The 132,736-nt window shown below is 47.3% G+C and overlaps 5 protein-coding genes across 5 annotated transcripts; 3 read left to right on the top strand and 2 right to left on the bottom strand.

The window, feature by feature from the left end:
• The first annotated feature begins 4,105 nt into the window (after positions 1–4,105).
• ARHGAP25 (Rho GTPase activating protein 25) lies at positions 4,106–12,878 on the top strand. Its single transcript, XM_088537860.1, has 10 exons — positions 4,106–4,294; positions 4,966–5,053; positions 5,415–5,534; positions 6,205–6,412; positions 7,821–7,953; positions 8,882–8,955; positions 9,322–9,443; positions 10,285–10,490; positions 10,956–11,503; positions 12,257–12,878. Exons 1-10 carry the CDS (start codon positions 4,121–4,123, stop codon positions 12,465–12,467), a joined length of 1,884 nt encoding a protein of 627 aa, XP_088393986.1. The 5' UTR covers positions 4,106–4,120; the 3' UTR covers positions 12,468–12,878.
• Positions 12,879–23,262: 10,384 nt separating this feature from the next.
• BMP10 (bone morphogenetic protein 10) lies at positions 23,263–27,797 on the bottom strand. The gene is made up of 2 exons (XM_010225348.2): positions 27,464–27,797; positions 23,263–24,206 (listed from the first exon to the last, which is right to left on the bottom strand). Exons 1-2 carry the CDS (start codon positions 27,795–27,797, stop codon positions 23,263–23,265), a joined length of 1,278 nt encoding a protein of 425 aa, XP_010223650.2.
• A 12,040-nt stretch (positions 27,798–39,837) lies between these two features.
• GKN2 (gastrokine 2) lies at positions 39,838–42,982 on the bottom strand. The gene is made up of 6 exons (XM_088537796.1): positions 42,935–42,982; positions 42,662–42,712; positions 42,055–42,183; positions 41,520–41,630; positions 40,503–40,656; positions 39,838–39,946 (listed from the first exon to the last, which is right to left on the bottom strand). The coding sequence occupies exons 1-6, from the start codon at positions 42,944–42,946 to the stop codon at positions 39,867–39,869; spliced, it is 537 nt and encodes a 178-aa protein (XP_088393922.1). The 5' UTR covers positions 42,947–42,982; the 3' UTR covers positions 39,838–39,866.
• Positions 42,983–49,065: 6,083 nt separating this feature from the next.
• GKN1 (gastrokine 1) lies at positions 49,066–57,637 on the top strand. Its single transcript, XM_088537819.1, has 6 exons — positions 49,066–49,200; positions 53,913–53,963; positions 55,055–55,192; positions 55,409–55,517; positions 56,741–56,884; positions 57,543–57,637. The coding sequence occupies exons 1-6, from the start codon at positions 49,066–49,068 to the stop codon at positions 57,635–57,637; spliced, it is 672 nt and encodes a 223-aa protein (XP_088393945.1).
• Positions 57,638–63,500: 5,863 nt separating this feature from the next.
• Positions 63,501–131,455, top strand: ANTXR1 (ANTXR cell adhesion molecule 1). The gene is made up of 20 exons (XM_088537817.1): positions 63,501–63,909; positions 68,673–68,744; positions 69,440–69,511; positions 72,893–72,974; positions 74,259–74,292; positions 76,310–76,389; positions 77,533–77,601; positions 78,832–78,912; positions 82,597–82,657; positions 84,067–84,165; positions 89,420–89,489; positions 89,942–90,020; positions 98,986–99,081; positions 104,916–104,957; positions 105,997–106,033; positions 116,677–116,792; positions 117,449–117,616; positions 120,188–120,268; positions 131,064–131,221; positions 131,401–131,455. Exons 1-20 carry the CDS (start codon positions 63,758–63,760, stop codon positions 131,453–131,455), a joined length of 1,704 nt encoding a protein of 567 aa, XP_088393943.1. The 5' UTR covers positions 63,501–63,757.
• The last annotated feature ends 1,281 nt before the right edge of the window (positions 131,456–132,736 follow it).

Below are 132,736 nucleotides of genomic sequence, written 5' to 3'. Positions count from 1 at the left end.
CACTTCAGCCTGGCAGGCTGCTGCCCTGCTTTGCTTCCCAAATCTCGTCCTAACTAGGTTGCACTCAATAGCTGGAAGGTTTATCTGCGTACTTCCCTTTATTTTGTCATACTTTCTTTTTTATTTTTTAAAAATGAGCGCCCTAAAGATTGTAAATGTTTTTTTTGGTGATCAGGTAGTGAAAACATCCCCGGTTTATACTAGCCATATTCAAGGTGACTGATTTTACTCCTTTCCGTAGCTTGTGCACGAGAGAGAGAAACTTTTCCTTATTTTAACTGGCGAGTGAGTGGCAGGCAGAGGTGATACCGCCCAAATACACTGGTGTTTTCAAGTAGTTGCTACCATAAACCTTTCACCCGTGCAGACAGCGACACGTGCACCCCCTGAGCTAGCTCAGCATTGATGCAAAATAAAATGCCTAAAAATATTTCATCTTTTACGCTCCATATTCCGACTCTGCCGTTGCTTTCGTTCCCCTGGAGCGAGTGTGAGCGGTGCAAGTGTTGGAAACAGATGCCATCTGTCTCTCTCATGTTTCTGTGTGACCCTTCGTGTGTTGCAAGTGCTGCTTCGGCTTTGGGGTCTGCTCAAACTTAGGTTTTTGGTTGTGATTTGCTGGGCAAAGCGAGGCCTGGGGATGCAGGCGAGGACTCCCAGGATGGGGAGCGCACATGGAAATGGCAGGATTTTTGGTAGGACGTGGAAAGTAAAGCTGCGGTGTCGGCAAATACGAAAAAATGATAGATAATAGAGCATTTTCCCTGTGGCTCTCTAGTGTCCTGCTGTTGTTGTTTTGCATTTTCTGCATTTCTTATCAGTTGTGGCTAACGAGGCACCAAGCACTGGTGCTTTTGCTCTGCGGTGCAGCGGGGCCTCCTTGCAGTGCTGGCTGCGGACGCTGGAGGGCAAAGCAGCCGCGTGCGGAGCCGCAGGAGCAGGAGGAGGCCGGGATTTTCGCCAGGAACCTGCGGCTTTTTCCTCTTCTTTCCGCTTTTCTTCCTAGCAGCGCAGAGCAAAGCTGCGTGCGAGGGGTTGCGCATCCCGGCACGACGGCGCCGCGGTTCTTTGCGTTGTATTGAGCCTTGCAGGCGCTCGGCCGGGCCGTCGTGCCGGGACGGTGGGTTTGGAGCGAGATCCTCCTGCCTGGGAGGCAAAACGAAGCGTTGCAAGAGGGAAATCAAGTGTTGGGAAGGACGGAGAGGGACCACGTGCTGGGAAGCTGCTTCCGTAGGGCTGGCTGGCCCGGTGAAACGGCACTGGATGGGGGTGGTAGATGAAGGGTGTTGAGGGACACGGTCTGGGCTCTGCTCTCGTATTGCCAGACGTGTCTAGACAAATTCCCGGCATGCCGGGATGGGAATTGGCTTCCCTGGCTCTGTTTGTGGCCCAAATGAGCACGCGGAAAGTGAGTAGAACATTAAAACCCCAAGGAGGAGACCAAGCCGTGCTGGGAATTGCCACCGTCTCCATACATCCACGTCGGGCTCCTTTCTTACCCCCCGAAGTATCCCGTGGGATCGGCTGTGCTTCCCGCCCGCTCCGGCAGCCCCGAGCCGCCTCCGCTGCCGAACGCTCCGTGTGCTCCCTGCTCCGGGCGGCCGCGCTGACACCATCGGCTTCTCTCTCTGTGCATCGTTCTTCTGATTCACGTTTTAGCTACACATGTAGAGTTGCCTTTCTTTGACCGAATGTCCGAATGTGATATATTGTATATTTTAAAAGTATTTACCCTATTTATATACTATATGTTACTGTTAAATAAATATAAGTTCCATTATCCGTAGGGGAGTTTTATTTGTCGCTGCGTGCCAATGGGGCAGAGCTGCCCAAGCTGGTTGGAGTGGCTTGGGTAAAACTGCTTTCTGTTGTCTATGGGATGGATGGGGAGACTCCAAGAACCCTTTTTCCAAGCTTTTTGAAGGCGATTGCTCAAGGAGGGATCCTGGTGGCTGTGGGGAGCAGTAAGGACCAACCTGCTGCGGTTTTGGCTGCTCCAGGTCCTGCCCCGTGCAGCACGTCGGGGTTAGGTGTGAAGTGGAGGATTCATCTCTGTTAAACCTCTTCCCTCCTCCCCAGGTTGGTTTGACCCAGCCTTCAGTTTCGCTTCATCCTCGGCCGTTCTCCGGGTTTTCTCCTCGCCGTCGGCCCCAGCTCCTGGGCCGCATCCTGGCCCTGCAGCATTCCCTGCCCATCCCAGGCCGCTGTTGGAGCCGGGAGCCGCCTTGGGCCTTGGAGCCCCCTTTTCCAGGGCTTTCTGCAAAGATGGTCCCAGGTCGGAGCCCGCGGAGCTGCAGATGTTCCCGAGTCACCACTGCCAGCACCAGTCCTGCCAGGGCCCTTAGGGCGCTCAGCTTCCCAAGGGCTTTTCCAGGCACTTTCCATGGTCCTTCGGGCAGTTGCTCACACGAGGCAGGGGTTCTTTGCCCCGGCGGGTGTCATGAAGAAACTCAGGTGGAAAAAACCCATCAAATTGCATGAAACGCAAGAGCCGAAATGTGGAAAAATGCTGCTAAATTCCAGCGCCCTTTGCTAGGAGGAAAACGGGGGTGGCCCGTGCAAACCCCCCGGCCGGGTTGGGAGCCCGGGGCGGTGTCACCAGGGCGTCCCCGCGTGCAGCGCCCGGAGCAGTTCCCCAAACGCGGGGGCCGCGGGGCCACTTCCCCAAACACGGGAGCCGGAACGCGCCCGGGCGCCGCCGCGGAGGCCCCCCGAGGAGTTTGGGAAAGCGGGGCGGAAAATCGCGCCCGGGGCCAGCGCCGCGGGGAGCCCAAGGGCAGGAAGGGACTTTTATGGGGTTGGCGGCGGCCGCGCGCGCGGGACGCGGGAGGAAGTGCACGGGGAGCCCCGTCGCGCCGGCGCTCGCCGAGGGCGCCGCGTTCCCACGGGAGCCGCCTTCGCCGCGGCCCGTCTCCGCGTGGATCCCTCGGGAGGACGGCGAGGGAAAAGGACGACCGAGACAGGCCCCGCCGGCGGCCCGACATGTCGCTCAAGCTGCCCCGGAACTGGGATTTCAACCTGAAAATGGATGCGGCGAAAATAGGTACTGGCAGCGCTGCTGGGGGCTGGGGACGCTGCTCCGGGGGTGCTGGCACCGAGGGGACCCCACATCTGCTTTCCAACCGCAGGGAGATTTGCAAATCGTTGCCATTTCTGCTTTGCGAAAAGGCCCCTTGCAAAGATTTGGTGACAGACGGGGGCCGGGCGCCGGGGTGACGCCCCGGAACGGGGCCGCTGGCCGTCCCCGCGCGGTCACTCGCGTCGCCGCTCGGGGCCTGGCCCTGGGACGCGGGGACCCTGCGCTCCGGCCCGGGGACCAGGACGTTTTCCGGAGGCCGCGGGTGCCTCCGGCATGAGGAAGGAGCCCCCAACCCGCCCCTTCCTTGTGCATGGGGTGAAGCGCAGTAAAGGCCGCAAGGAGGGTTCCCATTCCCACATCCATTCCCACTCCCATTCCCGTTTCCTGGCTCATTCAGGCTGAGGGTCCCAGCAGTGGGAGCATTTCCCATTCCGTGGCCAGGCCTTGCTCACCAGCACCATCCGGAAAACCCATCCGGGGGGAATTTCTAAAGGGGAAGCAGGATGGTGCCGCTGAGCTCCGAAAGCTTCGGCCTGAGTGCGATGCCGACACGAACGGTCCAAGCGATGCCAACCGGGAGCAGCATCTTCCCGCTCGATGAACCCGTGTCCGTGCTTTGCTTCCCATTGGATCACCTTCCTACAGGAACATCCCTTTGGAAAGGGCAGGCAAGGAGCGACCTGGCCCCTCGGGATGTTTTCAAGGCTGGCTGGGGTTGTTGGGCTACCGCTGCTGCCCATGGTTTGGGGAAGGGAGGGCCTGAAAAAAAAGCGCAAAAAAAAAAAAGTGCAAAAAAAAGTGCAAAAAAAGTGCAAAAAAAAGTGCAAAAAAAGTGCAAAAAACCCCACAGAAAACCACACTACCCTTAAAAAAATCAGCCAAAATAGCTAATGATTTTCTTCTCACTTGCAAGACAATTGCTCCCACGCAGGAAAAAGGAAGCGCGCCCGGCCAGCAGCCGCTGCAGCCGCTTCCGCGCGGGCCCTTCCTGCCGCCCGCGCTCCCTCTCTCCCTCCGCTTCCAGCCCGCTCCAAGAGCGTGATGCCGGGCGAGGCGGCGCGGCCGGCGTCCCCCCGCGCGCCGGAGCGGCCGCTCCGGACGGGCTGGCTCCGCAAGCAGCAGCGCTCCATCGTCCGCAGCTGGCAGCAGCGCTTCTTCGTGCTCAAGGGCCAGCAGCTCCTCTACTACAAGGACGAGGACGAGGCCAAGCCGCAGGTAGCTCCCGGGGGGCTCGCGGAGGCTTTTCCCGCTTTTCCGGGCGCTTTTACGGCGATGCTCCCAAGGGGAAAGCCTTGGGATTCGGTCGGTTCGAGCGGAGAGGTGGGTGCTGGTGCTGATGGTGGGAGCGTTTTCCAGCTGGAAAAAGGGATGTGGAAACGGAAAGGGAAATCCCACGGCCCCGGCATCTCTCACTGGGGGGTTCGGAGCTGCTCCCATCCCGCTGGCCGGCCCTGCGCTCCCCTTCCCCTTGGGATTTGGTTCAAGGGACTCCATGTAAAAGGACCGGGTTTCTTTCCTCCCGTGTTTGGCTGTGCCCATCTCCTCCAGCCTCTTCCATTCCCAAGAGGAGAATTCCCAAGAGAAGAGCAGATAAAAGGAAGAAGAATAAAACATAATAGACTAATATATAAAGTATACTATACTAATATATAAAGTATACTATAATGCACTAGTATGTAATAACCAGCTTTCTCAGCTTGAGAAGCAGCTCATCAGAAAAAGAAATGGTGCTTAAGAATTGTCCCTTATTGCTTGAAAAGTCACTTTTTTACAAGATTTTTTTTTGCAATGGGAAAAACAAACAGCAGCTCCAGGAGGTTGTTTAGAGGGGGGATTTGGGCAGCTGGAAAAGGAGCCTTTGCAAGCCCTGCTCTGCTTGGCCCTAGGGCTGCGTGTCCCTGCAGGGAAGCACCGTCAGGGAGGTGGCCGGTGGCACGGAGGAAGGAGGCCGGTTCATCTTCGAGATCATCCCAGGTGAGAACGGGGATTCCGGAGCTCCGGAGCGCCGCGAGGCCGGAGCCGTCGGCCGGGGAGGCTCCCAGGGCCGGGTCTTGCTGCAGACCTGGTAGAGCAGGTTCCAAAAACTAGTCGGAAAGGGCGTTTTCGTGGTTTGGTTTCATTTCCTTTCGATAACGGAAAGCTTGCTGATCGCCTTATCGTTTTGCTGCAGTTTTTGTTCTCGAGCTGAGCAGCCTCAGCACAAACGAGACGCCCAAGTGCTGTTTCCTCCTGCAGGGAAAATAGGGATTAACGGAGCGTTTGAGACTCCAAAAATGCACAGCAGAGGCCGCGATGCCTCCTGTGGTTCCCTTTACAAATGATGATTTTTTTGCAGGGGCCTCCGGAGAGCAGAACCGGGCCGGGCAGGACTCCTGCGTGCTCATGGCCAGCTCCCAGGCGGAGATGGAGGAGTGGGTGAAATCCATCCGCAGGGTGCTCGGCTCGGCCTCCGGAGGTAAACGCTCCCGTTTCCCGTCGCAATAATCACACTGCAATCTGCAATGTTACGTGCAGTAATTGCCTTTGAAACCACCCCATAGACCGGCCCTGTTGGGTCTGGTATAAACGTGGGCAGAGTGAAGGGCAGCTGAGCACCAAGGAGCATCTTTGGGCTCAGCTGGAGCCCCTTGGGGCACTTCATGTCCCCTTGGTAAGTGCCAATCTCGAGGACGGCTTCGATTCAACAGGTCAGTGATGGCGTGAGGAATAAGGCACGGAAAAAAATCCCTGCCTTCCACCTTCTCCTGTCCTCGTCCTGCTTTTCGGAGCGCCCAGCCCTTGTTTCTGCTGCGCTCACCCAGCGGGCAGTTTTTTAGGCCCTTGCAAGCCATGTGCAGGGAAATGCAAAGCTTCAGCTGCTTAGCAGGGAGCAAACCACTTTGGGGGGTGACAGGGAGAAGGCAGGAGCCCCAAACCTCTGCAGGGCTTTTGCAGCTCGTTTTTACGAGCTGGTTTTACTGACCTTTCACTGAAGAACGGCAAGGGCGGGAAGCAGGGGAGCCCCCAAACACTAATCCCAGCAACTCGGAGCTGCTGTTGAAGTGTAGAAGCCAAAACCAGGGTTTAGACAGCGTCATCCTCGGCGTTCCCACCGCCAAGCTCCGCAGCGCCGTGTCCTTCCGCAGCCGTGTTCGGCCAGCGCCTGGCGGACACCGTGGCCTACGAGCAGAAGTTCGGGCAGCAGCAGGTGCCCATCGTGGTGCAGAAGTGCGCCGAGTTCATCCGCGAGCACGGCGCGAGCGAGGAGGGCATCTTCCGCCTGCCCGGCCAGGACAACCTGGTGAAGCGGCTCCGCGACGCCTTCGACGCCGGGGAGAGGCCCTCGTTTGACCGGTAATGCTGGACGCCCCCTTTTTGCACCCCGAATCCAGGGAAAAGCAGCTCATTAAACCCCATCGAGAGGGGGGATTCAGCAGAAACCCAAAGCACGGTGAGGTTGGAGCGGGGGGAGCCCTGCTGCAGATATTCAGTTTAGGGGTGTCCCTCACCTTCCCTCTCCAGGGCCCACATTTGAGACACGTCCCTGCTGAGATTCCAGACAGGGATAACACTTCTCCCTGCTTTCCTGCCCTAAGCAGCTGACATTTGGATAAGAAGCAGGTTTAAAGAAAGGGGAGACTAGTGTTTTTTTTTCTTTTTTGTATATTATATATATTTTAAAACACTCAACAAATCCTAAAAATAAATGACCTGGCGGATTTTCGCTAGGAGTTTACAAGAGTTTAGCGACTTCAAGGTGGGTCAAGCGCGAGGCTGACAGTCTTGACAGTGTCCTCTTGACATAATGTAAACTGCGTGGTATGCAAAGCTGCAAACATCTGTCCTCGCAGGACGTCGCCAGTAATTGCTGCTAATCTTAAAAGCCCGGGCGAGCTCCGCGAGCCAACGGGGCGGATGCTGGGCGCTGTTTGCATGGAAACACTCGGGAAGTGTTTCCACTACTCAGCCCTGGTGAGGCCGCATCTGGAGTATTGTGTCCAGTTCTGGAGTATTGTGTCCAGTTCTGGAGTATTGTGTCCAGTTCTGGGCTCCACAGGACAAGAGGGATGTGGAGCTGCTGGAGAGAGGCCAGCGCAGGGCTACGAGGATGATCAGGGGCCTGGAACATCTGCCCTGTGAGGAGAGGCTGAGGGAGCTGGACCTGTTCAGCCTGGAGAAGAGAAGGCTGAGAGGGACCTGAGCAGTGTCTAGAGGTACCTCAAGGGAGGCAGTGAGGAGGATGGGGCGGCCTCTTCTCACTGGTGGCCACCGACAGAACTAGAGGAAATGGCCACAAACTGAAGCACCAAAAGTTCCACAGGAACTTAAGGAAAAATTCCTTCCCAGTGAGGGTGCCAGAGCCCTGGAACAGGCTGCCCAGAGAGGTTGTGGAGTCTCCTTCTCTGGAGATCTTCAAACTCGCTTGGACGCAGCCCTGTGCCACGTGCTCTAGGTGACCCTGCGTGTGCAGGGGTTGGACTAGATGATCCCTAGAGGTCCCTTCCAACCTTAAGGATTCTGTGATTCTATGAAGGGCTGGGGACACTCAGCCTGCGTGTGGATGCCCCACGGTGCAGCAAGCCCCCAGCTACCAATTTGCCCCACCAGTCTGTCCCCCGTGTTGTCCCTCCATGAGTTTCCCCCCAGGTTGGCCCGGCCGCTCCGTGGGGATCCCTCCGGCTCCGCCTGGGGCGCCGGGACGGGTCCGCGGGGGCCGTGTGCCGGGTTCAAGCCCCGTTGAGCGGCCCCGCGTGCCTTGCAGCGACACGGACGTGCACACGGTGGCTTCGCTGCTCAAGCTCTACCTGCGGGAGCTGCCCGAGCCCGTCGTGCCCTGGGCGCAGTACGAGGATTTCCTGCTCTGCGGCCAAGCGCTGGACGCCCACGAGGGCCAGGTACGACAGGGAGCTCATGGGTCCCCTCCTGGGTGGAAAAGCGACCTCGGTTAAACATGGGGACGGGGAGCTGCACACGCGGCCGCTTTGGTGCGTCTCAAAGGCCCTTCTTGGAGTTTCGCTTCTTCAAACGAGTCCCGTTAGCCGGGCCGTGAGGGCTGATGCGCAGTCACGAGGCTTGAAACAGCACGAAAATAGAAAAGAGAGAAAAATCTCCCAAAGGCAGCGGGGTTTCCCAGCCTGACAACACGGCTCCATCTGCTTCGGCAGGTCTCAGGGCCAGAGAGGGGCCTCGTGCAGCTGAGCCCTTGCAGCAAACGTGACGAGCAGGGGAGGAAGGAAGTGCAACCCGGCACGGCGGCGCTCGCGCCGGAGCCAGGAAGGAAGCGGGGATCTGGGAGAGGGGCAGGGAAGGGAGGTTTTACCCAGAAAACGCTCCTGGATGTGGTCTGTGTGCACAGAAACACGAGCACGCTGCAAAGAACAAGCAGGGGTTTTCCTTGGCAGCGTTTGTGCTGCGAACCCCCACGCTGAGCCCTACAAGCGCCGGTGCTTCGAGGGAAGGGGTTTGCTCGCCGCTGGTTTTGCTTCAGGATGCTTTGCGTTAGAAAGGCCATAAACATTTGTATGCAAGAAACGTATGCAAATACATCTGCGTGTACAGATGCAACTGCAGACACAAATATGTTTGTTACAAACACGTTACCTCTGGGACTATCGGCTCTTTTGCAAGGGCTGAGCCCGTGCTGTGCTGGATCAAAGCGTGGAAAACCTCATCCAGGTCCATGCTGGCTCTCCCAGAGAAATCTGGATTTCACCTCCAAGGCGAGGAGAGACCATATTGAGATGGACTGCAACGGACAGGAGACAGTTTGCAGTTTGTATTGTGAATTCTTATTCCCAGAGCTATTTCTTAACTTGCATTTAGGGTCATCAAGAACTGCTGAAGCAGCTGTCCCTCCTTCCCCGAGACAACTACAACCTCCTCAGCTACATCTGCAGGTCAGTCCTTAGTGCATGGTGTAAATACCTCCTGTTTCCTGCTTGGAATAAAACTATCACCCCAAAGGCTGAGGTTGACTCTGGAGAGGGCTCTTGCAAGCTCCTGTTTGGGAGCTGTTATAAAGGGAGAGCCTCACCCCATGGGAGAGACACATTAAGGAGGTCTGAGCATAAAGGTCTGCTCCAAAGTCCCCAAACTCACTTGCAGGGCCGTGAGAACTAACACAAAATACAGAATTTTAAATTTAAGTCTTTTACAATGAAGCTCTTACAATGAAACCCCGCTTGGCCCTGGTTGACGTGAGATTTTTTTCCACTCTTTTTTTTCTTCTCCGACTTGGAATTTCTGCCCTTGGCTTCCTGCAGGTTTCTCCACGAAATCCAGCTGAACTCCAGCATCAACAAGATGAGCGTGGACAACCTGGCGACGGTGATCGGCGTGAATCTCATCAGGCCAAAGATAGGGGACCCTGCCGTTATCATGAGAGGTAACAGGAATGATTAGTGTAGGAGCACACGATGCGCTGCAACACTCAGCTGCATCCACAGTCTCAAAATGCAAAATTGTCTGGGACAGACCCACGGGCACTGATATAGGAAGGAAGGTCAAGCCACAGGTAGCCAGCTGGGCTATAAATGGGTCTATGGTAAAAATGCACTCGGAGCTGAGCTGTGGATTCCCTCCGTTGGTCACTGCAAAATATTCAGGAAAATATGGAGAGTTTTCTTTCACCCAAAGCAGGGAGATGTGAAATTCTTCTTGAAGAAACAAGAGAGAAATAACTGCTTTAATGAGCCAAACAGCGTAATCCCTTGGGCAGGGAACAGATGTATCAGAACTAAGGGAAGAAACATTGTAAGGGCAAAGATTTCCCTTTTTGTGGGGTTAAGGCGTGATGATCCTGGCTGCTGAAGGTCACTCCCGTACCAATGGTCCTGCGTGGGTTACATCCACGTTCTCCCCAGAGCGGGGTTTTCACACAACCACTGAGCTCTGCTCTGTTTTTAATGAAACATCTCCCGCATTTTTGGAAGGAAAAGGCCTGCGGCCAGGTGCCTGGTTTAGAGGGATGACATAAATTCCTCCCCAGCTCTTTTGCTGATGATATTCATGGGATAACAGATACTCACAGCTTGCCTGTGGAGCCAAGGGAGCACATCTGTCCAGCTGTGCAGAGTCACAACTTGGTTGTTCTGGCGTGATACAGAAATCTCCCCCTTGGTTTAGTTCTGTGGTTGTGCTCCTGCCTTCCCCTGCGTTTCTGTCTGCTTCTGCCGCCCAGACACCAGAAAGACCGAGCAGAAAATGTCAAATCCTGCGTGTTCCAGGTACCCCTCAGATCCAGAAAGTGGTGACCGTGATGATAAGTGACCACGCGGAGCTCTTCCCCGCATCCAAAGATGGGTCGCTCTCCTCAGATGCAGAAAAACCCAACGAGTTCAAGAAAGCCCCTGTCCCGCGCAGCTCCGTGGGCTGGGACGCTGCCGAGGACCCGGCGGGGGCCAGGACGGACAGCTTGATCCTAAGGGAAACGGTAAGACCAGATCCTTGGAGAAACGGCCGCAGCAGAAAAATAACTGTAATAAATGGCTATTTATTATGGGAAGTAACAGCTCAGCAAGCCACTTAGAGCACTTGCTGTTAATAGGCTAAAGATCCGTAACTGCCACCCCTGGAATATCGATGGCAGGAAAATGAGTTCTTTCCTGTGGAAAATTTGCTCTTCTGGGAAAAAAAATTGAAGATCCTAAAGCTTTTTTAGCTGAGAGGCAGAATGGATGAAACCTTTTCAGTTCATGCTGGTGAAGTGGAAATGCTGAGGGCTTTTCTCAGAAGGAGCCTCTACAAAAAGCTCGTTTTAATAAGAAATACACTTCAAATTAAAGTCATTCTTATGAAAAACCCTTGGCTATGGAAGGTAGCATGTCCAAATGTGACCTGTGTAAATGGGCTGTTTCTGTAGTTGCAGCCAGCCTAAAGTCATGGATCTGTTTTCCAGAGGGACGACCCGAATGCCAGCAGTGCTGCTGGGCCAGCTGCGGACTCAAGCGTGCCCGGAGAAGATAATGATGTGAAACCATCCAAAGACACCCTGGGAATGTGGAAAATGCAGTCTAGGAAAAGAACTCAGACCTTACCTAACAGGAAATCCTTCCTGACAGCCGCTTCTCAGGGGGAGAAAGGCAGGAATGACAAAAGCGACATATTTGCCAAGGACTTTTGGAAATCCTCCCCGGGAAGCAGCGTGCCCCCTGGGCTCCCCGATGGCCATAGGAGAACGTTGTCCCATGATCTGTTCAAGCTGCTGGACCTTCACCGGGCTACGGCTTCGGATAACGCGGCCGGCGGCGGCTCCGATGCCGCGAGCGGCGCCTCCGAGCAGCGATTCCTCCCCGGCCCCACGCAGCATCCCAAGGAAACGGGCGGCAGCTCGGATGAGCCTCGGGATTCCGGCCAGGAGAGCGAGGAGCTCCTGCACAGCACGATCCTGAGGCTGGAGAGAGAAATGGAGACGCAGAAAAATAAATACGAGGAGGAAATCGAAAGGTAACGGGCTGCTGAATGCTGCCTTCCGCAGGGCGTGAGGTCTGCAGCCCATATTATCACAACACTAGCACTTCCCACAATTATTTACCAGTAATGATATATAAGGGCCATAGTATGGTTATATATAATGGTTATAGTGATGGCTAAGGTGCCATATATAATGGTTATAGTAATGGCTAAGGTTCCATTATAGTATTCCAGTGTACTGTCTAGAATTCAATGCTCACGTCCTATAGACTAATGGTGTCATTGCTGATATTGTTACATTATAGCATTTTAATTCTGCAATATAGCATAATAATTCTGCAATATATGGTCATAGTTATTGCTATTAATTATATGGTCATAATTATTGTAGTTACTACAATATTATATCATTATACTAACCAGGGTTCAGTGGTACCTTTATTCCAGCATCGGATGGTTGTAGCTGTTGGTGTCACTCTAGTTTCAGGTGTTGTTAAGGTGTTGTTATTCACTGCACAGACTGAGCTTGGTGCATTAGGTGACGTGGTCACTGAGGGTCAGGGGACAGAGATGTGGGTTCAGGCACTGCCACTCTTCTGCAGCAGACACCTCTGTGCTGCTGGGCATCTCCCAGGGTGGAGGAGATTATATTTATTTATAATTAATAATTTATTTATAATTATTTAGCTGCTTCCTGACAGGGAGGACTGACCTCCATCCAAGCGATGCCTTCCCAGCGCTCTTCCAGTTCCATCTTTTCACGCTCCTTTTTGTTTCTCTTTGCAGCCTTGAGAAGGAAAACTATGAAGTTTGGGCCAAAGTGGTGAGGCTGAACCAGGAGGTTGAGAGGGAGAAGAAGAAATCAGAGGAACTGGAACAAAAGCTGAGGGACATGGAGCTCCTGCGGGAAGACATGGAGAGGAAAAACAAAATGCTGGAGGAGGAGATAAAGAATTTAAGCCAATCCAGGAGCAAAACTGATGCCAAAAACAACTAGGAGGAAACACCTGGATGAGTGCAGGCATTAAACGGAGCTGCATGGTTTAGTATCCGAGGGAATTGCGCAGCGGGATCAGAGCCAGGGACTTGTGCAGGCCACTGCCCTGTTACAGCCAGCGGGCTGGTTCGGAGGAAGGAGCCCAGAAGTTAGAGGTTGGTTTACACTCTGAAACAGGAAATTTCAAAACTGTTGTTTAGCTTTATTTCACTTTTTAAATCCTCCTCTGGCTGCTGAAGTTACCTGTCGAACAGGCCAACACTTCTTGCTGCTCAACCAGAATGTCTTGCAGTAGGAGTTTACGTTAAATATATATCATACTTAACAGAAATAGAGGAGCAAGTGGCCTTCCTGTTGAAGGCCACTCCTTGCTGAAGACATCCTAGTGCTCTGACCCTAAATCCTGCAGCTGGGGAGTCAGAAAATCACTGGGCCTGGGTGACGCTGCAAGACACGCTCTGCAATGAGCTCCAGGTGTTTGCATCAACGCCCTGCAATGAGCTCCAGGTGTTGGCATTAACACCCTGCAACGAGCTCCAGGTGTTGGCATTAACACCCAGGCTTCCTTAAGGCTCTGATGGAGCAAGGAGGACCCAACAGGCTTCCTGATCCACCAGCAGAGACCCAACGCGACGGTGCTCACTGGGATGTGCTGGACCCACCGATACGACGGCTCTAGGTACTGATGGTTTGAGCAGACCCATAAACCAGGAGAACCCATTCAAATGAGTTACTGCTCAGTCACTTTTGATCCCTGTTTCCTATAGCCCTGCGTTACGTACGTCCAGCCCAGCTGCTGCTGGAGCCTTGGAGCGCCGCTTCCAAGCATTTATACACGAGCTGCTCATCCAAAGCTAGTCCTTTAGGAGCTTTACAGAAAATGGGCTTTCTACAGAAAATGTAGAGCTTTCTACAGAAAATGGGCTTTTCCCACCTTCCCTGGGAGATGGTTTTCGCTGACCTTTTTTACAATCCTCCTTTTGTTTTTCACCGTTTTGTCCACGAAGGTCAGGATTCCCTTGCTCAGTTCCGAGGATACCTGGGATTTGCACCCTGGGATTTGCATTTGTGATGCTGGGGCTCTGTCCATGAGGCCTAAGGACAAACCGGACTCAACGGCCTCGTGTTACCACTTTGGTGTTCGGAAACGCGTCGCTCCGGCTGTTGTTCTCCTGTCAGTGGGCTGGTGGCATTAACGCAGTGACACCAGATTGCTGTGACTGAGGATGCAGCTTTGGCAACGCGCGGGGGGGAAAAGGGCATGAGAAGAAAAACGACACGAAGGAAAATATATGAAAACGGGGAGATTGAACTGGGAAAATGTGAATATGGAATAAAAGTCGGTATCATCACGATAGCACCTGCTGGGCACTAGGATAGCTCTAAAATGGAGCCAGGACCCCTCAGTGCCGGCCTCCTTGGTCTCAAAGTCACGCTCATTTTGGCACCTTGAATCCATTTTGCTCAGTACAGGCAAAGGACAGGGCTGTCAAGGTTGAGGCACGTTTCAGAATCCCATAAATTGCTCATCCCACCTATAAGCTCTGGTTGCAGATCACTTCCCTGAGACCCCGGGGACCGAGCAGCTCCCCTGCGAGCAGCCGGGTCTTTAGACCCTGCAATGTGTAACCTTGAGAGAAGCATCAGTGTTTTGTTTTATTTAAAGTTTCACCCTTTCAAAGAGCCTGTTAGGAAGCTTCCCATCCTTCCCAGCACACACACAGGCCTGTGAGGATGTCCGGGAGACCCTGCGAAGCTCAGGAGCCGCCGGGACGGGGACAAGCGCACGTTGCTCGAGGATAAACTGCACGTTCCCCCTTTGCAGATCGGCTGCAGGAGCCTCTCTCAAGCCACGGCTGCTTCGCAGTGGCAGAGAAGCTGCTTTGAAGATATTCCGCCCATTAAAATGGGAAGTGTTTACAGTGCTCCTATTTACAAGATAGGCTTTCCGAGGGGGTCAGGTGGTCTGGAAATTCCTGCATCTAAACTATGCATAATGCAGTGAAAAGAGGAGTTTTCTAGGCTATAATTCCTGCTCTTACTATTCAGCAAGCTTTGCACCAGAACTCATTTGTCACTCTCAGATATTCGCTTTGCTGTATCCAGGTTTTGGTAGGTGTGAGAGGCAAGAAAACAAAATTATCCTTCCCACGTTATTCTCGTTGGATCCCGAGCCAGTCACACTTGCACTGACTTTTCCCCTCATATTTTATCAAAGCTGCATTTTTGGCATGGGAGTGACTTTCTTTTTTTAGCTTGGCTATTGCATAAAATAGCAAGTTGTTGTGGGAGGCGAGGTGGACGTGCGGGAAAAGCGGCCAGCCGCTACTTAGGATAATTCATGCAAATGAGAGAAAACCAGCAAGAACACGTTGTTCTTCCCCAGAATGACTGAACACACAGTTCCTCCTTCCCTTACCCAGGAGCTGAAAGTTTACCCCCAAAACAGGCTGTCTTTGGTGAGGAAAGACTGCCGATTTTGGGTTACTTGTACAAATAACCATTTGCCAGCAGGCTTGGCAATAGGTTATGCTTTTCTTAAATTAAGGTATCAGCTTGGCACCTGTTTTTGAGGACAGGGAAGGCTCCTTTTTCCTTTCCCCATCATTTTCCCATTTCCCTTCTCACTTTGCCAACAAGTGGCCGGGGGGTGCTCAGGTTTCCATCCCTTTGGTGACCCCTCTCCCTGCACGTCCCTTCCCGGAGCCATGGGATGCATTTCCACGTCTACCCTTCTCTTTCCATGCGGGTGCGTTCCTGATGCCTCCCATAACCCTGTCCATGCTCTGAAATGCGGGATTCTTGGGAATACGGAGCACCTCATCACGATCTCCTTGGCCTCGCTGTCCCCATTGAGTGACTCTGTGCGTGCCCCCCATCCATGGGACTTGGTGGCCTTGGATCTGCTCCTGACTCCTGTTGGTGCAGGAAAGCCCGGGGGCCGCAGGGTGTTTATTTGCGTTGTTCCCTACAGTCGCTCGGGGCTGTTATCACTGAGGTCAGCAACACCCTCACAGGCACTTGGGACCCAGCGGGACTGGATCATTCCCGTCCTGGGCAATCGGGAGACTCCGCAGGGTCAGCGATGGCACCAGAAGTTACGGAAAAGCGCTCGGAGATTAAATTGCTGTCATCCGCCCCGAACCGTTGCTGCTCGCTCAAACACGAGGCCTCCCAGCTTCGTATCTCGCATCCTGGCAGCAGGATGCTTTTAAAAATAAACCCCTCGTGGGGCCATTCCTGCGTTTTTTTGAGGTGGCCGCGGGCAATGCGGCCATCCCACCCAACCCGAATGGATCAGGAGTTCTGCCCCAAAGGACATCAAACCACAAGGCCACGGATTTCACCTCCAAAACTCACTAGGAAGCTAATGAGGCCTTTTGGAAGCACTTGCAGAACACGTATAAAACTGACCCAGAAAGGGACGGAGGAGACCTGAGCACCAACCTGGGAATATCTGGGCTAACGCCTAGGTAGCCAGGCTAGCCAGATGACCCTTTCTTTGATGCTAGACCGCTGTTTTTTCAGTCTAGAAGTGTTGATAACAGAGGTGTCAATGGGGAAGAGGTTGGTCTTCCCCCGAATGCTCTTGCATTTGCTCTTGTAAAGACCTAAATGCTGCAGAATGGGTTGGCCAAGAGAAGCCAAGGGCAGGTAGAGAGGTGGCTCCGTTGCCCGCTGCCGTTTGGGACCTCCTAAACGATCCTGCCCGGCCTCCAGCCTTGGTTCCGGAGGGGCAGACACCGCTGGGCTCATCCAGTGCCCAGGGAACCTCGGTTCTGCTCCGGGTTTTGCTGCGGTGACGCCTTCGGAAGGGCCGGAGGGAAAAGCCCGCTCTGGAAGCATGAGACACGCAGGCGATATTCCGGCCCTGAACTTGCGGCTGGCATGAGGCATCGATCTGCAAAGGATGAGGAAGGACGAGGAAGGGAGGAAGGGCGAGTTCAGCAAGGAGAACAGAAGTCTCCCAAGTGCCTGAAATGTAGGGATCTCCCCCAGGGATGATAGAGAAAGGTGTAAAGTAATCGAGGAAGAGCGTCTTGGAGATGCTCATGCCTGAAAAGGCCCGTGGATGATCCCGCCGCGCACCAGAACGGCCACTGTGTTATTATAGCTGAGATTCCCAGGCGAGGATCTGTTGGATCCCACTATCATTTGATCGGGTTTGGGAATCTCCGTGTGGATTTGCTGCAGGGCCCAGCACCGTCTGCTCGCTGATAAAAGCCAGCAGAGCAAACCTGCTGCTGCAGGGGCTTCTGCATGTCCGCTGCTGCAAGGGCTGCTGCACGTCCATTACTGCAGGGGCTGCTGCACATCTGCTGCTGCAGGAGCTGCTGCATGTCTGCTGCTGCAGGGACTGCTGCACATCTGCTGCTGCAGGGGCGGCTGCATGTCCATTACTGCAGGGACTGCTGTACACCCACTGCTGCAGGGGCTGCAGTGCATCCGTTGCTGCAGGGGCTGCAGCGCATCTACTGCTGCAGGGGCTGCTGTATGTCCACTGCTGCTACAGGGGCTGCTGCGCATCCGCTGCTGCAGGGGCTGCTGCACATCTGCTGCTGCAGGGGCTGCTGCACACTGGCTGCTGCAGGGGCTGCTGCACATCCACTGCTACAAGGACTGCTGCATGTCTGCTGCTGCAGGGGCTGCTGCACATCCATTAATGCAGGGGCTCCTGCACACCCACTCCTGCAGGGGCTGCAGCGCATCCATTGCTGCAGGGACTGCCGCACACCCGCTGCTGCAGGGGCTGCTGCACATCTGCTGCTGCAGGGGCGGCTGCATGTCCACTGCTGCAGGGGCTGCTTTCGCTTTCCCACTGCCGACGCTTCCTATTTTGACCGCCCCATTAGCCGGCGGTGACAGCTCCGGAAGCGGATTCCTCCCCATCTCCCGAGGAGCCGTCCCGCACGCCCTAATCTCCGCAGAGATAGGGAGTTGCCACAGCAAAGCCAACACACACCCGCGCGCCGCGGAAGCCGCGGCTGTTGTTTAGCGGCTGTTGCTAGCGAGCTGCTGTGCCGGGCTGCAGAGACCACCCCGCGTTTAAACCCTCGCACTTAACTCGACACGTCGCTTGTCAACGCGGCCTGGACAGGCTCAGCCGCACGGGGCCGCTGGGCAGGGTTGGGGATGCTCATCCCACTCATCCCGCGGGAGCCGGCTCATCCGAGCGCTCCGACGCGCCCTGGAATCGCGGCCATGCTCATTTAAACCGCGTTGTGCTGCCGTCCTTGGCCGTGCGTTGGGCCGCTGCAGAAAACATCATCCTTGGGGAAAGAAAAAGGAAAGCGTCTCCTCCCAAAACATTGCTCTGTGTCACGGAAATCCATTCCTCTCGTACCATTTCCTTTATTGCAGCCGTGCTGATGGCTTTTATCCTCTGCATTTCCTCTGTTTACTTAAAAAAAATGCAATCAGCGGGAGGCTGATCGATTTGCGTTCCGAACGGAATCGCTTTGGGCATCTCTCCAGCAGCTTAAAGCCAGCAAACGAAGGTCGCCTTTCCAACGGGAGCCCATTTGGCCCGAGCTGGATGGGATTTATGACCCGCGGGATACCTTGGAGCACAAGCATTAGCAGAACTGCTCTCTATTTTTTGGCGCTGGCCGCTCGATAAAGCAATTCCCGGTGTTGCTCCAGCGCTATCCTGCTGCCTTTGCCGTGCGCCGACGTGGCCTTGGATGCAGCCGCTTCCGCAGCTAATCGTGATATTAAATCCCGCTTTCCCCGGCATGCAAAGTGACTCCTGGAAAGGCATTTTTGCAAACGTGAAGGGGTTTTGGCCTGGCTTTTAGGTGCCTAATGCTAGAAAGGGCCGCGTCTGTGTGCGCTCCCTGGGCTTGAACGTACGGGAAGGGCCCTGATGGGATGCACCCCAGAGTGCTGCGGGAGCTGGCAGATGCCATAGCTAAGCCGCTCTCCATCATCTTTGAAAGATCCTGGAGAACGGGGGAGGTGCCGGAAGACTGGAAGAAGGCCAATGTCACGCCAGTCTTCAAAAAAGGCAAGAAGGAGGACCCAGGCAACTACAGGCCAGTCAGCCTCACCTCCGTCCCCGGAAAAGTGATGGAACGGCTCATACTGGCTGTTGTCTCCAGGCACATGGAGGACAAGAAGGTGCTCAAGAGTAGTCAGCATGGATTCACCAAGGGAAAATCTTGCCTGACTAACCTGATAGCCTTCTATGATGAAATGACTGGCTGGATAGACGAGGGGAGAGCGGTGGATGTCGTCTATCTCGACTTCACCAAGGCTTTTGACACCGTCCCTCACAACATCCTCCTGGGCAAGCTCCGGAAGTGTGGGATAGATGAGTGGACAGTGAGGTGGATTAGGAACTGGCTGGATGGCAGAGCTCAGAGGGTGGTGATCAGCGGTGCAGAGTCTAGTTGGAGGCCTGTGGCTAGTGGGGTCCCCCAGGGGTCAGTCCTTGGTCCAGTCCTGTTCAATTTATTCATCAATGACCTGGATGAAGGCACAGATGCTCCCTCAGCAAGTTTGCTGATGATACCAAACTGGGAGGAGTAGCCGATACCCCAGAGGGCTGTGCTGCCATCCAGAGGGACCTGGACAGACTGGACAACTGGGCGGTGAAAAACCTCATGCAATTCAACAAGGCCAAGTGCAAGGTCCTGCACCTGGGGAGGAATAACCCCAGACACCAGGACAGGCTGGGGACCGAGCTTGTGGAGAGCAGCTCTGCGGAGAAAGACCTGGGTGTCATGGTGGACGACAAGGTGACCATGAGGCAGCAGTGTGCCCTCGTGGCCAAAAAGGCCAATGGGATCCTGGGCTGCATTAAGAAGAGCATCTCTAGCAGGTCGAGGGAGGTGATCCTGCCCCTCTACTCAGCCCTGGTGAGGCCGCATCTGGAGTATTGTGTCCAGTTCTGGGCTCCACAGTACAAGAGGGATGTGGAACTGCTGGAGAGAGTCCAGCGCAGGGCTACGAGGATGATCAGGGGCCTGGAACATCTGCCCTATGAGGAGAGGCTGAGGGAGCTGGGCCTGTTCAGCCTGGAGAAGAGAAGGCTGAGAGGGGATCTAATCAGTGTATATAAATACCTCAAGGGAGGGAGTGCAGAGGACGGGGATGGTCTCTTTTCAGTGGTGGCCACTGATAGGACTAGAGGAAATGGCCGGAAACTGAAACATCAAAAATTCCATAGGAACTTAAGGAAAAATTTCTTAACAGTGAGGGTGACAGAGCACTGGAACAGGCTGCCCAGAGAGGTTGTGGAGTCTCCTTCTCTGGAGATCTTCAAAACCCGCTTGGATGCAGTCCTGTGCCACGTGCTTTAGGTGTCCCTGCGTATGCAGGGGGGTTGGACTAGATGATCTCTAGAGGTCCCTTCCAACCCTAAGCATTCTATGATTCTATGATTCTATGATTCTATGATTGCCCCGCGCCAGCTCTCACTCAACCTCAGATGTGTCCCCTCGTTGCTTAAAAGTAAAGAAAAACCCCCTCAAACACTATTTTTCCCCCCTAAACATAGAGGCAGGACGCCTGGGCCCAGCGCTCCTGCTCCACGGCAATATCCTTCACAGAATAAACCTCTTCTTGCAGGGATTTTTGATAAGACTTTCCATTTTTAGTAGAGGGCAAACGGACCACCGCGCCGCTCTTTGTTGCTGGTGCAATTGAAGAAGGAGCAGAAGCTAATTTTTTAGCTTTTCCTGTAAATAGTGCATTAATGAAGACAGATGGGGCGGCAATGTAAACAAAAGCTCTATCTCAAGCCAGTTTTGCTCTGGCTTCGCTTCCCAATATAGCAAGCAAAGCCCCAGCCCCGCGGTTCCCATCCTATTAGCAGCGTTCCCTCGCCAAATGTTGAGCTGGGTTATAAGGAAGTTTAAATTAACACTGCGCTGTAGTTCTTCAAATGCTGGAAGCAGCTGTTCAAATGCCAGGAAATCTCTTTTTTTCTTCTTTTTTTTTTTCCATAAGGGAGGGATTCAGCTCGGGTTTGGCCCCGGGTTTTGCACGGGAGATGCTCCGCGGAGCCGCCGCGGGGTGAGCCGGGCGCTGCCGGAGCTTTGCGGGATTCCTGGCGGGAAGGAGGCGGCTCTGCCGGCTCCTCCGGGCTCCGCAGGCTGCTGGGATCTCCGGGGAGAAATCTGCTCCTCCGGCAAGTTTCCATCCCCACGTTGGGTCCTGAGACATGGGTTGTCGGGCGCTGTGTCCCTGCCCAGGACACAGAGCGGCCAGGGACGAGCCCGACGTCTTGGACTTGCACTGTTTTGGGGCCATAAGAGCAAAACTCCATCCCCAGCCCCCTCGCTGATGTGTTATCCACACTCTTCCTCTCCTTCCTTCGTTCTTTTGGCTCCCACCCTTTGCCTGTTGCGGCTATTTGGGCTGCAAGAACTTCCTGGCGCTTTTCGGCGCATCCAGCCCCAAAGGAGCTTCCACCTGCTTATGGTGGCTCATCCGTATTAAATGATGAGCAGAGGAAAGCCAAGTTCCAACCATGCTGATATTGGATATCTGCGTTCAGGAACTTCGGGAAACCTGGCTGGGAGAAACCTTCCCAAACCAGATTTTTGCTATTGAAACTCAAGGCAAGAAGCTGCCAGCACGTTGACGTAAAGTCGATGAGAAACGAAAGGAAAATCAATGCACACTAGTCTTTAATGAGAAAAATAAACTCTTTAAGAAACAGAAGAAGCCCAAGTTTTAATATAGACGCGTGGATGGGTGAGCGGGTAGATGGAAGGTGGGAGGAAAGCAAGAAAGAAGTAAAAACACTTCATGCCGGGATGGTTTTTTGGGGACCTTGCTGCTGACATTGGTGACGCTGTTGGCTTTGTGGCACTGGCTCCTGTCACCCACTCACCACAGGATTTGTGAGCGCCACATCCACATGGACAGGATTACCCACGTGTTTAAAACAGCGTGCTGCTGAGTTGGCCAAAACAGCCTTCATTTGCTATTTAATACTCTTCTGATCCCTGACTGTGAACAGTTGCGGTTGTGGGAGTCATAAAACGCCCAAGTTTCTCCCAAAACAGCACACTCGGATCTTGTTTTATGGCTTTCCTCACTAATTCTGCCTGAGATTCTGTGCAGTCACAGCACAGTCCGTGTCTCATCAGCAGACAAGTCACTAATACCCAAAGACCGTCTTGCTCCGAGTTCTAACTTGCTTTGACAGGAATTTTTACCGATCCTGTACAAATTCACACGTGTGGCTTTACCCACTGCCCAAGTTGCATCGCGGCGCCCGTTTGCAGCGTTTCTGATAAAGGAGAGCGGCGCCCGAAGCGCGACGGGAACGGGCGCGCGGAAGCGTCGCTGAAAACACCCGGGGGATCATCCGCCCGGCGCGGGATTATCGCTCCGGACAAGGGGAACGGCTTGTCTTGGCAAACGGCTCCGTGGGATGAGTGGGTGGTTGGAGAGGCTCTACGTGGCGACACGGCAGCTCGTGTCAGCAGGGCAGAACCTCACACCTCGGATGAATTCTTTCGACTTACCATTAATCACAGCCTAAGATTGCAGCGTAGCTACAATAAACTACACAACTGGCCACTTAATGCAGCGATAGCCCTGCAGGAGTGGGTAAATATTGGACAAGACCATGTGTGTTCCCGTTGGAATTACTGCAAGGAACAGGTTGCAAGCAAAAGAAGAGAACTGTGGTATAGGGTATTTACAAACATCTCACAGGGAAAGCAAAAATCACCAACGCAATCTCTGTGCAGCACAAAACAGAGCGATTCTGTGTGAAATAGGATGGGTGCAAGGTTTTATCCGAGTGGGATTACATACAAGCACAAAAATAAAACATTCTGTATTCTACATTATATTACAAAGGCAGGCAGTCAATAAATAGGTCAATAAATTATGGGAAGCACAGAAGAATGTGTGTGAAAAAAAACAGGTGAAATTGGTTTTAGTTAGTGCTTGATCAAGTCTTTTGTGTTCACTCCCATGAAGTGCCGGGGGATTCCTCCAAAGACCCTCAAGCACTTCCAGTGAAGATAACTTGCCCTTAAAAGTGTAGAACAGATGCAGGGACAGCACAGCGGGCTCTGCTACAGGCTAAAAGAGTCAATGTCACTTACACTTCCCCAAGAATCTGACAAATTTGCAGCTTAGTATAAATAAAGTGACGGGTCTATTGTTTCTCAGCTCCGACACCTCCTTATCGCCACCATTTGTTGCAGAAGAGTGGTGGAAACATGGCATGTGATTCCATGGAGCGGGGCAATACCTTTAAGAACGGACTCCGTGAGCGATCCGTAAGGGAAGGATCCCCTCCGGCACGAAGCACGTTCCGCTTCTGCCCAGCTCTCCGTGCAATCCCGCTCTGCCGGTTACATGGATGTATCGGATGTAACTCAGCGGAGCGGCCGGGGGAACAAGTTTCTGAACAAGCTCCTGGCAGAGCTTCAAGGATTAGGGAGTTAATGCACTGGTTTAGGCCTCCTAAAGCTCTGGGTTTCAAGGCTGGGAAAGATTAAAGGAAGGGGAATGTTTTTAGGACCTTGAATCTGCCCCTTTTGGGCAGGAAGAGCCCCCCTAAACAACCCAGTGATCTGGTCTGTGCCCTGGTACAAAGAGAGACTCAGTCTTAATTTGGACAGGAAAAGAGAGCAAGCAGCAAGCAATGGAACAAAATATACATTCCCTACAGTCGTATGTCTTGCCCATTCCCCGTGACAGGAAACATACAATTATCTGTACATGCCTCATTAAATAACCTCATTAAATAGCAAAATGTACAAATTTACAGACTGAATCATTAAATACTTCCCCCGTGCTCTCCCCCGTGCGCGTGCTCCTACTATCTGCAGCCGCACTCCGATACCACCATGCCCTCGTATTTGAACTTGTAGGTGACAACCCCCGCGTCTAGGTAGAGGATGGAGATGGGGTCGAGCTTGGTGGGCACGCAGCAGGCCTTGGAGGCTTTCTGGGGGTTCTTCAGGTGAACCAAGGTCTGCACGATGGCGTGTTTCGTCGGCGTGACGTGCTCCGTTAAGGGGTAGGCGCACACGCCGTGGCACTCGTAGGCTTCGTATCCCGCGGGGGCGATGATCCAGGAATCCCAGCCAATCTCCTTGAAGTCTATGTAGAGCGGAGTCTTTTTGCAGTAGTTGCCCTTGGCGTTCCTCCGGATGCGGGCGGTGGAGTCGTAGATGATGTTGGAGCGCATCTGGAGCAGCGCCTCCTCGCCGGGCCGGTCGTGGAAGTTGCCGACCTCCAGGTTCTCCAAGTCCAGGAGCTGCTCGTGGTCTATCATCTCGTTCAGCTCCTGCTTCTCCTCCTTCTTGTCGTTGCTTTGGTCATCGGAGAACACGATGAGCAGGGGCACGTGCTTGGCCTCCGAGTTGATGTCGATATCGAGCTTCCCCTCTCCGTTCTGCTCCTCCCCTTCCCTGCTCTCGATATGAACTTCCAGCCGGTGCGTGGTCAGGCCTGCCCTTCGCCAGCGCCTGATGGCCTCGGTCACCTCGAAGGTCTCCCACTCGCTGTTCTTGCCATAGATCTGCCTCGACGCCAGCGCCACCATCTTCCGCTCTTCTCCTACCCCCACGTGGTCGCTTCCCAGCACCTCAAAAATGGTGACTTTCCGGTCGAGTCCATCGTAGAGCATTCGGTCCCGCTCCACCAGGGTGTAGAGCCTCAGCTCCGCCATGGTGATTTCTTCATGGTGAGGGATGGATACGTTGAAGAGAAGGGGGTATTTCCGCGTTCCTACAACACCAATGGGGTGGGAAGCCAAGTCTGGAAATGACAAAGATCAATTATTTTAGGAGGTCAGGATATCCAGCACACCGGACCTGTTTTACAATCCTTTGGTTTTGGCGGGACAATCCAGGAAAACGGTTTTGCACTGGTTCCCAAAACAATACGTGGATGAGCAATAAAAACCCTGTTTTATTCTACATGTCTAAGGACGGTGAACTCCCAGCCCTGACAAAATCAGCAAATTTGGGTTTATAGTTTCTATCACGATGGCTTTCTGGGCCTTCCTTGACACCTGGTAGTGTTGCATGTTAAAAACACCTTGCCAAATACTGCAGTGGAATCAGTTCTAGATTACTGCATGGCAACTGTTTAATAAAGAGGAGAAAATGTTAGTGCAGGCGAGGGCAAGAAGAGCAGCGTGTCACTGGAGTGGGCATGGGAGAAGGGAGATGACACGAGATCTGTGCGCGCAGAAGCTGCAGGCAGCATCTGGGTTATCATTTCTGGGCTAGCAAGCGCTTCCTTCCGCTCAAACGCTATCAGCAACTGCAAGGCCAGATTCTGAGGGGGGAAAATGTGCTTGCAAACACGAAAAGGCTCCTTGTTAGGAGGAGCAGGCAGCGATCCCCCAGTCTGAAAGCTGCCAGTCAACAAATCCTGCCACGGACCCGCCGGGTTTGTGAACTGAGCCAATCAGCTGCGTTCAGCAGGCACTTTTGGCAACTTTAGTTAATAAAACATATAAGAAACCCCTAATATCTGCTCGTTGGTCAGTCTGTCCATCGCATCTGTGTTGTTTGTTTATACACGGGCATGTCTTAATGCAGCACAGGCATCGTAGCACTAGTGACCGTGTCTCTGCGGCTGGATTCGCGCTGCCACGCGCGGCTCTGAGGACAGAGCAGGACACACAGACCCCAGGTGATGTCCCTGCAAGGGACGAGCGGCTCGGGATCTGCTGCTGTTTTCGTCGCTGACTCCTCCAATTTGGGGATGTTCGTAGCAAAATGGCACTGATAAAGCTGCAAGTGTTGGCCATACTCCACCAGCGCACTGAGGCAAGCGCAGGAGCTGTTCTGGTGACACGAAGAAGACTTGGAGGCACCGTTTTCCTGTTCCCATTTGCACCCCTGTTTATTCCTAATAAAAAATCCAAACAGCAGCTTTGATGCCTCTCCCTTCCCATGAGCTGATGAAGGTGGGAACTGGCCGTGCTCCAGAGTGGGGAGGCTCAAAGGCTGCTCAAGATGAGGGAAGCTTCAGCCAAAACCTCTCAAATAGAAGAAACTTTCACAAATTCCTAACCTGCAGCTTGCTAGAGCAAGGCTGTGTTCACCACCGACGATGACAAGGTGGAAAACTGCCACCAAAGCATCTAGAAGATGAGTAATAATAATAATAATAATGCACTAGAAGCTGGCTACTCTCAGCTGGGCAGCACAATATATTTCTATAATCTCATTACAGTAATAACAAAGCTAATAAGGGATTTAATGAAGGATAACGAAAGAGCAGTCACTGCCAATTTTCAAGAAGCAGCTGAAAAAGTCTTCATCATATGATCTGTTCCTAGCGTCCTGAAATTGAGAGTAATTCACTTTCTCTATAAAATAACCCCTCCTTGTGCATGAAATGAATGGTTCTTCCCTTCATGGGCTTTCAAGACAGGTAGAAACCATTAAGTGCAGCAGTCCCTGTAACTATCTGGGTGTGTGGAGCGGGTGCATTAGCAAGAAGTCTCACCCTGCAGCTGCTGTGTTGGATTAGAAGTGGGAAACACACAGAAACAGCAGGAAGTTGCACCAAGTTTACTTGACCCAGTGCAGATCTGCTGCAGCCATGAAAAAAAATATGGAATATCTCCCTCGTGCTTAGGGAAAGGCAAGGGATGGTGAATTGTGGCACGCGGCACTGCACCGTTTTCAATGCCGTAAACCTGGAAGCATTTCGGTCTTGCTAGTGAAATGGCTTCAGCTTCACCCCAGTAAATCCCACTGCGTTTTCTTCCCTAGCATCGTGCACTAGCCAAACTTGATCTGATTCTTTCTCCTGATGAGTGGAAACAGGAGCAAAGAGCAGCGCTTGTTTCTGCATATTTCTTCATTTACAGCCATGATTAGCAAGGCTGTTCAGATGAGGAACAGTTCACCAGCAGGTGTAACTGGATTGCTACAATAAATTCAGTGTCATATTACCACAATGCGGAAAAAGAATATGGAAAGAAGATTTAAACTGCAAAGCAGTCCTCAAGTCAGAAATGTATTGAGGGTAGAGAGTGCCCAGGCCTGGCAGAACAGCAGAGACCAGCACTGCTGTCCCATCAAACTGAACCAACCTGCACACAGGGAGAGTTCCCTGAGAGTTTGTCACCTTGAACTTGGGAATCTCAGCAAAAAGTAGTAATTAGTGTTACACGCCATTAATTAGACTGATAAGGGATAGGAGAAGATCCAGATTTGAACAATTCCACGTATCTCTGAGTAGCTAGAAAGAATCAAAGTACTTGTATTGGCAAAGTAGAGTATTTGGAGGTTGGAAATGATTACCTGAAAAACATTTTTAACATATAGCTTGTATTGGTGCAAATAAGTTCTGACACAAAAACATTTGAATGTCAGCACTAAAATTTCATCTTTTCCTTGTTAAACTGAGGGAAAACATTAAAGCAGAACCAGAGAGAGAACCACCTAACCTCAAAATTGGGCTTTTCCCTCAATTTTTTCATTTTTTTCATAGGAAGTATTATACTCCTCTGAAGCAAAACCAGAAGTTCATCCAAATTCAGCTTCATGTGTTTCTGTATATTTTCTGGGCTATGCTCTGACATCAAAGGAATGAGACTTTACGATTCCCACGGGGATCAACAGTGGAAGGATATTAACAGAAAACCATATATTGCACCTTTAAAAGGCACGTGAAAACATTAATGCCCTTAATTTCAAATTTAAAGCCATCTGAAAATCGAACAGCTAATTGCCAAAGATATGTGTGATTACGGGGATAACAAAAACACACCCAAATTGTACTTGGTGCTGCGCAGCACAGACGTAAAAGAAGCATCTTCCCCCCAAACCTGACAGTCTCAAAAGTGGTGAAAAAAGGGTCTGAAAGGATCTAGGTCACAAAAAGTGGGATCTGCATAAAGTTGGTGCAGTGTTAGCTGCCTGTTCCCAGTGGCCTCTTCACTGAAAGGCCCTTTTCCCCTCTCCATTCCTGGTAGATATTAATGGCTAATTAATGACTACAATGACGCCCTTTTTGATTTGCTTCTCCTAGGGGAACGCACTTCTTACCTTCATTTTTGAAGCTCCTGATGATATTTGCCGATGGCATCGATGTCCTATCGGTGGCGAACTTGTTGTACAGCTCGAGCATGTACTCTGGGGGGTCCACCTTGGCCGCCTCGTGCAGGGGGATGTTGGAGAGGTTCAACGTCTTCAGGAACTCGTTCTTCATGTTCTGAAGCAGCGTGTTGAAATCAACCCCATCCTGCTCGGAGAGGACCTCGTCAAAAAGGGGCACGTCTTCCTCCAAGGAAGAGTGCTCCAAGCTCAGGATGGGACTGCAGGAGGCGAGGTGGACCAGGAGAGCGAGGCCGGCGCACAGCTGGAGGCCTCCAGAACCCATCCCTTCCCCTCCGCTCCGAGCGCGCTCAACAAGCTCTACCCTCGTGTGGGCTAAGCGGCCGTTTTATCCCCTGCTCGTGTCACACCGAGATGACAAGTTTGGAAGCTCTTGTCTTGCGACTTGTGATCCGGCCCGTCTCGCTCTCCCCCTGCCCTCCCCTTTTCTTCCCCCTTCCCCCTCCCCAAAAGCAGGTCTCGGTAATTGGATATGGGTCCCTCTCTCCTATGGTCGCCTCGCCTCCCTTATCTCGTGCCGCGTAAGCTGTTCACCAGATTCGTTGCTATCTCACAATCCCCTTTCCCTTAATGAGCATTTTGTAAACATTCTGCGCTAGGACACGAGGAGATAGGACAAGTTTCTCCTCAAGAGGAATTGCCCTTCCTTTCTGCCTCCTGGTAGCTGCCTTGCTTGGTGTATGACCAACTCGTTGCAGATTTCAAGCTCGCGTGTCAATGCCTCTACCCAAACCTATGAATTCTGCACCAAGGACTATGAAGAGCCCCTTTAAGACCACACAACTGTCCGTTGTAAAAATGTTGTAGAGATAAATGCTTATTTTACTTACAAAGAAACCTCGTTGGCATAAAGTCCATTCTTCTGTGCTTGTAGTGCAAGAGCTCCAGCTCTTTCGGGGCCACGAGGTGCTGAACGCGGACGAGCGGGTGAACCCAAGGTATTTGGATGAGGAGGGTCTCCCATGTCGCAGCTCTGAGGTGCCACTTTGCCAGAGCTTCACTGGAAAAAGAAACGAAAAGACATGCTAAAAACACACAGCAATTTTCTGTTAGGATGTGCAAATTTCATCAAAATGCTCATGCAAAAAAAGAAGACAAAATTATTCTGTATGCAGTTCTTATGTAACTTCTTATGTGCCTTCTCACAACCACCTTGGTGTTCAGACTTTTCAGATTGCCCTGGTTTTGACAGCAGCTCCTTGGCCCCTGTGGTCCAGCACTCAAGATAAAGCCCAATCTCCTTTCATGAGCACCACTGAGTTTCTCTCTGAGCTTAATCTGAAGAGGAAACCTCCCCATCCTTTCCATATATTTGATTGTTTTTTAGAAATATCAATACATCTCTGTGGAAAAAAAAGTGCAGTATTAATGCCACGGAGCCAGGCATCAGCATGGCCTTCTTATCTATCTTATCCGACTCTTCTTCTAAATATGGGAACTTGACAATAAAGGCCAAACTCGTTATCAAGGTCTCTGCTATTGCTAAGCTACACTGGAAGTAGATATTTGAGCGTAGAAATATTAATTTAGATCTCAGTGTGGATTTCACAGTTATCTGTGCAAGCTTATCTATAAATCCTCTGCAGCCTTATCAAAGACTCATCCCGTGACGACTGCGGCTCTCCGGAAAAACTTGGGGAAATTCTGGAGCTGAATCCAGGTCACTTGTGTTCATTGCATTAAAAGGAAAAGCAGCGTCTTCTTTTTCCCCGTGATTCATCACCTTAGTTTGCTGAACTAAGGACCTGGTAGGGAAATGAGATTAATCTGGAGAATAGCTGGAATGCACAGGCAGCAGCATGTAGATATTCCTTGTAAATGCTGGGATACAGAGTACTTCATGCCTTGCTGCTGAGGATGTGGGGCTTCCCACAGGATTTAGGTAGGGTTTTGATTTTATAAAGAGGTTTTAGAGTGTTTACACTGAGATTTTTAGTTGAATTCCTCCTCTCAGCACGAGCGTGCTGGCTATTTTGAGGACAGCATCTGGCCCTTAATCACACATTGAGTCAAATTCTCCTCTTTGTTACTCCACTGTTAATCACATAAGTGTTTCTAGAGCCGGAGGAGTTTTTCCAGGTTCACTCCTCTTTAGCAAAGATGAAAACGTAACCTGCTGCACAACTTCAATTTGCTGGGTGACAAAACGGAGCAGAATTACTGTACTCCGGCAGGGACATAAACAGAGGCTGGAATAGCGAGCGACCTCTCTAAACTCTGCTAAATCCAGACATATTTTCTATGATTCCATAATTTCACATCCTGCAGACATAAACACGCAAGTAAAAACCGCACGCAGGGATCTGACAGAAATTTCCTAACCCACAAATAAGTCATCTTGCTTCGGAGGCTCATTAGGAACTCAATTACTGCTCAGATATTCCAGCTCTCCCTGCGTTTCCGCTCTTGTTTTGATAACTCCATGAACAATAGCACACGAAAGGGCAACGCAGTTATACACAAACCAGCTCCCGCTGCCTTCGTAGCTTATTCAATTTAGACCCTGCTGGAGATCTGCCAGACGAGCAGCACCCATAGAGCATATCTGATATAAAGGCAGCTTCCTGTTTCCTTAGGTTTTAAGCTGATGAGTTTAGTGGATTTTTTGCCGAATTGAAATGTTTAACAGAAATTTCATGTCACTAAAATGAAGAGGTTTGGCCTTTCCCTGGAAATGAAACTGCCCTCAAGAAAACTACGCTGAACAGATTAACCAAGCGAGCTGGAGAAGAAACATTAATAATCATTACTGTTTAATTGTTATCAAATTTATACCATAGATGATGAGAGCATTTCATTAGGAATAAATTACGTATCAGGCAGCAGAGCTGTAGAAAGGCTCTTGTCATCGTTCCTAGGAAGTTTGTGTTTATTTCTTGGGTAAATTTGCAAGGGAAAACGTGGCTGAGGAGAACCCAAGCTTCTGCACTGTCCTGCGACATCCAGCACCTGCAAAAAAGTTGTTTAATTCGTGTTTTGCCCTTTCTTCTGAGGTTCAGGATGACGGGGGTGGCACTGCAGGCTGGACACGCTGCGTTTACGTGTCCTGGTGGGAAGGGGACGAGTGAAAGCTGCTTGGGGAGCAAAAGGAGGGTGTTGGGGAGCAAAAGGAAGGTGTTGGGGAGCAAAAGGAGGGTGTTGGGGAGCAAAAGGAGGGTGTTTCTCCGCGCAGCACCGAGCGGATCAGGGATGAGCGCGGTTGGTGCCAGCGACTGCAGGGAGCAGCTCAGCTGCTGCGAAGGCTCCAAAATAGCCTCTAATCTGAGGCACCCCAGAGCCTCCCTTGCGCCGCTGCCTCTGCGGCTTCTTCCGTCCGGGAGCGCGCGGGTTGGAGCAGGAATGTGTGAAGGGAGGCCGGTGCTGAAAGGGCAGCGGGGGAAACGGGGCTCCTGAGGTGTCAGGGTCGCCCACCGCAAGGTGCGACGCTCCTCGGGGGAAGGAATGCGCTGGATCTCGGAGCATCCGCATCCCGCGGCGCTCCCAGCCGCACGCGGAGCAGCGCGGCCGGCCTTTCCCGGGAACATGGACTCCCGTTTCCTTGTTCCTTTGGATACAAGCAGCTCCTTGGGGAACACAAAGCTCCCTGGCTGCTCATCAGAATTCCACACGTTGTTTCTCCACGTGTAAATCCAGCCAGGTGGATTTTGCCTCAGTACTCCACAACCTAAGAAATTACAATAATGTTTTCCAATTAGATTGGTATTATATATTAGGCTTTTTAATGTTCCTTTTTCTAGAATGTTTCTTTTTAATGTTTCTTCTTTTTTAATGGTTTTTATTGAAAGAGTGTCTCAGAAAATCCCACCAAGCGACCCCAAAGCAATTAAGGTTTCAGTGGAGAAAAAATAGCAGTGTTCTTGGTTAAAGTACAGAGGCTGAAAACAAAATATTCCTCAGAGATTGGTTTTCAAGGGAAATTATTTGGAGATATTTCATAGAAATTTATCCAAATAAATATTTGCAGAAGAGAGGAATAAAAAAATGTTGCCTTTTCTGCTTAAACACGGATAGAAATATCTCTTCCAATTAAAGCTGTGGCTGGGATGTGGAGGCAAGAGCATTTCATGTCAAATGGGAAAGATCTGCATCCAGCATGGGCTTTTTGAGACTTTTGGTACAGATCTCCAAACTGCAGCTCCAATTCCCTTATTTAGTGCAGAAGAAATAGGAAATCAAAGCAAGTCCTGGACCTTTGCAGTTTGCCATCATTGCCGAGATCCCTTCGGCTCTCATTTACACTCTGTGGCTATTTGTCAGCTCTGCTCGAGGGGTGTTTGTGCCATATGTGAAAAACAAAACCTGTCCCCTAAGAACTTACACTATACCAAGGAGGAAGACACAGGATAGCAAGGGAAAATTCCCCTTTCACGGAACATGGACACTTAGCAAACGACTTGTCCAAGGTCACACAGGATATCGATTGTGTTTAGATTTTTGGAATCCAAAATCAAACGTCCCATTTTCATCACAAGAAAATAACCCCTTCTATCCGGATTCTGCAAGCGGTTTTCCTTATAGCACAAGTGACCTTTTGTTTCTATGTTAAAATGTTTGAGAAAAAAACTGGTGTCAAAGTTGAGTGTCTTCAACAGGACGCAGAGAGCTGTCACTCTCAGCCACTGAACTGCTTTTACCCATAATTAAGAGGATTAATCAAGGAGAAAAGTGTGTCTTTTCATGGGAAAATAGGAATGTGCCATGCTTCCCGAATCGGGATGTGTGTTACAGCAAGGGGGAAGGGGCATTGCTGATGTTAGTCAGCTCCTAAAAACTCCAAGATAAATCTAAATTAACCCACATTTTTTTAGACAGGAGTATTAACAGGTATTACCATAAGATGTGTCTCTACCTCAGCACCCAGACTGAACTAACAGGAAGGCATCTTGTCCAGACACTTTTTCAATTCAGATTTGGCATTTTTAAAATCTTTTCCAAAACTTCAGGCTACGTAAACACAGAGATTGTGGATCACGGCTGCTCTCTCATGAGGATGACACAGATGCCATTTCAGAGGAGAGCGATGCAAACTAATGCATTTCCAGAGCCCACCGCAGCACCCGATCTGAAGTTTTCCAAAATACAGGCATGAAATTCCAACAAAAATGCCCCACAATGGTCTCTGTCAGAAGATGGCTGTGGCATGAGGTAACTGTTGGATGTGATATGGGAGATAAAGAAGAGTGTGACACTGACAGTGTGATGAGCTTGCAATGGAATAACTAAAATTAGTCTCCATTCCTGCATCTCCCTAAGTCCTTGCTGTTGTATGCCTTGGATCGTGGGTGCTCTGGATTTCCTTTCCATAAATGGGCCGTTCCCAGCAGCTCCCTGTTCTGATTTTGGAGGTCACTGGGAATTGAAAAGACGTATTTAAGGAAAGAGCGGGGAGGGAGAAGGGCAGGAATCCATTGAGACTAACCTGATGGTTGAGAAAGAGCCAAGCAGGGAGGAGACCAAAGTCGCTTTGCAGCCACGTGGGCAGGAAACTGCCGGTGCCTCTTCGTGTGCCTTGGGAGTCAACACCGGAATGTGCATCCATGGCTTTATATGAGAAGCCAGTGGCAACATCTTATCCAGCAGCTGCTTCCAGGCAAGTGGGAAAGCAAGAGGGAAGCACCAGAGCAGAGAAATTACCTATGTTATTAGTGGAAATTCCCGTTTTTCCACACGCTTTTTGCCCTGAAATGTGGCAAAGTCCCTAGGAAGGAAGCCCATCCCCGTGCCGGTGTGACCGCGGGCTGAGCTGCTCCTGCTGCCGTGCGGATAAGCAGCTCTCCAAGCGCTCCCAAAGCCGGAATAACTGGAACAGAAAGTGCAGGGCCACGTGCAGCAAATTCCCTGCACACTTGTGTCCCCTGCGCCGGTGTTCAGAGGAGCTGCCGTTCCCCTTTCCCTTATATTTGTCGGGAAATTTGCGCTATTGCTGCTCAGGGACGTGGATCAGCCTGAGCGCCACGCAGACACATTCTTTGGTGTGAAAACACAGAGCAGGCTCTTGCTATTGCTGCTGTTTCTGTAAATTTTAGCATTCACTCTTTCCTTTTTTTCCTGCTAATCCTCAAAACACAGTAGCTGTAAAGGTTACAAAATTCACTAATTCGGTCTAACGTGGTGGGACACATTATAAAATAAATCAATTAATATTTGAGAACTTCACACAGAAAGTGGTTGTACTGTAGAGCTAATTAACAGCAGTTGAATAATACCAGGAGTTTTAACGCTGCCAGCTTTTTATCATGCTTGCTTCACAGCACAGTTTAATAGAAAAAGGTCAAGAGAAAGTTTTAATTCTACATTTTTGAAATTCCGTCCCTTGTCATCTAGTTATTTTATGTAGCTTTGGTATTCATTTGGGTGTTAGACCTCGGGCAAGTCACTGAACAGCTTCAGTGACGCTGACAAGAGCAAGATTCCTGCACCAAACTTGACGGAAATCTCCCAAATTGTCCCCCATCCATGTCAGCTGTGTCCGAGTGGGCTGCTTGAGGAATCCCATTCTCTTCCTTAATGAGAATTCCAGTTAAATACTCCCCAAACCCTAAAAGGACAAAGTTCTTGGGAATGAATATTAAACGTATCCTGGCCTTGGTTTTTAAAACTATGGATTTTTAATCATAAACAATCAGTTGGAAGAAAAATGGTTCTGTTTATCACATTTTTTGGCAACTTTGGTTAATAACATGAATTTAGTGCTTAATCAGAGCTAGAATACCTCAAAAATAATCAATGTCTTGATGTGAGGCAGTAATTATAAATCCAAGGGCTAATAATCCTCTCAACAGAAGAAAAATTAGGCAAGCCTAAACTACTGTCTAATAGATTTATTCTAGTTAGTTAATGTTAGGCTTGGGATCATATGAGGAAAATAAATTGTGGGTAGCAGTAGGAGAGAGTGAGTCAGTAAAAAGTCCCGTTTAAATAAAACTTCAAAAACCAAAAATTTAAAGGGTATTACACCTGAATTTCTGTAACCTGATGATTGTAATTATATTGCATAAGTGAGGACTGTCAGTAGCTGCTCTTAGTTAGGTTTATCACACAAGTTAACCCCAGATTTTGTCTTTTCTATCCTTTGCGAGGAAATTGCACAGGAGTTTAGATTAATTCTGGATTAGATCACAGACGCAGACTGGCTCTGTGGACTGCTCTTTGTGTGCCCTTTTCATCAACAAATGAATGAAGAAATTCACTTTTGTGTGCTTTTTTTTTGCAGTGCAGAAGAAATAGTTCAGTGATTACATTCCAAACAGGGGAAAAAAAGAGCAATATTTTACTTGCTTTATAAAATTACATTAGGAATTGCTGAAAAAATTGCAACAACTCTTCTCCCTCTTTTTTTTTTAAAAAGCCTCTAGACTCTTTAAACTGATGGTTTTGCATTGCCAAAACCATCAGAGACAGAGGAGAACTATTTTAGATGTTCGTTTTTTTGGTGAAAGTTCAAAAAATTCAGAGAAAAATATTAATAAAAAATATTTTTTGCCTTGTGGCTTATTTTTCTAAAGAGAAAAAATAATGCCCAGTTCAGTTTTATTTGCATGAGATTTACTTGTCTGCTTCTGATTTTAATGTCTGGCTTTGGCAGCTTTATTTGTTAGGATGCTCAGAATATGTAAGTATTAGCATTAGTAGAGGAATTTGTCCAAGTGCTTTTAATACCTCCGTTCATGAGACAACGGCTGAATTCTCCTCACCTGAATTCATGGATAACCTCACAGATACCCAGGAACAATATCAGGCTAAGGTTAATTGGTCTCCAAATCAGAATAACACATCAAAAATGTGACTTTACCTTAAGAGCTTTTTAAAACCACGATGTGCATGGAAAAAAAGAGAGACCCTAGTTAATAACTCTAGGTAAAATATCTTTACAGCCAGGAAATTTCCCTCTTGATACTCTGATTAGCCCTGGCATCAGTTTGAGAGGATTTTTGTGAATGTGTATGCAAAGGCCTCTCTTCTTCTCAGGTGCATTTGTAGCTGTATACACTTGTGAAGTTCAAAAGTTTGAAAATATGATTATTTTGCTCTAATTTGAGAATTTGTAATGACTGTTCCGATTTTTAGGCTTTGGAACTGCGATTTCTCCCATTTCTTGGGTTGTGGTTATCGACTGAACATCTGTTGAGCACCCAGGAGCTCCGTGCGAGCCGTCCTGTTCCTGAAGGATCCCGCAGGCCATGGGGGCTCCTCTCTTTGAATCCCGACCACCCCGTTCCAGAGCGTAGCCCGGGCTGTAACGTGCTTTAAATCACGCCTCACATCTCCCGGTTTTCCTCGGAGGCCTTGGCAGGCCGGAGTGTCCGGTGAAGCGCGGATGGCAGCTTATCTCATGGAGAGCCTGGAACAAGGCCCTCGCAGGCCCTGGTGTTAAAGAGCTCGACTTATCTGGGACGGGTGGCAGGTGCCCGGGCTCCATTGCCCCGTGCGGCACCCGGGGACGTGGCTCCATGTGTCGCTGTCAAACACCTCCCTGCAGGTCCGGGGCCCATTCCTGAATCCGGAGCTTTGGGCAAAAAGGGCCCCCGTCGCCTGTAACAGCACATGGAAAAGTTACTGGCAACCACTACGGGCTCAAGCCTTAGTGTCCTTTAGTCCCAAGTTTTGTGTGTTTTTAAATGTCTATAAGTTAATGTCTATAAGTTCAGTGTCTGTAAGTACCTCAAGGGAGGCAGTGAGGAGGATGGTGCTGGTCTCTTTTCACTGGTGGCCACCAACAAAACTAGAGGAAATGGCCACAAACTGAAACACCAAAAGTTCCACAGGAACTTAAGGAAAAAAATTTTAACAGTGAGGGTGCCAGAGCCCTGGAACAGGCTGCCCAGAGAGGTTGTGGAGTCTCCTTCTCTGGAGATCTTCAAACCCGCTTGGACGCAGCCCTGTGCCACGTGCTCTAGGTGACCCTGCGTGTGCAGGGGTTGGACTGGATGATCCCTAGAGGTCCCTTCCAACCTTAAGCATTCTATTCTATGAAATGGCTAATTATGGTACCTCGGGGTACCCTTGTACCTGTACTGGGTACCTGTAACCATCTTTATAATCCAGGCTGTCCTAGAAGCCGCCTAAATTACAAGAACATCCTTAAAGTAACTCCCTGTACTGCTTCTCCCCTTTACATCCTCATAGCAGCTCTCATCCTAGCACCAGGGATTCAAAAATGGTTTTTAAAAGAAAGAATTCAAGAAAGATTTTTGTTTTGCAATCTGAGCACAGCCACAGTAGGCTCTACCTTATACTACATCTGCTTTTCCATCTGTCAAGCAATGGCTGGAGCAACTTGAAGCCTCAACTCTTTGGCTCTGAATGACCTTCCTTGGTGTATAAACTCCCTCAGATAAAAAAGAATAAGTGAAATGAGACTTCCTTGGGTATTCCCTTCTCACCTGTGCTCCTGATCGGTGGCTCCTGCCTCTCAGATTTAGCTTTCTTCTCTTGCTGCATCTCTTTTCTGAAACAGAAATGATTTCACTCATTTATATTAGGTCTCATGAGTCTTCACTATGTATCTTTCTAGAATATTCTTTTGTCTTTGATTAATACACACTATGTGAATGTACTACTTTATTACATAAAGCAAGAAAATAAATACACATATTACAGTGAAGAAATGGGAACTATTAGGGGATTGAGAGAGCTTCAGTTAGGGAAAACATCTTATCTCAGAGGTGTGGAAATCTGAAAGAAAGAATTTGAATCCTCTGCATCTCGACCCAGCTTTTACTCCCTGAGTAACAGATCTCAGGCTCACAGGAATCCATTTCATTTTATTTTTGAGTTACTTTTTGCACCTACTCAGTGTTTTTACTAGTCCAGTGACAGCAAGATCTCATGCCTTAAAAATAACCTTGGGCTCGGAATTGCAAATAAAAAGCAATTTTGGAGATTACTGTAGTGATTTGCCATCTAGTGGTCAACTGAAACTACACTGAGTTCTTAATTCAAGTAAAAAGTAAATACATATTTCAGGGTCAAATTCTTAGTAAATCTGGTGTGCTTTCCAAGCAGGATGGTCTCCTTTTTAACCAAGTCACTTCGTAAACCCAACTCATTCCCTTTGAGGACCAATAGTTTCAAAACTGAATATCTAAAATTAGGCACCCTGATTCAAACCAAGCGCTTGCTTTCCCTTCCCTGAGATGTTGCCTCTCTCCTTCCTGCATGTGGCTGTTGTTCTGTGTTTGACTGCAGCAATTGGTCCCAGGGTGGCTTTAGACACGTGCAAGAGGCAAGGGATGTTTTTTCTAGCTACCATCCACTGTAAGTAAAAAAAGGGTGGGAAGACCTATCAAATGAGGGCCTTCAGATAGGTATTTAATGGCAATGAAATGAAAATAAGCTTCCATTGTTATGGGGAAAAAGTGTCAGGGCTAATCTCCGATTTTAAAACCATCCCAATGGGCATCAGGGGGTTTGCGGGTGCCTTGTACGCTGGGAAGCAGTAGGTAGCGGACGGTGCTCAGAGCAATGAGTTCAATGGTAAAAAGATCTCGGATGAAAGGGCAGCACAGGCGACTCGATAAACTGGTGTCCTTGGCAGTGAGGGAGCCCAGCTCCTTCCTGCCCGCTGATACAGGGATCAGGAAAGGTTAATTGCAGCAGAGGTGGAGATGCGACCGGAATGTGCACTAATTCTGCCCCGCACAAATGCCTGACATACTTCAGCTGCTTGTCAGTGCGCATCCAACGATACCATTGCTGGGATGCCTTTAATCACCTCTTTTTTCCCCCCCGTTCTTTTTTTTTTAAAGCTGGAAGCACACTAACAGCATGATTCTGCTGTCTTGGTAAAGGATAAATACTATTTAACTTAAAAAAGCTGATCATAAAGCATTCTTGATGCACAAAGGCACATGCATGCCCAGATACTCAGGCATTTCCAGACATGCTCCCTCCCTTTATATAAAATATATTCCCTGCTTTTTATAGAGCAAGACTAGCTGAGAAGCAAGCTACATTTTAAACATATTACTTTGAAAGAAGCTCTTAGGAAGATCAGGTAACCTTGAAGGTCGTAAGTCACATCTTGATGCTCTTTTCCTTTCTAGACACCTTTTTAAGATCTAACCCGTGCACTCTGGAGCACCAAAATCCTGCAGACTGTTGTGAATAGGATTAATCTAAAAGAGCATTTTCACAATAGAATGCTCTTCTAATAAGTGACAGATGGTTTGATCAAGAGCCTGTTTTGAAAATAACAAATGGGGAACCCAGGGCCAGTTTTCTGGACCCCAAAGGACTGCCTTGCTCTCTGGCAGCCCAAATAAACTGCAAACATTCAGTGTGCAGCCCAAAAACGTACACTTCTTCCAAGCACTAATGGGAAAGGACACATAAGTATTTAACCATTCACTGGTATCTACTAGGGGATCATGCAGGCAGCATCAGCACTGCCTCCTCTTGCCTCTCTATCAGTTCCTGAGCTATAAAATATGCTACAATATATGCAGTGTGCTTAGCATGGCTCTTTCCACACTGGCGCAGCATCAAAAAGCAATATTCAAGGTTACAAAATTTTGGACAGGGACCATCTTCCTAAATTTGTTCAGTGTTCAAAAGAAAGGGTTTTTTGACCCTAAAATCACCCCAAATTTTCACTGGCTTTGCAGAAGTTAAGCTTCACTGCAAACACCAGGGTAAATTTGTAAAGAATCTGACAGGGATTGTAAAAGACTCGCTTGCTAACCAGAACTTTTGCACCTTGGCAACATGCTGTACAGGTCCTGAGGTTGGCCAACAGCAGGGACAAATCAGGGGTTGAACACAAAATCCCTGAACTTTCTCAAAGCAGGGCTTTGGTTCAGACACGCCTCTAAAAACAACATTTAAACCAAATCTGCTAAAGGATATTATGAAGTGTTATGGTGATAGATGGCAATATATTTCCACTCCTCCCTCTACCCTTTCATGGGTTTGATCCCTCCCATATCCTCTCGAGTGATCAGATGAGGTGAGTCAGTGCCTGAGGATGCTCAGTGCTGATTCCAAGGGGGAACTTTTCACTAGAAAACATTCCTCTCCCATTTCTTCGTTGACACAAAGCATATGTTACAGCCTGCATGTATTAATGTGCCAAAAGAATGTTTATTTTGGTTTAGATGAAAGCTTATAGCAAGGCCTGGCTTAGTCTTGTTATGTTTTCAGATGAAGAAAAGAAAAAGAAAGCTCTTAAATGCATTATCTTTATTTGCACATAGGAGTTGTGTTGTGTTCAAAGATTAGGATAGGCCAATTGAGTCTATGAGAAGACCCGAACCAATTTAAGAACATGGTTGCAGATGGGGAAGCACACGGGAAAACTAACCATTTCCAAGCAGTGGAATTGTCAGGACCGGCTTTAGTTGACGCTTGGACAGATTCTAATGCCCAAAATGCTTGGGATTCCTGCATTGGCGCAATTCCGAGTATTCAGTGGTCCTAAAACAGAAACAAGAAAATGAAGATATTTTCAGTGACAAGTTCCCAGCACCCAGTAGCAAAAGGGCTGTTAATTACACAAAGAAACGTTTCCATCCCCAATTATGGTCCCATTGATCTGAATGGGCAACACGTAAAACTTTTCTGGTATAACACAGAGCAAAGAAATATCTGGGAGGCTTCAACCCACTTTTGTATTCCGGCTTTACTATAGCCAGAGGACCTGAGGGAGCATCCTGGCATATCCTGGATGTATTTTGGGACCCCTATATCCTCAGGGCACAGGTCGGGTACAGCTGTATCCCATGGGTGCCTTTTGCCACCTGGGCAAACTACTTATGGAGAGCTGTTCCATAAAGATGCCTAAGGTGAGAAAGGGAATTTTTTCAAAGCATCAAAGGGCCTTATACTTTTAATTCTATTAGGCAATTTTCTCCTCTAAAATGGGGCAATATGTTGCTAATTCACAAAGAAAACACATGGATTGAGCTATAAGGGTTTGAAAGGTGCTTGGATGCTGCCTGTAATGGAAGGTTTATGTTCTTATTGCTCTTACTCTCGGTCTTCAGAAGCCTGTAGACAGGCAGATCCCTGCAGAGATGCTCAATGGCGCTGCCATACACAAACCATTCCTTGATGTTGGCGAGCCCCGAATTGCCAGGTGTGTACTCCACCCACACATCATTTGGGGAGAAGATCTTCTTCAAAGTCTAAGCAGAAAGCATTAAACGTCATCAGCAAGGTAGCTCTGGCTTTGGTCTACTAACACATGCTGTGAGAAAAGCTCCTAAACTAAAATTCTTTGCCTTTGGTCTCACATGGAGCATTAGCTGAGAAAGCTACAAGTTAAGTAAAATACATTTGTATTTTGTAAACAAAGTTCATTAGATCATAATTCTATCAACACAGCAGAATTGAACTGTTTTAGTGTAATAATAAATTATGTTAATTAACTATGATACATTTAAGCAACTGATACCTATGTTAATCTGCTCAGTCTACACATGCATTTTAAAGGGGTCATTAGTACATTTTGCTGTAGAAGTGCCACTTTTATGCTGTCATAAAATGGGCCACAGCTGACACTCATCTCCAGGCAATATTCCCAGTGAATCTCTGGGAAAGTTTTGCCTGCGTAGGAAAGTCACAGTCTACTCAAAGTAAACTGATTTCCAAATTCTGTTCTGAAAACAAAATAACTTCCAATACTTCTTCCTCAAAACATTAGCATGACAACGAAAAAAGGAAAAAAGCTTGTGTGAATTCCTATTAGAGCCATCCAAAATATTCAATCACACTGTTTCCATAGAGATGGGATCTTATGGTTCTGCTATAGCTACCACCCACTATAACAATGCAGAGTGGGCCATGATTGTTCATTTTTCTTAAAATGATTTTGTATTTGATACTCATTTGAAGTTTTATCTTGCCATTTTGTTTCATCATTACAAATCCAGTAACATAATTTCCTAAAAACAAGAGCTGTTCTTAATGCTAGAACAGAGGGCTTCTGTCAAACCACCCACCCATGCAACTTTATTAATATACAGTACAAGAATCTCCATAAAACTACCTCTTTCTCATAAGCTCTGCGCCCAATTTCCCGTAGCTCTGGGAAGGTATTTTTGCCCATTTTCAGGATAAAGCAGGCATTCCGTGAAAACACCCTTGCTGCAATATATCCCTGTGACAAGAAATTACAGTTAGTTCGTTAAAAACAGCTACCATTCCCACTTGGAAGTTGCCCCTATTCTTTAGGGTGAACAAATAACAAAGTTGCTACACAGCCCATCATGACTTTGCACTTGGACCGTTACCTTTGGAGAACTGAAGCAGCCTCCTTATATTAATATCCATCTATAACAGTGAAATTTTCTTCTTCCCTGGACTTGTGCTCCCCTTCATGAATATCCACCATGTGTTTCATTACAAACCTAATCTAAACAACTGCATCATCACATGTGTTAGATAGAGATGGGAAAAGGGGAGGAGAAGCGATGGAAAAGGAAGTTTCAAGACAACTCACAATGAAAATACACCCCTATATTTTTTCCGTGTTTAAAAAATCCTCACGGAGATTGTTTGAGCAGATTCTTGGGTTTACTTACATGCTGGTAGTCAAAAATGGTATCAGAGGAGTACAACCCAGAGCGGATATGGACATCAGCCAAGTTTTTCTTATTGTCAATAGTCATAGTTGCCGTGACCAAACCATTTTCAGGTGACAAGTCGTAGGTCTTTGGAACAAAACACAAAACAGTCGTTCATCGTTATCCTATGAATTAAAGCGCTTCCTTTCAAATAATCAAATGCAATTGCTTCCCATAAATCCCAAGTCTCTTTACAACTCTCTAGCAATGTCAGGAGGCCTTTGGGATGGAAGTTAATTGCCAAGAGCTCAATTCAGGCAGGGAAAGGAGAGGATGGAGCCACATTGTAGGAAAAGGTGAAGCACCCGGGGCAGCCTGTCCCTGTGTGGAGCAGCCTGCAACAGGCTCCAAAACTTAGCCTGAGCTACAGGCGACCAACCTGGGATTGCCTGTTGCTATACAGCTGCACAGAACCCCCTCTTTGCCTGTACAGTTGTCTCCTTTGGCAAAGGGTATTTTCCTAACCCTCAGCAATTAGCACTGTGCTTTTCCTCCCATTATATTCCCATGCATGTAATGCATTTTAAAGCAGTGCACACAGCACAAGGCTTCGCCGTCCACCTACCTGCGATGAAGTCGGGGTCAAGAAGACCCCCAGCAAAGCGAGAATTGCAGCCTGTAAAAGGAACAAACATTTACACTCAACAGAAACACAGGGCAGTGGCACAGCAGCTTAAATAAAATACAATAGATCACACTTCTGAACTGGAAATTCATTAAAAAATAATACAAGCATAAAAGAAATGTAATTTTTGAAGTGAACAGCAGAAAATGTCCATATGTATCATTAGAAAGGAACTTTCTAAAATATAAATTCAATAAAAAGGTGTATACTCACAAATTTGATCATTTTCCTTTCAGAGAGTAGCAAGAGGCTGCAGAAAACGAAAATGAGAGAGCCGCAGAAACATTCAACTTTTATATCTTACCGTAGGTGTGGAAGACACTTGACAAATGTTCTTCATGACTCGAGCAGTTCTCTATCTACATGCCACACCACGGTAAGCTGCTTTATCTGAATTTTGAGCTTCCATAGATATCCTGATCCTGATATGGCAAAAACAATCAGTAAGTCAGCTTTTGTAAACTTAATCACTCTACAAATGGCTATTATTTGCTGACTTTAACTCTGGAGGTGTTTCAGCTCTTGCAGGTTCAAGCTGTTAAGATTTAACACGATGCTTATCCAGTATTAAATGCTATCAGGAAAAGGTGCTGCTCATTTATTCAAGGGCACTTTGTAGACACTCTGCAGACAAACTGGAAAGAAAAACCTGTGTCCCAGGAGCCTGAGTGCCAGCTAATGAACAGAGCAGCTTTGCATCCATCTCCTCCAACTAGTGCATGCGTGGCCTTTTCTCCCAAAAAACGTTGCTCATTCTTGTTTAGTTGCCACGGTGCATATCACATGTATTTGTATTATTGATATAGCCAAGGATAATGATTGTGCTTCAAAGAGACAAGCTGAATAACGACCAGCTTCTCCGGGACAAAAAGCAAAACTTGGTGGTTTCCCAAGGACACAAGTCAAAAGGAGCCTGATGGGGATTCCTGCTTTAAGGAGTATTCTGGTCTCTGTAGCGTATTAAAACCACACTGAGTGCATGATACTGTGGTAGGAAATGTTCTTCTATGAATATGACCTTGTCTGAACTCCTATTTTCACCTCCTTGTGACTCCCACATCAGCCAGTGCAGGTACTTGGAGCAATCACAATTGAGGCCTGTTGTGAAAAATCAGTGTAAAGTAACAGGCGACAAGTTTCTGTAACGTTAGTCACCAGAAAAGAATGGAAAGAGGCTGTACATAAATCTATCCCTACAAACAAGCCTAAATGAAGAGGAAATTGCATGTATTTGCTTTATTCCACACAATATAGCATGGAAAAAAGCGATCTTGAGTGGAGCAAAGCCATGCTGCCCAGCGATATATCAGGATATATGAACAGAGAGCAAACTCACGTGAACAGCACGGCTGGATAAGACTGAGATTAGATTGGTGTCACCCTCCTGTGAACGCTGCTCCACCCCGTTCTTCTCAAAGGATTCCTTGTTTGTAGGATTAGTTATGTTGGAAACAGTCACAAAGCATATTTTAGTAGTCGAAAGAGCCCTCCCCACATAGGATCCAGGTTCTACAAGTTAAATTAAAAACTGAAGTTAATGTTCCATTAATCATTATGTCCTCATGCTTTACTCAAGATACTTGCATAGACGGAGGTTCAGCTCTCTCAAGCATGGACACACATGAATAAAAGCAGAGAAATATGCAAAATCCACAGTATTTGGTGAAGGAGAATTACAACAACAGTCATTACCTCGCTGAGGATTTTCACTTTGTATTAGTCTGGGTGAAATATTATGATCCAGTCATATAAGACCAAAAAATAAAGATTAATTTCTTAATTTTACCAATTAACCTTATGACAAGAGAGGAGATATTTTTAGTTGATGCTGGTCTGTTACTCAAGGGGACCCTGTATATTCCTCCAGAAGGAAAATTCTGCTTTTTGGAGACTTTTTGTCCACAGTGAATGTGCAATCTCCCATTACTGCACCTGAAATATGCAGGTATCTACTGAGCAAGCAAGACCTGAAGGCAGCTGAGCCTTCAAGTGCTCGTCTGCTTTAATTAACCAAAGCAACCAGCTGCATAGGAAGAGCTATGAGATGCTCTTATTTCCTTGCAGAGCATTTTCACTTTGGTCTGTCCTCACATGGAGCCAGGTTTGGCTCGGGAAGCAACCGCTGCAGCCTCAGAATTCCCTGGTGAACCTGGACTTTTGGATGATACTCCCATTTCTCAAGGTAGTCTTCTTCCTTTGGACTCTTTCAATCTGGAAACCCTCAAGCTTTTTCCCAAGTGAAGTCACTTTTGCCTCAAGTGTTACAAGAAAATAGGATTTGAATACTTTTTGGAACAAAAGCAATATGCTCTGAAAATCATTGTTGCAACACAGCGACATTAACTATGGTCACAGGAAACTGTTCATCTCTCTGCTATTTTCATAATGCCAAATATTTCCAAGTTCGTTCTAATGTATTTGAGCAAAATATGATTAAATTACAGAATAACTCACAATTTGCATAAGTAAAATTACAAAGACAATCTGGCCCACCATTTGGCACCATCATCCTCTAAAAATAATCTGAACTTCAGAACTTAGAGTGAAATGTATAGTTGGACAATTGCAGTCCAAGTCTGATTGCCAAACAGGAATTTCAACACATAAGGGAGATTTATTCAATCAGATTCAGGTGGGAATAAGGCTGGCATTAATAAACTCTCTTGGAGACTTTTTTTTTTTTTTTTCCATGTACTTTTGATAAGTATTTGCCTTATCAGGAAATAAGAAAGTAGTGGGAGGAATGTAAAGAATCAAGCAACACCTCAAAAATCAACAAAATTCTCTGTATTTACCTTTGCATACAACCGGCCATGCTGGGTTTCGGAGGGAAATCAGCGATATTGGATCAAGAAACTATGGCACTGCCTGGAAAATTCTGTGTGGCCAAGGGTCAGGTAAAACATAGTTTAAATAAGCTGTCAAAAGCTAAGCTTCTAGGCTCAATCCAACAATAATTTCAGTACTTTTTTCTTTGCTAAAAATCAGCCAAATCATACGAAAATTGAAGCATGTGTGTGCCAAAGAGAACACTAATTTGAGAATATGGTTAAACTCATATAATTCTTAGCCATAACTGTTTGCTGTACATTGATACAACAATTTAATACAGGAAAAGAGAATGCTTTGGGCAAAGCCTTAAAAATCAGAGAGACACGAGCTTGTACTGGGCAAAGAACAACCTTACAGTAAAGCTGTCCCTCCTTCCCCCTTTTCCTGACTTCTTTTATTGTAATTCGTTTCTTAAGCTCGTCTTGATGTCGTGCTCTAGCGCTGTGTGTCTGCCATATAAACTATTTAAATAATCAAAAGTTGATGGAGGATTTGGAGGTTGAGACTTCCAAGTGTGACACATTATTGGAATAGCCAAATTGGCCATGGTGGCTGCAACAAATGGACAAAGCTGCTTTCCAGCTCATTGCTGATGACACCGCAGGGCTTAGCATAATACAGCTCCATTTCTCAATGCCTTTCTCATGAGAACTCAGTTGAATAATTAAGTATTTGGAGACTACGAGAGGATTCTGTGACATAGAAATATTCTGTTATGCTTGGTTCAATCTTGGGAGGCTAAACACCTACCTGTCCCCATTCGGCATCCACAAATCATTTCACTTCATAACCTGGTTTCATTATTTTATACTTCATGCAAACTGTAAAACCAAAGTTCTCTCTTCACAGGCAAACAAGGCAAATAGCTCAACCTATAGACTGGTTCTATATTAATTACAGAATTCAAATTCAGATTTTTTTAAAAGCTACTTGCTTCATAATAATTGATATAGAATCCCTAATATTCCTTATTATTATTCTGTTAAGAATCTCTGCAAAAATGCAGAATCCAGGCCAGAAGCTTGGTAAGCTGATCCTAAAAGACAGAACAGTGCTGAAAAGATTGAGAGAGAAAGCTAAACAAAAGAAATCAATAATTTCCATGAGTTAGAGCTAATCTCATTTCTGGAGACACAACTTGATGTCTTTTAAATGAATAGAGCTGGAAATCTTGCTATTCTAAAAAGTGTATGAATTGTGGCTAAAAACAACCAGGTTGAGTCCTTTGTCACATAGGCACAAAATATCACTTATTAATATTATATTATAATATTAATATTAAATATTATAATATTAATATTAAATATTTTTCAGTTTTTTATTTTTTAGAATTTATTATTCACTATATGGAACCTTCCAAGAATTCTTTTTTTCATCTTCCCGTTTGAATTCTTGAATTCAATCAAGCCGGTATCAAGACCTGCTGCTATCAGATCAGTACCACGGGAAGTAAATCCTGGCTTTGTGAATAGAGGACACTTGCCAGCAAGATAACCCCATTTGAACATTTAACTTTGGTGTGTCCATGTATAAAAAGTAAGAGTACACAGCAACTCCCAGCAGAACGTGCCTTTCCTGCCACCAAAATGAAGTTCACCGTAAGTAGATGCATCACTTTCTCGTAAAAGTGTTAAAGCTGGACTCTTTTAAGATTATTCTGTCTCTTGGCACTTATTAAATGCTGATTTCTGTATGGTTTATGCAGCAAAAGGGGCGATTTTTTGCGGTGACATCTCTTATTTGGCAGTGATGCCATTCCACCGGCTGACTCAAACTTGGAGGATCCGATACCAGGGTGACAGGCACATTTAAGTCTAGGAAGGGCACTAGTGTCTTATTCCTAATTTCTGGGGTGAGTCATAAGCAGCCCTGATGAGTGATACGAGGTCAGGGCGCAGGGCTCCAAGAGCATGACTGAAACACAGTCGCTGCGGGATAAATCCCAAAATGTTAGTGCTAAATATTCTGAGTCACGCTTGGATCTCACTCGTAAAAAAGCCTCTCCTTTGAAGTCGATGAATTTTGTGATTTATGAAGTATTTAAGGGACTGTCTCCAAGGGAATAATTGTTAACAGCAACTATTACCACAAAACAACTTATGATAGAAATCTTAAATCTTGCATAAAAACATATTGGCAGTAGTTTTGACCTTAGAGAAATTTGAACAAATGAGTCACTGTAACAGTGTTTAGCCTGATTTTTGGTACAGAAAAAGATGTTATTTACCTTTAAACTATTATTTGGCAGCATGAAGTATATTATGAGGACGTTCAAGTCACATTTCTGCAATATTGCAAGTACAGAGCTGAATTGAGTAATGTACCCACATAACTGCTCAGGAGTAGGTGAATGGACGTTACATGTATCTGCCCTATGTCTGAAATCCAAAAGCTCAGAGGGTTCACTGCCTTAAAAAATAAAACGAAATAAAATAAAAATAAAAATATACCCACCTTTTTCCAAGGAGTCTACTGTGTTTAAATGCTCTTCTATTTTAAAAAAACCTGATTTACATCATTGTAACACGTAAATGCTTAGCATATTTAAATGTTCTTCAGCTAGACCACACTTTAAAAGCGTGGGGCACATACGTAAACCTGAACAGGAAGTCAAGTTTATTTTTAGACAACAAATAATGATGCAACATGAGCAGTCACAGTGTTGGGGTGGTAAATTCTGACTGTTTGTTACAGGTTTTGGTTGTTACTCTGCTTGGAACTTTCCTGGCTCCTGCTCTTGCTGGATATGTGAGTATAATGCTATGTGTAATTACACACTGCTGCCAAAAGAACCAAGGGCCTTTACTCTCCACTTCTGAAATGTTTCTGAAAATGATGCTGGATTCTCCTTAAAACCTGCAACTTAGAAGGAAACAGCATTTTTATACAGAAGAAAACATTTAACTAATTAATATATTGAGGGGAAGTCAGTTGATAGATAGGAAATGAACAAGGTCTGTCCTGAAATAGCATAAACAGAAAAAAAATCATTGTGTGGAGACAGAAGAACAGTTGCATAAAGGATCCGATCACAAACTAGGGTGAAATAATATATATTATTGTCTGCCTGCAAGTTCTTGCTGGGAAAGGAAAATAGGAAATTTTACTTTCCTGGATTTTTTTTCTTGCAAGCTCAGTAAAGAACATTTATTTTTGTTTTTAAATCTTAAACCTAGGCTATGATCCAGTGGGTGAACAAAATAACTTTTCAACTTGCAAACGGCATTAAGGGCGTTTTTACGGTGGGGAGTGGGTGGAAGGTGTTTGTTAAGCTTGTCTATCTTCATGATGCATCAGACAGGTAGGAAAGCCGGGATTAGTTAAACCTGAGCAGAGGGTTTGACTCTACTTTTCCTCTCCAAGGCTGGAATTTATCTTTAATCTCTATTTAATCTGGTCGGTAAGAGCAATGACTTTCCAATATGTGATTATCAGAGCAATGTGTTGACAGGCCATAAAAACCCTACAAAACTAAATCCTTATTTTCTCTAATCCATTTCAAAACTCAAAATATGAAGGAAAAACATAAGGACAAGGATGAGGGATATCCCCACCAGAACCTGATAACTGATAAGAGGAACCTCGTGGCCCACATTGACACGAACTACGGGTTCAACTCCTGGGCCTCTGTCTGGGACTACAGCACTGTAAGTTCCTCCTTGATATAAGGTTATAACGTTGTTGATTAAAGTCCCCATTCAACCTCCATGACATATTGACTCCGACAACATAACCGAACATTATTTTCCTTCTCTATAATTATTTGTACCACACAAAACCACTTCTTACCCACACTTCTGTCATTACACTTGCCTCTAAGTTTTGTTCATGATAAATGTTAAAAGTGATTTTAGAAGTTGAATCTCTTGCTTTTTTTTTTTTTTTAAGGGCTATGTTGCAACCAGGTTATTTTCGAAAAAGACCTGCATCATTAGCAAAATAAACAGAGATATTCTTCCCTCTAATATCCTGGCTCCTCCACCCCTTTCAGGAGAACAGGTAAGATGGTGAAGGAGAGTGGTGAGAAATCCAATTAATTGCCTGAGAAAGGCACACATGCAAAGAAAACCACAAAGAGGGAAAAAAGGCACCAAGAAGAGAGCAAAAGTTTCTCAGAAGGGCTGAACCACTCTGTGAGTTTAGTCTCTAGTCTAAAAAAAGTTACACTGCACATTAATTAAAGATGTAGCTGTGGCTTTTGATTTTTTTTTTTGAATTATTTAATTTGAATTATTTTTTTTCCCTAAATGGTGTTTCGTGGTTTTGTTTTTTTGAGGCTCAGCAACCTCTGGCACCTCAACAAAACTACATGGTGTCAAAAAGGAGGGCTGGAAACCTGGCCCAGTATGGAAAACCCATCCAAGCTCTGTGCAGAGGAGTTCCCTCTTACTTGGCTTTCCCAGCTTCACGTGAGTATGTTCGGAACTAACAAATACCAAAATAAAGGTTAATAAACCTTTACGTAAAGATTAAATAAAGATTTAATAGTGAACAGCTCAATTTTTAAATTGAGAGTGTAAGTTTGACTTTTTTGGTGAATCTAAATCTGATATGAGTTTTGGTGTTCTTTCCTTTCAGCGTCAACCTTCCTACAAAAACGTGAAAGATGTCTGAACACACAGCATAACAAAGTGAACGTGAATTACTGCCATTAGCCTTAGTAAATCTGTTGCCAATGAAAATTTGAGGAGATTTTTCCCAGCAGTGTATCCACAATGAGGAATTTTTCCCCAATAGTGTCATCTTGATCACATTTTCAATCACTTCTTTATCTGCCTCTCTCCTGCTCTCTCTGTAGGCTATTGTCTCTCAATAAAATTTATCATTAATCTGCAATAACTTGTGTTGTGATTCCATTAAACCTTCAAAAAATATATATAAGCAATTCTAAAGGCAAGTTGTTACATTAGTGTTCTGCAGAATGCTAATTCAAGCACTTAAATCTGTTCTTGTAGAATATCCCAGTGGGATTTCACTTCCTGCCTTAAGCAATTATTGTTCATGGCCAAAAGCTAATGGTGTTACCTCCTGCATAACTGTATTTAAAATAACAACCAAAATCAACATGTAGGAAAACAAGTGTGTGACTTTTTTCTATTTATTAAAGTAAATATTTTTCTTATTATGAAAATAAGTACTATAGTACATTGCAGCCAATTACAAATTACTGGTCTAATAAGCATAGAAAGTCAGCTGTCAATATAGGGAAATTAATAAGTGTATCACTAAAATGGAAATGTTTTGTAGTTGAATATAGCTGTTAATTAATAATATTTGATAAACCTTTAACATGGAAAACAGAAAAGTATACCTTAACCAACTGAAAGGGCAGTTGGAAATGCAGAGCAAAAATGTAATTAGGCCAAAATTATGGAAAAATGGGACCAATTTGTCCTGAAAATCTGAAAAAATTATTTCAGTAACTGGGGTTGATGGGACAGAAATAGTCTAGGGCTATTGTGGAGGATGTGACATCCTGTCTTGTGCAGTCAAATGTTTCTTGTGTGTTCTGTAGGTGTTATTAAAATCCAAGGTTGGCTGCCTGCACCCTCAATATTTTAACACCTCCCAAGAAAAGTAACACAGGGTTAAGCAAAGCTCTGCTTAGTCCGGGGTTTCTGAAGATAATTTCCCTCTCCCTTTCCAGATTTACGGTGCATTTTCTTTGAGATAAAGCAAGCCAAAACGCTTCACTTATCCGCTAGCTTGTCACTGGGAAATGTCTCTCCAGGGGCCTTCCAGCCGCAAGGCTCTATCGGATGGGGAATGTGAGCGCTCCGGGCTCGCCGGGATCCGACCTGCGCCGCGTGCCGAGCGCGGGGCGTCCACAGGGACGTGGGGACACCCTGCAACGACAGAACCAAAAACACCAACTCTATAATACAGCTAAAGAGTCAGTTTCGTTCCTCAGGGAAGCAGCAGGGCAGCTTTCAGCACCGATTTTCCATACCTCAGGGTTTTATTTTCCATTAGTGCATTTTGGGCTGTTTTCTTGACCTAATTAGGGTGTTATTACACTTCATAGTGCTTCGGTTTAGACCATACATTGGAAATGAAACAGCTTGAATCAGAAAGAGCAAGAATTGCTGTATAAAACAGATTGCAAACTTGGGGCAAGACAGCAAAGCCTCCGAGAATCAGACGGGAGATCAAAACAGCGACGCTATGGATATTCTTAATAGTGCACAAAATGGAACTGCAAATTGTGCAATAAAAGCTCCTTCTCAACAAAGAATAGGTCTGAGCTTTCTCAGCAAAATAATTTCCATGATCTGCAATCATTTTAATTCTGAGGGCAACACTTCAGCATATCAAATCATAGCCCTCAGAGCACGATGCCGGGTGCTTCTCAGGTCCACATATGGGTGCTGCTTGCAAAGAATATATCACCCCCATTTTAGTGGTATTTAACCAAAAACCGCCCTTGGAGACCAGCAGCCCTGGCCTCAGCACAACTTAAAGCAGAGTTTTCTTTAATATACTAGCAGCTCTGGTTATAAACTGTTAAAACAACAGGTTTTTTGAAGATGTACTCAATTCCAGTCAGAAAGTAACTTGGGATTCTTACGATCATTTCCTTCAACAGATACAGAATCACTCTTAATATCACAAAAAAATCAAGCTGAGCAACTTGAGACAAAAATGTGTCTATATACTCAGAAACCTAAGTGACTTGTAATCTCTTTCAATAAATATTTGCTTCAGCACAAAAGATAAGCTAAGGTAAGATGAAAAATATTCATGCCCCAGCCTAGAAAAACAACAAAAATGTCCAGATATTTGCATTTGTGTGTTCTATTTCAACTGAACATTTCTCTTCATTGAAAAACATACTATTTTGGTGGCAACAGATGCTCTCATTGCTGCATTCGGGCCCTGTATTTTGGCAGACCCTGAGAATACATGGTAAATTATAGTGATTTTGTTGGGGGTATGAAGACTTGGGCATTTGTATTGAGCCAACGTAAAACTAATGCATCTGTAGCAGGGTTACAAGCACAGGGACCTGTCCATGCACAGCAATGGACATGGCTGCTTACTCAGACACAGGAGCAAAACCTGATGACCAAGTTTATTTGCAGAATTTAACATTTTGCAGTGTTTTCTGGGGGCCCAGCATCTGCGCACTGGAATTAGTCTGCAAAGGTGTCAAATCAGGGTGTCAAAGGTGTCAAATCAGGGTGTCAAGAATGTATAGAGACCTTCATGGTTTTGAATTTTTCTAGAATTTCTTCTGGAGTTATGCCAGGACTCACTGGAGAAGATAAAACAAAACAAATAAAAAAAAAACCTCAGTATTATAATTTCTATAATGCACATACCGTGACTTACCATCGTATTTGTTCATTGGGCGAGTTTCTTTTCTCACTTTCTTTTGCTTTTGGTAGTCACTCTGACATTGCCATGGGATTTTTCAGAAATAATTAGGAAGATAATACATGTCAGAAAGTTTGCAATAAACATATTGAATTTCTCATTGCAAACTGATTCTTATCTAGTAAATTTGTCAGGCTTTGGCAGGTAAGATTTTGCAAAGTAAAACCCACATATTGACATAATAGTCATAGGAGGAAATAATGTTCATGGACATGCACACACGAGCAGAAATTTCTAGATAACTTGATTTCAGTATCTAAACATTCCACACCTAATTGAAAACTAACGTATATAAGGTGGTATGTTACGTTATAAGGTAACATATATAAAGTGCCATTCTGCTGCACTCGCATCTGCTCTACAGCCAAAATGAAGTCTGCTGTGAGTATACATGCTGTTTTCTCCTTAAAAAAGGAAATTTTGATCCTAAACATTTGCCTTTATACCATAGGTTTTTGCCTATATCTGTTTTTAGCAAAAAGGCCTATTCTCCTCAGATTTAGCTCCTTCAGAGAGAGCAGCTCAGGCCATATTAACCTAAACAGATCAAGAGGATTCTTGCACAGATTTAGCTGTATATTATTCAGTCTACAGGGAGCCTAATCCAGAGGCCACTGCTGTCATTCTGCAACACTGGGGCAACACTGTGAGGTGTAGATTGCTTATAATATTTAAATGCAGTAATTTTCTTCCTCACTCCTACAGAATCTCGCTATATTAGTATTCAAGTGCCTTCTGAAGAGTCTTCACACTGAACTCTTGCAAAAGCAAATCACTCAAACAGGTCTAGGTTGGATTGTTCTAGAGTAAAGTAAGGATGACTCAGGGGACTGTTGTAATTCCAATATGAAAAAAAAAGGTGGGGAGGGATCCAAGGAGTACAATTGGGATGAGATTAGGGAAAAAGTTGTTAGAAAGGATTCTCAGGAGCAGATTTGTCAGACCTATGTTTATACTTCTGTGCTTTCAATGTTCATTTCAGACTGTGATTCTTGCACTTGGGCTCTTGCTGACTCCTTCTCTTGCTGGTAAGGTAAGTATGGTGACCAGGGCATGTGTCCCTGTGCTGTTCCCATCTTTCCTGCTTCTTTAATTTTGCCCATCCCTGTGGAAGAAAGGAATTCAAAATTTCTCCTGGGTATAAAATGTGAAACAGTAATTATAAACTACAGGATTGTTACTGTTCTGTCTTTTCAAAAAGGCTGTCATCACTGGCTCCTGGTGGGCCAATATTTGCTATATTTTAGTAACACAAAGAAACATGAAACCATTTTCTACTCAATTTTTGTCAAGTAAGGCTAATACTTGGTTGACTTAGAACATGGATTTGTGGTTGTTTTGAAGGGAAAGGTGGCAACGAGGGTATTTGTGTGTATAAGCACACGATCTATGTCTAATCAGGCCCATGGAGCGCTGTGCTGGTCTTTCTGCTTCTAGTACCTTTGTTCACTCCTCTCTGGTCAAAGAAAACCTAAGATGGAGTGAGGAGTGCATCCTCAGGGACGGAAAGCAGACAAAACATTTCATACTGATCTACATCTATGCCATCCTCATTTAAAAAACAGCTAACGACCTCAACGAGGACAGGCTGAGGGAGCTGGGCCTGCTCAGCCTGAAGAAGAGGAGGCTGAGAGGGGAGCTGAGCAGTGTATTTAAATATGTGAGGAGGAGGAGGCTGGCCTCTTTTCAGTGGTGGCCACCAAGAGGACTAGAAGAAACATCTACAAACTGAAGCACCAAAAGTTCCACAGGAACTTAAGGAAAAATCCCTTCCCAGTGAGGGTGCCAGAGCCCTGGAACAGGCTGCCCAGAGAGGTTGTGGAGTCTCCTTCTCTGGAGATCTTCAAACCCGCTTGGACGCAGCCCTGTGCCACGTGCTCTGGGTGACCCTGCGTGTGCAGGGTTGGACTAGGTGACCTCTAGAGGTCCCTTCCAACCTTAAGGATTCTGTGATTCTATGATCTGTGCTACGTAAATCACAGGGTATGGTGAAACAGCCCTTCTGACCTCTCACCGGGTGGTGCAGATGGTTTCCTATAACAGCAATTTTCTAAAGCTCTGGGGAGATGGCTAACAATAGGCTGAGAGTCTAAACTTCTGGTTAATTTTGTTTCTTAAATTCAGGATGTGAAGAAAAGTAAGGAGTTGAGCACCAGTCAGGACGCCCAGCAAACCGTGTACATCAACAAAGGAGAGGGGACGGCCTATATTGACATCAATGACGGCAAGAACTCATGGAACATCGTCTGGAACTACAGAACGGTGAGTGCTGAAGAACATGTGTTTTCCAGAAATTTTCCAAAATGAGTAGTTCCTGTACAACTGACGGAAATCCTGTTCTAATTTGATAGATTTTGGGCCCAAGATCTGGGGTAAAACCATTCCACCAGTCTTTATTACTTTGGCTTTTAATACAGGCTTCATCCTGATCTCAATTAACCAAGAACTAAAACCCTGGATCTTATTTTTATTTTACAGGGATACATTGCAAGCAGAACATTTGCAAAGAAAGTTTGTTTCATTTCTAAGATTAACAAAAATGAGATGCCTGATATTGTTTCTTTTGCCAAGAAGGTAAGAAAAAAAGGGGAATTCTAAACCTGAACAATAATCGACATAAACTGTAAGCAGAGGATGTCAGAGAGAACATTATTTTCAAAAGACTTATACCAACATCTAATATAAAAGCCTTTCAGATTAAACCATATGTTATGAATTTGTATCAATTTCCACAACCTTTTACACTAACATAATTTATAAGTTTTGAAAAATGAAAATATCCTGTTTCAGGTACTTGCAATGGATTTTTTAAAATATTTGTCTACATTATGTATCACCTATCAAATGCATTATTACAATGTTATATAGATTAACTGTTTCTTTTAAGACCACTTTTTATGTTTTAAAATGTTAGATTTGGCACCTTATAATCTCACACTCTTTGCAGGCTAAAAAGTAATTTCATAAGTAACTCCTGGGAGAAAAAGAAACAGTAACAAGAAAAGAAGCATTTATCTAAAATTTCAATGGGATGCATTGCTTTAAGAGAACTAAGCACCATTGAGTTCAGCCGATGTGATTAATGCAAACATTTTCAAATATTCCTTCGCATTTAGCGGAAACATTTTCAAAAACACCTCCGCATTCAGCATACTAAGATTTTGCAGGCTTCCTCCCAATGTATCTGAGAGCTGAGCCCTGCTAAAAAATCCTCTCTTTAAAGTGCAAGAGGGTTTGACAGGGGAAAGCAAAGGGGAGTTGTGCAAGTACCAGCTCTTGCAGGAACCTTTCATGTTTATCTGTCCCTGGGGCTGCTCTCACCGAGGTCCATCTCTGTGGCCCTCTGAAGTTTATCTCAGCTCCCTGCTTACCAGCGACAAGGAAGTGGATTTGAGGGTGCTTTCAGGAGCCCTTCGATAAAATTCCACTGCAATATTGAACGTATATGTCAATCTCAGTCGTCCTGCTAAGTGTCTTCACCCTGCAGCTCATGGAGCTCTTCCTTACTGGCATGCTTGCTCTTTCTCGAGAGGACTAGATTTTCACAAACAGAAAGGTTTTTTTTCTTTGTTTCTTCCTTGCAACACTGATGCTGAACAATAATCTGGGTTGGGAATTTGACAGGTGGGATTTGGGATTTTTTTTTCAATAGAGAAAGAATAGGTGCACAACAGATTCGAAGACGGCACAAAATACTGTTTTAGTAAAAAAGCAGAAAGCGCTTAGTCCTCATTCCAGAAATAGAGGTAGGTGTATCATGAAATAGATCAAGACGCTCTTCTTACCAAATGATGTTACTTGACGTTGTTTAGGGGATGAAAGATCAGAAAACTCCACCAAAAGAGATCACTCAAATCATCTCAAAAACAAAGATCCGGGACCTCAAGGCCTATGGAGAGAGCATCTATGCTCTGTGCAGAGGGCTGCCTACTTACGCAACCCGTGAAGTCCAGGGTGAGTGCAATCAAGCTAATTACTCATGTAACTGAACCAGGGAGGTTTTTCCTTAGCCCTGAAGGGCTCAGCACTGCACACATCTGGATCAGAACTGTATTGAGTCACAACGTTGTTAAATCAGCACGATTTAACCTCCTTATTCTTTTACTAAACTTTGAGAGCTTAATTTTTGGCCCAGAATTTTGCAGACTGAATTTTCCTGCCGTAGCACTGCCCGGAGAACCACTATCCTTCAGTTTATACACAGTTAATAGTTTGTATACATCAGAGGGTATATTATGATATAAATCAGCACTTGCCATAATCAGGAGCTAAGTTTTACTCCGAGGAATTATTCCTGAAGCACCAGGAAAATATTCTTAGTTGGGTTGTGAACTGAGTGACTGCAAAATGTCCCAGTAGAGATAGGAGCTGCAGATCACACATAGCACGTTACCATTCTGACACAGCAGCACTTCCACCTACTTGGTGCTCACTTTCCTTCAGTAATTGCTTTGATAACAGAAATGGCCCAACTCCTTTGGTTAAAAAAATATAAATAAAAATGAGTGCAGTGTCCCATGTATTAATGCCAGTGAATGCACTGAACTCTTACCGTGGTTTGTGGGGTTTTTGGTATTACCTGATGCTATTTTTTTTTTCTTTCATCCTTAAGGACGCCAGTTTTGGTACGGTCAAGGATCTTGTTTTGGGCTTAATATCGCACTGCTTCTTGGCATTCACTACTGTGGCAACATTAACAGCTACTGAAAATCCCGGCTTTCTTGACCCTCTCAAGGATCCCTACTAACCGCATGGAGCCATCCCCGTTACTCTTTCGTCAACACGTTTCCCCGTGGCATCTTGTGAGCGTTTTGACCTTCCTGATTCAGATTATGAAGCAGCTCTGTTGGTGTCAGTATCTTTCAATTAAACATGCATCAACTCTGCCTAGTTTTTCATTACTACATCCATTATCATCTGCGTCTGAGGCTTGTTCTGGATCAGGGTGGGGCATCAGAAGCCAATTAAGATTGTGTGTGGTGTATGGAAAACCTTTCAAAAAAAACCCAGAGCAGATTAGTTTAAGGATGCTGTAACTGCCTTATCCTTGCCTCACCACTGAGCCAAATGGTTTGAAAATGTTGCCCTACTCTGTGGATAAGAAGGCAAGGAGGAGATCAAGCTTAGAACGCCCTCTCCCTCCCACAGATACACACAGAAGAGAATCCCAGATACCCACAGATACATACAGAACACAAAACACAACATTTGAAGAAATGTTTTTATGGATTAATCAAGGAAGTCTGTATGGAAGACTAAATCCAAAGCTCCACAGCCAGCATGATGGAGCCCAGTGCTCATCTATACTGAATTTTAGGGACAGACGCACTCTCTCTCACGGAATTATTAGAATATCCATTAGTCTTCAGTAGTAGTGCAGAACTGTGCACAGAGCTGAGCACGCTGAGTTATAATTGCAAACAACTGCAGATAAAATCTTGAAAACAGAGAAGCGAAATCACTAATGAAAGCTGAAGAGGCCCCAGCCATGGTACAGATGTGCAGATCTGCGTGGAGATGAGTGACTGTTAACATATGCCCATTACAAAAATGATACACAGAGCTAAGATCATGCTTTAAATAAAGCAAAGATGCATTGCATTAAAAAAAAATAGTGGACCCTCACATGCCTGTAGAAACCAGGGTCTGGCAACTCCTGAATTAGAGAAAATTTTCCATTTTTAGATGAACTTGGCAACATGGTGCACAAAGGAAAGGTTAAAAATAAAAACTATGAATGTATGAGTGTTCTAAAACACTCAAGATTAAATTCCAGCCTGAGAAGTTAGTGTCTCAAGACAGTCAACTGAAACAGATCCTGAGTGCAGAAATTGCTCCCCTATATTTTTTACTCCAACATGGATGAGGAAGGGCTTGTGATTGCTGGGTTCAGTCTGATACCATCTTCATCATCACTTGTAAAACAGAGATCCAAACCTCATGTGGACATTTCCCTCTTCCAATCCTAAAAAGGGGCATAATGTCGCCAAATTACAGCTGCATTTCTTCCTCCAGACAATTCCGTTCTTCTAAGCTTCAATTCTTTTGAAGTCTGACTTCCATATGTCAGATTAAAAGCAATTTTAGGCAAAATGTGCTAGCCAGGCTATGGTATGTTACTAAAATATCTTTCCCTGCCCTTTTTTCCCTCCTCCGCTGCTCGCCCGATTGTGCCAAGTCTTCACTGTTGGTTTTGAGTCATCAGGCCTGTTCCCATGGAAACACATTCGCAGGAAAATTGCTCCAAGATGACATTTATGTATCAATAACTAATTTTACTGCCTGGCAAGCTCTCTAATACACCATAACTGGAAGCCATAGGAGTGGTGAACACTCAGAGAACATTAGACCCCTAAACCTCCAAGGTCTTGATGGAGCTTCTAGGAAGAAGTAAAACTCACTATTGAAGGTAGAGTAGAAAAATGGAGAAATGGATGATATCCTGGACTGAATTTTGTGACTTAACAACAGCTCAAAATTCAGAAATGCCTTTGAAATCTTGGGCCGTGTTCCTTCCACAAATCCAGTTTCAGGAGTGAAAGGATATAAAGGCATCTGAATTTCCTTGCTCCTCCTCCTCCCAAAAAGGACAGGCGTTCAGCAGATAAGAACTGAGACGACATCAGACAAGACGTTTCATCAGAGAGCAAAAGAGCCACATTGAGAACCCGAATATTACACGAGAGGGGAAGTGGCAGTCCCTCCTGCAAAGAACAAGCAGCTTTTGGAGCAAATAACCATTTTTTGGAGGTGTCAGCAAATGCATCTGAGGTAACAGCCCCTAACATGAGGGTTGCCTTCTCCAGCTTTAGAGCTATTTGAAGTGAATGAGCTCCTAATCCACCAGTGCAGTAGGAGGTTTTAAATCTCCTTATTATTATACAAAAAGAAGTCCGTAGACCAGAATCTTTTACCCTGTGCTACTCTACTCTTCATGGTGAGCCCCTTATTTAGGCTTCATTTTTCCAGGGTGCTCCACTGTAAAGCACTAATGAAAGGGGCCTACAACTCATTTGACTGCCCCCACTGCTGCTAGTTGGATTTGGCTAGAAATAAAAGCAACACTTGGAAAAAAACAGTAGATGGTCTCCATGGTTTATGGCAGAACTGCTCCCTACATTGATTTTAGTACATCACAATGTGTATATTTTCCTTTCTGTGCCCAGCCTAATGTTCTTCTTCAGAAAGAAGTTACATCTTAATGCCATGAGCCAGTAGCCCTTGTTTAAGGGGCAATGGAAAACAAATCTAATCACACGGAAAAGACTGCAATGCATCCCTAGGCATTACAGCCAAATCCAAGAAGGGCAGATAAAAACAAGAGATAAGGGAGTCAGGGATCCCTCTGAAAGATTAGAGCAACCCAGAGGAAAAAGAAGAGTCCCTTGGCCACTGGGTGTCAGCCTTGAATTGTGTTTCACCAGAAATACAGCTTAAACATGAAGGGGCACCACTCGTATGCAGAACAGTCCCCTATCCTCAGGGGGAAACAAAACCACAGCTCTGCTGATGTTAAAAGAGCTATAAACCGCACACACGGCCAGCGAATTTAAGGACACATTACACTGAATGTAAGGGAGTTAATTTCTATACAGTGCTGATGTATTTGTGATAGTAATAATTAATGCTGGCATTTCATCGGATAGGATATATGAATGCAAAGCAGCTGCATCTTTACGAAGTACCCTGAGAACTGAGGCCGGGGCTTGTGAGATCTCAACAAAACCCATTCCTACCCCACAGGTCAGACGTTTGTGAGCCAAAGAAACCCCCAAACCTCCCCAGCAGCCAAGAGACCCCCAGGATGAGCAGGGACCCACGAAACCCACACGCTGCTGGCACCGCTCAGCAGCTCCCCGTGACCATGGCCTGTCCCTGCTGGGAGCTTTTCCCTCCTTCAGATAAGTGCAGGATAGTAAGTGATAAAGCAAGAAAATCTGCAATTTAGGGCCTTCCCATCACTAATATGCAAATTCTATCCATGCACCAGGATATTAGTTGAAGTTAATTAACTCTTTAACTACTGCCTGCAATTACATTTCTTTCCTTATCTCTTTCACACTGAACAAAATCCACGCGCTCTCCAAGATTTTTAAACCCTTCCATGCAGAGCTACAGCCCTCATAATATTTTTCTTTCTAGTATTTTTAGCAAGCGAGGGACAGAGACAGGAATTCCCACACCCCTTCCTGTCTAATACAGGCTGCCCATGAAGGAGCTGCTTTTCTTGGAGCATTGTGTTCATTCTGCCGCTATTACCAGTCCATAAACAGATAGAAATATTCTTTAGACACATGTATAGGCCCAGGAAAAGTCAAAGCTGCAGCACAAAGGACAGTATTTCATTTTCTCTGCAGCTCCCTCCATCTCAGAATGCTCTAAGCTTCCTCCGATGTCTCATTCATTGGCTTTTTCCCAAGATTTCCTGGGCCTTCTGTCAGCCTGAATCTAGAGCTACACAGAGAATCTGAGCTCTTCCATTTCTTCCTCCCTCTTCCCCTTTGCTAGTTTCTGGCCAAAGTCTTTTTTCCCTTAAGTACAGTATTTTTTTTTTATAAAATTCTCCATACGTGTTCATCTGAGAGGCAACCAGCAGAAAAGACTCTTGGTCTGCCTTGTCTTTCCTGAGCGCAATAACGTGGCCTTAGCTGTACCACAGATCAGAATCCAGCCCAAGAACGTTTTTAAAGTTGCTTAAAACCAGTCTCCCACTCCAAAGTAGATCCTCTCCTGTACAGCACCAAGCCTTGCTATTATTCCTCTTTCAGACATAGCAAAGAAGTGAAACACTCCCAACTTCATGAATTCAGGTATGGAAGATGAAAACATCCATCTACTCAGCCCTGGTGAGACCACATCTGGAGTATTGTGTCCAGGTCTGGAGTATTGTGTCCAGTTCTGGAGCATTGTGTCCAGTTCTGGGCCCCACAGGACAAGAGGGATGTGGAGCTGCTGGAGAGAGGCCAGCGCAGGGCTACGAGGATGATCAGGGGCCTGGAACATCTGCCCTATGAGGAGAGGCTGAGGGAGCTGGGCCTGTTCAGCTGGAGAAGAGAAGGCTGAGAGGGGACCTGAGCAGTGTCTAGAGGTACCTCAAGGGAGGCAGTAAGGAGGATGGGGCTGGTCTCTTCTCACTGGTGGCCACCGACAGAACTAGAGGTAATGGCCACAAACTGAAGCACCAAAAGTTCCACAGGAACTTAAGGAAAAAATTTTTAACAGTGAGGGTGCCAGAGCCCTGGAACAGGCTGCCCAGAGAGGTTGTGGAGTCTCCTTCTCTGGAGATCTTCAAACCCGCTTCAAACCCGTGGCACCTGTGCCACGTGCTCTAGGTGACCCTGCGTGTGCAGGGGTTGGACTGGATGATCCCTAGAGGTCCCTTCCAACCTTGAGCATTCCATGATTCTATGATCTACAAAACACCTGGTTCTGACCCTTCAGATGCTGCAATCAGTGTTTGTCAGCAGAACCTGGGATTTTCCTGTGTTTGCAGAGGATTTACCCCCAGGGCCATGGGGCTGATGCACCTGATGAGCATAACGAGGTGTGGGGGAGAATTCCCTGAGTTTTAATCACTGATGCAGCAAGGTGCCTGGCTCCCTTGTATTCCAGGTGTTTCCACTTCTCCCTGAAGTTTTCTCTCCTGTTGTTTGCCATTTTCCCATGGGAGCTTCTCTGATTACCTCCACAGGTTGTCAACTTTTATAAGAGTCCCTTTAAAAGACAAATTAACTTTTCAAGAAGCAAAGAATGACTTGCAAGGCTGACTCCAGCACAATGCTGCCTCTCCGTCCAAAACCTGCCCAGGTCCCTTGGTGCTCACAGTGCCAGCATCCAAATGCTCAGCTAATGAGCAATTAGCACTTGGCCTGAGAGCATCTGGGAAGGAAGAGAAGAAAATTTGGTTCTTTAGACCTCAGACTTAGCTGCTGTTTGTGGAGAGAACTAAAAAGGCTAAAATGAAGTTTCCAGGTGAGTTCTTGGGGAAGAAGGAGGGTTGAGGCTTTAAGGATTGATGGGGGGGAGGACTGTCTGTCAGTATTGGCAATGTTTGGTAAAAACAGTTGAATATTCCCTTGGGATGAGGAGAATGTGTGTGAGTAAAGCCTGGAGTAGCTTGTTTTTAGGGGGATGTAGCCTTGCTTCAGTAAATGCTCTCAAGATGCTCCAGGATTATTCCGGTCTCTGCATGAAGATCAGGTAATGGCCAATATGGAAAATAAAGCCCTATGTGCGATGCTGCTGCTCCTGAAGCGCTGGCTGCTTAGCAAAAGCTGCTGAAATAGGTAAATTGGGTGTCCACAGCACAAAAGTGGCCTCAGGACACTGGGGTCAGCCTGGATTTTCACCGCAAGGTGGCAATCTGCGAGCTTGGTTTTTCCCCAGGACAAAACAAAAAACCCCATCCTTAATAATAACGCTAATAATCAAGGGAAAAATCCAAGCCCTCCCCATATTCTCTTAAGCCTGGGACAAAGCAGGAGCTGTTGGGAGGCTGTTCCTTCTCCTACAGAGCAACGGTGGTGCCTTTCGGAGCTATAAGTGAGACGGGGCAAGCCCCTTTAAAAAAAAAAAAAAAAGTGGAATACAGTATTGTGCATCTTGAAATCTGAAACCAAGAAACAGGAGCACAAGGGAAACACAGGGAAAGTGCTGCAATTTCCAAGGACAACTGTTGCAAGTGGAGTTTTAAGGAGTAAAACATATGCATGCATATCTAAACATCACTGAATGGCTTTGGTGAAGAAGTCTGTGCAATAAAGGAGCCTTGGAAGAAGGTTCTTTTTTTTCTTTTTTTTTTCTTTTTTTTCCTCCTTTCTGGATATAATGGCTATTGCAAAGGAAAGAATCTTGAGATTTGGCTTCAAATGTTTCTTCTTAGCAACGTTTTTGCTAGCCTGTGACGGACAAAGTGGAAAGAGAGAGAATGGTGGTCCTGCCTGTTACGGAGGGTTTGATTTATATTTCATTTTAGACAAGTAAGTCAGTTCTACTTTGTTCTTTTTTCAGAGAAATCTTTCCAAAGCATGAACTGGAATGGCATGAACTGACACTGAAGAGGTTTTCTTTGGATTTGGGTTTTTTAGAAGTTGCTGCATCCCCAGGGGACCTGTGAAATTCCTGATTGTTCTGTGTTGGTTTTTTATTGTTGTTGCGGTAGCTTCTTCGAGTCTAGTCAATAATCCCATTGTATTCTGTAAATCGAGTTGCGATAAATGGGATTTTTTAATGGGAATTTGATCCTGTGGCCGCTCAAAGCTGCGGTGGGGAGAGGAGCAGCAAACACCTCTATCCCAGTGCAGGAGGGAGCTGGGAAAAGCCAGGTTTGCAGAGGTGCTATTGCAGGCACTGGTTTTGTATCGTTTTTTGTATTCATATCATTTTTCTGTGAGCTCTAATGCTCTAGTGCAAGGTATAGATGGGTCTCCTCGAGTGCCTGGTCACTTTAAAAACTCTGATTTTCCTCCTTGTGATGGAAAGCAGCCAGAGGGCTTAAAGTGAATTTTCTTTTCTCTACTCTGAGTCACATCTTCTTTGTTTCTAGTTAATTAAATGCATATTTTGACTGCTTAACTGTTTACAGGGGGGGTATCTGCCTACTCATTTTATTCCTCACCATTCTGATAGTGTCATCATCTTGGCGCTGGTGGCTTTGTTTATTTAAAGGTCCTCAGACTGTACTCTGAGCAATATGCAACAGGGATGTGCTGAGTTTGAGATCTTCATGCTGAATTAATGACTAACTTATTTAGATGTGTGAGAAGTACCAGCTAAAATGCCTGTCCCAATGTCTTTAATTAAAAAATAGTTATATATATTTTTATCATCAAAAAGAGAGTACTGGAGAATGCCAAAGCGTATTCTCTCATCATGTTGTCGACATTAGCCTCAGGTTTAATGGAAAATATTTTAAAGTTGCCAAAAGTGCCTGCAAATAAAGTTTTCTAGCTCATCCTCGTGAGTGTTTTGCAGTAGCTCCCACATTCCATTAGTATAAAAGACTTTGAATTACATAACACCTTATTACAAAATACTGGGTAAAAAAGTTAAATACACTGGATATTTGAGGAAGCTTGATGCCCTAACACCTAAGGGAGGTGGATTTTTATTTTCATTTTATTTTGTTTAGTGGAAAGATCATCCTTGTCTGCCTTCTGCTGCTTTGGGTATTCCGTTGTTAGCTGGAATGTGTGCTCTTAGGCGAGGCAAGGGGCAGGGATGAGCCATGGTTTTTACTATGGAGAGCTTTAACAAATGGGAAGTTGAGGCAGAAGTGAAGAGTTCCCAGATCTGATGGATACAGTTTTGTGTCTGAGCTAACGTAATTTTAACAGCCTTCACGCCCCACCATGCTGCCCTCCTGCAAAGGGGTCAGGGGTTGTTCAGGGCATTGGGAATTCCAGTGGAAATGGGAATTCTGGGTGAAACCTCCCAACAGAGTGATGTGTACGTATTGGGGCCCAGCAGCGAGCCCTGCCTTGCAGCACTTGCAGGATTCCCACTTCCCGTATTTCTGTGGTGCAATATGGATGGGAAGTCCATTGGTGGAATTATACCCTGTGCAGGTTGGAGGAAGGTCCCAATGTTCATCATGTCATGGGCCTGCTCAGCCTTTGAGCAGGCTGCTGAGGGGGTTATTGGGCTGCTGGAGCACGTTTTTCATAGCTGCTTTCCTCAAAACTCTCTTCCTTTCACTCCTTTGGCTTCTCAGGAAGCCAAAGTTGGATAGAGCTTGGGTCTTCTTCAGCCTGTTGTTCCTGCCTTCACACGCGCTGGGGAAGAGGTCCTGCATTCCTGAGGATAAGATGCCCGGAGAGGCCTTCAGGCCAACGAGGAAACGATAATAACGGATTCAGGGCTTATCTTGCTGCTTTTAACTGAAATAGCTCTAAAAATAATTAAAGCCTTGGTGATAGAGGACACAAAGGCAGGAGGGATTTTCAGCCTGAAACCTGAGATGGTAATTCCAATGGTGGAAGAAAGCCATTAAAATATTAAGCAACTTACTTTGAGGGATCACAGAAGTAATGCCAAAATAATAAACACAGCTCTGGAAGCCACCAGCGCTGGAGTCTTTTTCTGACCCTCCTGCCTTGGTGTCTGCTTGGATTTAGCGGCCGCTTCAGCCCGTCGGCACCTTGTGCCGCACGGTCCCTGTGTACGTGTCCTCGTCCCAGCGCTGGCTCTTCCAGCGTGGTTCTGGACACAAAAAGCCCCCTCAAAGGCAGTGGGAAAGCCCTTGAGGGAGGAATTCCCATCTTTTTCCATGTGGTGCTTCCCTGTGTCCCTGCAGACAAGCAGGGAATTGCCCCAGGGAGAGCAGGTTCCCTCGGACGCACGTTCTGAGGGCCTCAAGGAATCTCTCCTCCTCCATGGTTGTGAGAAGGGGGCTCCGTCACTCCAAAATAACCCCGTTTTTGGGGTAATAACCCTGTTTTGAAAAAGAGGTACAGACACCCAGACAGCTGCAGTTTGGGACGGGCCAACCCCTTTCCAGGCGGGAAGGAGGTTTTGGGGCTGTTGTCAGGGCAGTCTCCTGACCCAGGAGGAAATCAAGGGTTTCTTGCAGGGTTTCCTGGCACTCACTGCTTGACACTCCCCTAACTTCCTTGTAGCTGCAAATGAGGAATAACGCACGGGGTGTTCTCAGCAAATCCAGGGGGAGAAATGGGAATTAGAGCCCGGAGGAGCAGCCTCTTGCTCTGTTACCAGAGCCAGCCCATGAGGCTGCAGTTGCTGCAGCTTTGGGCTCCGGCGCATCCCGTTGCAGCGGGAAGCTGCAGGCACAGCTGGAGCTCACGCTGCGGGAATTCGGAGCCAGCTGCGGATTTGCTCCCTCGGGTTCCGTTTCGACACGCAGGAGGCCAGCGCAGTTGACCACAGAAAGTGTCATTCTCTTCTTTAAGAATAAGTGACCCCCTAGGCCTTTATTTCCATTCACTGGGCTTTTCTCCAGCCAAGAGAGTTTGCAATTTAAGGAAGGGCTTGCACTGAGAATTGCCAGTTTATAGCACAGTGCTGCCTTGCCAGTAACTTTGTCTCATTCTGACAATACAGAGAGACACAAGTTTAAAGTGGCTTTTATTTTCTTAGGTTTTAGTTGCTGTCATGGCCTCTGTACCCCATTTAGGACCACGTGTTTAGTTTACTCTGGCCCAAATGAGGAGTAAATTGATTGTAGTCTTAATACAATTACTCCACATCAGTTCATTTGTAAGCAAAAGCAGAAACTGCCTTTTTCTTTGGTGGGCTAGAGTGTGTGCACTTTTATATACATACACGTGGCACACACACACACATATATATGTGTGTGTATATGGCAGCAAAGGTAAGAAGTTTACTTAAAATAGAGGTTTAACGTTCTGCTGCTCTTGAACTTTTAAGTTGTTCGTCTCCTCTATATGAATAGATGCGTGGGAAGGTTTTATGGAAAAAGAACTGTAACTTGAGCTGTTGGGAGTCTTGTTCCAGAGGGGATAAGAGGGTCTTGGTCAGAGACCAGAGCCAGGATGAGGGAAGGGGTGGGGGGCAGCGGGGTCTCAATCCAGACTCAGTGGAAAATTAAGTCACTGCGTTGCTGAAAAAACAGCTTAAGAGCAGCAGGACAGTTGCAAAAGCAAACACTTAATGTGCTCTCGGCTGGCACATCACTGAGCGGAGCTATTAGCTTTTGAGCTTAGTTCTGGCAAATGCTGTTTGCAAAAAAATGCATGGCTTCTCCAAGCCATGGAAAATGAGCGTTTTATATGACGACCTACATACCATATGTGCTCTGTGGCTGGTGCTCCTTCTCAGCTGCCTTGCTGTAATAATAATTTTTAAAGTGACGATCAGCTTTTGTTCAGAGCATTGTAGTGAGGGGAAGGAATAACCACAACTTAGTGTTCAGGCTGCTACAGCTTCCAGGGTCATGTGTGTGTGTGTATATATACAGTATATTTTATATATATATATATATATATATATATATATATATATAATTTGAATTGCCATTCTGTTGATAATTAATGCTTCTGTTAAAACTGGGATTGTTTCCCTAACAAATATTTTTAATTGTAGCCAGTGACTCGAAGTAAGTAATGACATTTTCCAACTCTAGTAAGGAAATCTTTCCAGTATTAGCATGCCAATGTTTATAGAAATGTTTGTGCCAGAAGACACATTTAGTGCTGAAAGATTTTGGATTAACCTAGTTTTTTCCCTTGTTCTTATAACATGAAGAAGAATCCCATTCCTTTAAAATTCCTGGCTAACTTCCTGAGGAGCAGAACTATAGTCCAATCTGTTTTGCCTTTAGCTGAGGGGTGCTAGAATGATCCAGAAGCACTAAGATATGGACCAAAGGTATTCTTCTGTTCATAATCACTAGCACAACAGGTATGTTAGGCTTCTCCAACTGTATTTTAGTCCCCAAATTTAGGTGAATTTTGGAAATTCATCTAAAATGCTATATAAAGATTTGCACTAACTCTGGTTATTTGTTTAAGGCAGCACTCAAGGTCTAACCTTAGTGCCATAGGATACTATGAAGTGTAGATCACATACTTGCAGGGAGCATAAATTCTTGCCTTTCAAGTTAGGTAGGAAATGTGCTTTACTGTTTTGCTATTTCATTGAAAAAGTTTATTAAAAGGACAGTAAGTGATAAAAAAAAACTTGGGAAAAATGGCCATCTGAATGATGTCTAACAACACAGAACAACAGCAATTAAACTAATCTCCTGCAATAATTGTTTCCATAGATCAGGAAGTGTCCTGCACCACTGGAATGAAATATATCATTTTGTGGAACACTTGGCCCGTAAATTCATAAGGTAAGAGCTTGGGGTAACCAAAAGAGGTGTGTGCTTGCAAGGAGGGACACGATTCCTGTTCCTGTCAGGAATTACACCCTGCTTTGCCCCTGGGGGCCTGATATAAACATTCTCCATCCTTTTCTCAGGGTATTTCATGAGTTGCTTTTGAGTTTTTCCCAAATGTGTTGTTCTGTTATGGGGAAAAAAGGAGTAAATGAGCAAATAGGCCTCCTTCTTTCCTGCTTGTATTTCATGGACTGGATTATACTTCTACAAGGAGGATTCCTTGTTTTCTATAAAGGCTGTGGAGCAGGAGGAGGGAGAAGCCTGGGACTGCAGGGAGACGTGTGAGAGCAGCCTCCAGCACTGAAAACCTTGAGATTGGGGGAAAAATTTGCTAGGCCAGTGGGCGGAATGTGTTATGGCAAACAGAGTTACCCTTCCTTCAGCTCCTTGGTGACACGGGGATGCTCCTGAGCCTTCCTTGCCTCGTCAGCCTCAGGATCATGATGCAAATGGGATTTCTGTTCCCTACGAGGACTTGGCTTGGGGCAAGTCTTGGGCCTAGCACTACTTGCTCTTTGGTCTCCTTTCAACCTTTTGTGTTATAATTTTGGGAGCAAGCAGAGATGCAGTTTAAATGCTTGATATTAAGCACGTAGGGAGCTGTGTGAGCAGGGCACCAAAGTCATTTCCTCTTGTGTTTTCTCCAGTCCACAGCTGAGGATGTCCTTCATCGTCTTCTCCACGAGAGGGACAATTCTCATGAGGTTAACAGAAGACAGGTAAGAAGTTCAAGGGCACGTGGCAGCATTTTGTCTCCTCCAAGGGCTTTCTTGTCCAATGATTCCCAGTTCAGTGAACTATGGTGACGTCTTTGCCATGCTCAGCTGAATTCCTTAAATCACCTGGCCATTTTCACATGAAAGCCCTCAAGGCAAAGGCTTCTTCCTCAATTTCATTTTCTAAATGTCTGTCTGGATCTGTCTGGGGCTTCTGGGGCTCACACAACTTGGAGGTTTTCAGGTTTTCAGGCTTTCGTTGTGCTAACTGGTGTGTTTTGGACATTGTAGTTCTCTTACCCATCAGAGGTTACAACCTCTTTGCAGAAAGTGTCTTCCTTCACAAGTACATAGGGATTTTTTCAATTCTACATCATTATATCCTTTATTAATCAAGATAAAATGTCCTTGCACACCAAAGGGAGAGAGAAGCAAGCAATCCCAGAGCAATTGTTTATAGGTGGCTTTTTTGTACAGGTGGAAACCTGTACAAAAGAAAAAAGATAATAGAAGATAATAGAAGACAAATAATCATAAAAGATAATAAACAATAATAAAAGATAATAGAAGAAATACCAAAGCCAGAGGGCTAAGAACTATCCAGGGCAGGTTTGGGGAGTTAGCTGCCCAGTATCCCTTATCTTTTGAGCAGATCCTTTGCAACAGCTTAGGGCAATCTTTCTGACTTGGATCTTGAATCCTGTGTTTTTGAGGGTTCCTTTATTTGCTCCTCTCAGGCTGCTTTGGGGAGTTTGTTCCTTCCTACCCTGGGGAAGAAAAGGTAAAAGAGTAGTAGTTCTGGCTGTCCAAATATCACCAGGAAGCTTTGCTCTGAACAAACAAGTACAACTCCCCTTTCATAAAAACAAGCTAAAAAGCAGTAGGTGATACCAAAAATTCTGAGCAGAGGACAAAAAGATTTCTCAGAAGCCTGAGGGTGGTTATAGGCAAGCAGAGGATGGGTTGCAAGGGAGTATGGTCCTTGGTTGTGACAGTCTGATGTTTCCCAAGCATGTTCCTATCCTCCTCCTCTAGATCCTAACTTAATTGCAAAATAGGAGATAGTATTTTTTTTTTCTTTTTTCCTTTAAGAAGAGCTGGGCAAGGTCCTTTAATTGCTATTGCTTCCTCTGCTAACTTCATTGCCACGTGGAGCAAAAATATATGTAACACATGTGCAGACTGTAGAAGTCAGCATGTGTTTTACATATTGGATGTCTCCGAAATTGCATAGCAGAGCAACTGCTATAGAGGAATGAACAGGAAACTGGCTGCTTTCCTAAAGAGCAGTCCACACACATACCAGCCTTCAATATCATTAAAACCAGCCAGCCTGAACATCTTTGGCCATTTATTGCAACCTTTAGGTATAAAGGGAGAATTAACAATATCTAAGTTGGTGCCAGAAGAAAATCTCCCTCCTTTTCCTCCTCTGTCTCCCCCGCTGCAAACTTGCAGCACGGCAAGGATCCATGGCCTTTTCAAGGCTTTAAATTACAAGACTTTTCCATGTGGAAATGCATTTCATATTTATCTGGAATTTGAATGGTTTGATGGAGGCAATGGCTGTCCCTGGGCTGCAGAATAGAGCTCAAAAGCCAGCCTGGTTTGGGATATCACAGGTGCAGGAGGAATTCCTCAATGTCTGATGCTGCAGCCCCTGGCATAAACCATTTTGTTTCTCTGTAGATTAATGCTCTGCGCCATGAACTGGGTGGTGTTAACTCAGCATTGCAGCCAGCAGTGCAAGAGTGGGACTGCATGTGTAATAATCCATCTGCAGTATTGTGTCCAGTTCTCCAGTATTGTGTCCAGTTCTCCAGTATTGTGTCCAGTTCTCCAGTATTGTGTCCAGTTCTGGGCTCCACAGGACAAGAGGGATGTGGAGCTGCTGGAGAGAGGCCAGCGCAGGGCTACGAGGATGATCAGGGGCCTGGAACATCTGCCCTATGAGGAGAGGCTGAGGGAGCTGGGCCTGTTCAGCTGGAGAAGAGAAGGCTGAGAGGGGACCTGAGCAGTGTCTAGAAGTACCTCAAGGGAGGGAGTGAGGAGAATGATGCTGGTCTCTTCTCACTGGTGGCCACCGACACAACTAGAGGAAATGGCCCCGAACGGAAACACCAAAAGTTCCACAGGAACTTAAGGAAAAATCCCTTCCCAGTGAGGGTGCCAGAGCCCTGGAACAGGCTGCCCAGAGAGGTTGTGGAGTCTCCTTCTCTGGAGATCTTCAAACCCGCTTGGACGCAGCCCTGTGCCACGTGCTCTAGGTGACCCTGCGTGTGCAGGGGTTGGACTGGATGATCTCTAGAGGTCCCTTCCAACCTTAACGCTTCTATGAATCCCTGGAAAGGGTGTTTTAAGTAATGAAGACCTTCAGGGGCTCCAAGTCAGGCTGGCTCTGGAAGTTTTGCCTTGGAGATATGGATATTTTGAGAGGAGCAGCTCAGGTGCGATGAGGTCTTGCCTTCTGGGTTTCAGCTTCCTCCTGTTTCAGTGTTGTTTCTAAATGCCCATCAGCACCTCTGCATGTGCCACTGGGCTCATGCTGTTAAAGTAAGTGTCTGGCAGCTGTAAATATACCCCAATCAACTTGAATTTGGGGCCCCAAAAGGGCCCCAAATGGACTTGAATTTCTTACTGTTTAGTTACAGGTAAAACTACTATTTGAGCCCATCAGGGGCCAGAAGTAAAAAGATCACCTCCCACTCATCTTTTTGGTATCATCCTCTCAAGGATGACAGTTCCAGCTAGTCCAACAAGCTCCAGTTTGTTTAGAACTGAATGGAGATGAAGCTATAATTGAGAATTCACATTTAAGGGCAATGACAGTGGCTTTCTCCAGTGCTTTAACTGGATTCCAGTGCTTCAACTGATTCCAGTGTAGGATTGCTGGGACAAAATTGACTTCTGGCATTCAGACCTGCAATATCCGGGTGGTCCCCATGCGGGGACCCTGTTCACTTCCTATGAACACAACAGCATTTGCTCAGACTTAACCACCCCCGTTGCAGGGGTTTTATCTTTATTTCTGGCCTGTATTTGGCTTCCAGAGTTTGGTGCCTGCAACTCAAAGGAGCAACATGGGGGTCTGGGCCCCTTAGCCCACAACTGATCTGTCAATGTGCCTGCATTTCCAAAAGATCAAACCTGATACTCTGAATTGGAATGAGCTAATGGGAAAGGCTTTAATCTCCAAATCAGTTTGGACAAGAACTGAATGTGTGGGTATGATAAAGAGCAGCAAATCTGCCTTATCTTCCTCTTCCTAAATGTTTTTATTCAAACATTCCCTTAGCATATATGAACTTTAGGTTAACTTTTTTTTTTTGCATCAGCTCCTGGTAAATTTAGTCTTGGATATAACAGTTTCTATTCATATTTCAGGGAACAGATACGCCAAGGGCTGGAGGAGCTGCAAAAAGTCCTTCCAGGAGGTGACACGTACATGCATGAAGGATTTGAAAGGGTAACTGGCTCAATCTTGCAGTGCCTTGAAGCCATTTCTGGGTGCTTCTCATGCAGTGTTTATTCAAGTTGTTTCATAGTTCTTTGGTGGGTACAGGGGGTATCTGCCTTGAGCACAACACCGAGAGTCACTGTCATGGGGGGAACATGCACGTCCAGTGTTGGAGCTAGTGGATCCTGCCACTTGCCCATCTTTTTTGCCTTCAGCTTTGCAAAGAGCTATCCCTTCAGTTTAGGACAGGTTGGATGGACGTGGCATTGCAGTGCCCTGGGAAACCATGCCCTTGGAGCATGGAAAGCCCTTTGGAAAGGGCTTGGAAGCATGGAAAGCTCTTCTGCTGGCTGGAGGCTGCTCCCCAGGCCCCTTGGCCCTTCTCCTGCACTTGTGTTGCAGCATTGACGAACTCTCTGCCTCGTGAAAACAAATCACTGTCGAGCACGGGGAGAAAATATTTCAGCTGGAAGTAGACCTGGAAGGGATGCTAAAGCCAAACTCCAGAACTTGGTTATTTCCTGGACTTCTCGGGAAAAGTCTGGATGTCAAGTTTAAATTCAGACCACAGAATCTGCTCTTGGTGTTTCCAAAGTGCAGGGGCCGCCCCAGCCCCTCACTTAGTTTTGCACTGGTGTGTGCTGAAGCACGTGCCCTTCTGCAGAGTGCCCTTGTGTGCGTGGAAAGCAGAAGACAGCAGCAGAAGTCCAGCTCTGCAATGGCCTTACTGGAATTACAGCACTTCATCTGGAAGTGCTGGGAAACACCAAAAGTTCCACAGGAACTTAAGGAAAAATTCCTTCCCAGTGAGGGTGCCAGAGCCCTGGAACAGGCTGCCCAGAGAGGTTGTGGAGTCTCCTTCTCTGGAGATCTTCAAACCCGCTTGGACGCAGCCCTGTGCCACGTGCTCTAGGTGACCCTGCGTGTGCAGGGGTTGGACTAGATGATCCCTAGAGGTCCCTTCCAACCTTGAGCATTCTGTGATTCTATGATTCTATGGCCTTGAGAGCCTTCTCAAGAAGGGTGCATGTGATTACCAGTAGATTGGTAGGAAACTACCTAATTTCTGGCCTTACTCGGAGTGGGGAATGACTGAGCAATCAACATGATGTTGCTTTTACCACGAGTGATTACAGAGGGGAGGAGTTCTGAATTTTAAGGGACACTTTGCATTTGAATAAGATGCAGGCTGCAAGCATGACCTTCTCATTGCCGTTTTGTTTTCTGGTGCGTGTGTAGATGCCCATGAAGTATTATTCTATCATTGCTAATAATCTTCTGATTTAATTTCAGGCAAGTGAACAGATTTACTATGAAAATGTTCACGGTGAGAGACTCTCTTGATCAATTGAATGTTTTTTCCTTCCTGCTTGACTTATATCCCTAATTTCTGCCTGTTACTTAGCTAAGCTGCAGGAAGGGGTGGGGAGATTCCTGTTCTTATAGAAATTCAACAGTGTTTAGGGTAATTTGCCCCAAAAAGGCGGGGGGGGGGGGGAACAGGTGGAATATTAAAGGTCAAGGTGGAATGACTGTGAGACACCAGGATGATTCAAGGTGCTTCAAGATGTCTAATGTTATCAAAAACTGTCTAATGGTATCAAAAATCTGTGGTACCCAACTTGTTCTCCTTGCTTAAGGACTCAGGTGACCATCTCTTCATTTTGAAAGGGGAGAGTGTCCAGATGCTGTTCCATGCTGGTTTTCCCAATAAGCCATTGGTGCTACCAGTAGGAAGCGCAGACAACTGCCAAAATGTCTGTTCCTTCCTATCCTTGTAATTCATGCAAAATATTTTTTTTGCAATAGAAAACCCAAATCAAAACCAAAAGGTTACTTCCTGGAAACTGAAAGATAAGAGGGATGTCTGAGCACAGAAACAGCCCAAATGATTCTTCTGGGCCACTCATGAATAAGAGCAAGTACATGAGCAAGTCTGCATAGATCTGACCCATGAAAGGTGACAGCAACAGAAAGGGATGTGTAGCTAGAACGGAGCCTGTGGGCACTAGTAATGCTTCCATGGGCTTATACTGCATGTGAATGGGTTGTCACCATATGCAAGACGTGGTGGCCCGCTGGGTCCTTGAGCCTGAGCGCTGGCACCGCGTATCTGTCCTTGCTCTAACGAGAGGAGGATGCAAAGCACCTGCAGGAGGAGGTCAGGCTCCTGCAAGAGTCAAGGGAGGGAGAAAGGCACTTTCAGTGTGTGAGCAGTACCCACCTGGCTGCATTAGCTGCTTTAGTTTGGCACCTGCAACATAAATAACCATCTGTGCTGCCTGTACAGCAATTTCATTTTTTAAAAAAATGTGCAATGACATTTTTAATTGGAGATTTTTAAATGGCTCTAGGAAAATTGGGTACCCAGATCTGTTTCCTGCAGCAGCTGAGTGATGGCCCTGCATTTAGGACTGCTGGGCAGGGTCTGTCTCGCTTCAGTCTCCTGTTCCTTGATGTCAGGAACTCAGCAGAGGATTCAAGTTCATGTCTGTGTCAGAAAGCAGAAAGACCCAGACTAGATAATCTCAGCAGTTTTGCTTTTCTTCTGATTCTTTTTTTTTTTTTTTCAAGAGCAGATCATTAAAGACACAGCTGCTTATAAAGACAGGAAAATCCCCTTGATGATTTAAGTCAAAGATTGATAACTTGCAAGGTTTTTAGGCACAAGTCTTGACAAACTTGAGCCTTCGCTTTTCTTAGCAATGTTCATGCAAGATGCGACTTCAGATTTGCAGTTAATCTATTTTCAGGAGCGCAAACAAATCCTGGGGCCATAAGCAATGCAGCAGAGAATGCAGTGGTCAGCTACACTGCCAAATGTGTTATGTAGAAGTGATGAAGAGCTGATATTTTTAGATCATTTTGCTACCAATTTTATTTAAATTCCAAATTAGGTTTTGGTCACAAGCTGAAGATCTCTTTATATTTCTTGAGTTGATACTATATCAAGACATAATAAAGCCAGGAAATAACTAGGAAAGCTTTGCAGAGTTTCTCGATGGCTACAGCCATCTGCTGGGCTGAAATACTGAGGAGAGGAGAGAGGAGAAAAAAAAAAAAAAAAAAAAAAGGTTAAACTTGGTTTGGAGTGGGGAAAAAAAAAAGTGACATCTGGAAGGAACATGGGAGAAAAGTGGTTTAGGTGGGTGCATAAGTGGAAAATAAAATGCAGAGATTAACATGTTCCCAAAAAGAGTTGGCTGAAGAGCGAGGGCATCCCACATGGTCTTCATCATTCTGGTACTGTAAACCTGCTAACTAGTCTTTCATGGGTGTATTTGATGCTAACTTAGTCCCCTGATGTTCCTGAGCAGTGTTTATTAAAGTAGCTTTTTCTTTAGGTTATAGAACTGCAAGTGTCATCATTGCGCTGACGGATGGAGAGCTGCACGAGGACCTCTTCTTCTACTCGGAGAGAGAGGTAAGGAGGTCCCTTCCCTGTCACTAGCCTGGGAGACAGTAAAATAGCTGATTTTGCTGCTTCTGAAGCAAAAGATAGGAAAAACCTTTCTCCTTGATGACAAATCTTGTTTTTTCAGGCTGTTTAGACATGCATCTTAGAGCGTATGGGAGAAAAATGGGAGAAGAAAAAGCAGGAGTTTGCCACGGAAGTGTCAGTGCTCTCTGGAATGTCTTGGGAAATCTTTCGATCTTCTCACTCTGTATTCTGACTATATTACAAAGAATTAGACCAAAGAGAATGAATATTTTTTATATCACTTTCTGAAAAGTCTTTCAGATTATCTACTTTGCAATTAGCACAAGTGCTTTCATTCCTCTTCCTGCTTCTGAATGGGAAGATCTAAGTCCTCCAAAGTGTTTGTGGAGCCAAATACTGCTCTTTTCCTCTGTGGGCATCACTCAGATGAGTTTAATCCTGTTCCAAAGCTGTTTTGCTGCCCTGTAGCTAATAGAAACTTGCTTTTCCACTTCCATCCATGCTTATTTGCATCTCGAGGGCGTTTATCCTCCAGCAACTTAGATGACAGGGCTGGAGCTGCCACAGAAATGAGGAATTGGCTGCACCTGGAGTCCTGTTACTGCAGAAAACGGGGCACTGAGGTGGCCACATGAGTTTTGGAGCCCCCCATTTTAGATGCACAAAAACAGGAGCTTAGATCTGCTTTGTGTATCCTGAAAAACCCACAGTTCCCTAACTGGGCCTGGAGGGAGAGCTAAGGTGAATGTCTGATGCTAAATACTTAAGTAATTCTTTTTAGAAAAAATAATTCAGAATAGAAGCTGATACATTTGCTAAAATACACCTGCCTTTTGGGCTGTGTACCTAAATAGACACCTCACCAAGGAAGACTGCTCAAGGTTTTAGACATTTTTAGACATTTTTGTCTGGATGAGGAAAAGTGACTCTGTATGTGAAATGAAAGTCAAGATGAGGCCAATATTTTGGCACTTAGCTTCATCTTTTTCTGAAGTTTATTTGCTTTAAAAGCAAAGATTCAGACATGTATTTTCATTGGTTTGGAGAGGAGCACTGAGCTTGGTTTTTAGTGAGTTGCTTCAGTTCTCTGGATTCAAGCTTCTCTCCATAAATTCTTTATTTCAGGCCAACCGGTCGCGGGACCTGGGAGCTACCGTGTACTGCGTTGGTGTGAAAGACTTCAACGAGACACAGGTGAGGGGCATCACTGCTTGGGAAGGGTTTTCAGATATAAAAGCTTGATTGTTTTTCCACAAAACTGAGATATTTCCACAATATATTCCACCATCAATCAACTTCATTAAAGACATTAATATTCTGGTACGTTTTCTGATTGATGCAGTAGATTAAGATTTCTAAATTGATCCTAGGAGAAGTAAGACTGGAGATTCCCTAATTCCTTCCCTCCCCATAGCCTGCCTGGCACAAAGAGCCTCATTTATGGAACCAGCTGCATCTTCCTTGAGCAGTGAGCACTTCTAATACCCCAGTTGGGATGAGGTGGGAAGCAGGGATAGCCTGGGACCCCCCTTGATGGACAAAGCCTCCAAGGAAGGGCCAGAAGGGCGATGTCCCCCTCCGTGGGGGACAATGACTATAACAAATGTGGGCCCTGCGGCGCTGAGACTTGGTTCTGCTCCAGCAAGTGCATGGAGAGCTCGTTACTGCTGACAGGGCCCCACAGTTTGGCCTTAACTCTTGTTGTGCTGTTAACAAATAGGCCTGCGTGGAGCTCTTTGCAGGTGATAACCCATTTCTCCTTCTCTTCCCTGTTCCTGGCCCTATTCCTGTCACGTAGACGTTAAAATTACCCTCTACTCCCTTGCCCCATTCAGACAATGTTTCTGGGTAGCTCCTTGCCCTCTCTTTGGGTCTGAACCTGCTGAACTTGGAACAAATGGGCCAACATCTGTCCTGACAGGAAAGCTGAATCAAGCTGAGATCTCTGGATGGGGAAAAAACTTCCTCTTTTCTATATGCAAAAATACTGAATCATTCAATTACCTGCCTGCTTTAAACAGTGGTTGCCTTGAGGTGCTTTCCTGCATTGGTGACCTGAAAAGTTAGAGCCTTGATGGCCCATCCACATCAGGAACCTTTACACTCCTGTAGGAAATTTTTTTAAAAAAAATAATAATAATTCGAGTGTGGACATGGGTGAAACCCTTGTTTTGTCTTGCCTTTAAACTGAAGGATCCTTTTCTGATTGCCAATATAGAGCTTTCTAAACTCAGCCAGGCTAAAGGTATCAAGTTTTCAATGCTTGGCAGACTATAATGCATTAGCAATCCACACTGACTACTTAAAGTATTTGTTTTTTTACTTGCAAGTGGATGAGTCTGAGGAGCTCTTAACTTGCTGCCTGCTGGCTGATTGATCTCATTCTTTGCATTTCTGCTTTATTTACTTTTGCTGCTCCGTCAGCTGGCCAGAATTGCCGACAGCAAAGATCATGTCTTCCCAGTGAACGATGGTTTTGAAGCTCTTCAGGGGATCATAGACTCCGTAAGTATTTTTAATCGTGCGTTCGCCTGCGTGCACAGTGGAGTTTGTGTTAGGGTGGACACTGGAAAGCCAAGTTTTCCTGCGTTCACAAGGATCTAGCGATTGCTCCTGAGGCACTCGAAGGTTTGGTGTCAAGAAATGAATTTTGTTTTGCTAATTTTGCTGCTTCAAGGTTGAGCCCATAAACGGGTCGCAATGGGGAGCTCTGAGTGTGTCTCTGGTTTCTTTTCCTGAAAGAAACCAATCGACCCAGAGTCCATTTTTCCATTTTTCTATGTGTCTCCCTCCTTAGCAGGAAGTACTTGTTCAAATGGACATTGCTGCAGTTAATAAAAAGGCTGTTACTCTCTCAAAAGAAGCAGAATACGGACTGGGTCAGCCGAGACGTGGCAGAACATCCCCTTTTTCCTGAAGAATTTGGGCACTGGTTGGTCTCTCCATCCATTTGCTCTCTGTGTCCTGTCTGTCCTCATGGATGTGCTTCCCTTCACCTAGCTAGGGCATCCTACAAAAGGATATAGGCACCATTTTAATATTCTGTGTAAAACGTGCCAAGCATTTTCTGGGAAATGGTGCGTTTCCAGCTTGCTTTCCGTACTTTTTTCCTTTGCTCAGTTGAATTACAGTGGTTACGGGATACGATTCCCTTTCCCATCACTGCAGAGGAGGACGGGAGATCCCTTTGGGAACATGTGTTATGTTCATTTTGCTATAGGCTTCTTAGCTGATAAAACACAGATGAATTTTACGACTTTCCACTTCAAACTAGGGGGGTTTCTTCACCCAGGGGGTTCAGGTTTCTGTGTTTACAGCAGTTGCACACTCTTCTGACCACGTAAACCAAGCAAAGCTCTTCCCTCCACACAGACTTGGTTTTCCCTTGCGCTCTTGCATGTAAGTGGAACATAATCTTTGGTTTTCCTGGCACTCTCCAAGCGTGGAGCTACTGCCTCCCTTCTCTTGGACAATCAGGTGTTGCTTGCCATTGCAGAAAGCAACAGAACAACTAAAACCACCGTTCTGCTTCCCAGCCTTGTATTCCCTGTATTTAATGAATTCCAGAAGCAGTTCTAACTTCCTTTCCAGTTATATGTAGAGAATGGGAAGCCCTTTGGCTCCAAGACCCTGGTTGAGAAGCTCTTTGGCTGGTGCCAGGTTTACCAGCTCCGAAAAGGAGCGTTTCACGGAGGTGCAATTGCCCAGCAAAGAGCTTGGATCTCTTGCTGGCAGCAGTGTTGTCTTGTGGAGTGATGAGCAGGAACAAGGTAGGCAAAAGGAATGGCAAGAGGATGTTAGTTACTTTCTGGAATACTGGATTGAAGGGAAAAAAGAGGATTCAGCAGGCAGCAAGGGAGGAGGATGTGAGGGCACTTCAGGAGCTTCACCTTGGTGCTCTCAATCTGTCTTCTGTTCTGTCTTCCTTCTACATCAGCCAAGAGAAAGCCAGAGCTCAAAGCATCTACCTGACCCTAAAGGAGGATTGGGAACCCCCAGTCCTGCCACGTAGTGTTTCTGTGCAGGGTTTCAATGGGGTGTGATCACACTTTCTGCTTCCTCCTCCTTGCCCCCAGTGCATCTTTAAAAATGACCTAATAAATGCATTCTTTAGCTCATGTAGACGTTATTGGCCAGGAAACACTTTGCAAAGTAAATTATTTTGTAATTGGCAACAGGCTTTGCTATTTGGTGGCTCAGCAGAGCCTGATATAATGAGTGCCCAGCCTCAGCCTGTAGGTCATTCACTCCAGTGCTGATGGGCAGCGAGCAGCCGTTAAATGTCTACATCCTGTTTGCTAACGAGAATTCCCTCATTCAATGAAAAATTAATAAGCAATGTCCAGCTGCTGTAATGAGGAGTCTGGCTCCGTGCTCCCATGGAGCAAATAAGCCTCGCTTTAGCATCAGAATTGATGAAATCTCCTGCCTTGAATAAACTGAAGTCCTTTTGAATGTGTTTTTGCAACACTAAGGGGGCATAAAGGAACTCCTTTGCTCTAGTTAGTGCTGCCTGATCTTCACTTAATGAAGTTAGGGTGCTTGGAGGCTTGCAATCTTTGATACTCCACATCCAAACAAATATTGCAACTGGCATTAAAAGAGCTGCGAGGGCCAGTGCTTTGTTATATTCATGTAAATAGAGTGGCTGGGGGACAGGGAGCTTTGCATCTGCCAACTGGGACCCCTGCTCTTCCACCCCCATCAGGGCTGGCTCCCAGCATGACTGTTTGCAAGGAAAGGCCTGAACAGAGCTTCTGAAATTCAACCTGTTAGTTTTGCATGGTTTTATTTTTTATTTTTTTTTCCAAGATTATTGTTGTGTTTTTCTTATTTTCCTTTTCCAACCACTTTGGCTCTTCTTCTTAACTTTGTTGCTGAAAGCCAATGAAGAAGAGAGGAGCAAACCGTATATGATATTCAAAAAATGGTTTGGGAATGCTAAAGATGACAGGAGCCAAATCTAAAAGGGAGATGGGCAGAAGTGAAAAGAATGTATTTTTAAATGAGATCTTTTCACAGTGGAAACTCAAACACAGCCGTCCCTCCTAGCTGTGCTCATGAGCCGCAGGGTGGGTGCGTTGATAGCTGCAGATATGTTGGAAGAATCCTGATTTCTTGCATATTCTTTTTCTGATTCTGCCTTTCAAGTTGTTCTGGTGCCTCTCAGCTCTCAACTGTTGCCTGTCCCTTTCTTTTTCTCTTGACAGTTACTGTGTAGCCTCCTTGTTCCTGCAAAGCTTCTCTTTTTCCTCCCTGCGGGACCGCCAGCGGCTCCGACGGTCCAGCTCCCTTCAGCTCTTGGGTATCCTTTCAGCTTCACCAAACCTGGGGAGCTCCAGCTCCAGTTAAAGAGCTTGGTGTTGGGCTTTTTATTTGGTTAGGCTTTGGTTGGGCTTTTTATTTGATTAGAGGTGATTGCTGCACCAGCACTTCTAGCAACTCTGTGTTCCCGAGGGAGAGCACCCTGGTTGCAGAGGATACAAGATGCCTCTTTTCCTAAAGAATCCATCGCGTTGCTTGCTGTGCTTTCCTTCCAGATGTTTCAATTTAAAGTTGGGAAAGTGATTTCTGTGCTGGATTTGAGTCATGATGCTTGGCTGACATTTACTTGCCTCTTGGAGCTGACCTAAATTTTGGTTACCTCGTCCCGGGGCCGCTCGATCCCCACGGCTCCGTCACTGCTGCTGCTCTCAGGGCCTTGCAGAAGCCGCTCGGTTTGGCCGTGCAGTTAAGAACTCGCCTTGGTCTTTGCAGCAGGAGAGGTTTTTGCTTGCAAATAACTCGAGCAACTCTAACAGTACAAGAGGAGACGGCGTGCAAACCTGCTGTGCTCCTCTCAACTTGCAAGCCCTTTGCCAAGTGTGAAGTATTGGTTTGAATTGCTGTCTACGTGTAAAAAGGCAGTGCCAGCCCTTATAAAGACACACTGCATTGTTTAAGCCTATTTCTATCTGATTCTGAATGCAAAGAACTCTAAGTAAAACAAAAACTGCCTGGGTTGAAATGACAATGAGATATTGAGGGTGCACTTGGACACGCTTGGCTGACAGTGAAAAGGGAAGGTGACCTAATTGTGACAGGCTCAATTTAGGTGTTAGGACGGGTAAGAAACCCCCTCAAGTTTCAAGATTTGTGCCTTTATAGAAACAGTTCTGAGATGTTTCATTCAAACTTCTTTTCTTCTAGATTTTGAAGAAGTCATGCATTGAAATTCTGGCTGCAGAACCTTCCAGCATATGTGCAGGGGGTAAGTGTAAATTGAGGTCCCTGTTGTTTACGCTGCCTGAAATGCTTCTACCTTTCTCCCCAATTCCCAGAGAGTGCAGAAGGAGCTGATTAACAGGGGTTGCATCTCTTCCTGCTTTTGTGGAATTCCACCAGCCATCAGAGACTTTTTAATCCTATAGTAGCTTTACTAAACCAATAGATAGGAAGATTTCCCTAGCAGATTTGAGACACCCGTGTAGCTGCCCAATAAGTACCAGGAGTCAGCCCTGTATTTTGTGTGTGACTACAATAGTTTGTCTATTGAAGGAGGAAAAACTGATTTGTTTTGTGCTGCTTGGAGGAGAGGACATGAGGGCTCCGTGTCACCCTGCTTTAATCCGAGCCCCTATTTGCACCGATCCTAGACAGGATGAGGCCCCTTCAGCACAGCCCATCTGCCTGGAATGTCAGTGTCCCTGTGCTCTGGTTTTGTACCAGTGCAGAAATGTGGGGCTTGTCCTGGATCTGTCCCTTTTGGTCCCAAACAGAGACAGGATCATCATGGTTAATCTGACATCACTGACAAAACTGTTCTTTAGTTCTACTTGAACTCTCAATCTCAAGCAGTTGAGACTTCTCTGATTTCTCTTACGGATTTATCAGCCCAAAGCAGAGCACTTTTCCCCCTGTTCTTCCCAAATGCCCTTGGACAACACACCATGGGCCTGCGAGGCCACGTCCCTGGCTAGATGTGATGGGATGCTCTGCAGCTTGGCTGTAAACGAGTGAGACCTGGAACAGAGCCCAGATTCCTGAGCAAATATACTCTCTCGACAAGTACAGTGTGCAAGTCTTTAAGGGAGATGAAAGAAGGTGACTGAAATGCAAGGGAAAAAACATTCTGAATTAGCAAAAATCAGGTTCAGTGTTGCTGCTGGATTTTTTTAGAGCTGCAATGGTGGTTTTGATGTGCTGAGTGCTCCAGCAGTGTCCTTGACCGTGGAACATTTTACATGTTTGATACGCGTTCACAGGAGAAGATGGGAGGAAGATCCATAGACATTGGCAGGGATTTTCTGTGAGTGCCTCCCTTTAGGCAGCGACAAGAGAGAGGGCAGGTGGTTTCTCTGCTCATAGCAAAGAGCCAGGGGAATTGCAGAGCGTGAGCCCTTATGCTTGTTTGCTGCCCAGACTTCCAGGGATTATGGCCCTGTTTCACCATCTGAAAGCCTAAAAATGCTACTTTTGGTGGTTGCTTAATGCTGATGGCTGCTGCAAGAGTGTAAAGCTTACCCAGTGCTAGATCCAAGGAGCTGGAATATACCTAGAAAGAGGATTACAGAGAGGGGTCTAAAAGACTTGAGGGTACGATCTCTTTTCTCAGACACAAGATGGTACATCCATCCAATAACGTATCCATCCAATAATCTTCTGTCTCCGTTGCTGCAGAGTCGTTCCAGGTGGTCGTGAGAGGGAACGGATTTCGCCATGCCCGTAACGTTGACCGAGTGCTCTGCAGTTTCAGAATCAACGACACGGTTACTCTCAGTAAGCTCTGTTGAGGTTTTTCTTCTGACTCCCTGTACTGGTAGGCAATCTAAAAGGCCTTGGCTGAGAAGCCTGAAGGCCAAAGGCAGTTTTTTCGGAAAGACTGGCTTCTATTTTCCCTCCTCCTGGTAATATAGATGGGTTGATGTTCTTATTGTACATTACTGTTCGTAAAGAGCAAAGTCCTTTCTTGAAGGCTTCAGGGGATGTCAGTTCACTGCATCCTGGACACCTAAAGGGACTTGGGCCTATGACTTGCATTAACAAATCTCACCCAGAGAGCTAAGAACAAAATGCATTTTTAGTAGTATTGCAGCTCTAGGCTGCAACCTAAAGAGCATCCTTCCAGGCACTGAGTGAGCCAGATGGAGCAGGAGGAAAAGTTAGAGCCACGTCGTCTCAGTGAGTTGCAGTAAACTGGGACAGCATCTCGAAAGCTACAATTCAAGCAAGCAAGAAAGTGGTATCAATAGCAGAGCTGCTGGCATTCTAAACTTCAAATTCAAGAGTTGCTTTTATGGCAGTGAAATAAATAGTGCTCTGGCTGGCAGTTAACAGAGGTACAGAAGGAAAATGTATCTGCTCCCAGTGTGTGCGTCTCCGGAGCCTTATTTGCTGCCTCATGTTTTTCTGGTGGGAGGAGGCTGCTTTCCTGTCACTAGCTGTGCGAGTTACACAAGGCTTCATGAGAGCTGTCATCTGCACTGCTGGTCCTTCCCAGCTGGGCTTCCTCGCAGCTGGCTGCCTCTGGAGCAAGACATTCCTGGAAACATCCACAAAGGCTGCACACAGCTAAGCACTATCATCCCTCAGGTTTCCACTGTTCAGCGTGTCCTGCCCATGGAGACAGAAAACATCCAGTGTTGCCAATGGGAGGATCCGTCTGTGAGGGTTACCTCACTCCCAAGCACCGTGACCTGGTGTCGGATGGGGTGGAGGGAAGGCTCCTTCCTCCCTTTTTGCATGGTCTAGCAGAGTTGTTTCTGGTGCCTGCCTTCAAAACCGCATAGCAGCTCTCCACAAAAGTCCAATTCTACTCTCAGCACAGTCTGTGAGGCTTTTGGGTTGGAGTTGTCTTCCTTTATCCACAAAAAGCTGATGGCAAATGAGGACAAAACCAAAAACGTATTTTTCTGCTTCTGACCTGATGCACTGATTGATGTCAGTGTCCTGAATTGATGTGCAGGTGAAAGGAGCTCCTGCTCCTTGGCACTACACCAGGACTTATCAGTCCATTTTGCACTGTCCTTGTCTCTGATGCAGGACAGGGAAGCAGGAAGCCACAAATTCCATGGAATTTCCATCCCTTTACTGGTAGAAGGAACTCAACAGTTGCTCATTAACTCTTAACAAAGTCTCTTCTGGTGTAAACTGGCACAGATCCACAAAAAATCTATCCCAGTGTCTTGTTTTACTGGAGCCTGCAGCTCCAGCCTGTGTTCTCAGCACCTTCGTGGCTCTTAGTTGTGAACAACTTAGTGTAAGAGTTAACTCGGGGAGTTATGGAAACCTTATGGAGCCTGGATAGCTTCGCTGTTTTGTTTGTTTGAAATCTCTCAGCCCCTGATTGTATCAGGGAGGGAGGCATTTTTAAAGATAACATTTAGCCAACTGTTCCTGAAACCTTAAATTATCCCAGATGAGGTGTAGACCAGCACAGCTAGGATTTGCTGAGGTTAAGGGCATGAGCTAATAGGTTTTATTGGGTTTATTGGCAGCGAAAAGTGGCAGGTGAAGAGTATCTGCTCATAATGCTCATAGCTACGGGATGAAGGAAAAAAGGAAGAGGAACATCTGTAGAAACCATGAGGAATATTTGGCTAGGCAGGGCTGTAATCAGCTGCATGTTGAATAGCAGGGCTGCTTCTGCCAACAGCTGCACCTCAGAGAATTGTTTGAGGCTACACAGAGTTAAGACTAATCATCTAATTACGTAGTTACTTCAGGCTGCTTTATGGGGCTGAAATACCTGTATCTGGCCAGGCTGTGCAGGATCCAACCAAGATAGCTCCAGGCACAGAGGTGAGCTCTGTCCAGGGCAATTTAAAAGCACACAGGGAGGTGACAGATCAAGGGGACACCGTGAACATCGGGGCCAGATTGGACCTTTGCTTTCCAGTGACGCTCTGGCCCACCACAGAGGTGCAATGACAGGGCCATGTGCTTACCAAGCTCACTCCTATGTATGCTGTGAGGGGAAAGATGGTCTCACAGGCCAGTGTCACTGTTGTATAACAAGCATGACCTTAAAACAACTCCGTGAGGTTGGGTTGGAGCTGTTGCAGCGCTGATCTAGATATCCCCATTAAAACTTGTGCTTGGAGTGACCCTGTTGCCTGTCCTGGGCTGCTAGCTGGGAGCATGAGCAAATCAACATAGGCCTGGCCAAGATTTGTTAGTTTTCTTCAAGCACATGTGCTTGTTCAACACCCACCCATCAGCACAGCAGATAACCCACCAAAGAACACGCTTCCCTGCAGACTCCCCTTCCATCTACAGTCATCACGAGTGTCAAATCAGGGGTTTGTGCTTCTCTCTGCTCCTCTACCCCAAATCGTTCCCTCAGCCTGCCCTGGGTGACTTTAGCATTCAAAACACATGCATCCCTCTAGGAGTAGAGCAATTATAGCACCATCTCAAGTATGGTTTTCATTACAGCATTAACAAAACGTTCGTTTCTTATTTACGGGGCCCATTTGTCGGCAATTTCTCTAGCTCAGAGTGTTCCAGTATCTCTGCTCTACATTCCTAGCTCCCCACAAAATGGTTTTGAAGTTTTTTTGTGTTTACTTGGAGAGATGTCGCAAGGCATGGCATTAAGGGGAAGAGTCAAGCGGGGTAAGCAGGCACTGCGCATTGGTAGGTGGTGTGAAGAGCTTTGCTGAGGTCTTTGCGACTCACATCTTAGAGGAGATGATGAAGGAACAACAGAAATGCTAGAACCCATGGAGCCTCAGCTCTAACCTGCACATCTCTGAGAAAACATTCATGTTTTCTTAAAATCTTTGTGTAAGCTCTTTGCCGCCCCGCATCTTGGAGTTTCTTGGGCTTAACTTGTTAACCCAGGAAAAACCCGTTAACTTCAGCTGGTTCATATGGCCTAATGGAAGTATGCTATCTTTCTTGGTCATCTTGTTTGTTTTTTGTTCCTCTGGTCTGTCAAAATTTGCCTTTCTGTGTTAGAAACAACGTGCATATGCTTGGGGGTTTATTAATATTATGTTTGGATAGCCCTTCACGTCCTGGCTTGCCAAAAGGTTACACCCTGTTAATGGCCAAAGGAACCACTCGCCAGGGCTCAGATTAACAGCTCTTTTTCAGACTGCAGATGACACAGACTCGTGGCAATGATGGACAGTGAGTTGCAGGAAGATCAGCAGTAGGAGGTACCTTGTGAAGAGGGTGTCTCCAGAAAGGACTGACCTATCTTTGAACCATGGTGAAACTGTTTACTCTGCACCCTCTAAACTGGTTATACCTTAGCACCAACCAGGCTCAGAGCTGCCTGTGTCCTGTAGCTTGGTGGTGTTTTAAAACTGTTAAATTCTGTGAGAATCCCATTTTCCTTGGCGGAGGAATGGGTGAGGAGCAAGAGGTGAGGAGCAAGGTGTGCCCGGCTGTGTGGACATTCCCAAAGGAGACAGCGAAGATGAGGAAGGGACTGGAGCATCTCTCCTGTGGGGAAAGGCTGAGCAGGCAGGACCTGTTTAGCCTGGAGAAGAGAAGATTGAGAGGGGACCTGATCAACACGTTCAAGTACCTGAGGGGAGGATGAGGCCAAACTCTGCTCCATGGTGGCCAGTGACAGGACAAGGGGTAACAGGAACAAGTCGAAACACAGGAAGTTCTAATGGCTCCGTGTGAGGAAGAACTTCTTCACTGAGGGGGACAGAGCCCTGGCACGGGCTGTGTGGAGGCCATGGAGGCTCCTTCTCTGGAGATCTCCAACCCGCATGGATGGACCCTGGGCAGCCCTGGAGGAGGAGGGAAAGGGCATCTCTCTGTGGGACCGCGCAGGCCGCCAGCAGCGGAGCCGGGAGGAGAATCCCCTTCCCGCGGCCATGTTCCCTCCACCGCCACCATGGGCCGATCCAAGTCCAAACCACAGCACCAGGCCCGGCACGAGCTCTGGAGCTCGGCCGCGCTCCCCTCTCCACACAGGGATGCAGTTGGGTTTTCCCAGGATCCAACAAACAAGGCAGTGTCCTGCAGCCCCAAACTCAGAAGTGTTTCGTTTCGTTCAATTTCCCAACGTCGGTTTTCCAGGAAGGAGTCAGATGGCCGGAGTTACGCAAACCAAATGGATCCTCTTTTGTTTAGAGCGAAGAAAAATGGTCACTCATTTTTGTGGTGAAACGCAAACATGCTCCCAAGAAAATAACCTCTGCCTGTAGTCACCCCGTAGGACTCTGTGACTGATGGATTTTTTTAGAGGTATAGATTTAATGCAGGCTGGGGGCGGGAAGGGAGCGAAACAGAAACAAAAAGCTAATGGAATAATCCATGTAGAAGCCTTGCAAAATTAAACCAGCTTTTAGTCCATGGGACATTCTTTGGCCTTGGCTTGTAGTGTTAGTGGAGGAAAGCACGGCAAGGAAGTCTTCATTTCTGTGTTGTTTGTGCACTAAGAAACGGGGTTTAATTATGTCAGGAGTAAGAATAGGTCCAGGTTTAGCAGCCTGGAGAGGAGAAAGGGCACAAATCTCTCGGGGAAACGGCCACGAAAGCTGTCAAACGAAATGGAGGGTGTAGCTGGAAAGCTGTAGGAAATTGATAACGTTCGGGAAAGCTCTCGTTTCAGATCAATGTCCTCATCTCCACGGAAGGCCCTGGGGATGGCTGCGAGCACAGCTGGCGGGCAGCTTTCCAGCAGTGATGTGCCTCTGGAAAAATGCTGATTCAGCAGCACCAAGCCAAGCTGTGGGAATGTGCGGTTTCCAGCCAAGGAGGGGGAAAAAGGAAGGCAGCCTGTCTGCCTGGTGTGCTGCCAGCCTGCAGGAGCTCTGGGAAGGGAAGCTCCTTGGGATCGCGTTCCTCCAGGGAGCAGCAACCAGCACAAAACGCTGTTCTGGCTCTTGGGGAGAGGACTGCAATCCAAAGCAATCTCCAATTGATAGTCTTTTCCCTCCACTTTACAGAATCATGGGGTAATTTGGGTTAGGAGGAGTAATTTACGTTCAAATGAGTCTGCATCTTCAAGACCTGTATTACTGTTTTGATGATAAATTGCAAGACCTTTTCTTTCTTTTTCTAGATGAGAAGCCTTTTGTTGTGGAAGATACTTATTTACTCTGCCCAGCACCTGTGTTACGGGAAGTTGGCATGTATGTGTTCTCCTCCCTATGTGTTCAAATACTTTTCCTATGGGGAATGAGAGTCTGTCTCTATTGCACTCTATTCTTATGTGCATCTAATTCTGATCTTCTCCTTCAAACGGATGCGTTTCTAGACCACAAATTTCACACGGGGAAAGGAGGAGATCAGAGACAACCTAAATCACACCTGGCAGAGGGAAATAGGAGAGAGATGTGAATACACATATTATGGCTGTGCTCATTTGGGGTTGAGGGAAGGAAAACTGAAATAAAGCTATGTGTGCTGGCAAGCTTCAGCTGTGCAGGTGACGTGGTTAAATGGGTAGTTGTGTGTTAGGGCAATGGAGGGGATGAATTAGCCTGTTCCAAGCCCCCAGAGGCCAGGTTCTAGAGCTCGGGTATTCCCTACGGGATTGCACACTGGTTGGCCTGGCTCACTTCTTCCTTTTTAACGTTTTCAGGGAGGCTGCTCTTCAGGTCAGCATGAACGACGGGCTGAGCTTCATCTCGAGCTCCGTCATCATCTCCAGCACGCACTGCGTAAGTTGGGACTTGTGTTCTCAGATGGATTTGTGTTCTCAGCGTGGTGCTTAACTGCAGGTGTGTTATACCAGTGATTTTAAGCCTGGTGTGCAAAGGCCCTGCCACCCTGTTCTAAAGGTGGGCTCGTGTGCATGGTAATCTAGCATTTTCTGTATTACATGCACTATAATAGAGCAAAGCACCTGGGTCTTGAGCAGACAGTGCAGATTCTCCATGTGCTACGGGGTGCAGAGCCCAGAACAGGGCTACTCTGGAGCTGCCTCTGCTTCCTTGTCCACTACACAGGGAGTAAGAAGCAGATCCGTTGGCTTCAGTAGCTCAACCTGTTTCCTGCCCTGCAATGGTGGTGCCAATGATGCACACGGCAGAAGTGATCACACCCTTTGTGTGGAAACCAATGTAGTTGCCAAAAAACTTGGAGAGTTTCTCTACTAAAGTACTTGGCTTAAGCCCAAGCCTTTATTGCCTGCAATGCCTGGACCCCTGTATTCGTAATACTGTTTTATGAGTAACGTGGAACCAAGGAAAGGACAATGAAATCAGTTCACAGCGTTGCAGAAAATGCTCCTGTGAAATCACAGCTATAGGCTGGAAACGACTTGTGCTAAGGAAGATGCTGAAAGAAGTTGAGCTTAGAATGATTCTTCTGAGAATCATGATGTATCCAGCTTTATACCTCTCCAGTCACACTTATTCCAGTACAAGGAATGGCTCCACTCTGCTTTCGTTCTCTCCCAGACTGACTTAAACTCTGTGAACACAGATTTTGTGGAAAACTAGGAAACTTTTGCCAGGGAAAGAGTTGAAAATCTGCCCGTGCCAGCTTCTGTGCTTCCTCCCCAGCAAAGGCACGTTGTGGTTCCATACGGAGTAAGCAAAAGGCACTTGTGTAACATCCCTTTGTGGGCTGTACAGGGCTAGGCAGAAAAAAAATCTTTTGTGTCACTTCATCTTTTCACTTCAACAAAGCCAGGATTGTGTGTGGCCACGGAATTCAGGGTTTACACGGAGGGTTGTTTTCCAGAGCTTACAAAGACATCTGTATGCCTTGCAAGAAGGGGCTTATTTTATGAAGATTTAGCTTTTTGGTTCAAGCTCCCTTTTCTTTCAGGGTCAACATGTGCTTGTGTGTGTCGGCAAATGATGAGGATATTTTCCTGTATTTGGCTTGTATGAGGCAAGACCTGGAAAGACTTTGCAGAGAAAAATTTAAGCTTCCATCATGATACCCATTCTTCTGGGGACGGAGTTGCTATTTCCAAGTTATAGGAGATGAAATATTTATTCCTCTTCTTTTTTAAATACTTATAATGAAAATTTCAGGAATCCCTACACTTCCCAGCAGTGCCTGCTCCTTTCTGATGCCTCCAGACAGGGAAGCTGGGAGCTGGCTTTTCAGTATGCCAAAGCAGCCAGGATTCAAATCCAGTTCCTACATCCAAACCTGGAGGCAGTGACATTTAGTGGCTGCTTTGAACATTATATAGCAAAATTTGCTCATTTAGAAAGCTGCTTTTGGCTAAACAGACCCTTTGTCTTTTTTTTTTAGTGGTGTTTATAAGTTCTCTTAAAGATAAAATTGTTTACCAAGACTCTTATCACCTCTTTATTTCATACTGCAGTTCTTTCTATCCCAAAAACACACAAATACTGTTTAATTGACTTCTAACCTGAAAGTTCTGCATGTTTCTTTGAAGAACAGGAGTCAAAACTGGGGGGCAGAAAGATATAAAGTGGTGTGAGAGTAACAAGTAGGGAAAAAAACATTAAGACTTTATTCCCTCTCTGCAAACGAACCAGCAGTAGTTTGATTTTCCGCTCTCTGCTGTATTTCTATATTATGACAACCCATTTTCCTAGCTCGGGGAAATGAGATGAATAACTGTTTTCAATTAAGAGTTCAGGTGAAGCAAAGAAAGCTGTATTTCCAGCCAGAAAATACCAAATTAGTCAGAAAAGCACTCTGAGGTTATAATGTAGGTATCTGAAGATCAGGACTGATCAAATGGAGACATCTAACAACCCAACTAACACAGTTTTTCACCCTGCTTATCATGAATTTCCGTGTAGGTTTCCATGACCAGAAAGGGAGGCAGGTTGCTCATGGGTTTCTGGAGGAAAACCATTTTATATTAGCGTCGGTTCTGACTTTGTGTGTAGTATTTGAAGACTTCTGTGACAGAGACACCTAAGTACCAGTTTTATTAAGCAGTGCAAACCCTAAAAGAAAAGCCCCAACTCCTGTGCTCCTCAGCAGCGGGAAGAGGATGGGATGGGAGGAAGAGCGCTCAGTTCTCTTATATTTTTCTAACACCCAGCACCAGCTGCTGCAAACGGGACGCTGGGCCCTTCTGCCTTGCTCAGTGCAGTCACTTTTGTGACTGAGGCTTTCCTTTCCTTTCCTTTTTCCTGAGGCTGCCAGGGAAAAGTGCTCTTGCCCTGATGCATGCACTGAATGTCTGGTGAAAACATCCCTCTGCATTTGTCCCCTCTGGGTGATGCCAGAGATTTGTGGCACTCGGTGCCACGGTGCACGTCCCTCTGCAGCACAACTGCCTCCCCCGGGAACAGGCAGCCTCTGCTTGAGCCCCTTCATCCCTTCCTTGCAGTTTTTCCACTTGAGGTGTAGAATCTGTTACAGCTTTTCAGAGAGGAGGGAAGCTGGGAATGGAGGTGGGAGTGAGGACTGAGCTCATCTCCTCCCTGCTCTGCGGGCAGAGGCTTGAACGCGTCCCACCTCCAGGTGTTCGGTGACACTTTGTCCAAGCTGTCAGCTCCAAATCCAGCCCTTGCTTTTTGGTGCTTTATTTTTTTACAAGGAGTCACATACAGAGCTCAAACAACCTCACAGCTTTTCCCCATGGTTTCAGATTTGGACGTGCAAAAGGGCCGGGGGAAGCCGCTCACCTGCCCATGTGTTTCCATTGGGCTCTGCCGGGGGCTTCTCGGCTTCCCCAGTTTTGTTTTCTGAAATTGAGCAAACTTTGCAGCTCAGAAAACAGAAGGTACCTCTTAAACTACACTGCAGGGGCTCCTGTGCTGCCGTTTGCTCGGCTGCTTTTGCCTTCCAAAATTAATGTATAGACTTCACTGTACATCTCTTTGTAGGCCAATTTCCTCGTGATTCAAGAAGCTGCTGTTTCAGGTTCCCAGAATAAAATGGCCAGAATTGCTCAAATCCCATTTTAAAAGCAAGTCCCCAGGCTTTCCTGGTACTGCAATGCAACTCTCTGACAAAAAAGGAATTGATTTTTCTTATAATAAGGGAAAACAAAAGATGTGTGAGAGTTCTTGTTGCTGAGGAACTTCCAGCATTTCTAATTTAAGGTACCTTTGTAGGAAGATTTACAGTCATGTAAATGTGATCTCAGCTGGATGGGGTGTACGGGCTCCATTTAAGAGAATCAAAGCTCTTCTGAGTAAGTCCAGTTATTTTCAAGCCTGAGGTCTGAAGCAGTCCCTAGCAGGCCTTTGGTTTGGCATTTTATTTTGTTTTTCTTTCTCAGAATTCGGCCACAGAGCGGATTTTCAGTCGGAGTTTCCAGAGACAAGGAAGTTGATAACTTGTATGAGGCTCTCTTAAATCCTTAGCGATAAGCATCAGTGCAGATGATGCATTCCATCCGGGAATTCCCTAGGACCGCTCCCTTCTCCAAGCACCATCCTGAATACAAAGCCCAGAAGGAAATGGGGGGATTATACCAAGATTCCCTTAAAGCAGAAGGAGAGAGTACAGAATTCCTTCTACTTTAAGGCAATCTTGGTGCTAGGGAATTCCAGGATGGAATGCATCATCTGCACTGATGCTTATCGCTAGGGATTTAAGAGGAGCCGAGTACACGCACGCCCAGGTGAGGGCTGGTGGGTGACCTTGGGCTCTAATACTTGCAAGCTTTGGTTGTGAAAAAGCAATCCAATTTTCCCCAGATTTGGGCCTCTTGGGGCTCTTTGTAACCCAAAGCGACAGAACCAGCTTAGCTGAGATTTGCTTTGTTTTGGTGACTGCCCCTGCTCCCTTCTCCCGCTCCCACAGGAGTTTCTTGGGAGTTTTGCTTTGCCTGGGGTTTGTTACCAGCCCATTTGATTAAATTATGATTAAATTAAAATTACTGGGATGGGTAGGTGACCTCTGCTGCTGCCAGCAGATGCTGAATGACATCCCTGAAGCCTGGAAAGGCCACGTGCCACAATAGGTCATTCCCTCCAAGGAAAAGTATTCCAAAGGATGTGGCATTGCCCCGGTGCAGGGAGAAACTGGGTTTGTTTCCCTTTGGTTTTGGACCAGGCCATTTTTTGGAGTCTCCAGAGAGGACAGTGTTACCATTGCAATGGGTGGTTGGAAGTGTTAAAATGCTGCTGCTGTCAGGAGAGCCCTGCCAGCTTCCCAAGCCCTGCAAGGGGGTCTCTCCCCCACGGTGGGCTGGAATTCCATTTAGCTGGAATGCAGCTAAACGAAATATCTTCATTTCTGCTGCCAAGGAATAGCCAGTGGCAAAAGAAAATTTAAAGTAATCGCTGCAAGGGCTTCAGGAGCAACTCGATGTGCTTAGCTCCCACTTTACAATAAATGTATTTTCATAGCCTGGGAAGAACCGAATTCTTGTTGCCACGAGCTGTTTCCCCACTCTTAACTTTGGAGATGGAGTTTATGCAGGTGCTGCCCTGTGTTAGGCCTCAGCGATGTGAACACAGTAGCTTTTGTTTCCATTTGCACTTATCAATGCCTGGAGAGCAGATGTTGCCCTGGTTTTCACATTGCTGGAGGAAGAACCAGCAGGTATCGGCTGGCGGAGTCAGGAAACCCTTTCAAAAGGGATTTACTCCTTTTCCCAGGTTAGGAGTTTGCAGAAGAGCTAAAGAGGGAGAAAGGGAGAACCCATTTAGATGTTATTTTTATGAATGGCTGTGCTGCAGATGAGCACAGAGCGGGTTGCACACCAAGTGTCACCAGGAAAGTGAATGTACAGTGGAAGAAAATTAACTTAGGCAATACATCCAGGCAGGAAGTCACTCCTATTCGACTGACTGCCAAGTTCTTTGGAGCATCTCGGAGAGAAGCCAGGCTGGGAATTAAAATAAGTCTTTGTTCATTTTCTGAACTCTCCCAGAAGGGGAGAAGCCGCTTCTGACCTCCGGCACCGGCAGCTCCGGGCTCCGAACTGGCTGGGAGGTGAAAACTGCAGGAGCAGGTGGGATGGAGAGCTCCATGGGCAGCTCCATGGGCAGCTCCAGGGCTGGGATTCGAGGGGCCCGCGGCTCCCGCCGGGAAGCACCCGGCACCTCTTTGTGCGCAGGGAACACCAGGGAGATATCCCATGTGCATGGGAGAACTCCAGGTCTCCTAACCCAGCCTGGGCCAAAAGGAGGTGGACACCGGAACGCTCCCAGTTAGGTGCTGACCAGTGGATGGGTTTGATCTTAAAATGTGGAGGAAAACAAAACTGAGAAAACACTCGAGTTTTGGAGTAGAAAACTAATGACTCCGCTGAAGGTCTGTTTTTATTTAAAGGGAATGTATTTCATGGCTAAAACTGCTTTTTTCAATAGTTCTGGGTTGAGGCTCTGCTGGTTATCGGTGTCCCTAAGTCTGCAGGCAATTAAAGCTCCTTCGTTATTGTATCAATAGAGCCTTTATGAAACTGCAGAGGAAATTTAAGGAGCACTTTCCTAGGCCCTTGACCTGTGTATGAGCTGAGGTATTGCTCCGTGGGAACTCCAGGGCATGTCATTTCAGGTTGGATTCCAACATAAACCGCTCTTAATTACCTTATGCTGCAAATATAATAGGCGGTAAACATTTCTGCTGATACAGGTCACCCAAAGAGCGAAACAATTTTAACCAGCACCGTTACCTAGGCTATTTTATAATACCCTCAAGTGCAGTAGGCGTATTACAAACAGCATGTTTAGTTTGAACCGAGTTTCAGAAGGAATATTGCTCCAAACACTCTTTTTCCTGGTTTATGGGCTTCTCTTAACCTTGTCTGGCTTGGAGCCAGCTTTCCTGGGGCTCTTTGCTTGGCAATGAGCTCGAGGGGTGCAAGACTTTCCAACAGGGCTGCTTAAATGCTGCAAATCCATGGGACCTGCACGGAGACAGGACATTCCAGCGCAGGAGCAGGCTGGTTTTCTCCCTTTCCTGCCTCACCAAAGAGTAACCTCAAATCAAACCATAAATGGTGTTGCTGCCGGGACAAAGTAATTCCGTGGCATTTTGTTGTCTGCTCTTATTCCAGTTGCTGCTCACCCCCCGGATGGATTTAACATACTTTTGTCCAGGGCTGCCTTCAGGCACTAATGTAAACCAAGTAACTCCTTAGCTTTTACCTCAAAGATTGTTATTTATCTAGAGCGCCTGGGGATAAGGGGCTGCTTTTTCAGAATAGTTTTCATATCATTTATTCATATTATATTTCAGAACGGTTCAGAATACTTTTCCTCAGTGCTGCCTCCCAAAACAGGAACATCTACAGCCAGATATGCAGTTGAGGAGCATTCAAACTGCTTCAGGGCAAGTGCGTGCGCAGGCTGGACCCAGAAGGAGGGCTGAGACCTCTGCCTGCAGCGGTAGGATGTGATGATCCTCGGATCGTGATCCTGGATCATGATCCGGGATCCTCGTGTGTAGTCAGGAAGCCAGAGCTGAAGGCCTGAGCTCTGCTGCTTTCATCCCTGCTTGCTGCAAGGCTGCTAAAGCTTGGCCAAGAGCAGGTAACAGCAGGGACAGAATGGAGCCTTTCGGAAGCCTCTCGACTTGCTGGCACTTCTCTTTAGCTGGAAATGTGTGATTTTTTCTTCTGGAAAGAAGCAAAAAGCAGCCCACTCTCATAAGCGCAAACACATCAGCAATAGGGGAGCAGGGATGTTTGCTCTGCCCCAAGAGGCCCCGTTGCAGGAGCAGCCTGATAAGCCCCTGCTTCCCGCTGCTGCTTTGTGGTTAGTTAGGCCAGGTTATTTCTGTTATATTAAAAAAACAATCCTATGGGTGTGATAAAACAAGCGCTAGGCTCCGGTTTCCGTTCTGGGATGAGAGCATCCCCAAGAGAGCCGGGCAGAAACGGAGAGCGTCTCCCTTGGGAAAAGGCATCTCCCTCTGCCCTCCTCACTAAAGGGCATTAAACCACAGCTGTATTGCTGCTTTCTCAGGAGCAAGGAGATCTTCTTCCTCTTGGATGATCCCTCAAAACTGCCAGCAAGATTTCTGCCACCCTCCTGGAAAGCACTTCATTTTTTTCCTGCTCATGTCCCTGAAGGTTTTCAGCATGCGTGCAGCTCTAGCCTGGCATTCTGTCCTGGAAAATCCTTTTAGAGAGACTGTGCTTTTCAATATATCGTGTGCCAGCCTGGGATGGAGATGTGCAGCTTCTCCCTTCCTTAGAATATAATGATATTTTTCTCCTTTGTGACCCAGGACTCGGGAGTGACAAGTGGCATTTGAGTCACTCCTGCAGCAGCAGCAGGATCGTCTCGAGCTCTGTCCCCGCTGCTCGGATGTTTCCGTGCTCCCAGGAATGTGGGCAGTTTTCCAGGCTGTCCCGGGGTGACGCAGCCAGGCCGGGTGACGGCCTCGGATGCTCCGCTGCGGCCGGAGAGGCTCCATAGGCAGCCAATGGTCCCCGGAGCAGTCGGCTCCTCTCTGGGATCACCCTTGAGTTTTCCAGAGTGCCTTGTGCTGATTCCCTGAACATGGTTGGGTTTCTTACATGCCCCAGCAGCTACTCAACCACACAGCAAAACTCCTGCAAAACGAAGGGTCGGAATTGAAGCTTCCTTTAGGGAAAAATAACCATGAAAACTTAACCAGTTGCATGTAAAAATTCTCCTTTCTGTCTTTAGAACAAAAGTTGTGTTTGGTCAGAGTCGCCAGCCTTTATTCAGCAACTGTGTCAAGCCCAGATCATTGAAATATTCCGTGGCTCAGTGTTTCCGTGGACATTGGTGCTATCTTCCAAATTTTGATTTAAAAAAAAAAAAAATCAAAACAGACACTTCAAAAGTCTTCAGTGCTCCTTTCATAACCACCTATAAGACCGGGAGAAAGATTTCAAAATGTCAGTGGAAATTCTGCTAAGTGCTTCAGCAGGCTTATTTGCCTTGTTTGTTATTCATCTCAGATAAAACGGCTGTTTCCAGCCATGCTAAGTTTGAGCCTTGTAAAACCATGGATATTGTGCTGAATGATAGCTAAAATACAGCAGGTAACAGTGAAATAAAGATAAAAACAGAATCCGGGTCACTTTATATGATTTTTAATAAAATTCCTCAAAGCCCAGCTCACAGGCAAGGACACCACAAAGGTGTTGAACTAGGTAAAGGGCATTTTATTTTTTCTGCTTAAATTGAGTATTCATAATGAATAAAATACATCTGTGACATAAGGGCACATATGCAGACAGGAATTAGGTGTGAAAATATTTATTCCTCTTCATTTTTCTGATTTCCTGGAGGTTCAGAAGGTCAGGACTGCACTCGAAGCAGTGCGGGCAGCGAGGGGATGCAGTGATATAAGCTTCGATATATAGTGATATAAGCTAAGATATAACAGTTCCCTAATAGGCCCTTGTGATCTTGGCATTTCAGTAGTTTTTCTTAATGTCTGACTCTTGCAGCAAGGACAGCTCAAATGGGACCTGAATCCTGGGCAGATAAATCTCCTTCCTGAAGTTTTCCGGTTGGAATAAGCTTTAGTTCTGACATTACTTTCAGGCTTAGGTGAAAAGTGGAAATAACTGCAAAGAAAGTGCTTGAAACTGCAGCGAAATGTCACGTTGTTCTACGTTCTTGTTTAATGGGAAATTATTTTCTCAGTCTTTATAATACTGAGGAAAATGGAGATTTTGCTTCAAAGTGGGATGGGTATTTTTACATAATTGTGAAAATCAGAAGAGGACCTGGCCTTTCCAGATGCTCTGGAAAGGGGGGTTTGGATAACGGAGCTTATGCGCGTTCGTTTCTCTTGCAGTCGGATGGGACTATCCTGGCTATCGCGTTGCTGATCCTCTTCCTCCTGCTGGCCCTGGCCCTTCTCTGGTGGTTCTGGCCTCTCTGCTGCACAGTGGTAAGTCCTTCCACCCTGCAGCCTTGCTGATTTAATGGCAATTTGTGTGCATAAGATGCCAGGGAGTCGCATGCAGGACAGGGAAGCCAACATGCCGAGAGGCTGCAGCAGATCCTACACCCTGGAGGTGGAGGTTCCACTTCTCTCAATGGGCTCCACCACCCTTGAAGTATTTGTGTTGCTGTTGCATGCAGGGCTCTGCCCTGTCTTTTTGATTAAAATAAAATATAGGGCAGGCAGCAACACAGCAGTTTGGCATTCCCTGGAATGGAAGCAAAGTTTTAATAGGAAAGAGCAGAAACGGCTGCTGAACAAGGTGGTCGGTGTCTTGCACTGCTGACACTGTCACACTTCATCTCCCCGGCCATCCCCAAGGGCTGCCCTTTCCTGTGATCAGGAAAAGGACGGATGACCATAGAGCAGGTAACGCAGCAGAGCTCTGCCCTGACTTTGGATCTCGTTTGTGCTGCACACACAGGGCACGGATTAGGGATGTGGAGATGTCCGTGGAATTGGAGACTGATTTTGGTGCGAGGCAGCGTAATGTTTCCCAATGCTCCTTTTACGGCTGGCCAAATTGGCTGAGGTTCCTGGGTCACTCTCACTCCTCCTGATTTTAAATCAGTTCTACAATGCTCTAAGTTCACACCAGGCTGTACCAAACCCACAATGTGGCACTGAGAGCTGCGCAGTCACAGGAACTGCAGGGGCTGGTCAGATCTGAGGATGAGGCTTTGCGGTGGGATTTATTCCTCTATCCAGAACAAGGATGGAAACCTCACAAGAAAAATTTGAGTACTTGTGTTTCTGGCTTGGAAATGCTAGGGGTAAAATGCTTCTTTTTGCAGTAGTTTAGCACCTCTGTCCTGAGGTGAAAAGCAGAAGGAAAGAAATACTTATTTGAACACTTCAGGACAATAAAAATATCAGTTCTAAAAACGAATTGAGCATCGGCAGTGTGGTAGATGCCTGAGGATTGTTCATCAGAACTGGATGGCACGTTCCCAGGGAAGCCTGGCCATCCCTGTGGGTCCAACCGCCTGGAAGGCAGCGGAGATGCAGCCTGCGCAGGAGCTCGTGCTGGGATTGGGTTGGGATTTGAGGCAGCAAACAGAGCAGAGGCCCTTGGAGATGCTGCCTTTGGAAGGTTCTGCTGCAGGAGCGATGAAGCTGATGTGGAAAAGACATAAATAACGAGGCAGGGGGTGGAGGAAAGGAAACACGGAGCTCTGCATCCCGAAACGCGGCCTGGGGCTGCTCCCCTGAGCAGTGGGAGCTTCGTGGTCATGGAGCAGCTTTGCCCCAAGTGTGAGAAACACCATCCAGAGAAGCAATTCGGGTGCAGCAGAGGTGGGGGAGTCCATTTTCCACACCAAACACCATAAGTCTGATATTTTCCAGATTCAGGTTCTGTGTTTTTTAAAAAAATTGTCATAGATAAAAGCTTTTCCTCACCTCTCTACCTCCTGCGTTCCCTCTCAGAGCTCTCCAGCTGGGGACCAACACACTGATGTTTTCCAAATGTATGTTAAACACATCCCTTGCCTTGCTGGAAAGATGTTAATTCGGGAGCCTGGACTAAACCTCTTCATCCCTTGGGGATGACAGGCCAGTATGTCTGGAAGGAGACTGGCATCTGAGAGATCTCGCTGTGATGCTTACCCAAAAATTTGGGGAAGTGCAGGATAAATCAAAATCAAAATAAATAAATAAATAAATCAAGGAGTCCCCAGACTCCTTGAATTAGGGTGAGGAAACTGTGACCAGAGGACACTGCTAATGCACTAACGTGCAGGAAAGGCAGGCGAGCAGCAACCTCGAATAATCCAACCGCAGACCTAGAGACACTGCTGTGGATTCGAGCCCAGGGGACGCTTCAGACGACTCTGGATGCGTCCGGGGGAAAAAAAACTGTTTTTCTTACCAAGAATAAATTTGTTTCTGAGTGACAAGCACATTTCTAAACCCTGAAATTCCTCCTGGCACGCTTTCTGATTCAATAGGATCGCTCTTATCCAGCAGTTCTCCAGGAAAGACTCCGAGCCAGCTTCATCCCAGGAGTAATGTGCTGAAGTCAATAGACTTACCCGAGGGATTTATCTGGAACCCAGTATCTCCTTGGCATGCACCAAGAAAGGCTATTGCCAAGTATATCCAAGTTTATTGGTCTCAGAGCTATTCTGGGATGAAGTCTGGAATTTACCACTTGGTTTACAGTAGATGCAATAGTTGCTCAGTAGATCAGACCAACTCTTAGACCTTTGCCATGCCTGACAGCAGGCAAAAATTCCCTTGAAATCAGGGGACAACAGAAAGACATTGGAGCCGGGTGCTAACCTTTGGATTCAAGGATATTTACTCAACAACTATGGGAAAGAAAGGAAAATTCTGCTACGCTGACAGCCCTCGCAAGCAGCTGGTCTGCAGCAATTGCCCCTTCCCAATCTATGTCTCATCTCGCTCATTTTCCTACTGCAGCTTCTTTAGATCCAGGGCCCCCATGGAAATGAGGGGTTGGTATTTCAGCATCCAGACACCCATTCCCGCTTGACGCCGCTTTCTGGAAGGCTGCGTGGAAGAAGCCGGCAATTTGTTTGGCGCTCGGTCTGCGCTGCAGCTGACCGAGAGTTTTGGAAACAAAAACTTGGATGGAGAAAATACAGTAAACGTATATTAAAAACACATGAAAATGACAGCTAAACTGGAGGAAGAGGAGGGAAGGAAAAGTATTGACGTTACAGGAACCCTGAAAAGGCATCAAATTCCATGTGTGCATTGGCTTGATGGGGATGAGCAGCAAGGCTCCGTGCATCCTGATTCCCACCCGCTCCCTGCACAGGAGGCAATTTTGCCACAGTCGGGATAACTCAGGGAGAAGGGAGCATGGGGTCAGGAATCGTCTATTAGGGAGAGAAGCCAAGAGGAAGAGACAGGAATAAATACGAATAAATAGATTCTGTGTCAACAAAAGAGGTTAGCTGAAAGGTAGGAGTTAGATCATGGGCTGGATTTCATTTACCACCTTGCTAAAGGTTTAGGAAGAAGGATGCATTGTATTGATCCGTTAGTGTCTGGGAATGCAGAGGAGCCTACGGACCTGGGGCTGTCCCGGGACGGTAGTTTTTATGGCTCCAGATTCCTGCTTTCCAACACCCCAAGGGGGAATTGCAGCGTGTTTCCCTGATGCTTTTTCCTGCTTACTTGTAAATGTCTTTAACTGCTGTCTTTTTTTCACCAGTGTGTCAAAGTAAATACTATTAAAAATCTTCCTCCTAAGACAGCAAAAATACATGTTATATAATTGGCAAAGGAGTGAATGTAAATTAGGACAAATTCTAGACCCTTCCCAAGTTTTGGGTCCAGTTAGAAGCAGGGTCTTTTACATCCAACTTTGCATTGTTTTTGCACATGGCCCTCATTTTAGCTGCTGTTTTATTCAGCCTCACAGCAGCTACGCTTCAGGACAAGGAACACATTGCCCCTATTTATCATATAAAACTCCAGGGAAAATTTGCATTTGCTGGACACGGCAAACTGCTGGAGTTTTGTTCTCTCCCAAGATCCTAGACACGTTCCTGGAGCGTGCAGAAGTTGGATGCAACATGCGCTCGCTTAACAGAAACCCTTTGCTATCCCTCCCCGCGCAAGCGCAGGCGGCCGAGGAATGATCCCAGGTTCCCTCTTGCAAGCGCAGGGATGGGGGATGCAGTCGCAGCAGCAAGAGCAGAAGTGGCTCAGGGTTATCACAACACTTTGCAGCCCACACGAACAAACACGCGGCCCTGGCCAAGCTAAATGGGACTGAGCGTTTTGCTTGGCCACGTGTGCGTTGAGCAGGTCCCTGTGTCATCCATGAGGCCAAGGAGGCAGAAGGGACCGCGCTGGATCCGCAGCTCCGGCGCCAGGACGGGCTGCAGCCTCCCTGGCTTCCCTGCCATGGCGTTTTCTTCCTTGCACTTGAGTATTTGTTTCTGGAAGAGCAGCAGGAGCGAGGCACTGCCTTCTGGCTGGGCTCTCGTTATTCCTATTTAGCTTTGGTTGGATTGCTGGTGTGCGATGGGACAAAAATCCCATTCACTTCGCTGGCACGAGCACCCCGGAATGAGGGTCCCATGTGCCGGCACGGCTGTAACTACCAGGATCCAAATTAAAGAAAGGATTTGTGCTGTTGAGGGATCAAAAGCCTTCCCAAACCTGGGCAGCAAGTCAGACGCTGTCTTTGGTATGACTTGGACTTCCAAAGCTCCTGCAGGCTCAGGGACAGAGCTCTCTGCATCTCCAGAGCTGTCTAAAATAACCAAGCATTAATTCCATGAATTTATGGCATGTCCAGTTGCTGTTAGACCTCACTTGGTGGAAGCGAAGTGGAAGCGTTCACCTTTTCTTCCTCTCAGCACATAGCAGATCAAGTTTGATCTGTTCATAGAAATTGAGGTTAATGTGCGTTGCAAGAAGGAACACAAGTACGTGGAAATCACACCCATCCTTTCATTTCCAAGTCTTAATCTCAAGAGTTTCCAGTGCTGTTGGCTAAGAAGCTGCATCTAAATCCATAACCAGACCAAGTATGTTGGCCGGATTATCCTGATGTTTCATGCCAATGCAAATCAAGAGAAACTCCATGCTGCTACACCAGAATATTATCAGAGGAGAGAATACGGCCACTTCCAGCAGGGCATATTTTGGGTCGGATATCTTCAATTTCTCGTCATCTGCTGGCAAGGCTTCCTCAAGGCCCCTGAGGCCACCAGGAGCGCTGTGGCCCAGGGACAGGCAGGGACAGAGGGCTCCGGCCGTCCTCGCTCCGCACCGAGACGTAAAGGCTGGACGCAGCCCCCATCTCCTCCCTGCCAAGGGCACATGCTCCTCATTAACAGCCACATTGCATGACTGGCGCTTTGCAGAAGAAAATAAAAACAGTGAGCTCATCAGAGAGGGAAAAACACGAGTGAGAGGAATTGTTGTAAATATTTATATCTTCAGGGCCTTTGCGCGCCTGTCGTTTTCTCTCGCTGCATTTAAACGACCAAGCTGTTGCTGTTTCAGACGGGGATGTTTGGTGTTTGAAGGGCAGCTCTTAGCCCTGCACGTGTGCACCCCATTCCTGGGAAGCGTCTCCGTGGAGGAGCAGCCCTTGGAGAGGGGGAAAACTCCTCCTTCCAGCAGGGCTTCAACCTCCCGGAGAAAATCCATCCCCGGGGCCATCACGTCGCCGCGGCCGCCTGCATACAAACCGGAGCAGCTCTGCATCTGGTGTAGGGGAGAAATGTTTGACGTGCCTCTATGCAACTGCCTTCCCTTTGGAAAGCTCCCTGTTGCTCTTGGATGCGGGGCGGTGAGAGCGGCCAGCTGCCTGCAGAGCCTCCGATGCAAACTTTCTGCATGAAATAACAGCCTCACGCCCACATAAACTCCAATTGTTTCTATGGAGAATATCCTGGACCAGTCTAAAACCTCACCCTGGCTGCTTTATTAGCTGGAAATGCTGGGAGAGAGCCCCAAATGCACATATATAAGGGTGTGCCTGCATATATATATGTGCTCATACATGCATATAGATATATAGACATCTCTTTTAAAAAAAAACCTTATGGGAGTGCAATATATCAGCCTGAAAGGGGAAAAATCAGGCATGACAGTTCAAGGCACGAAGTGTTGGCCTGGGTAGCAGGAGGCCGGGGGGTTGTTGCTGCTTTGTGGTGCTTCCAGGGCCTTTCCCTTCATTTCCCTCTCCAGTCCCGGTCTGCTTTGGCTGTGGATCATTCCGGGGACGTTTGTGCTGTGCTGAGGAACGCAGCTGCATTTACCCTTCTGTTTCTCTTTGGTCCTTGCAGATCATCAAGGAGCCGCCGCCGCCGCCCGCGGAGGACAGCGAGGTGAGCCCCGTTTCCGTGCCGTTTGGAACGTGGCTTTTTTGCACCTTTCTCCCTTTCTTGCTGCGTGGCAGGATACAGACCCCAGCCCTGGGCCCTTGCAGCCAACAGCAGTTTAGCTAAACCAGGGACTTCGTAGCTCATGTGGCCCGTGCGTGCTTCACTCCGGTCATAGAATCAGAGAATCATAGAATGCTGAAGGTTGGAAGGGACCTCTAGGGATCATCCAGTCCAACCCCTGCACACGCAGGGTCACCTAGAGCATGTGGCACAGGACTGCGTCCAAGCGGGTTTGAAGATGTCCAGAGAAGGAGACTCCACAACCTCTCTGGGCAGCCTGTTCCAGGGCTCTGGCACCCTCACTAGGAAGGAATTTTTCCTTAAGTTCCTGTGGAACTTTTGGTGCTTCAGTTTGTCGCCATTACCTCTAGTTGTGTTGGTGGCCACCAGTGAGAAGAGGCCAGCACCATCCTCCTCACTGCCTCCCTTGAGGTACTTCTAGACACTGCTCAGGTCCCTCTCAGCCTTCTCTTCTCCAGCTGAACAGGCCCAGCTCCCTCAGCCTCTCCTCATAGGGCAGATGTTCCAGGCCCCTGATCATCCTCGTAGCCCTGCGCTGGCCTCTCTCCAGCAGCTCCACATCCCTCTTGTCCTGTGGGGCCCAGAACTGGACACAATACTCCAGAACTGGACACAATACTGCAGATGTGGCCTCACCAGGGCTGAGCAGAGGGGCAGGATCCCCTCCCTCGACCTGCTGGAGACGCTCTCCTTAACGCACCCCAGGATCCCATTGGCCTTCTTGGCCACAAGAGCACACTGCTCCCTCATGGTCAACTTGTCGTCCACCATGACACCCAGGTCTTTCTCCGGTCCCTTTGCTTTACCTAGTCACGAGGTAGAGATCTGCTCCTTATTTATTTGAATGACTGCAGTATCTCCAGGGAGCAAGGAGGGAAGGAGGACAGAGGCAGATGGTCCTTTGGTTCGGAGCAGTGATTCATGGGCAGGACAACCCTTAAGCCTGTGTTTAACCTTGAAGCTAATGGAAGCCAAAAATGTGCTCAGCTGCCTTCCTGGTAGGTGACCTGGGTGTTTTAACCTCCCTAATCACACTTGGTAGCCAAGCACCAACTCACGGCACCGACCTCCGGGCTTCACTGCTGTGAAGGTAGCAGCAACCCGCAGCCCTTGCCGGTGGCTCCGGAGACAGCGATCCCGATCCCGAGCAGATGGAAATGCCCAACGCGGCCATCTGGGCATGGGAAGAGCTGCCCTGGCAAGGAAGGAGACAGCAAAGCAATATTAAAACGTTCAGCTGAATTCTGCTCATTCTTTTTAGACGAATCCAGCAACTAACAGGTTTAAAGCTACGTCACAGTTACTTAATGAGCAGATTTTCCCTAGAAATATGCCCATTTTTACCTCCCTCTTTTACCTTCCCTCCCTCCTGCTTGCAGCACACATCGAATCTCTTCCTTTGCTTGCATGGTTTTGCACATGGGATTTCATCAAAAAGGCTTCAGGGCACTCTGAACTCAATGGCAGTTTTTCCATTGACTTCAGTGGGGTTTGGATCAGTTCCTCCTAGCTATGTAAGTGAGAGCAGACTTATATCCGTGCTCGGAGTGGTGTGGTTGGTTAGTTCCCTTTGCTTTTGGCCTCTGGAGAGAAATCCATTGCCTGTTTCAGCTGTAAGTGGAAGGTTGTTCCCTGCTCTCCCTAAAACGTGGCTCAAGGAATGCTGCAAGCCAAGGCAGAGGCTGATAGAGCTCAGAGCTCTGCACGTTCCCAGGGTGAATCCGGGCTAGGTCTGAGCACAGGGAAGTACCCCAGGGCAGCTGGAGCTGAGGCCAGGACCAGAACTCCTGGATCTTGGTGGCCCTTGTCCCTTTCAAACAGACCCGAAGCCAAAATGGGAAGATTCCTGGGCCCAAAGGAGATTTGCGTTTGGATCCGTGGTGCTGAGGGCACCAACACTCAGAACGACGTGTCAACTTACGGCTGCCCCTTCTCCTGAGCACCCATTACTGTTGTTTGGACTGTAGATAAACCCACTTTGTCAGCATTTGTCCTCCGAATGCAAAGGAAAACAATAACTTAAAATTGCGCACGATCTGTCCTGCATTGCACATGCCTCCAAGCCAAGGGATTCAATTGCTGAAATCAATTAAAATACATCATTCCGGAATGCTGGCTCAGTGGCAAAGGAATGGAAGGGGAAATTGCATCTCTGCTAAGGGGGAGGACATGCCTCATTTACAGGGGAGGCCTTTTCTGCAGGCAGCAAGTCCTGCAAAAGCAGCCAAGTTGCTGCAGAACAGAGCGGTTGCAGCAGACCGGACCAAATCCTCAGCTCCAAATGACAAATTGTTTAAAATTCAGACCTGCACAGCTTCTCTCTGCTTCAGAAATTAACGGGACTTGAGACTATAGCTTCCACTTCGCATTTTTGCACTAGTGGGAAAAACGGCAGAAGCCCTGAAAAGATGCATTTCATTGGCCTCATTTACCACTACAGAGCCGGGTCTAGAGAACAGAACTGGATTTTCTGCAATTTATTTTTTTGCACGCCGTGGTTAGCTTTGCTGCCTGCAGAAAACCTAGTAACTGTTCATCCCCAGCGTGAAGGAGTGCTAATCCCTTAAGCAGCAGCTTTACAGCTACAGGAGGATTCTTTTCAGCTCTCAAAAATCTTGGCAAAAGTAAGACAGGAGGAATTCTTGCATCAGCAGAATCAGGGGCTGGGGCCCATCTATCTTTACGTTGCAAGGAGAATGCATTAGACTGTAGCAACGAAGGGAAAGCAGCACCGCTGTTAGGAGCTTGCCCAAGGATTTATTGAATTCTGCTTTAAGGCCTTTGGAGACATACTGGAGAAACACTAACTGGTGGGGAAGGAAATCATTATTGGCCAGAAACCCCCAATTAATTCAATCAGAAATTGCAACTACTCAGTTTTTCAAAGATTTCTATCCTTGCAATTGCAAGTCAACTTGCTGCTGGGATCGGGCTCCTTAAATGACACAGGGCCCTGGAGGAGATCAAGCCTGGATGAAGGACACATGGTTCCACTTACAGCCAGGAAAGATGAAGGTAATGCCCATCGGAAGAGGTAGATGCCTTGAGGAGCCAGCGAGCACCTTTCTGGCCTGAGATTGACACACGGATGGTGGCTCAAACCCACATTCTTTTACCCTAGTCCACAGGAAGGCTCTTTCTAGCCTGGCTAGAGGAACCCCAGCTGCTTCTATTCACGTGTCCATCAGCTGGAGGCTGAGCTTATTGCAGTAACCCTTACTCAGCTCGGATCAGAGGTTTACCAGGATGCTGAAGCTGGTTCTCAACCCCTCTTCTTCATCAAAAAAGACACCGTGGAGGACTCTGCATCTTGCAACACTTTCCTGTCCACAAGCTGACCTGTGCCAGAGACCTGCTCCGAGTCTGCTGCAGTCCAAGTAAGCAGGAACCCTCCAGTGTCCCCCTCTTCCCATTGCCTCCCTGCTCCGTAGGCAGAGACCAGGCAGTGGTGGAATCCCCTGCAGAAGCTTCGTTTCCTCTTATTGCAGCCCTTTCTGCTGCGGGAAGGAGCTCCCTGCAGCCTGCCAGGGTCAAAGCCGCCCGATGAGCCGTCGTGGCTCTGACCTGCTCTTTCCGTGCTGCTCTAGCACCCAAGTGCCACAGCCAGCCCACACGTGGCAGCAGGGCCAAGCCACCAACCCGCCTGTAATTGCAGAACCCTCATGTCTGTTGTCCTCCTACCCACAGACACCAAAGCAAGAAAGTCCTGGAGAGAAAGGACCGTTCATGAGGTGCTCAGTGTGATTGTCACCTCCATAGGAGGCCACCATGAGAAGGCGGAATTGAACTCACTGTGTAGCAGCCAGAAGATGAAACCCTTTTTCAGCCTGAACCAGTTTGCTCCTCTTGCAAACTCCTCTTTTCCTCCCAGGCCCACGGCTCACACTCATGAAGCTGAGGAATGACCGACAGCATCCGCACTGGGAGCCTCCGGCACCCTCATTTATCCATGTTTGTTCATCTCTTCCAGATCCTTTTCCCGTTTTCCTGAAAAACCTTGTTGGGGGGACAGCAAAATCAACTCCAGAGCAAGGGTTTCATCTGATTTTTTTGTAGGCACCAAGTCAGGAAATGTATTCTGTTATTCCTGAAATAAAGCCAAGTCACAGTGGCACACCAGCACTTTTCCTTCCCTTTTACACCCCTTTTACCATGAGTGGCAGAAATCTTTGAGGAAGAGAAAAGGAACCTTTCAAGACACAGGCATTTAAGAGAAAAAGAGCTGGGGCGTTACTGGGAACAGATGAGAAGCATTTTTGTGCTGCAAGACTCATGGGGCAACAACCTCCCTTGTAAACTCGTGGTTGAGACTTGACCATCTCCAGCAGTGAAGTCCTTGCAGAGGCAACCTGGGGGCTGGGGAGAGAAATCCAAGGCCTGGGACCGTTTGCAGGATAAGCAGAACGTGCCGAGGAAGGGAGAAGATGTCTCTGGAGAGGCGTAGATGTCCTCGAGGTGCTGTCACGGCTCTGCCTCTGGAGGTGGCCACAAAATGCAGAAACGAGGCCCAAAACAGGGACAGGAGAGGGCTGTGGGCTGCGAGCACATCCCATTCCCCCTCCAAATTCCCTCCGGTGCGAAAAGGGGTGGCCGCATCTTCCTGAGCAGCCGGGGGCTCCCATTCTTCGTGCGCGCAGAGCTCTCCAGAAAAGCGGAATACTGAGGAGCTTCAGGCAGCGCAGGAGCAACTGTGAAAATAATTATCAGGGCGGGGAGAAGGGTAAAGTTGTCCAGACTTTTCATATCTGGCCAAATGCAGTTTGAATCCTTACCCTGAGTGGTTTCGGTGTCCCTGGTGGAGCCTGATTTGTCCTTGAGTTACCCACGGAGGTTCCCTCAGGTCAAGGCCAAAGCCTCCAGGGCCCGGCCTGGCCTCGGAGCTCAACACGGAGCTTTGTTTTCCCGAATCCAGCAGTTACGGATCTGGATCTCTCCCTCTGAACTGCAGCTCGGCCCTGCCTCCTATTTTCTGAACGAAACTCTAGCTCCATCTAAAGCAGATTTTGGAGGTGGAAAGATGCCAAGTTCTGCACAGGCGATTTCCAGCATCCTTAAATGCACTTGGATTTGCTGGTACTGTTTTCTATCCTGCTGCTGGGTTAAAGCTGAAGTTCTCGGGCGGTTCTTCCTGGAGATGCGGATTACAGGCTCCTTCCTTCTCCTCCTTCTTCTCCTTCTTTCTCCTCCTCCTCCTCCTTCTTCTCCTTCTCCTCCTCCTCCTTCTTCTCCTCCTTCTTCTCCTTCTCCTCCTTCTTCTCCTTCTCCTTCTCCTTCTCCTTCTCCTTCTCCTTCTCCTTCTCCTTCTCCTTCTCCTTCTCCTTCTCCTCCTTCTAAGAGCTTCCGCCAGGAAGACTGTGGCGACCCAGACTGAACCGCCACAGAAACATGCAGCGGTCCAGGCTTCTGGCTGCGGGGAATGCCTGGGCCTCTCCATGTTACCGGGGAGTGGCGAAAGCACAGCCTGCCTTAGGTGTGAGCAGGTGGATGACCTGCTCAGCCTGGTGGCGGAGCTAAAGGAGGAGGTAGAAAGGCTGAGGGCCATCAGGGAATGCGAAAGGGAAATCGACTGGTGGAGCTGCATCCTGCAGTCTTCCCAGGAAAGCGACCCTCAGAACTCCCCAATTCAGTCAGAAAGTCCAGTGCCCTCTTGCCCTAGGGTAGAGGGGGTGGACTTAACAGTTTCCAGGGACGACCAACAATGGAAACGGGTCCCCACTCGAGGTGGCAGAAGATCCCCTCCACAGCCCACCTCACCTCCACCGGTGACCACGTTCAACAGGTACGAGGCCCTGGAACATGTGAATCAGATAGAGGAGGCCTTGAACCAAGACCTGTCTAAGGGGATCTCTACAGAGGGGCAGTCTAATCCAAGCAGCAAGGCTGCTCCCCCTAAAGTGAGAAGGAGCACCCGGAAGAAGCGGCGGGTGATCGTCGTGGGTGACTCCACGCTGCAGGGCACAGAGGCACCGATATGTAGACCGGACCCCTCATCCAGAGAGGTGTGCTGCTTGACTGGGGCCAAAATAAAGGATATCACAGAAAGACTCCCAAGAATAGTTCAGGAGTCGGACTATTATCCTCTACTATTGATTCATGTGGGTGCTAATGATGCCATGGGGAAAATGAGGGACGTCAAGCAAGACTTCAGAGCCCTAGGGATGGCCATCAAAGGTACAGGTGCCCAGGTGGTGTTCTCCTCCATTCTGCCAACGAGGGGAATGGACTCAAGGAGGAGAAGGCGAATATGGCAGCTAAACAACTGGCTGTGCCGCTGGACCTGGCAACAGGGTTTCGGCTTCTACGACCATGGGTCTCTGTTTGATGACCAACAGCTAGTGGGGAACGATGGTACTCATCTTAGCAAGAGGGGCACACGTCTCTTTGCAAAAAGGCTGGCCAACCTGGTTAGGAGGGCTTTAAACTAGGCAAGAAGGGGGAAGGGGAGTGGCACACTGACGCGGCAAGCGGTACCGCACAGCCCAGGTCAGATGGCGGCCAGCGGGAGTATGGTAGTGGGGAAGTGAGGATAGGAAATGATCACGGAGGGTCCTCTTTCACCCCTCCTGGGAAACCTGTGGCCTCTGTTGCTTCCCTGAAATGCCTGTATACCAATGCGCGAAGCATGGGGAATAAGCAGGATGAACTGGAGATCTGTGTGCGGTCCCAGCGTCATGATCTCATCGGAATCACAGAGACGTGGTGGGACAGCTCGCACGACTGGAGCGCTGCCATGGAAGGCTATGTGCTCTTTAGGAAGGACAGGCTGGGAAGGCGAGGTGGTGGAGTTGCTCTTTATGTGAGAGAGCAACTGGAATGCATGGAGCTCAACCTGGGAGTCGAGGATGAGCGAGTTGAGAGCTTGTGGGTAAGGATTAGAGGGCAGGCTAATGTGGGAGACACTGTGGTGGGTGTCTGCTACCGGCCACCTGACCAGGACGAGGAAGTTGATGAGGCCTTCTATAGGCAGCTGGATGTTGCCTCACGGTCACAGGCCCTGGTTCTCATGGGGGACTTCAACTACCCCGACATCAACTGGGAGGACAACACAGCCAGGCATAAGCAGTCCTGGAGGTTCCTGCAGAGCGTCGACGATAACTTTTTGACGCAGGTTGTGGAGGAGCCGACGAGGAGAGGTGGGCTACTGGACCTCGTGCTATCAAATAGGGAGGGCCTAGTAGGAGATGTTAAGGTGGGGGGTAGCCTCGGCTGCAGTGACCATGAGTTGGTGGAGTTCAGGATTCAACGAGGAGGAGGCAGGGCTGTAAGTAGCCTTGCGACGATGGACTTCAGGAGGGCCAACTTTAGCCTCTTCAGAGACCTCCTCGGTAGAATCCCATGGGCTAGTGCTCTAGAAGGCAGGGGGGCCCAAGAGAGCTGGTTAGTTTTCAAGCGGCACTTCCTCCACGCCCAGCAGCAGTGCATCCCTGTGTGTAGGAAGGGAGGCAGAGGGGGCAGGCGACCTGCGTGGATGAGCCGGGAGCTTGTGGCAATGCTCAAGCAGAAGGCAGCGGTATACAGAATGTGGAAAAAAGGACAGGCCCCCTGGGAGAAATACAGGAACGTAGTCAGGGAGTGCAGAGATGCGACAAGGAAAGCTAAGGCACGTCTGGAAGGCAAGCTGGCAAGGGACGTTAAAAATAACAAAAAAAAATTCTTCAAATACATTAACAGCAAAAGGAAGATCAGGGAGAACGTGGGTCCGCTGGAGGACGGGATGGGCACCTTGGTTACAAATAACACAGAAAAAGCAGAGTTGCTCAATGCCTTCTTTGCTTCGGTGTTTACCAAGGGCAGCCCTTTAGAGCCCCAGGCCCTAGAGGCAAGAGAAGAAGCGGGTGGAGAGGAAGACTTGCCCTGGGTAGAGGAAGATTGGGTCAGAGAGCACCTAAGGAACCTCGATACCCACAAATCCATGGGCCCTGATGGGATGCACCCCAGAGTGCTGCGGGAGCTGGCAGATGCCATAGCTAAGCCGCTCTCCATCATCTTTGAAAGATCCTGGAGAACGGGGGAGGTGCCGGAAGACTGGAAGAAGGCCAATGTCACGCCAGTCTTCAAAAAAGGCAAGAAGGAGGACCCAGGCAACTACAGGCCAGTCAGCCTCACCTCCGTCCCCGGAAAAGTGATGGAACGGCTCATACTGGCCGTTGTCTCCAGGCACATGGAGGACAAGAAGGTGCTCAAGAGTAGTCAGCATGGATTCACCAAGGGAAAATCTTGCCTGACTAACCTGATAGCCTTCTATGATGAAATGACCGGCTGGATAGACGAGGGGAGAGCGGTGGATGTCGTCTATCTCGACTTCACCAAGGCTTTTGACACCGTCCCTCACAACATCCTCCTGGGCAAGCTCCGGAAGTGTGGGATAGATGAGTGGACAGTGAGATGGATTAGGAACTGGCTGGATGGCAGGGCCCAGAGAGTGGTGATCAGCGGTGCAGAGTCTAGTTGGAGGCCTGTGGCTAGTGGGGTCCCCCAGGGGTCAGTCCTTGGTCCAGTCCTGTTCAATTTATTCATCAATGACCTGGATGAAGGCACAGAGTGCTCCCTCAGCAAGTTTGCTGATGATACCAAACTGGGAGGAGTAGCTGATACCCCAGAGGGCTGTGCTGCCATCCAGAGGGACCTGGACAGACTGGACAACTGGGCGGTGAAAAACCTCATGCAGTTCAACAAGGCCAAGTGCAAGGTCCTGCACCTGGGGAGGAATAACCCCAGACACCAGTACAGGCTGGGGACTGAGCTTGTGGAGAGCAGCTCTGCGGAGAAAGACCTGGGTGTCATGGTGGACGACAAGTTGACCATGAGGCAGCAGTGTGCCCTCGTGGCCAAAAAGGCCAATGGGATCCTGGGCTGCATTAAGAAGAGCGTCTCCAGCAGGTCGAGGGAGGTGATCCTGCCCCTCTACTCAGCCCTGGTGAGGCCGCATCTGGAGTACTGTGTCCAGTTCTGGGCTCCACAGTACAAGAGGGATGTGGAGCTGCTGGAGAGAGTCCAGCGCAGGGCCACAAGGATGATCAGGGGCCTGGAACATCTGCCCTATGAGGAGAGGCTGAGGGAGCTGGGCCTGTTCAGCCTGGAGAAGAGAAGGCTGAGAGGGGATCTAATCAGTGTATATAAATACCTCAAGGGAGGGAGTGCAGAGGACGGTCATGGTATCTTTTCAGTGGTGGCCACTGATAGGACTAGAGGAAATGGCCGGAAACTGAAACATCAAAAATTCCATAGGAACTTAAGGAAAAATTTCTTAACAGTGAGGGTGACAGAGCACTGGAACAGGCTGCCCAGAGAGGTTGTGGAGTCTCCTTCTCTGGAGATCTTCAAAACCCGCTTGGATGCAGTCCTGTGCCACGTGCTTTAGGTGTCCCTGCGTATGCAGGGGGGTTGGACTAGATGATCTCTAGAGGTCCCTTCCAACCCTAAGCATTCTATGATTCTATGATTCTATGATTCTTCTCCTTCTCCTTCCCCTTCCCCTTCTCCTCCTTCTTCTCCTTCTTCTCCTTCTCCTTCTCCTTCTCCTCCTTCTTCTCCTTCTCCTCCTTCTTCTCCTTCTCCTTCTCCTCCTTCTTCTCCTTCTCCTTCTCCTCCTTCTCCTTCTCCTCCTTCTTCTCCTTCTTCTCCTTCCCCTTCCCCTTCCCCTTCCCTTTCCCCTTCCCCTTCCCCTTCCCCTTCCCTTTCCCCTTCCCCTTCTCCTTCTCTCCCCACCCTGACCCCACATTTCCAGTTCCTTTAACCGCTCACGTGTGCCGTTAGCCCGTTTGCCAAGCGCGTGGGCCAGCCCTGGTGTTTTTCTTGCTTGTATTGCAAAACCTCCCGTGCCCTTCAAAACACGTAAACAGCCTCGTCCCAAAGAAAGCTTGTGACTGCCTTGTTTTTCCAGCGTCCACCGATGCTTTTTGGTGCGTGTTTCTGTTGTTTGTCTGGCAGATGAACTCCTATCTTAGCTTGAAGTGACTTGCAGGGCTTTTAAGGGCTTGTGGGGAAGATTTCCTAAACCCTGGCATTTCCTGTTGTGAGAAGTCCAGTCTATGCTGAGCTGAAGAAAGAGAATTGCTGAAGGAAAATATTTAGATGGCTTTGATTCCAGTTCTTCTTTTTTAAAAAAAGTCCTCATGGAAAACTTCATGCAGAGATATTAAGTTCTTAGGTTGCAGCAAAGAGAAAGAAAAGCAGAGAAAGAAAGAGAGAGGTCAGCTAGGAGGGAAAAAAACACTGTATTTATGACTCAATTGTTCACTTTTCCTTTAAATCGGGACAAGTTTTGAGCCAAATTCATGGAAGCTTTTGTGTTTGTTTGGGTTTTTTTTACAAAAATGGTCCTGTTTGACATGGACAGTATAGTTCGACTTGGATTTTTTTCTCTCTCCCCAGTCTTTCAGTTTTCCTACCAGGGAGTTCAATTTCAAAGTATTTTGGGCTTTTCCAGTTTGGGGAAGCTACTAAGTTTTGGAGTTTGGCCAAATCCCTGTGAAAAATAAAAGAAAGAAAATGAGAGAGAGAGACCATTTTTCATTTCTCTCCACATTTTTTCACAGGAAATACTTCATGTTTCCTATGAATTCTGCTTTTCTGCTTTGCCAGTTCTGCTTTGCCTGAACTGTAGCAATTAGGAAGGAACTATATCACTCAGGACTGGGATCAGTGCAAAGTTTTATAGGATATATTCTCTAGCACCTTAGCCAGGCCCATTTGGAATAAACTCAGGGATACTTCCTTGATTTAATTAATTGGGAGATATCCGAATGCCATCATGAAGGTCAGGATCCTGGATATGCTTGAGCTTATGTAACGTCCCACAGATTTCTACCTGCTGTACATAAACGATATTCAATTTTTTACAGAATTTAGATGTCATTTAAAAGATATTTAAATCCAGACTTCTCTGCAGGTGTGAGCTCAAAAAAGCCAATAGCTTTTCCTCGCCATCAGGGGCAGAAGTTTATTATAAGAGCTAATTGTCTAACTTTGCTGTTAGACTGTTCTGTCCCCATTAGACCTGTCACCTCCCCTGGCCAAGCTCCTTTCCGTGTTGTTCCCTCACCCTGGGGCAGTTCACCTGCACGTCAGGGGGTATTTCCAACAACTCACCCCTTTGCTCTCCGGCTTTTCCCTACGTTCTGTCAAACCCCAAGGACAATACGGGGATTTCGGAGGGTCCTGGATGATTCCTCCAGCATGGGGAGCTGGGATTCAATAAACACCCGTTACAGCAACAGCTCTTCCTTCCTAATCTCAAGCAATGGGGAGGGAGAGGATGGCAAAGGGTCCCTGCCACCATCACTCATGCTAGAAGAGCCACGGGCCTTGCAGCCCCAAGACCCCGGCTCTTGAGCTGTGCTCAGGGCTGTTTTGGCTGCTGCTTCTCTGATTTTGCAACTTGGAAACAATTTCTTTTGAATTTAAAGATGATGAAAGACAGTCTCTTCTTTAAGAGGCCAACACACTTTCTTGCTGGAGCTGGACTGCACCTTTCAAGTGGTGGTTTGTTTATATCATGCAGCATTTTCTTTTCATGAGTGTACAACCCCTGGAAAACAACCAGCGAGAGAGCAGAGCCCTTCCTGGCCTAGCAGGCTCCGAGGACCACGTGAGCTGTGACTCTTTATCCCTTATTGCCTTTGCCCATGCTTCCTAACAGTGCAACCTGCTCTTCTGCAGGAGGAAGACGATGACGGCCTTCCAAAGAAGAAGTGGCCAACAGTAGATGCTTCTTACTATGGTGGCCGAGGAGTTGGTGGCATCAAGCGGATGGAGGTAAATGCTCACCAGCACGTGGGTCAGAAAGACTCCTGTGTAAACTGAGCCATGATACCCACCTGCAATTTACCCAAAAAGAGACATAGGGGACAGGCACGGTCTTCTTTAGGCTCTCCTGTACATCTGAGCCAAAATTTGTTTTATATAGGAAGATTTGAGAGCCAAGCATAGACTCCTTAGGTTTCAGACCTTCTTCTGCCAGTGCAGCAGGATCCTGGTCTGTGTTAGGGATATCTGGGCATTGTTGCAGTACAAATTACAAGTATTTTTACAATTTTTTCCAAAAGGCTCCTCCACTTACACATTTCTCCTTGACCACAAAGAAGGAAATGACCAGGGTTTGGGATCCAGGCTAGAAAGAGCCCCACTCTTCACCTGGGATCTAGACCATAGGAAAATGCAGGCTGGGATCCAGTTATAGCAGGAATGTGGCTCTCTACAGCAGTTGCTCTTATAATCATAGAATCATAGAATGCTTAAGGTTGGAAGGGACCTTAGGGATCATCTAGTCCCACCCCTGCACACGCAGGGTCACCTAGAGCACGTGGCACAGGGCTGCGTCCAAGCGGGTTTGAAGATCTCCAGAGAAGGAGACTCCACAACCTCTCTGGGCAGCCTGTATATATATAACGCCCCGACGCTGCTGTTTGCAGGTGCGCTGGGGTGAAAAGGGCTCCACGGAAGAAGGTGCTAAGCTGGAGAAAGCCAAGAACGCCCGAGTCAAGATGCCGGAGCAGGAATACGAGTTCCCCGAGCCCAGGAATCTTGGGAACAACATGCGCAGGCCCTCCTCTCCTCGGAAGTGGTACTCTCCAATCAAGGTAAGTCCTGCCTGGCTTTGCACTGCTTAGGATACTCCCTGCATCCCTGTGTTCACACCCAAAGCAAAAACTCACGACTCTCCAGGAACTTCTCCTCTCAAGAGACTGTCAGAGTAGTTTTACTTAAGGAAGATCCGGAGTGTTTGGCCAAGAGGTGCCACAGATAGGAGCTCTACTAAGCCACGTTTTGCAGTGAAGGCACTTTGAGTGCAGTGCAGCCTGGTCTGCAGCACCGTGCCTGCTTCCCGGCGAGCTCCAAGCCGTGTCCCTAGGGATTTAGGCAGGTCACGTGTTGTGGCCCTCCTCATTCATTGATCTTGCAGCTGGTTCAGATTCAGCGATGGAAATGGCAAGGGTGCTCAGGGGAGTACGAGTGGTTTCCGCAGGATCCGGAAACATGAGCCTGTTCATAAGCTTGGTCCAATGCCCTCTCTCTTTTCCCCCTTAAAGATTATCATCTTATAAACATAGCCTACCAAAAAATCATTTGCAATTGCGTTATGATCATAATGACTTCAACATGTGTTCAGGAAGGTTGTTCATTCTCGCAGAGGGACAGGTTATAGAGTCAAGCGCTTTCAGTTCGGAGTGGGGATGCACTAAGCACCAGCTCGCCAAGCTGCTCCCTCGCTCCTAAGTGCACTGCTGTCTGCATCAGTGCAAATCATGTATAAAACACACTAGCCTTATCCGGGGAAGTTCCATTCCTGCTGGGACCTCATCCAGCTGAGAGCTGCACTGAGAGGCAGGGCACAGAGCTGAGGACTGAGGAGCAGGTAGGAGTTAGCGCAGAGCTGCACGGATTCGGGCACACAGATGTGCTCAGCAGCTGGAATCCACGGCTGTCTGAGGAGGTACCCGGGAGCTCTGTCCCTTCCCCTTGGAATGATTTCCTCCCTTTGACAGGTTACGCTGCTGGATTGCAGCCTCGGGAGCCTGTCAGCTAATTTTCAGAACTGATTCTGCATGGGAGGAAGTCAGTCCTAAACAGAGGAGTCGAAAGTTGGTTGCAGATCTGTGTCCCAGCTGGACCTTTTCCAGAGTTCAAGGGAGGCTTGGAGGAAAGATTCAACGAATGCTGGGTTCAAGTTCAGTCCCAGCTCTGCCTAGGAACAGCTTTTAGTTCATAGCAGCAGGAATCCAATTTTAAAGGGGAGTATGAGCATCTCTTGGGTGATATTTGTCCTTAGTTCCTTTAGAAAATCTCCTTTCCACCATCCACACTCCACACAGCATAAGCACAGGTCCAGTCCAAGACCCTGTGTCCAAATATTCCCTGACATTGGGATGTTCCACATATGGATAGTGTTTAGCAGCCTTAATCTGTCTCTAGATGAGAGTTTACCTAATCAGGAATCACTCCCACACCCTTACTGGAGCTCACTCAGGAAGACAGAACAACTTCAGCCTTCCCCAAGTACAACCCTGGGCACTCATCAGCATCAGGGCTTCACTCCTATGAAGCAGAGGTCCTGCTCTTGCTCTTCCTGAGCAAAAGGAATGAGCAAAATTGGCAAAACCCTTCAGGCCTCTTGGCAGAAATCTCTATCCAGGAGACATGAGCCGAGGAAGATGATTTGCACTGTGTTATCCAGGGAAGCTCTCATGGAGCAGAGGGAGGCAGAGGGGAGCCTGTTAGCTCATGGGCTCTGCACTTCCAGCCGAAGCAGAAGAGCCAAATCCAGTCTGTCCTGCGCTGCTTTTTCCAGTCTGGTTTTTAAAATAACACAGAGGCTTCCACCACTTGTCGGGGGGAATATTTCCCAGACTCACAGGCCTCACCCATAGGAAATGTCTCCTGATATTCAGCTGAAATTTTCCCTTTGTCCCCCTGCTCCAAATGCACTCGCTGCATTCAGTTAAAGCACATATTAAATTTCCATCTGCCCCAACAGACTCCTTGAAATATCGCTCTGGAAGGCAGATAAATATGCATGTAACAAGCTACTTAAAAGGAAAACATGTGAAAGGAGGAAAGTAAGGAATTCAAATCAGCAACACTTAACCAAGATGGTTTGAATCTGACAAAAAGCCAAGAAATTCACATTTTAGAGTCAGTCCCAACAGCCCTCCATCCCTCCATGCAACACAAGGGCCACCTTCTTTGCCTGGAGTGTCCTGCCTTTTGCCAGCTATTCTGATGGAGGCAAAGGGTTTTCTACCCCTTGCATCCACTCCCCAAAATAATGTCTATTTAGTAGGTACACAACTGTTAAATGAGAATTGATGGATTGCTGCTTGAAATGCCCCAGGGCTTTATCTGCTGCCAAATGCGGCTACTTACACTTAAAAGATTGTTATTATAATTGTTATTATTATTCTTATTTGCTGCTGCTGCTCCTTAGTGTGATGCCAGCTGGATTTTCCCCCTTTCAAAATATCGTTTCAACAGTTGAAAGGTCAGTGCAAATAATCCAAGGATCATGACAAGTCTAAAAGCTTCTCAAGAAACTTGCCAGATCCTTAGTCCATCTGAGAGAAGGACAGCGTCAATTATGGGTGCAAATGAGGATCCAAAAATGGATGTGCCTTCTCCCACTGGGTTACACACTGTATTTCCTTTGATTGCAGGGGAAATTGGATGCTCTCTGGGTCTTGCTGCGGAAAGGCTACGACCGAGTGTCCGTGATGCGCCCGCAGCCAGGAGACAAGGTACTGTGCCTTCTGCATGGGGAAAATACACCCCACCAAAGTTCCTGACCCCCTTTCCAAGGGGAACAGGAGGGTTGAACCTCTTCCCCTGCCGAGGCAGATACTCATGACATGTCAGAAACAAAAATGCAGCCACATCTCTCATCAGCTTTGTTTGTCGTGCAGTTTCACACTAAGAGCTGCAAGTGTGAAAGTTCTGTGACAAAAACACCCACCTAAGAGCCCAGTGCATTCCTGCTCTTATGTATTACCACCATTTCACATCAATTATGTAATTAGTACTGATGAATGCCAGATTTTTCATTCATTCATTCATTCATTCATTCATTCATTCATTCATTCATTCATTCATTCAAGTTTAAATTCCAGAACGAAACTCTGAAAATACATGAAGAGTTTATGCTTTGCCACCTCAATTTAAATTTCATCAGCATTGTTACAGAGCAGGGTTTGCAGAATGAGAACTGGAGTTGCTCTGGGAGAGGAAGTATTCCCATATATTTCTTGTAAAATCTCTGTTCACATTTATGAAAAAGGATAGCAAAATTTTATACATTTGTGTGTGCTATGGGCAGGAAAAGAAACTGTCCAAGAGAATGTACTAACATCACTTAGCAGGAATTGTGCTGTCTCTGGTGGTGGGATTCTGTAGAGCTAGATCTCTCCTAGAAAGTGTTAACTCCTCCTTTTGAGTGGGATTAAATGTCTGATGCTTCCTCAATCATTGCACACACTCACAGCCCTTGTTTCAATTTGACTACCCTCATGGTGAAAAAATGTAGGTATATATTAGGAATCTACATGGCCAATTTACACACGTCTGACATAAATCAGCAAAGTGTCTTGGGGAATATATTTGGCCCAAATCATAAGTAACCGTGTGTATCCTTGTCAGGAGACTGAACAGGATATGAAACAACAAAAGCAGTTTTTGTTGGTGGAGAAGCATAGTCCTATAATGTTTGGCTCTCTATAAGGTTTTCCATTGACTGCAGGACCAGTGAATTCTCGTGAATAGAAATTTTAATATTTTCTTGCTTCGTGGGGAAAACTTACTGAAATGTCTTTGCTTAGTTGCTAGGACCTGGCAACTTTTGTGAATTTTTTCCACAGAAATCAGGGTTTGAAGAATGCCTATTCTTTGAATAAGTTTGTGTGCGAGGAGCTCAGATTATGTTATGAGAAAGATACCTATTCCATTGACTCTAGGGAAAATCCAGAGCAGTTTAATTGAAGCCAGTCACGTTAGTAGTGATCTGTATTAGTGCAACTGTGAGCAGACTCCCTGCTCGGTCCTATATCTCTTAAACACATAGTTCTGCATCCTGCCACCATAAAGAACAGGAGCATTAACCCAGGTAGGTGTCCCATGATCCAGAGCCCAAGGAAATGCAGCTCTGTGTGGTTCTGCTGTGCTATGAAGTTGGGTGCAAGACGATTCCATGTGAAAGAGAATCCCTCTATGGGGTTAGACCACTCTTGGAATATTTGTTCTCCTTGTGTAGACAAAACTCTGTGCCTAATCGCTCCCCTTTTCTAAAAGCCAACACTCCTGCCATGCTTGGAACTTGGGGACTGGAGGGAGCAGTTTGTTTAGCCCTTTAGAGGAGTGACAGAACGGCCAGGGGATGTCACCGCCGAGGGGACAGGCCAGAGAACCCACTGTAAAACACTGACATGGCAGTGACACTCCTCAGTCTGCACAGCTGAAATGGGGGAATTACGGAGGGTTTTTCCCTCCCCTCAGCAGCAGAGCTGCGGGGTGGTTTCGTTTCCCTACTTTGAGTTTAAGTTGGGAGAAGAAAGCAGCTTTCAAGCACCGGGTTAGGCTCTGAGGTAGCTGGATCAGCTCCTGCCTTGCTGCACACATTCCCTGGGACCTGGATTATTATTATGATTAATATTATTATTATTTAGTTTCACATACCTTACTTTCTTAAGTAATGTAAAAACTCAGAGATTTTTCACCGCTATCTCAATGAGAGCGGCTCAACCCATCCTCTGAAGTAGACGTTTAATAAGCTGAAGTTGAATAATCCCTTCCTCATGTCATCCTTCCGACCTGGGACAGGGTTCTTGACATCTGTCCAGCTTGCAACAACCAGAGCAGCAGTTTGGGGGATTTCATAGCTGTCTGCCAGCGAATTTGGGTTTGTTCCTGTGTTTTTCTCCTCAGAAGGGGCAGGTACAGGAGTGCCCTTCCCAACTTGGCACCAAAGGGAGCCGCTCAGAGCTGGGATCAGCATCTTCTAGCCGGAGTTGTGACTTCAAGGCAGGGGCACAGCTGGTTGGAAACTGCAGCCCCGATACCATGTGCAAACCCAGCATACAGCACATCCTCGGGGAAGGGCTAGGTGAATATTCAAGGCCTTGCAGGTCATATTTATGCCTGATGATCTAAAATTTGCAGAGAGGAGCCTTTGATCATATGATGTTCCTAAAAGCTACAAGGAGGAGCTGCTCTGAGAGCGCTTTGCAACCCCTTGTTTCTCCTTCTTGCATAAAAGAGGGAAGCAGATTTCAAAGCTTTGATGTCGTCACATGGACACCTTAATTCACCCACTTGGTCAACATAAAAATATGAAGCCAGATGAAAAGTAACCGAAAGGAATCTCTGTTTGCTTTGGAGCCTGCAAAGGGATTGGACTCGAGCCCAGGATTACATCATTTTCATATATAAGCAATCCCTTGCTATAATCAGTTACTTTATCCGCTGCCAGCACATGAGCTGAGCTGTTCAGAAAGATTTCTTGCATCGAGTGCAACATGGATCGAGCTTCAGACGTCACGTTGCCTCATTGCTAATCTGCTGCAGCCCACGCAGGTACCGGGCAGATCATGCAGACAGAGCTCCTGCCCTGAGAACTGCACGTTGGGCTGCAACAAGACATAGATTCGAGGACAGGGACTAGCAGACTTGCAGTTTATACACGCTGCATGTGGGATTATTGCTGTCCTCCTTCCCTGCGTGACCTCAGGCTGTCCCTTCTCTTGGCCCCTTGTCTGTTCATGCTCTGAACCCTTTAATCAAGGTTTAAATGCCTTGGACTAGGACTGTTTCCTCACTGCAAAAGATACTGTTGTCAGAGGAACTAACTGCCCGATACAGTAAGAAAGACAGATTTGCCCCAAAATTGAGCTTTTTTTTTTTTTTCCAACCGTAACAGTTGTCATATTAAAGGATAAACTTCTGCCAAACCTTGGCTCGATCTGTTGAAGTCAAGGGATCGCTCTGGTTTGGAAGGATTTGCTCGGGAAAGCGCATCCTGTGTCACAGAAAAGAGCGGGACGCTCGGGATCCGTGTTCCGTGCGGCCGGAGAGGCTGGGGTGCACGAGGAGGTTGTGAAATTCTGGGTTTGGAGGCAAACCTGGAAATGCTCAGGGGTTAGCAACAGCCCCAGCTGGTTCCAATAAGCGAGGAAGTCAGAGTCACATGGGATTCCTGTGGTCTTCTCACATTTTCGAAAGACTAGGTTGGCATTTTTGTCAGCCTTAATGAGGTTATTTTTACATTCAAAACATCATCAGACAGGGATGATTTAAATATATATTATATACTAATATTTTAGAAAACCTTATGGCTTCTATAATGGACTAAGGCTTATTAGGGTAAGTGCTCGCTAAACACAGGATTCAAATAATTAACTAGTGTCACTTCAAAGTTGTCAGCTGGATTTCCATGGTAAACATTGTTCCGTCAGGAATTTAGGGGGAGATTTTTGCCATGTGTTTCAGGCTTGGCTTGGAAGAGCTCAATCTGGGAGCAGATTATATTCTAAATTGTTATTGTAGTGGATTAGTTGCATTGCATTTTGTGTGTGTATATATAGGTATAGATATAGGTGTATATATATACATTTATGTATATAGAGAGAGGAGGTATGGCAAAGTCATGTGTAATTATGGATAAAGACATATCCTGCCTAACTTAGGCAAAATGCAGGTAGAGGAGTTTGTTCCAGATCAAGTGACTTAAGCTCAAGTCTTGTTAGATCTCAGTGAGATGGTCCTGGGACAGACAGTGGTTAGTTGTGACAGGATGACAGGCTTATGGAATGTATTAAAATATCCCTATTTAAGTAATCACAAGTGTTGCTACAATAAAGGGAAGAATGGATGTGTATGTGTGTGTGCATGTGGTAACATAAAAATGGATCTTAATATAAACAGAACATGAAATAAGAGCAGTTTACAGCCAGCTTGCATGAATCTTCACGGCAGAAAAGCCCTGTTTTTCAACAAAAGCTTACAAAACTCCTCTCTGACCTACCATCACACTAATATTTTTATATTGCAGTGAAATGCCAAAACCTCAGATTAATGATTTCAGGCTTCACTGTGAGTGTTTTATACAGCCTAAGGAATTCAGCTGACCGTTCTGGATTATATCAGTCATTCATCTCCAATGACCATTCCTTGAGAAAGGCCCAATTCTGCAAAGGATGGACTTTGGGCTGCACATGGGGCACTTTTAAGTCCTGTTGCTCCTATGGAGAATCTCTTGGGCACGTGCTCGGATGCTGCAGGTTTGGCCCTTTAGGCCCTTAGGCCCTTTTTATTTGCATGCTGCGAGGTTGTTGTTTCCTCTGGGATTGCAAAAAGTTCCTGCAGGTGCTGAGTGGTGGCCTGTGTCTTACCCCGTGTTGCCAGTGACTTAGGGCAAGCCAAGTGCACGACATATTTCAGTGTTAACCGCCAGCGACTGGGCACCAGTCGTGCTTGCAATTAACTCAGCCGTTAGCAGGGTCGTGAGGAGCTGCAAAATCCACTCGCTTTTTCTTTTATTATTATTTTTTTAGTCTATTTTAGACTAAATGTGTGTCCTGCTTGCTTGGTGACTCCCCTTTCTGCAGGCTCAGAAGCACACGGAGGTTAAGAAGAACCTATTGCTTGAGTGAGCCCAGGCTCACAGGTTTCTGCTGATGGGCTGCGGAGCTGGAGAACAAAACTGTAACCTCCCTGCACGTATTATTGCAATGGGGTTTTCCATTAATAGCCGTGGAAAAATGAACCTAAGCACTCATTCTTTTTCCTGGAACTAACAGCCCCAAAGCCAAAGCCTGGCGATCTGCTCCCCGGAGCCGCTGTAAACGCAGAGCACGGGGTGGCCCCGCTCTCGTGGAGTCTGGAGAAGCCGGACAGGGGTTTTCCTGGGTGACACAGCATGGAAGCAGCCTTGGGATTGTGTCACACAGCGGAAGATCCTTTCTTGTACCATCCTGCTCTGCCCAAGCTGCACCCAAAGGGATCAGCCCGAGTCTCTGCTTTCTGGAAGAGCAGATCCTCTCCTCCTCTGCCTCCCCAAAGGGTCATTTACCACCATTCTTGATTAATTGTTCCAATTACCGTTGCCAAAAGAATGTGTTTCATTTTTCATTTGAATTTTTCTCTCTTTTCCTCATATCCTTTTTGCTATTCCAACTCCAGAGGAAGGATTGCAGTCCCGCCTGAGGCTCTGTCTTTGAAGTGTCCCTCAGCCTTTCTCCAAGGCTACCTACCTCTTTCCAAAAGACAACGGGAAGAATAACCAGATCTTCCTGGAAATGACACTCATCCCACAGTGTAAATAAGCCAAAAGCAGCTCCTGCAAAAGCAATCAGGCCCTATTTGCTGGCATAGAGCTGCACATGCGTCCCTGAGAGCGCCGTGCTCCCAAACTCCCTGGCACAAGCTGGAAAAGGCCATTGAGCTCCTTCCCACGCCGCAGTTTGCCGAGCCGGAGCCTGTATCACCTCGTTGCGCTTTTTGTGCAGTTTGCCCAGAATGTTTCTTTTCAGCAGGTTCCCAGCGCATGTAGCCTGGTCCTGCACAGTGTAGCTGCAGAGAGCAGGGCCTGGCAGAGCAGCAGCTCTTATCTGGACCGTGGTAGGTCTGAAAAACCAGCCGCGGGCCAGAACCGATGAGTAAACCCACAAGCAAGAGCCCAGCTGGAGGCTGATTCTGATTATAGTCACATATATTATCCATTTTAAAGACTGGAAAAGGAGAAATAACCATGATTACACTTTCAGCTGAGGAATTCCGTTCTAACTCTGTTCTACTCTACCTCATATCAATCTTCCGCTGCATCCTGCTGCACCGGGAGACCCTCATGTCCACAGGAGACCCTCATGTCCGCAGTGCTGTGTCTGTGTCTGTGCATTAGTCATAGCCAGGGTGCAGGAGCTGGGGTGGCTCTTGCTTGGCTCCAACTAAGCAAAAGCCCTGAAAAACTGCATTACTTGCTTGAGTTTTGGACGGGCTGCTTATCTGCACTGGAGGAGGCTGCTCCTGCCTAGCTGGAGCTCAGCAGCCGTGTGTAACATCACTCATCACGAGCTTTGCAGACGTGTTTGTCCTGCTCCTGTGGGGTAAATTCCACCCCCTTGTTATTTTCAGAAGAAAATGCCATTTTGTACCACTCTTCCTAGGGTAGGAAAGTTAAATCTAACTTGTCGTTTGATACCTGACTGAAACTTCTGGGTCTTTCTCCAGACGTCACCACTCTAATACTTTTCACAAGGCATTTGAGGTTGAATTGTAATAGTTGGTAGTTTTCAGGGACGCCTCTGCAATAAAAGACCAACTTAACAGAACCCTGCTGGAGTCATGAGCCAAAATTCCTTCTTACCAGTGAGGTCCTCATCTTCAATTTGGGAGAAAATAGGTCAAACATCCAATTTATCCTTCATCCAGAGACCAGGGTGGCTGGAATGTCTTGGGAATAGCGGGTTCCGTGAGCAACCCTTGTGTTTAGTGTCAGGAGACAGATGCTTCTGTCACGGTGATGTTTTATCACAGAAGGAGACGGCTGTAATTAATGGTTATTTGGTGACAACAGGCAGAGAGGTCGCCGTGCGAGTGCTCTGCTTGCCACAGCAGGCTGGATTTCCTGGCATTCCCAAGCATGGGATGACCTCGCTCCGAAGGCCGGTAACAAGACCCAGGAGGCACCTAACCCTCCTGGAGGTTTCCCAGAGGAAACCAGCCCTGGGAGCATCCCTAAAACTGTCTTGGAAAGGCAGCGCCCATCCAGCTCAGGGGGTGACAGCCGGGATGGCTTAAGCTCTCCAAATCCCATCACATGCCAGGAACTCTCTGGGATTTGGGGGTTTATCTCAACAGGGGGTTTAGGGGCAGTGAAACCCCCTGATATCCAACCCTGCGGGGTGAGAGCTCTTGCGTCCATTTAGCGCCTGCCTGTTGCTCATTTGGCCAGTAGCTCCATCAGTCTTTGTGCCTGATTCAGAATCAGGAAATCACATTTTAATCATCCCTTTTCCCTTCTCCCTTCTCCCTTTTCCCTTCTCCCTTTTCCCTTTCCTTCCCTTCCCTTTCCCTCCTTTTTCCTTCTTCTCTCTTCTTTCTTTCTTCATTTCTTCATTTATTTTTCTTTCTCTCATAGCAATAGGGTAAAACAGAGTGTTGTTTACGGAAAGTCTGATTTATTAATAATCCCTACAAAACATCATTAAGGATCATTCCCAGTGCCTCTCTTTAAACCCAGGAGCTCAGAAGCAAGTCCCTGCGTTTTATGATCTTAAAATCTTGATCGTTTTCCATGTATTAATTCCAGCTTGATAGGATCCCAAGAGAAACAGAAACATTTTTCATCTTCACTTCAGAAAAAATGTGCTCAGGCTTCTCCTGCTAAAGAGAGATCTTTGACCCTGGAGGGGGTCCTGCTTGCCAGGTCAGTGCCCGACACAGGGATCTTCCAGCCCTTTCCCTGGATCACAGCCCGGAGCTCCAACCTTGGGGGACTCACGTTCCCCTCCCTGCTGATCCCACCCTCCTCTCTCAACCAGATGGAAAAGGAAAAGCTCGGAGCAAGTCGCAACCCCCGGCAAGGTGTGGGGCGAAGCCGTGGCCGGAGGAGCCTCCTGAGTGGAGAAGGTGAAAGATCAAGGCCGCTCCAAGCAGGAATTGTTATTCCTGTGCCTACGAGCAATATTCTCTGGAAAAACACAACAGAATGGGAGAGGGAATGGCCCTCATTGATTCTGCGGCTTCCTCTGCGTTTCAGATCTACCAACGTGGCCGCGGTGCTTCAGTGGCCTCTTCTGCAGCACAGGTGCAGGAAGGGAGATGAAACCCGGCCACAGCGCCCAGCAACACTCTAATATTCTAATATTCTTATTCTCAAAGCTGTGCTTTGATGGAGTTAAAGGGCTTTTCCTTCTGGGTTGAAAGGCAAGTCCTGTCTGTTGGAGGCTCCAAAGCAGCACATGGAGGAGAAGCCTCCTGGAGGCTCTGCCCCCATCTCCCATATCCCACCCGCATCTAAGTGGTTCCAAACGAGGTGAGGAACCCCAGCAAATGGTCAAGATTGCTCCTAGCCGGTGCCATTCCTGCCTCCTGCACCGTGAGCCGGGCAAGGGCCCGTTTGCTTCCTCTGGAGGCAGAGGGATCCTCCGTCCTCTTAGCGGTGGTTCCGTAGGCGCCTGCGCTGGTTGTGCAGCCTCATCCCGGAGGCTGAACGGGACGTTCAGCCCCGGATCCGGAGCGGGTGCACTCTGCTCACATCCGATTTGATCCGCGGGAGGCACCACGCCACGCTGGCAATGGAGAGCCCTGTAAAAACGTGGATCGGCGGCTGCTGGGCCGACTTGCCCTTCATCCAGACACTTTTCCAGAGAAAACAGCACTGAACCGAGGAGCAGGTCCGTGGCGCTGCCGCTTTGTTTTTCCATTGCGATTACATGGTGCAAAGCCCAGCGGGGAATCAGGGCTCCCTCCTGGCACGTGCAGGGGGGGAATCCCGTCCCTTGCTGCTCCGAGCGAGCTGGGCCTGCCCGTGCTCCGGGATTGCTGCTCCGTGGTCCCGTTCGGCTCGTGCAGCCTCTGCGGTTCTGCATCTGTTACCAGGTCACTCGATGCGAGGTGAAATCCACGTTCAACATCCAGCTTTTGGCTGAAGTATTTCTCTCGCCTGCTTTGCATTTGTACCAGAGCGCTGCTAGAACATTTTCTCTCTCTCCTGTGCAATAGAGCAATTTTTTTCCTGGATTTCTCCTCGTTGTTCAATCTGCCAGTCCCTTCCCTGGGAGATGTTGGCTCCTCCGAGGCAGCGTGGCCGCCTGCGTCCATCCTGGATCGAGAGCTCCTCTCTGGATCCTCCCCACAGCTGCACGGGCGAGGGAAACATCTGGCAGCGAAGCCTGGGGAGAATCCCCTCGGTCTGTCCGTCCACGGAGCCCGTGCGGAGCCGCGGACATTGGAGCTGTGGGAGGAAGGTGTTGGTGAAGCTGCTCTCGTTGGTGACCGAGATGGGACCTGGGGCACAATGACAGGTGGCAGCTGAGCACAAAAATCAGCGTGAAGCCCCATGCGCTGCCCCCCGGGCTGGTTTCCCCACGCCAGTTCCCATAACGGAACGTCCAAGCGCTTCCAGGACAGGCAGCCCCTGAGCGGGATGCAGGATCTTACAGTTTGGGGCCATCCCCAGAAGTGCCACATGGCTTTGAATCCACCAGCCCTGCCCCAAAGCCGAGGCTCCGGGAGCCTCCCGGCATCCTCGTGTTCCGTTTGGATGAGCGGCACCATAACCTCATCCCTGGAGCATCCAGACAGAGGAGCTCTGCTCAAAAAACAATTGCAACTTTTTGTTCTCTGGCTGCGATTCCTGGGCTGCTGCTTTTTGTTCGGGTTCATTTTATTCTCAACATAAATAAAGAAAACAAAACCAGCGCAAGAAACGGCCTGAAAGCTCCTAAAGCTGCATTGCAGGAGACGTGGAACCAGAGCAAGGAAAACATTCTCATGGGGCTTTTTTTTAATGAGTAAAATTGGTTAGTCTGGAGTTCAGACTTCCACTCACCCAGTAGGACTATCCCACCATATTCACTTTAATGCAAAGTGCATTAAAACACCATTAAAGCAGAGCCTAAGAAAGGGAAAATAGAACTAGGGACCTGGTGCTTCTTTGAGGTTCTTCTTGAGGATGCAGAACCGCTCGTGTCTGCATGGCTCGATGCTCCCTTCGGCAGGTTTTCATTGGGAAAAACATTTCTTTGGAGAGAGGAAAACAGAAAAATGAGACTCGTGCTCACAAATGCAGAAAGCAAGAGAGGGAGTTGGAACCACTCTAGTGCCTTTGGGATGATTTCATATCTCAAGGAATGAATCCACAATACAGTAATGCTGAGGCTGACATTTGAGTATTTACAGTGGGAGCTTTTGCAGGTGGAAGTTGGGAGAAAAAAAAGGAAAAAAGGAGCAGCTCGGGGGCAAAGGTTTTGTTTAAAAATGTACAACAGACCGTAGCTTAGCACCGCCGCCGCAGAGGAGCCGGGAAGGCAGCTTGTTGGCTTCCCAGGAGCACTGGAATATCACGAGGAGAAGGATGAGAGAGAAGGGAAGTATTTGGGGATAAATTGGGAGCAAGGAGCAGATCTAGTGAAATGAACCTTCCTGCCACCCGGGTTGTGAGTCACAGGGGTGAATGTAGGGAGGATGGGGCCAAATTCTGCTCCGTGGTGGCCCGTGGGGTACAAATGGAAGGCCAGGAAGCTCCATCTCCATGTGAGGAGGAACTTCTTTCCTGTGAGGGGGCAGAGCCCTGGCACAGGCTGCCCAGAGGCCGTGGAGGCTCCTTCTCTGGAGATCTTCAACCCGCCTGGATGGACCCTGTGCTCCGCGTGTCCCTGCTGGAGCAGGGGTTGGCCTGGATCCCTAGGGATCCCCTCCAACCTCGGCCCTCCTGGGATTCTGGGAGCCGCGGGGGGGGGAGGCGCTGCCAGAGCAGCTTTTGCTCCTCTTCCCCCCCCTCCTTAACGCCGCTTTTTGCCTTTTCTCCCCTCTCTCTCGTTCCAGGGCCGCTGCATCAACTTCACGCGGGTGAAGGACGCGGGGGGGCCCCCCAAGTACCCCCTCAACAACGCGTGTCCCCCCCCGGCGCCCGCCTACACCCCCCCCCCGGCGCCGGCCTACACCCCCCCCGCGCCCTCGCCCTCCTCCCCGCTGCCCCCCCCGCCCTGCAGGGCGCCCCCCCCGGCACGGCCCCCCCCCCCGCCCGGCCGTCTAGGGGCTCCCGCCTGCATCCAAGGGCCTTTTCCAGCGGTTCCGCCGTGGCAGGACCGCTTCGTGCTCCTCTTTCTCCTTCTCTTTTCCGTGTTTTGGTTTTTCGTTTGTTTTTGTTTTTTTGCCCCAGTTTTGCATCAGTGGCGCCAAGCTGCGTCCCCTTCCCGTCCCTTTCCCCAGCGTGATTCCCGAGCGCCCCCAGGAACGAGCAGAGGGCCGGGGGGAGCTCCCGGGAAAGGCGGGAATCCCCCGGGAGCGGATGCCCCCGCGCGCTCCGAGGGGACGATGGCACCAGCCCCGCGGAGGGGCAGGAATCCCGGCTCGCTCCCAGGCCAAACAACAGCAACAGCGGGTGGAAAAGGAGGAAACGCTTTTAAATCCGGAACAAACGGATGACCAGCAGCTGTTGCCGTGGACCATGTGTTGGAGAAGGGAATTTATTGCCGCCCTGGAGGACCCAGGAGGGAGCAGGGGGAGGTCGCTGCTCTCCGCATTTGTGCATGTTGGAATATGGAAGTGCGGGCAAAGGAAAATGGGAGAGCCCCTTGGAAAGCGAATCCCGTGGAAAAATCCCCCCGTCGGTACCTGCAGGAGGCTTCCACCCCATCCCTGAGGACGGGCAGCAGTTTGACATGACGCCAACTGATGCACTTGGGTTTCTCCTGTAAATTGCATTCTTTCACCCTAAAAATGTTCCCACATGGATTCGTGGTTTTCACTTTCCCTTCTCGAACATGTAGCGGGCGCCTCCTCGGCGCATCCCCGCGCTCCGGCCAGGTCTCCAGCTCCTGCTTTGCTGTCGGGATCCGTTCTCACCAAGGGACTCTCTCCATGGACATTATCAGGCCCAGCGTCGGCGTAGCTCCACTTCCATGAATATCTAAAGGCTTCCACACGCGTACGGCTTTCTATCAGATGCTTTACCAAGTTAGTGCTGTTGGGAATACTAATTCTAGCTTTTCTAGCAATAAAAAAAGGGAAAAAAAATGCTCCAAAAGGAAAAGAAACACAGCAGGGAAGGACTCTTGGGGAGGACCTTTGTGAACGAGCCTTGGCCATGAGACCGGAGTCGGTCTGAGTGTCGTTCTGCAGCCTCAGCCGCCGTCACCATCCGTGAGACGAGCGCGGTGATCCCAGCGGAGCCGCAGATCCATCCTACAGCCGGGGCCGGCTGTTGTGCCGGGAGCCGACCCAGTCGCCTGCGTCGCTGTTTTGGCTACAGGCAGCACAGAGCAGTCCCCAGGCAGGAGCCAAAGCAGCGTTTGGTGCTCACCTCGTCAAGCAGCATCAGCTACAGGCGGTGTCAGTCCAACGGGACAACCTGTCAGATGGGAGCGGGAAACTCAACAGCCTGACTCAAGTTGGACCCCAAGAGGGGTTGGATTCCCTCTTCCAATGGGATCTAGTCAAGGAGCTGTTGAGAGGTGTGAAGTCAAGTCCCACGGGATCCACAGCTGTTTCTCCCA

The sequence above is a fragment of the Tinamus guttatus genome, unplaced genomic scaffold, assembly GCF_059628265.1.
Source record: "Tinamus guttatus ecotype Peru unplaced genomic scaffold, ASM5962826v1 Tinamus_guttatus_pri_ptg000866l, whole genome shotgun sequence".
Taxonomy (NCBI): Eukaryota; Metazoa; Chordata; class Aves; order Tinamiformes; family Tinamidae; genus Tinamus; species Tinamus guttatus.
The sequence above is the reverse complement of the archived record's forward strand: the minus strand, read 5'-3'. Positions and strand labels throughout refer to the sequence as shown.

Excerpts from the sequence above, each read along its gene's own strand:
- ARHGAP25 (XM_088537860.1), top strand. The coding sequence starts at position 4,121 with ATGCCGGGCGAGGCGGCGCGGCCGGCGTCCCCCCGCGCGCCGGAGCGG. Across the intron at positions 4,295-4,965 it reads AGGACGAGGCCAAGCCGCAG|GGCTGCGTGTCCCTGCAGGG; the intron begins GTAGCTCCCGGG and ends GCTTGGCCCTAG. Across the intron at positions 10,491-10,955 it reads GCTTGATCCTAAGGGAAACG|AGGGACGACCCGAATGCCAG; the intron begins GTAAGACCAGAT and ends TCTGTTTTCCAG.
- BMP10 (XM_010225348.2), bottom strand. The coding sequence starts at position 27,797 with ATGGGTTCTGGAGGCCTCCAGCTGTGCGCCGGCCTCGCTCTCCTGGTC. Across the intron at positions 24,207-27,463 it reads CAGGAGCTTCAAAAATGAAG|ACTTGGCTTCCCACCCCATT; the intron begins GTAAGAAGTGCG and ends TGTCATTTCCAG.
- GKN2 (XM_088537796.1), bottom strand. Across the intron at positions 42,184-42,661 it reads TGACCCCGACTTCATCGCAG|ACCTACGACTTGTCACCTGA; the intron begins GTAGGTGGACGG and ends TTTGTTCCAAAG. Across the intron at positions 40,657-41,519 it reads GCAGAGCTTATGAGAAAGAG|ACTTTGAAGAAGATCTTCTC; the intron begins GTAGTTTTATGG and ends CTTTCTGCTTAG.
- GKN1 (XM_088537819.1), top strand. The coding sequence starts at position 49,066 with ATGAAGGAAAAACATAAGGACAAGGATGAGGGATATCCCCACCAGAAC. Across the intron at positions 49,201-53,912 it reads CTGTCTGGGACTACAGCACT|ACTGTGATTCTTGCACTTGG; the intron begins GTAAGTTCCTCC and ends TGTTCATTTCAG. Across the intron at positions 55,518-56,740 it reads CAAGAAGGTAAGAAAAAAAG|AGGGGATGAAAGATCAGAAA; the intron begins GGGAATTCTAAA and ends TTGACGTTGTTT.
- ANTXR1 (XM_088537817.1), top strand. The coding sequence starts at position 63,758 with ATGGCTATTGCAAAGGAAAGAATCTTGAGATTTGGCTTCAAATGTTTC. Across the intron at positions 72,975-74,258 it reads TGCATGAAGGATTTGAAAGG|GCAAGTGAACAGATTTACTA; the intron begins GTAACTGGCTCA and ends ATTTAATTTCAG. Across the intron at positions 89,490-89,941 it reads GTGTTACGGGAAGTTGGCAT|GGAGGCTGCTCTTCAGGTCA; the intron begins GTATGTGTTCTC and ends TAACGTTTTCAG.